The 144,179-nt window shown below is 40.8% G+C and overlaps 2 protein-coding genes and 1 pseudogene across 8 annotated transcripts; 1 reads left to right on the plus strand and 2 right to left on the minus strand.

Moving 5' to 3' along the window:
- Positions 1–5,269: 5,269 nt before the first annotated feature.
- On the minus strand, positions 5,270–6,246 carry LOC134364104 (small ribosomal subunit protein eS1-like; annotated as a pseudogene).
- Positions 6,247–6,845: 599 nt separating this feature from the next.
- Positions 6,846–97,652, minus strand: SLC20A2 (solute carrier family 20 member 2). 5 transcript variants are annotated; one of them, XM_063079875.1, is made up of 13 exons: positions 97,538–97,652; positions 93,606–93,751; positions 92,290–92,472; positions 49,893–50,445; positions 45,647–45,787; positions 44,195–44,280; positions 41,368–41,464; positions 32,459–32,575; positions 26,105–26,308; positions 24,498–25,089; positions 20,560–20,745; positions 19,154–19,238; positions 6,846–8,367 (listed from the first exon to the last, which is right to left on the minus strand). In XM_063079875.1, the coding sequence occupies exons 4-13, from the start codon at positions 50,179–50,181 to the stop codon at positions 8,203–8,205; spliced, it is 1,962 nt and encodes a 653-aa protein (XP_062935945.1). In that variant the 5' UTR covers positions 50,182–50,445; positions 92,290–92,472; positions 93,606–93,751; positions 97,538–97,652; the 3' UTR covers positions 6,846–8,202. The 5 variants fall into 5 exon arrangements, with proteins under 5 accessions (XP_062935945.1, XP_062935946.1, XP_062935948.1 ...); XM_063079876.1 differs by lacking the exons at positions 92,290–92,472; positions 93,606–93,751; XM_063079878.1 differs by lacking the exons at positions 92,290–92,472; positions 93,606–93,751; positions 97,538–97,652 and adding an exon at positions 89,547–89,722.
- Positions 97,653–97,874: 222 nt separating this feature from the next.
- On the plus strand, positions 97,875–111,513 carry SMIM19 (small integral membrane protein 19). 3 transcript variants are annotated; one of them, XM_063079885.1, is made up of 6 exons: positions 97,875–98,017; positions 98,443–98,533; positions 100,712–100,776; positions 101,531–101,668; positions 103,221–103,345; positions 110,693–111,513. In XM_063079885.1, exons 4-6 carry the CDS (start codon positions 101,535–101,537, stop codon positions 110,755–110,757), a joined length of 324 nt encoding a protein of 107 aa, XP_062935955.1. In that variant the 5' UTR covers positions 97,875–98,017; positions 98,443–98,533; positions 100,712–100,776; positions 101,531–101,534; the 3' UTR covers positions 110,758–111,513. The 3 variants fall into 3 exon arrangements, with proteins under 3 accessions (XP_062935955.1, XP_062935956.1, XP_062935954.1); XM_063079886.1 differs by lacking the exon at positions 100,712–100,776; XM_063079884.1 differs by lacking the exons at positions 98,443–98,533; positions 100,712–100,776 and having other exon boundaries at positions 97,877–98,017.
- Positions 111,514–144,179: the final 32,666 nt, after the last annotated feature.

Below are 144,179 nucleotides of genomic sequence, written 5' to 3' on the forward strand. Positions count from 1 at the left end.
AGTGAGCGGTGGAAGGCAGAGGGAAGAGTGCAAGTGGGAGAAACAGGGCAGGGACGAGAGTTGACAGGAGGCCAGAGCTGGAGGAGCATGCAGCTGTGGCTCCTCCTGGCTTCAGAAAAGTATTTTTGGTTCCACTCTCAGTAATTTGCTGGTTGCAACAAAAAAGTTTAGAAGTAAATTAAATGAAAGTGAAAATTCCCGTTTCTCTCTCCAATTCCTCTTTTTTTCTACTGCCACTAACAGTTTGATACGTCTTTGTGCATATTTTTCAGTGTCTTTAGAGATTACATAATTATCTACATATATATATGGTGTTAAAATGCATATCTTGTTTTGCAGTATACTTTTAAATTTAACATATCAGAGTCTTCTTTCTGTTCATATGTCTGCCTCATATTTTTATTATTTGTATGTCTAGTAAATGTGACCACTTATTTAACTGTTCTCTCCTTTTGCTGCATTCAGTTTTTGCTGTACAGTGCTGCATGGGACGTCTGCTCCTGTGACTGTTTCTGTAGCAGCCCTGCCCTGCCCAGTGGAACAGAACCTTCTGTGGTGATGAAGTGACTTCATCTGTCCTGTCCTCTGTGGTAGGCTCTAGCCACATATGGCTCCTGAGCACTTTACTAAGTTTTAAATTTTATTTCACTTTAATTAATGGACATTTAAGTAGGCATATGTGGCTAGTGGCTACTGTAATGGATGGTATCTTGCCATAGGATAGGTTTCTAGAAGTGAGGTTGCTGAATAAGTAATTTTTATTTATTTTATACTTTACTATATTTTTTCAGTTTTCTAAAGCAAATTTCTTATTTCTGTAATCAGGGAAAACGCTTCTAATGAATATTATTGTCAGAAGAGGCAGAGGGCCTGGGGCAGCACAGCAGGCAGCACATCTGTCGTCTAGAGGGTGGTGAGAAGCTGGCGGCTCAGCCCCAGGGAGTAGGGTGGCCTGAGACCTTGGCCAGGGCAAGAAACACCCCTTGCTCCTTCCCCACTACTCCTAGGTCAGATACCCAAATGGAGAGATTGATAAAAGTATTGGTGTTGCTTGTGATAAGAAAGTAGTAGACATGAAGTTTTTATTAAATATTGTAATAATAAGAGACTAAAGTTACATCATATGACCAGGAAGACATCATAGTGCATTGCTAATCCATCATCATACTCTGAGTGTCTCTCTGCTCAAGGGACAGAGGAGGACTGTAAGTGTCCTAAAATTTCATTTAGCTACTCAGTGTCTGCCCTTGGAAGGTCACTGCTGACTTGGTTGAGCCTCAGGTTCTTGGACCTTGGATAGAAAGAGTTCTAAGAAAGAGCCTAGGCCATTTCTCTGCCCTGTGTTATCTGTATGAATGATGAAGACTTTTGTTTCCTACACACAAAGACCATCTTGGTTAAGACTGTAGCCTCTGGTTAGCATGCTTGGCACTGTGATTCTGTTTCCTCTGCCTGTCAGAAACAAATCCCCTTTTCTTTTGCCCTCCACTTAAATGCTCGTATTCTGGTTCTATCCTCAGCCTTCTCCAGCTCTGCATGCTGGTTCTTGCTATGTGTGTTATATTTGTGTGAGGAGCCTTCTCAAATGACATCTGTCTTTCCTCATAGATTCTGATGTGCCTTGGGCCTTCTCAGGATAAGGATGGTCTGATAATAGCTCATTCTTCCTCACCCAGGTTTTAAGCTCACAGTAAATTAGGACAAGATGTCAGTGGACAGAGGCCAAATGCATCATCATTACCACTGACAAAGGCTGGGTCGATGCTGGACCTGAAGGCGAGAGTTGCAGGCAATTTGGGGCCAGGCTGGCAGGCCTCCTGCCTACCAGCTGGGATGGCACAGACGAAAGGAATTCTTGTTCTCTGCAGTCAGTCTCCTTCCCACACGTATGCACTCCTTTCCTCTGGTGGAGGGTAGAGAAGTCGGGAGTGGATGCTGAATGTGGTCCAGTTGCATGAGAGAAACATGAAGAACGGGGCACTGTGTTCGTTGTGTGTGTGTTTTAGCTGCGGTCAGCCCCTGCCTTCTCCAAGAGGTCTGGCTTGTCCACCTTGGGAATATGTCCAAATCTTCAAGTGTTGGGGTGGGTGGAGGGTGTACTTTGGTACATCTCCCTGGGGAATCTCGTACATCCTCTCTGCTCTGTCTTTGGACACCACAGCTTCCATCTGCTTCCTGGACAGCAGCCTCCTAAGCTAACTGCTTCCCCAAGCTTATCCTAAGGTCTCCCTCCTGCACTCCAGACCTTCACTTCATACTGCCTGTCAGACATCTCGGATATTCTGCAGGTATCCACAACTCACCATTTCCCAAACTGAACCCATGCCCTCGGTGTCCATTTTGCACTTGGAGGCTCAGTCAAGTTTCTCCCTCTCCTCTGAAAACTTCCTGGCCCCCCTCAGTCCACATAGTGGCCCTTCCTCAGGGCTCCTACTGCTCCATGAAAACAGTCTCAGGATGGCAGCAGTCACGCTGTGTTGCAGCTGTGTTCACCTGTCCCCCCTCCTGCCTCTGAACCCTAGAGGCTTATTTGTCTCCTTGGTGCATGATGGGCATACTGGATGTTTGCCAAATGAGTAAAAGTGAACCATCAGGTGGCTGGCCTGGCTTGGCTTCTTCTGCATGTGGATTGAGGTTCTCCTTCAGCAAGTGCTCATAGTTCCGTTATAATTGGAGAAGCACCGATCATTCCTGGCATTTCTGAGAATTTCCTGCAAGTCTGAAGTATGATATAATTAATATTCTGAGGTGACTTCACTTGCAGTTTAAAAGGGTCTGAAAAGATGGTCATGATTGCAGTTAAGCTTGGCCCCACTAGGTGCCGCTGTTGCCACCAACCAAAGATGGACGCAGTTTGTTTAGTCCCGCCCTTTGCCCTTGGGGTCATTTGGTCCATCTTTCTTTTGACCTCCTTGCCCCGTTCCCTACACATTCATAGTTTGGAATCTCTAAGTATAGAGTTTGGTTTAACTTCTAGGTGGCAAGTCTTGGGAAAGGCACGGAAATTTTCCTTTCTTCTCTGGCCACAACCTTCTTGCTGTTCACATGGGTTTGCTCTAGCCACATGGAGAACAGCTGGTTGTCCTCATAGTGTGTGAAACGCCACTTAAAGTCATGTTTCCTCTAAAGAAATGGACAGAATAAACCCCTTGCCTTTTCTTCCTAGGCTTCCTTTCCAAGTTCTTAATCGCCCGTCACTGTGCTCCTCTGAAACTTCCTCCCAGGCCCGCCACACAGTCCTCCTCATCATGGAGATGCAGGTGTGGACAGTCGGCAGCTGCTGGGCAGGAGGACGCTAAGGGGAGGGCCAGGAAGCCTGGGGCCTGCTCTGGCCCTGTTATCGTTTGGCTGCCTAAACTACTTCTCATTCTTTGCCCTAGTTTCCCCAGTGCCTGGCCAGCTCCGGGTGTTTCCAAGATCAAATAAAACAAGGAAATGAAAATGTTTCAGAAAAGATGTTGGTGGGATGATGGCATGTCGGTGACTTTTCTTTTTTCATACTATGCTTCAGGGTTGTTTTATTGTGTTTTCAATAATAAAGGATGATATACCGTAAACATATTTAGGAGGGTGACAATCCAAGAACAGAGCTACATTTCCCATTTATTCAACCATATTTTACAGGTCTTACCAATTTGTTTTTTCCCCATCCAGCATGTGAATAACCCATTCTCCGGTTTCTTTCAGTTTCTACCTGTTCTGTCCTGTTCAATTAACTGTGGTTTATTTTCTTTTCCTTTTCCTTGTCATCCAATTTAATGCTGTCCTCCGAGCAGCCTACCTGAAGGGAATCATCCATAAAAAAGTGAGGCAGTGCATAAACGATTCATCCACAAGAGGAGGAGGACAGACACTGGTTGCTGGAGTCCCTATTCTGGGCCAAGCATGGAGTAGTCCCTTTCACATACAATCTACCTGAATTCAGTAGTCTTGTCCCTGCTTGGTATACAAGGAAAGTGGAGCGAATAGGGGTTAAGGAAGTTGCCCAAGGTCATTCAAACAGAAGCTGAAATCTAAACCCAGGTCTGGCTGACTCCAAGAGTGCTTGAAGGCAGTGGGCAAATTTGGTTTCTGACAGGTGAGCAAGGAGTCTGGATTCAGCCACATTTTAGGACTCACAAAACACATGGCATGATGTCCTCAAAAGTGCCTTCTTCTGGCCTTGCTTTGTAATTGAATAAATTCACTGATGCCATAGGTCCATACATTTCAACATTTTCTGAACAGAGGGATGGTTTTTCATTTTTATTCCATAGCTTGAGAATTCTGCAGATTATTCTAAGAAGGGTAGGTGGGGAGGACTTCTTTAAAAAAAGTTATCTTGTTGAAAATGATTGTGTGTTTACATATTTGTTCGTAAGTTCAGTCCCTTTGGAAAGGCAGAAAATGAAGTCTCAGGAACTCAGGCTCCTCCTGACAGCATCCAAACTGCCCCAGCAGGCACCCAGGTATAGTGGAAAGGCAGCAAAGGCCCAGGGCACTCCCGTGCTGGTAGAGTGATCTGCTGAACAAAATCACAGTAAGATGCCAGGGATTGTGAGCTGCCTTGAAGACTGCATTATTAGAGAAAAAGGAGACTCTGAGGGTAGAATTGTGAGCTGGTGGCCCAGGACAGGAGAGCCTTCCACCAGCATCCCTTCCCCCTTGGAAAGGACTCCATGCTTGGCCTGAGCAGACCAACCTGCCATCATCGCTTGGCTAACTGGGACATTCTTCTTCCCCAGCCCTTGGCCTGACAGTCCCCCTCAGCCACAGGAGCCACGGGTGCCCTTGCTGTGCAGTGGGAGCCAGGGGCCTAATTTTAGGGGGAGGGATCCACAAAGGAGAAGATGTTTTCTTTCCGGTGGTGGGGGCGGGGGAGGTCAGCTTGCCAACTGGCCATCTGTTAAATAAGAGAGGATGGGGGAGGGTGCAGCGGGCAAGGCCACCCTCAGAATCCTGCTGGTGAGGTGCTGGGTGTGACCCTTGTCCCCACTCACTTCCTCAGACGCTGGCTCTGCCAGCCTATCTGCTCAGGGCTGGGCCAGGACTCAGAGATGTAGCTCTTCTCCCAGGGTGGGGCTTGCAAACTGGCCTGAATCCAGCAGAAGGGACTGCACAATGTCTGCTTGCAGTGTTGTGCTATTACTTATCAATAAATTTAGGAGGAAATTTAACTTGTCCTGGAATCTTTATCAAAAGTGGGGAAATGAAAGGCTTAAGGTGCTATTTCAAAAACTGGATAGATTTTTTTTTTAAATGGGATTTTTTAAATTTGTCACTATATTAAAAGTCTGAATTTTAAACAGATTCTTGGACTGGTAGTTCGGATCCATCACCTCGTTCAACTTTAGCACCTGTTTCATCCCCAGTAGCTTTTCCAGAACTACTCCCTTCACCATGAAGCTCCGGGAGTTTTCCCAGTTCAAACCTGGGCTTCAGCATTTTTACTTTTCTTTTTTTTTTTTTTCTTTAAAAGATGACCGGTAAGGGGATCTTAACCCTTGACTTGGTGTTGTCAGCACCACGCTCAGCCAGTGAGCGAACCGGCCATCCGTATATGGGATCCGAACCCGGGGCCTTGGTGTTATCAGCACTGCACTCTCCCGAGTGAGCCACGGGCTGGCCCAGCATTTTTACTTTTCTAACGAAGACATCATGAAGATGATAAATAGACTGGCGAGACTTTTCTATGTCTTTTCCAATGCTGTCTGGAATCAATTTATTGACCACTTCTTTTAAGTAACTGGTCTGCACCTCTCGGGTCATGATTTCCATCATCTTTTTCCAGATTTGGCAGATCTGTTGGTGCTGAGAATAAAAAGTCTTCTATGATTGTTGTGCTTTTTAGTAAAACCAACACAGAACAGACAAAGCAAATAACCATCGGTAGTCTTGACATCAATGTGAGCTTCAATCATGGTTTTTTGACCATGGAACACGTTTTGTCATGAGTAAGATCCATGCCATGGAAGTTAGGCAGTTTTTGCCCTAAACATCCTCAGTGATTAGCTTGAATTTTGTAAATGCAACTTCATCATTCTACAGATCGGCAAGGCTCACTTCAAACACACGACCTTTGAGGCCATCAGGTGCAGTTCTGGTTCCTTGAGTCCTGGTGACTAGTGTCTTTACAATATTTCTTTTATTGAACATAGCAGGCGCTTTCACATCATACCACTCTTTCTTAGAAAATGGATCAACCACTTTCTTCTTGGCTCCCTTTTTGCCGCCTCTTGTAAGGTGCCTGTTCTTGCCAACCGCCATGGTGCTGCTCAGAGAGCCAAAAGGCGAGAGGACAGATTTCTCTGTGGAGATGATTTTTTTTACACCTGGCCAGTTTTCCTCATCTCTTACTTTCCTAGCTCCTAAAGGAAATGAAGCGCGTGCCTGCAGCAGAGGATTAAGGAGTTTCCCTCTGAAGCTCCAAGCAGTTATTTATTATTGATTGGCTGCTTGAGCCAAGAAGCAAACTAGGTAGGATTTGCACTTTCCTGCTAGGTCCTTAACCCTGAACATCTAAATTGCCTACTCCACCCTCCAAAGCCTGGCTAATTTCAGAGTGGAGAGAGAGTCTCAGCATGGAAGTGTGACACTGCCCTTAACAGAAGTCCCGATGCAGGGACTGACAGATCCGTGCGTGCGTGCGTGCGTGCGTGAATGCGGGGGTTTCCGAATGCTGGGGTGTGTGAGTCATTCTTCCTTTGCTTGTTCAGGTGTATTTTCTGCACAAACATGTAATAGTAAATTAATTAAGGGGGAAAAAAACCCGAAAGGTATTTGAAAAATACAAGTAACTTATATAGCTTTTATTTTTGTGGAAACAAAAATATTTGTAGATGTTTAAAAAAAAGACTTTACAGGCAAACTTTTGAGGGGCATTTTTATTATAAATTTAATATGGTTGATTAATGAAAAATCACAATGAAGTACCAAGAAAATGTTTGTCAATATAAAAAATTTAGCAGCATTTCCATAATCTCAGGCTGACAGTCAGACTTCCTCCCTCCTGCTATCAAAAAAGAGAACCCAATGGGGTTACAGACCAGCATCAGGATGTTCAGTTTAGTAAAGGCCTCGAAGAAATTCTCAAATCCAGTGTACTTTCTAATACTTTAGCCCCCCGACCCCCACTCCCCAAATTTCTAAAGCACATAAAAAGCCTCATTTGCTTCAACGTTTGAGACAAGAATCCCACTCTTCAGGCTGCAGGGCAGAATGAGGACGAAGATGTGAACTGGACTTGACCACTTGTCCTTACACCTGTACTCTGTGCTGCTGACAGTGGAAGGCCACTGCAGGCTTGGCCAGTATCTGGTAGGTGGTGGCAGTGGGGTTGGTGCTGCTGGTGGGGTGGGGAGCCCCAAGTGTGGCAGGCACACGATGGGTGGCTGGTGCCTTGACCATACGCACTGCCCAGGGCAGGACACACCAGTCTCCCCACACCCCAGGTTACTGGGAGGGACTAATGAGAAGGGGAGACAGACAATATGAAAATATAACACTGGCAAACTATCTCCCTGCTTCTTTGGTACTTACCAAAATTCTCTGATCAAAAAAGTGTAAGGAAGCACACCATTAAAAAATTATAATTTTAAGTATTTACAAAAGCAATGATGATGTATTACACAATGGTCAGTATACAGTATATGAACAGATTCTTCAGGAAAAGCACTTGTGAACTCCTGTCCAGTATTGCTCAGTAGCACGCTACCTACACACATCTTCTCTAGACTGTACCATTATAGATCCTGTATCCCACTTATCTTACAGTATAGTAACAGGGAAAAGTATCACTTGGAAAAAAGTCATTTTCCAATCTACGCTTTCCTTTAAAAGGTTCTTAAAATATGCCACTGAAATCATTACGTACAAAATTTACTGAGTATTTAGTCCTAGGCAATTTCCTCCACTCCCATTTTGAATATGCTTGCAATAATGCTACCAATTCTATGTATACAGTATATATTTTATATAAGTGTACCACATTATGTCACCACGACACCAGTTTAAAACATTATTATGTACAGTAGTTAAGTTAGCTCTGGAAGGTGAATCTCTAGTCTGGGTGAGTGGTGTGGCAGGAACCATCTGGAAGGGCCGGAGAGCCAGTGAGAGACAGTCGTGTGTGGCTGGGGGTGTGTGGTATGTGGACGTATGACGCCCACACACACACCCACACCAGACTCTCCCTTTCGTTGTCTACCGTGGGAAGATGACAAATCACACATATGGAAGGATCCCGTACATGAGAAGAGCCATGACAGCAGCACTGAACAAGCCAGCCACAGGCACGGTCACAAACCAGGCCACAAAGATGTTCCGGAAGAGGCGCCAGTCCACGGCCTTCCGGGAGCGGATCCAGCCCACAGCCACCACAGAGCCCACCTGTAGGAGCACAAACATTTTAAAGTAAAAATAGAAGCCCACATATTTAAGGTGAGACACAAAATCTACATTCAACCAATGTAAATAGGCTAATCTCAGAAATAAGCTTCATTATCAACAGACCAATTCTTTCCCCTAAGTTTGTTAAAGCTTTCAAGATAGTTTAGATTTTAGATATAATTGGTTTTATGATTATTCTATTCAATATTTGGTTCTGATGCACTTTTCCACCTACATTCTGCTCTGCTGCGTGGAAGTTCAGCACAACTGAGTGTTTTCTAGTCTGTACTCTACAAAGGATCTATGAAGTCCTTGTTGCGTTAACTACATAGTGCAATGGCAGTAATGACTCCTTCTCTTAAAATAACAGAATCATCAAATGTTGAAGCTGGAGAAGACCTTTGAGATCTAGTCCCATGCACTCATTCTACAGAGGATAAAACGAGAGCACGTCCGAGGCCTGCAGAGACAGTGGAGCTCAGCGGTGGGGTGAGAGAACAGGGTGCGCTCGTCACATGCCAGCTGGATTTTGAAGATCTCCATAGGATATGCTTTGTTCCTTTGATCTGCAAAAACTTTAGAACTAGCAGTGGCCAATGAGGTTTTAAATAGGAAAGGTGATTTAAAGCAGCAGAGGTCTAACCATAGAAAAATTAAATTTTATACAGAAGCAAAATGGAACACCAAAAAAAAAAAAACAAAAAAAACCCAGCAGCATACTTAAAGGTAGTTAATATGACATTTTGTCAACCCAAACCTTGATTAACCAGCAATCGTACGTCTCCAGGAAGACAACTAACCACCCACATGAGAGGTCATCAAATGACTATTTTATTTAAATTCGTTGGCTGTAATCAGTGTCCTGTATAAACGTGTTAGTCCTGCTTAGCCGTTCCTAGAACATGCCAGACAATCAAATTTTTCTAGTGCATGAGGATTAGCAAGGTTCTGCTGGTCCCCAGAAAGACCAAATGCAGCAACGGTAGCTTCTGAGATTCTATGCTTCCTGTTATGCATTGTCTACAGCGCTTCTCCTTTCCGTGCACTTGCAGTGATTCTGCACTACCTTAGAGTGCCAAGTTATCTATACCCTCTTCCTTTCTTAAAACTATTCTTAAAAGCTTAAAAGTAATATAATATTACAGTAAGGCTGTGTAACAGGAGGGCTGGAAAATTAATCAGAACCTCACTATTATCACATTTATATATTCCATTCTAATATTTTTTATAAGTATACCGTTATTTGTAAATAATAGGGTACACTACTATTTCCTTTCTTTAAAAGAATGTATGTTACAAGCATCTTCTTATAGTGCTGCACAGCCTTTCAGATTATCATGTAAAATGGTACACCTTTTAGGTGGATGTACCTTAATTTACCTATTTCCAATTTGCTTCCAATTTTTCCGATTTAGAAATAGTTCCATTATTAATATATTCATTCATACAGTTTATATTTAAGCTTTAAAAAATAAGACTCCCTGAAATAGATTATTAACGGGGGCATTTAAAATATATCTTGAAATAATTTTAAACTTAGAGAAAAGTTGCAGGAACTCTCATACATGCTTTACCCAAACTCACCAATTTTTAACATTTTGCCAATCTGTGAAGAGACATTTTAATACAATTAAAATATCCTGCTTCTATCAAACCTCTCTCTCCCTTTCTGCTAAAGATCTAGCAATGAGATCTTTATTATAATGGCCTCCCCGTTTATCACATGGAGTTCTACTTTGAGGAAGAACGCTTTCCTCTCCCAAATAGCTTTAGCAACAGTTGTGAATGTACAGTGTCACCCATAATCTGTGAATTTCAGCGCACTATAACAAGTTATTCTTTTTTGCTAATCAATCAACAAAAAGTACGACACTGTTGCTTTCATCTGCATATCTTTAACTGTGACTAAAGCTGAACTTTATGTATTTACCCAATTTCACTCCCTATAGTTTTTACGTACAGAAATAGTCTCTTTGTGTATTTTGCCCATTTACATACTGCAATCTAATGTTTCCTCATTTACTTATGTGTGGTCTTTATTGAATAACAATATTAACTGTGTGACACTTAATACAATTATTTTCTCAATCTTGTATTTTGCTGTTTCACTTTCAAGTTTCTAATTTCATGCAATAAAATAAGCTACACTTTTCTTCTGTGGTTTATCCTTAGCTTGGACATTTAATATTTAATTCTATTTTATTCTAAATATTCTGAAATAATATTCTATTTTATTCTAATTTTAGAATATTTGGAAAATACTATTGAAGCCATCAGATTGATGTTCATGTATTTTGAGAGCGGGTCTAATTTTGTTTTTCCAGATTTACAGCCAGCTATTCAACATCACTTACTGGTTAAATTTTCCCTTCTTCAAAATACAAACTCATATAACAGGTCCCATCTCTTGGCTATCTGCTCTGTTTTTGTACAAGTATCTACTTTTTTTTTTACTATTATGGTAAATATATGACATAAAATTTACCATTTTAGCCACTTTTAAGTGTACAATTTAGTGGCATTAAGTACATTCACGTTGTTTTGCAACCATCACCACCACCCATCTCCAGAATTTTTTCACCACCGCCGCCTGCCCCGCTCCCCTTCTCAGTGCCCACCTTTAACTTACGTTTCCTTATAACATGCTACGTATTAGGGGAGGTTAGTCCCACCTCATCACCTTTCTTTTTTGATCATTTTATATTCTTGATAATTTGTTCTACCAAAATAACTTTAGTCACATTTTGTAAAGTTCCAAGAAAAATTCTGTTGGGATTATATTTGGAGAGAACTGACATCTTTACATAATGTGGTTTTTCCATCCAGTCACACAGTATGTGTCATATTCAGGCATTCTTTTATACCAACGAACAAAGTTTTGTGCCTTTCCGTAGACATCACTCACTTTTCTTATTAGGATTAGTTTGAAATACCTTTTATTTTTGCTGCAATTATGGAGATTTTTTTTTTTTTTTTTCTTTTCCCCTATTACATTCTACCTGGCTATTGCTGACAAATAAGAAAGCTCTAGATTTTTTTATTTTTTATCTTGGACTTCACTGAACTCTAGTGGTGTTTTAAAAATACTGAGTATTACCAAATGTCTTTTTGGCTTATAGCTCAACAGAATGGACTGCTAAGGCACATTATATTGCAGATTCCCTTACACCCGTCCCGGGATTCCCTCCACACCATCTGCTGAGCCCCGTGCAGGCCGGGCCCTCAGCAGGCACTGGCAGGGTGGGACGCTGCTGCCTGCCGCTCACAGAGCCCACCTTCTCGTCATCCAGAAGATCAGTCTGGGCCTGCTGAATTGATATCATTTATTAGTGTCTTACTTAAAGTTGTATATCAGTAGTCATATGTAAATATTGTTTTTATTTTTTGTGATATTTTAAGTTAGGTTTTGGTATTAGGGTTATTCAGTGTATGCATTATAGAACAAATTGGAGAGTTTAAAGTTAGTTTCCTCCAACGTTGTGGAAAAGTTTATATAATGTGAGAATTATGTTTTGTCAAAATGAGAAGATTAAATGAATTCACTTAGAATCAGAGTCAGCAGTGCCCCCCTCCTTTTTGCTTTTTCAGGTTGGGAATGATTGTTTTTGGAAAACTCCCTTAATTTTGTCCTATTGCTCTGGTCAGATTTTCTACTTTAAAAATTTTTTTATGTCAGTATTTCTTTGTCATGTATATTTTTGCAGAAAATAATTCATTTCACAGAGATTTTCAAATCCTTAGTATACAGCTGTGTGGTTTCTCTTATAATTAAGAAAATTCCCTTCCATGTCCGTTGTTATAAATCCTTTCTCCTTTCTAACTTAATTTCTCTCCCTTCTTTTTCTTGATGTAATTTTATATTATTTTATTATTAAACATTGTCCTTTACTTTTTTGTTTCTTAATTTATTTTGCTTTTACACTTCTTATATCCTTCTTACTGTTTCCTCAGCATTTTTATTGTTCTTGGTGGAGTTTTTATAAAATCCTAATTTGAATATTTGGTTATTTTATTTTCCCTTTGATCAGTTAAACCACTTAAAGATATGAATTTTCATCTTAGCATAGCTTTGGTTTATACCACAGATTTTGCTACGTGTATCCACACACAGACACACATACTCATTTAGTTTCTATTATTTTCTAACAAGGCTATCTTTTTTTTTTTAAACTCCTTGATTCAATTGGTTAAAACAGCATTAGAAAATGTCCAAGGGGATACCTTCTTATTTCAACATATAATTAATTTCTAGTTTAATTTCACTGTGATTAGAGATTGTGGTTAGCACAACTTCTGTTTTTAAATTTTTATAGATTTTTATCATGGTCTTCTGAATTTATGATTAATTTTTACAAACTGACAAGAAGGCATATGAACAGTAGGGTATATAAATTTGATACATACTTATGAATTATACTTCTCTAAATATATTCTTCAAATAGTTTATATCTCCTAAATACTTTTTCTCTACTTCATTTGCTTAGACTTACTACTTTCTGAGTTCTAACAGCTTTGCTTTACGTATTTATTTATTTATTTATTTAGATGGCTGGCTAGTACAGGGATCAAACTCTGGACCTTGGTGTTATCAACACCACAGTCTAACCAACTAAGCTAATCAGCCAGCCCTGCTTTATGTATTTAGTTGTTATATGTTATCTGATTCACACAAGATCCAGATTATTATGTGTTGACTACTGATTATGCGATTTTTTGATATAAAATGGTATTCTTTGTTGTGTTCTAACTTCCCTTTTAATAACTTGAATGTGTTTCCAGCTTAAGGCCTCATCAGGTACTAAACTCAATAAAATTAATGAGTAGGGGAACAAGACAGCAAGAATTAGAAATTAAATTAGATAAGCTACCAAAAAAATAAAATACCTAGGAATAAATTTAACACAGGATCTCTGCAAATGAAAATTACAAAACACTGATGAAAGAAATTACAGATGACACAGAAAAATGGAGAGACATTCCATGCTCTTGGGTTGGAAGAATTAATATTGTCAAAATGACCATACTACCCAAAGCAATCTACAGAGTCAATACAATCCCCATCAAAATACCAATGACATTTTTCACAGAAACAGAAAAAACAATCCTAAAATTCATATAGAACCACAAAAGATCCTGAATAGCCAAAACAATCCTGAGCAGAAAGAACAAAGCTGTATTACAATACTTGACTTCAAAATATACTACAAAGCTATAGTAATTAAAACAGTATTGTATTAATATGAAACAGAAATACAGACTAATGGTATGAAATAGAGAACCCAGAAATAAATCCATGTATCTACACCAACTGAATTTTGACAAAGGTGCCAAGAACATGCATTGAGAAAAGGACAGGCTCTTCAATAAATGCTGCTGGGAAAACTGGATATCCATATGCAGAAAAAATAAATTAGACCTCTATCCCTCACCATATACCAAAACCAACTCAAAATGGATTAAAGACTTAAATGTAAGACCTAAAACTATAAAACTATTAGAAGAAAACATAGGGAAATGGCTCCAAAACATTGGTCTGGGAAAAAATTTTACGAAGAAGACTTCTAAAGCACAGGCAACAAAAGTAAAAATAGACACATGGGATCACATCAAACTAAAAAGCTTCTGCATACCAAAGGAAACAATCAACAGTTAAGAGGCAAACTAGTAGAATGAGAAAAAGTATTTGCAAACTATTCATCTGACAAAGAATATCCAAAATATACAAAGAACTTAATCACCTTAACAGCAAAAAAGCAGTCTGATTAAAAAATGGGCAAATGACCTGAACAGACATTTCTCAAAAGAAGACATACACATGGCCAACAAGTATATGAAAAAATGCTCAACATCAGTAATCATCAGGGAAATGCAAATCAGAACCACAATGAAATATCATCTCACCCCAGTTATAGTGGTGATTATGAAAAAGACAAAAAATAAATGTCGGTGAGGATGCAGAGAAAAGGGAACTCTTACACGCTGTTGGTGGGAATGCAAATTAGAACAGCCTTTATGGAAAACAAAGGTTCCTTTAAAAAAACACCTAAAAATACGATCCAACAATCCCACTGCTGGGTATTTATCCAAAGGAAAGTAAATTGGCATACTAAAAAGATATCTGAACCCCCATGTTTACTGCAGCACTATTCACAATAGCCAAGATACAGAATCAACCTAGGTGTTCATCAACACATGAATGGATATAGAAATGTGGTATATATAAACAAGAGACTACTACTTAGCCACAAAAAAGAATGAAATCCTGTCATTTGCAGCAACATGGATGAACCTGAAGACATTATGTTAAGTGAAATAAGTCAGGCACAGAAAGATAAATACTGCATGTTCTCACTCATGTAGGAGATAAAAAAGTTGAGCTTATAGAAGTAGAGAGTAGAATTGTGGTTACTAGAGGCTGGGAAGAGGAGAAAGGGAGATAAGGAGAGGTTAGTTAAAGAGTACAGAATTTCAGATAGATAGGAAAGATAAGTTCTAGTGGTATACAGTAGTGCTAGAAGACTATAATTAACGATAATTTATTGTATGTTCTCAAATGGAACATACAGTGAGAGAAGAGAGGAGCAAGCTTTCATCACAAAGAAATGTTGTATTTTTGCAGTGATGAAATATGCTAATTACCTTGATTTGACCATCACACATTGTACACATGTATTGAAATATAACTCTACCCCATAAATAAAAGGTTCCTTCAAAAAGTTTGTAGAAAAATAGAATTAAAAGACAATATGAATCTTTCCATAAGCTTTTTAAAGTACCCTTGTATGTACAATCACAATGTCAATTAAAAAAAAATTTTTTTAGGGCCGAGCCCGTGGCGCCCTCAGGAGAGTGTGGCGCTGGGAGCGCAGCAATGCTCCCGCCGCGGGTTCGGATCCTATGTAGGAATGGCCGGTGCACTCACTGGCTGAGTGCTGGTCATGAAAAAGACAAAAAAAAAAAAAAAAAAAAATTTTTTTAAAGAAAAGAAATTAAATAAATTATAATTCTAAATTAAAAAATCAGTAGTATTTCCTATATGCTGTTCTAAATCCAAAGGCTTGTTGGGTAATCATTGGTGTCATCAATAGAGATTGACAATGTGGATAATTCTCAAAAGAGAATAATCTCAATCAACCCCAATATGGAATTAAAAGATTTTGGATAGGGCTGGCTGGTTAGCTCAGTTGGTTAGAGCGTGGTGAGGTCTAACCAAGGTCAAAGGTTCAGATCCCTGTACCCACCAGCCTCAAAAAAAATCCGCAAAAACCATTTTGGATAATGCCAGTCCGAATTCCTATTAAAGAGCTTACAAATGATTGCTTCTCGGCCTTCTGGCTAAGATCATGTGTAAAGAACTTACAAATGAGCATATTCAGTAGAGTTCATAGACTAAAGACTAAAGCTCATTTAGGTTCACAGAAGGGAAGAGCAATTAACAAATTACTGAAACATACATCTGAGGATACTTTTATTTTCAAGACTAGTTTTTACTTTTTAAATTAAGGCTTTTGACCTTAATCACAGGAATTATCCCAGGAAAATATCTAAGGAACTGAGCCCTCTGAAATACAAAAATATATAAAACTGAAATAGAGAGCAAAATTCACCATCAAAGCAGATTGTCTTATATATGCCTTCTGGAATAAAATGTGATAATATTATTTTCTAATTATTCTTTTCCAAATTACGTATTTAGCTAACATTTGTATCACATAATATTATGGGGTTTTATAAATGTTTTAAATAGGATATAACAAAATTTAAACTATATGCTTAGCTATGTACACTTAGAAGGAAGCATGAATAAATGAAATCTACCCAGATAAATTCAAAAGCTCATTTTAAACAATACTTTTGATCTTTTTTCCTGCCAAGTTCCCAATTTTGCCTAACTTCTATTGGATGGCGTTAAGCAAGAAACTTAAAAATGAAACACAGGATAGTTATTTCTGAAAATCTGATGCAATTCAGTTATAATTTTATGTGGACATCAATACTCTTTGAATGTTTCCAGATTCATGGTTTCACCCCCACAGGGCCCATCCTTAACACCATCCTGTGGCGCTCATATTTCACCCCGCCTCTGCAAGCTGGCACTGTGCAGAAGAGAAAATGTGTAACGTAAGAGAACAAGTGTTGCGGGATGATGGTGACTGTGACCTCTATTCTTTGGACTCTGATGAGAGTTGTTTATCTCTTACTGTGCTATGAGCTTCCTAGAGCCAGGATTCTGTCCCGAAGTCCATGATCAATGACAGCGAACAAAATAGGTTAGAATCCAAGCTGAGCTCTGTTTTGTCTACTTTATAAATGACATCCCACTGTAGTCCCATGTGAAGGAGACTTGTTTTAAGTGACAATAAGGATCCTAAAACTTATCAGCTCTAAGGAAATAAAACTTATCATACGATTTGTATAGATATTTTAGGACAATTATAACATACATTTATTCACAAAGTCCTGTATAAACTGGACATAAATCCTTAGTAACATCTCCTTACTACATTATAAATATAAATATTGAGGAAATAACATTTTGGTTTTTTGGCAGCTGGCTGGTAGGAGGGGAAATAACATTTAAAGATAAAATTTAAGAATTTAGGTTTTCTTATAGGCATTTTATACTTTTCACCTGTTTCTATAAGTTGTATTCTAGAGTTTGGTGTTATTAGCAAAATTATTATTGTTAGTTCTAACACTTTATGCAGTAGTATAGATTAGATGGTAACGCAGTTAGGTAAGTAAGTAACAGCAACCTAGAAAAACCAAACATGCTGACTGCAAGAGATCTTTCAACAGGTGTGAAAAGAAGTTGCCTTCACTAGGCTCACTTCAGTGTAGGGTTAATCAGTAAAAAGACAGTGTAACATTTATTTAAAAGGAGTCAAAACCCTAAGCCCACAGAAATATTAAAAGCCTATTTCCTTGGAAAAGAATATATTTAATGGCATACCTCTCTTCTGTGCTCTTGCATACACTGGTGAGCTGAAACGAGGTTGGGCAGGGAGGAGGGTGGTCACTTTTCATTGCATACGGTTTTGTACTGTTTGAAATATTTCCATGAACATGTGCTTCTGTGGTAATTTTTAGAAAATCTAAGTTAGAAGCTAACAGTAAGTGGTGGGAGTGTACGGCACTGTCTCCTGCCTTGCTCCCTGCACCCAACGGGCAGAGCTGCAGAGCGCCTCGGTCTGCCCACTCCCCAGCTGTCATTTTGGGGATGTCATTTAACCTTGCTGTGTCTCCATTTTCTCACTATATACACCAGAACTCACCTCAAAGTTACTTGAGAAGATTAAATGAGTTAATATGCATAGTGCTCTCAGAACAGTGCCCAGTAGACACCTGCTCCCCACATCTTAGTTGTGGTTGGTTACCATGGTTATGACTATTATGACTACAATAAGAGAGAGAGAGCATGCGGTGAGGATCTGAATCAAGATTCTGCCATATGCTAATTGCATGATCTTGGCAAAGTGACCTAACTCTGGAAGCCTCAGTTTTCTCATCTGTGAATTGGGAATAACAGTTCCAATTTCCCAGTGTGGTTGTGGGGATTAAATGACATACTGTGCATGTATAAAGCATGGAGCACAGTGCCTGGCATTCTGTATACCCTCGGTAAGTGGCAGTGACTTTTATAATGAAAATTTGTGGAAACTGAGTTTTTCTATATATTGTAGCAAAAAAGTTAAAAACAAAAGATAAAAAGCTGCTTTCCAATGAGGTTCATTCTTCATGCCAGAGTCCAAACTCTGTCTTAAACACGCAGTTGGCCCACTTACAATATGCTCATAAATGCCACCTGACCTTACTACCCGAAGCACTAAGCTAGTCACATTTGGTTGGCATTTGTTTATAAACACACTGGTTGGAATTTTAAAATCATGGGTAAATGTACACGGCCGTGTCTGTCTTAATGGCTATCATATTCCTTCTGGTGCCCAGAATAGTGTTTCACACAGAGCAGGTACAAATGAGTTATTCTTGAATGATACACATGAATGAACCTAGGAAAAGTCTGGAAGTGGCTTTTGCTTTGTGGAAGTTGGTGAGTATTTTTGCATACAGGAGGCCCATTGAAGATATTTTAGAATTATCTCCAGCTCCCGGCCAGAGCTGGGTTAGCAGAGCGGGCTGAACTTCGTTAACTGCCCGGAGCTCCTGGAGCCTATTTCCTCCTCTTTAATCTGCAAGGCTCCGCACAGCTCCAGTGTTCCATCACTGTGACAGGGACTTCTCTCTTGTATGGCTCTGAGTTAACAGTGCCTGACACCAATCCCTACTAGGAATTACCCCTAACTTGGAATTTACTGTAAGGTAATATAGGCACTTTGAACATCATATAAGGAAAAAAAATCTGAAACAACCATGTCTTACAATTCCACTGGGATGATTTCTGTTTACTGTCAACTCCGTGGGAACCAAGTGTCGTGCCCCCATGAGCCTATGAGCACGGAAGCGCACACACAACTTCAGTGCAAACCCCACTGTGGACAATGACAGGACAGAGGGAGAGCATGAAGCACCAGTCAAGGGGGTCGCCCTTGTGCTCTGAGCCAAAAAGCGAAGTCTGGACAACAGAAGGTATCACTGCCGGGCAGCAGAGAAGCTCAAGAGCCATGGCCCAAGAGAAGCGAGTGCCCACATCTAGCAATGTCCCAGCAGACCCGGCAAGCCTTGAGACGCTTTTTTTCCACAAACAGCTGCATACAAAGCGCTGCCAGCTTTTGTCAGCGTGGCCTGGTGACTCTGGGCCGATGCCAGCAGCCTGGCGAGGGCCTACCTTGCAGTGCGTGGTGCTGACCGGGAGCCCGATGTTGGAGGCGACCACCACTGTGAATGCTGAGGCCAGCTCGATGGTGAAGCCGCTGTGGGAGCGAGCACAGGAAGACAGTGTCAGGCGTGCTCCGCAGCCTCCTGGCCCTGCGCAGAGCCCCGGTCTCGCTAGAGCATTCTCTGGTTCGACTGTGGACTGCTGATGGGCCAGATCAACAGTGACAGAACCTGAGACTCAAGGGCACACTCATACTAAGACTTCGTGGGATCTGTTTACAACCCCAGATAGCCTTGTTTTTCTGATAGGTTTTCAAAAAAGTGTGTAGTAACTGGGTCAGAAATTCATGCTGTGCAGTAAGATGATAAATTAGTTGTTTCTAAAGTGGCATAGGAAAAACTAAGCTCTCCTTTTAAAAATGAGTAATTATTACCAAAAAGTGCATTTTTTCTCAGATTACTAATTTTTCTCCAAATTAGTCTACTAAAAAAATATTTTATTAAAATGAATATCAAGGGGCCGGCCCCGTGGAGCACTCAGGAGAGTGTAGTGCTTGGGAGCGCAGCGGGTTCGGATCCTATATAGGAATGGCCGGTGCACTCACTGGCTGAGCACGGTGCGGGAGACACTAAGCCAAGGGTTGTGATCCCCTTACCGGTCACAAAAAGACAAAAAAAAAAAAAAAAAAGAATATCAAGGGGGAAAACTTAAAATTAGAAATAAAAGGAAAATGAAAGCATCAATATGTTTTAAAAAGAGAGGAATGATATCCTACAATAAACAGGTGGTTCCAAATGTTAGTTGTATCTGAAAGTTCTCCCGTAGCTCTGTGATCTAACCCCTAATGTGTCTAAAGGCTACATACAACAGGGTGACCAGGTACAAAGCCTCCAGAGCCTGCCTAGGATGGCAGGGGCTGCCTCCATCTGGCTGAGTTGGAGGAAGGATATACAAGGTAACCCCTGAAGGATGGCAGGTGGAGCTGGTGTGGCCGGAGAGCTTTGGAGAAAGGCAGGCCCCATGCCCTGGGCCCCGGAGCAGTCTGCTTCCTGCTCCCTCCCCACCCGTGCTCTGGACCTCTCCCTGGTGAGACCAGCAGCGGGAGCGGGCTGGGGGCTGCAGGGCGGCTTCCTCTTTCTCTCCCATCCTGCGTGGCTTCAGCTTCTCCTTCCTTCTCTCATGCTCCTATCCCTCATCTTGGTGCCACTATGGCTGGGGGCAGGGGAGTGCAGTGAGGAGGGAGGAGGTGGCAAGTGAAAGCAGGAAGGGGTCCCTTGAGCCTCTGCCGAAGGCTGCAGTGGCCTTGCTAAGAGTGGGTGGGGCAGGAGCTGAGTCGGGGCCACAGCCATGACAGCTGGGCTCTGCGACGGCCTCAGTGACACACCCTATCAACCCACTGACACCCACTGGCTCACCTGGATGGTGTGATTGGAGTGAGGTCTTTCCCCATGGTCTGGATCACTCTTCTCCCCCAAACCCAGAGACCTGTACAAATTCCAACTCCTCCGTAAAACAGCAGCCAGACAGGAGTGGCTGCCTCTTGCATTACTCCACCTTGTTCATAAATCAGCCACAAAGCCACAAGGGGACCAATGGCATTACTGGAAAAAAAGGAAGATTAATTACACATACAAAAATAGCACTGTGCACAATACACAGTGACCCCTCGGTCTCGAGAACAGGCCATCTTACTGTAGTTGTGCCTTACATATACAGTCTAGTGTTTATAAAAATGACTTTTTTTTTTTACTGTGGTAAAAAGCATAACAAAAATTTACCATCTTAACCATTTTTAAGTGTACAGTTCAGTAGTGTTAAGTATATTTACATTGTTGTGAAAGAGATTTTCAGAACTTTTTCCTCTTGCAAGTCGGAAACTCCGCATTCATTAAACAGCTTCTCCCTGGCCCCTGTGGCCGACCATGGCAACCACCATCCTGCTTCCTGGTTCTGTGAACTTGACTACTTTAGACACCTCACGTAAGTGGAAGCATACATTTATCCTTTGTGACTGGCTTATTTCACTCAGCATAATGTCCTCAAGGTTCACCCACGCTGTAGCATGTGCCGGAATTTCCTTCCTTTTTAAGGCTCAGTAGTATTCCACTGTGTGTACGGGCCTCACTTTGTTTATTCCTGCAGCTGCTGATGGGCATATGGGTTGCTCCCACCTCTTGGCTATTGCGAGTAATGCAGCCACATGGGTCTGCAAATACCTCTTGGAGACTCTGCTTTCAATTCCTCTGCATATACACCCAGAGGTAGGATTGTTGGATCATACAGTAATTGGTTTTGATTTTTTGAGGAACCTTCGTACTGTTTTTCATAACAGTTAACACCACTTTAGATTCCCACCAGTGTGCACAAGAGTTCTGACTTCTCCACATCTTCGCCAACAGTTATTTTTTTCTTCCTTTTTTTCCCCCAAATTCCTTTCCATTTTCACTGCCAACCCCTGCTACTGCTACTAATGTCAGCTACCAGTTTTGGGCAGACCTGTCAGGTTCCACACTATGGGATCACAAATATTAGTGCTAACCATTAATTCTCACAACCACCCTGCAAACCAGGAACTGTCACTCCCATTTACTGACAAGAAACAGAAACCAAGGCCAAGGTCATGTTGCCAGTAGGAGGCAGGAGGTGGATGGAGAACAAGCTCAGCTCCCCCAGGGACACGCCTGCCGTCATCAGGCCCTTGGCAGCCCGCGCTGAGCACCAACGCGCAGGCGCTCAGTGCTGCGCCAGCTCCGGCTGCTGTGTACACCGTGCGGGCTGAGCGTCACCAGGAACTGAACCCCGTGTCTGCTTCTCTCTAGCTGTGTGACCCTGGGTCCTGTCTTTGAAGGACACTGCTTACCTAGCTCAAAGAGGATTAGAATAGGTTGTAAACAGTCCCGTACTGAGCCCTGGGACAAACTTGATCACCTTTTGTTGAATGAATAGAAGCCCCTCTTCACTGTTATTATTTCTAGAACCTTGCTTTCATCAAATGACAACCCCGCTCAAAAGCTTCAAAACCAGTCTCAAAACTGCTAGCAACTGCTCTAAACTCTGACCTGAGGCAATTACTGCCTAGACCCTTCCTCTGAGCTTGAAATACTGTTTTGGGGTGGCTTGTTACTTTTCCATGTATATGTTTTTCTTATCTACCTAACTGGAGTTAAAACTCCTAAGGGACAGAGACCCAATTCATAACACTCTGCACTTTCAGGCCTTCAATAAAGAATTCCTGACAACAAGGAGGAAGTTGTGTGGTGTGGGAGGCAGACAGGAAGTTACTGAGATACAACAGAATCTGGAGCCCTAAATAAAATGACACAGAAACACCCACGTGACACTGAGTAGAGCTTAAGGTGCCCAAGAGTGCCTGGCAGCAAGACTTCTTTTAGAGAGAACAGAAACGCAGTTGCATGTGGTGGACAATGTATGAAAACAGTTCTGTAACTGGACAATGTGAAAAGACAGCAACAGCATGCTTTCCTGATTTGGACAGAAACATTAGCGCTGCGTGATAATGATAATAGAAGGGTGGAAATACACAGATACTGATTACGTGAGGAGCACGTCACACAAAGCAGCTCACATGATCCTCATGGAAACCCTACGAGGTTGGAGCTAGTTTTACCCCCAGTCTACAGATCGGGAAACTGACACTTTGGCAAAGCAAGTGCCTCATCTGCGACCACAAACCAAGTAAGGGAGAGCAGAAGCTCATGCCTGGGGCTGTTGGCTTCCAGGAGGCTTCTACAGAGCAGGCCTGGCATGGAGCTGAGCCAGGAGGGGGGCACCTGCTCCAACTCCCCCTTTTCAGAATGTCCATGGCCTCACTACACCCTATGGGGTAACTGAAAGCCACATCAGGCAGCTACAGTCTGCACATGTGGTGTGGGGAAGACCACAGAGACCACGGGTGGTGTGGAGCCCCTCTTGCTGGGGTTAAAGCTGCCACTGGAGAAATGTGCTCAGTCACTCAAATTTGTCCCCAGCTGTGTGGCCCGACAGTCATCTCACCCAGGGAGTGCAGTCTGGAGAGACTCCCAGGAGCTGTCCCTGAACTAGTGATGCTCCCTAGTGGCACCCTCCCACTCAGGCCTTCTGGGCCCCCACAACTCCTTCCTGAACACCTCAGGTTCCACCCTGAGCCATGGCACCATGTGACTGCAGGCTGGGCAGGCCTCCTGTCTGGCCGTGTCCCGCCTTTGCTTGCCTCATGCTGCTGCTGCTGGTGCCAGTGAGCACAGCGGAGATGGAACCTTACTAATACTGTCCACTCTTGCAACAGCCCTGTGAGGAGGTGCTGCTGTCCTTACTTACAGGTGAGGAGATCAAGACAAGAGAAGTCACGTATGTAACAGCTCCTCTGCGCAGAGTGCCAGTACCCAGTTCTCTGCCTGACAAACTCCTGTCCAGCCTCCAAGACCCAGTGTGGCCTCTCCCTTGGGGCTCTCCAGTCTACCCACAGAGCTCGGCTCCGCCCCCATTACCCTGCAGTGCGCTTCAGCCACCTGCTCCCACGTCTGCTGAGGACACAGACCACCTGTATTCCCCTTTCTAGCTCCAGAGGCTCAGGCGCCATCTGGCATGCAGGAGGTGCTCAGTAAATCCTTGCTGACTGACTAAATGAATGAAAGGTTGATAAATTATTGGCTTAGAAGTTTAATACTTTGTTGTAATTTTGGAAACACCTTTGAATAACAAGTTAGGAATGTTTAAACGAATAGAGAAAAGATTTAAGGGGTACAAATGTCAGCTTCCGGGTTACTGCTGAATGCACGTGAAAAATCTCCCACGAAACCCTCGTGACCTCCAGATTCCACACTTCTGCAGCCTGCTGTCCCCTGAGCGCGGCGGCCGTTGCGCGGGTGTCACAGGCACCTCCAACCGCACATGTCCAATCCCACACGTACTGCTGGGCCCGAGCCTGTTCTCCACACGGCTGCCCTTCCTGATCAGTGGTCACCGCCTCTCAGATTTGCTTAGGCCACCTCGGTGGCCTCAGCCCGCCCTGTCTTTCTGACACCCCTCTCCGCTCTGTTGGCAAATTCTGCTGGTCTGCCTTCAGGACAGATGCGGAACCCTGCCACACTGTCTCCCACTCACGCCGTTTCCGGCAGTCTAGTCCCAAAACAAAAGCCACAGGGCTCATGTCGCCTTGCTCGGCACCTCCACCGGCTCCCTCCCCCGGCTGTCTCCTGACAGTCTCCCTGCTCCCCTCCTGGGCCTCTCCTCTCTCTGGCGAGGCTCAGGCACAGCGGGCGCCCCTGCAGCACGCGCTGTCCCCGTCCCCTCACTGTCCCCGTCCCCGCACCGCGCCGCGGGACACGTGCTGGGCGAGCGCACGAGCGCTTACCTCACGTCATTGCCCCCGTGGGCAAAGGACCCGAAGCAGGCGGTGAGCACCTGCAGAAAGTGGAAGAGCAGGTGGACCTCGGCCGTGTCACACTCGTCCTTCTCGTCCTCGGCAGCGTCCTCCCGAGGCGGGCCCGGCTGTGCCAGCGCAGGCGCCAGCTGCACCTCCACACCGCCCTCCTCTGCCTCTATCTCGGCCTCGGCCACCGCGTTGCAGTAGCTCGAGTAGCTGTCGTAGCGCAGCCTCTTCTTGGAGTAGGCCACGGTGTCGCCCACCAGCTTCTCGCTGTCCTCCGCGGTGGCCGGGGCGCCCGCGGCCTTGAAGGTGGCGTGCACGGGCAGGCCGCAGATGGCCGCCGTGTAGCAGGTGTAGCTGTTGTTGCGGCGCAGCAGCCGGTAGCCGTTCTCCTGCGCAGGCTTCTCCTCCGGGCCGCGGTCGATGTGAATTTTGTGCAGCAGGTCTTTGTAGAGCCCCGAGTCTTTGTGCACAGTGTGGTACACGTGGCCATCACTCTTTGTGTGGCCATCAAAGCCGAAGGTGCCGTTGGAGACAGGCGACCTTGCAGAGCCGTGAGTCATGGAGAGCGCCCTCCCTAAAAAGGGTTAAGACGAGTCTTAGCTTTCAGTCTTTTGAATATAAACCATGTCTGTTAGGAAATGATCCCTACCGTTTCATGGCCTTTTAATTTTTCTATGTAATTTATTTTCTTGTCCATAAAGGACATGTAAATATGGCTAAAATTTAAAAAGAAAAAAAAAAAGGAACTTGGATACACAATAAAAGGGTAAAACTACTAATACGGTATTTTAAATTTGATAATATGTAAATTCTGCTAAATGTGTCTTCCAGAAATTACTGTTTCTAGATATGAATAAAGGGAGAATAAAGGGTGAATCCTCATTTTAGAAAAACTTCATATGTGAGACAAAACCCAGTTCACGTGACATAGATATTCCAGGTGCTTCTTAAGAGGCCAGGCATGACTAACAATGGCAGTCTGTCAGATCAGCAGGGCAAAATTAATTTGCTTCCTTTGGGCAGACTCTGAGACTGCACCTATGGCAGGTGGCTGCCAAGGCCCCACCTTGCAGGGATGTGGGAGCCACCTGGGCAGGTCTGGGCAGGGACTGGTGCTCACCCATCATTGCCCACAAAGCACACCCTCAGGATGGTCTGCATGTTTTCTAAGGCTTCTGCGATTCTCTGGACCGACCATCTCCTTTGTTACAATCTTAGCTCTCTCTGCGTCTCCCATGAGGAAGCCTCCCTTAGCCAGCTAAGTGAACCAGTCTTCAGCAATTTGGAAACTCCTGGGGAACGGTATGCAACACACGCATGTGCAGCGGAGTGAGCTCAGCACAGGCCCTTGCACTTCTGATGACACTGTAAACAGCTCTTGGAAGAAAAGCACAGGACAAGAGTCAGCCTGCTCTGCTGACTCTGGAATGGTCTCCTGAGGACTCTGTAGCCTCTGAATTTTCTTCCAACATAAAATTGAGGGATACTTTGTGCATTAAAACCAGACTGCCCACACCCAGGCCTGGCTGCTTACCCGCTGGGGAACCTCTTTCTGCCACACATATACCCGGCCCTCCAGACGTTCTTACCGTAGGACACCCGCGGGTGGCTTCCTGCTGAAGTGCCTTCTGAAGCGCCAGGAGTGTCCCCAGTCAGCCCCGTGAGAGGGACAGTGCTGTCATCATTAGCCTTGGCACCTGGGAGCTCTCTAAACACTGGGGACTCCACTTCCTGCACTTTATCGAGGCTTTCGTTAGAGACTTGTGATAAAGCACCTTCTTTTTGTATTGTGCCTAAAGAAAATATAGTCATAACTAAAAATTTTCAAAGATAATTCTTGTTATTGAAAAAGTAACATTAAAAAATTAATATGTATCTTTAAACTTTAATACTTACTTTGGAAACAAAAAAAATTATAGCTAGATAGAGAAAATAAAGTGGAAAGTTCAATCAATTATCTGGAAAACTAGCCGAAAAATTCAGCTATTGAGGAAAAGATGGGAGTTTAGGGCCTGAGTTACTGCACCCAAAAACAACAAAATGGGCTGGCCGGTTAGCACAGGTGGTTAGAGCACAGTGTTGCAACACCAAGGTCAAGGGTTGATCCTTGCGATGGCCAGCCACCAAATACAAACAAAACAACAACAACAAAAACCAACAAAAAAGAGAGGGTTAGATTTGATTACCAAGGTGCTTTCCAGGGCTAACATTCTGTGAATCTACAACCTGTAGACTGGCCTTTTATTATCTTAACCTCAGAATCACTGAAATGGTTCTTTTTGTCTTTCTAGATATGTTATAGCATCATTGGTTTTCTTCTGGTCAACAAATTATTAATTTCAGATTTCTTAAGGTTACCAAATTTTAGGAAACAAGTAAATCCTTTTCTTCAAAAGGAACAGGGAGATCCTACTTACTTTAAAAATTCTTTACTTTAAAAAGAAACAAGGGACTTTTAAGAAGCTTTTTTTGAAGCACAACAGTAATTCTTTAAATCAAATCTGATACATGGTGCTGTGAATTGAATTGTCTTGCTACTTGCATATTACCCTGAGCAGATTTCTAAGCTTGCACCTACAGAACGGAAATGGAAATAGACTCTCAGTTCCTCTCGTGAATACACTCACACATAATCTCTGTCTCTATCATCTAACTCTGTTTCTACCTAGATAGTCAGATATAAAGATAGATATTTTAAAACTAAACTTTTTATGTACAACAGGGAACACACAAAAAATGTGCATAAAGATCTCTGACCTGAAATTGCTTGTAATCTAGATGAGAGAAGATAACATTTGGAAAGGTTGTAATAGTAATTATACGTGACAAAAATGAACACTTACATGAGATAGTAGCATTATTATTTTCTCCATTTTATTAATTAGCAAACTGAGGCACAGAAAGATTAAGTCATTTGTCCAAAGTCACACAAGTGGTAAGTGGCAGACAAAGCCAAGATTCAAAAGCAGGCAATTTAGTTCTATGGTCCATGCCCTTAATCACTAGTCTGTACTTAAAATAACAGAACAAGAAATATATATTTAAATATCTAAGTATACAGGGTTGACAAAATAATCTCCCGGGAAGCCAGAATGGGGAACAATATCAATTTCCTGCTGTGACATTCTAGCCTAACAATGGAAAGCAAAGATTTTAAGATCTATCTGACATTAAGATTTAGCTTATTAGGAAAAGTGTTCAAAAACCAAAGCACTGAAGACTATTTTATCGCTCCCACAGGGCTAAATCAGACAATATATTGGAGAGCGGCTCCTCTCAGGCTAGCGCTCCATGGGAATGTAAGGAGCGACGCTTACTCTCAGCGCAAAGCGCGGGGCAGCTTCACTCAAGCAGCAGCAGATGATTTTGAATCCATTACAATATGGCTTCACTACTTAGTCTGAAGTTGTACATATTAGTGTGAATTTTTAAAAAATTATTAGTTTTTAGATTTAGATGCAGTAAACTGACTTACGTGTGTAATCCTGAGTTTTAGCACATGTATAGATTCGTGTAGTCACCCCCACGATCAGGATACACAAATTTCCATCATCCCCGCAAACTCCTCTTGTAGTCAGACCCTCTGCTGACTCCTAACCTTGACAACCACTGATCTGGTCAGTGTTCCTACAGCTTTGCCTTTTTCAGAAAGTCGTATCAATGAAACCATAAAATACGTAATTTTTTGAGACTGGCTTCTTTTACTCAGCATGATGCCTTTGAGATTCACGCATGCTGCTACGTGTGTCAGTAGTTTGTTGCCTTTCACTGCCGTGTAGGATTCCAATGTATATCTGCACCACAGTTCCTTCATTCCATGGACAATCTGGTTGTTTCCAGTTTTTGGTGACTGTAAATAAAGGTGCTACAAACATTCATGTACAGATTTTCGTGTGAATTTGAGTTTTTACTTCTCTAGGGAAACACCTGGGGTGGTTAAGAGTATATTTATGGCAAATGATATTAGCACGCAAGAAACCGCCAAGCTGCTTTCCTGCACCATTCTGCACTATGAGTGTATGAGAGTCCCAGCTGCTCTGCATCCCTGTCAGCAGTCAGTACTGTCAGGTTTTTTAAAAAAGCTATTCAAATAGGTGTATAGTGGTATCTTAACGTGATTTTAACTTGTATTTCCCTGGTGGCTAGGAATGCTGAGCACCTTATCATGGACTTACGTGCCATTCATATATCTTTTTTGGTGAAGTGTTTGTTCAAATAACTTTGCTCAGTTTTTAGCTGGGTTGTTGGTTTTCTGAAATTTCTTTATATATTCTGAACACAGGTCAGATATGGGATTTGCAAACATTTTCTCCCAGTCTGCAGCTTGTCTCTTCATTCTCTTAATAGTGTTTCTCACAGAGCAATAGTTTTTAATTTTGATGAAGTACAATTTATCAATTTCTTCTTTTATGAATTAAGTTTTTGGTGTCACATCTAAAAACTCTTTGCTTAACCCAAGACCACAAAAGTTTCCCCTCCTCCTCCTCCTCCTTCTTTTTCTTAACAGTCTATTTTTTACTTTACATTTAGGTCTATGATGCATTTGGACTTAATTATTTTCATAAGATATGAGGTTTAGGTTAGAGTTCTCTTTTTGGCATATGTATGTCCAATTGTTCCAATAACATTTGTTAAAAAAGACCATCCTTTCTCCACTGAAGTGCCTTTGAGCCTTTGTTGAAAATCAATTCCCCATATTTGTGTGGGTCTATTTCTGGATTCTATTCTGTTCCATTAGTCTACGTGCCTATCTCTTCACTAATACCACACTGTCTTGTAGCTGTATAGTTAGTCTTAAAGTCAGGCGGTACGAATCCCCCAACTTTAATCTTTTTCAAAATTGTTTTGGCTACTCCAGTTGCTTTGGCTCTCCATAGAAATTTTAAAAGCAGCTTGTCTAAATCTATAGAATATGTTGCTGGGATTTTCATTTAAATTGTATTAGGCCTACACATCAATTTGAGAACAACTGAAATCTTAACTATATTAAGTCTTCAAATTCATGAGTATGATGTGTCTCCTCATTTATTCTGGTCTTCTTTGAAATATGGATTTTCATAAAGCCAGAGGCATAACACTACCTGACTTCAAATTATACTACAAAGCTATTATAACCAAAACAGCATGGTACTGGTATAAAAACAGACATTCAGACCAGTGGAGTAGAATTGAGAACCAGAAATCACCCCTCAGGCTTACAGCCATCTGATACTGGACAAAGACAACAAAAATCTACATTGGGGAAAAGACTGCCTCTTCAACAAGTGGTGCTGGGAAAACTGGACATCCATATGCAGAAGAATGAAACTAGATATGCGACTCTCACCATACACTACAGTCAACTCAAAATGGATTAAAGACTTAAGTATAAGACTTGAAACTGTAGCATTACTAAGGGAAAATATAGGTGAAACGCTTCAGCAACTAGGTCTGGGCACAGACTTTATGAACATTAGCACAAAATAAAGCACAAAAAATAAAGCACAAGCAGTAAAAGAAAGCCTGAAAGCTCAAGCAGTAAATGAAAAAACAAACAAATGGGACTATATCAAACTAAAAAGCTTCTGCACAGCAAAGGAAACAATCAACAGAGTGAAACGACATCCTACTGAGTGAGAGAAAATCTTTGCTAACTATGCATCCAACAAGGGATTAATATCCATAATATACAAGGAACTCAAGCAATTATACAGTAAAAAGAACAAAGAACCCAATTTAAAAAATGGGCAAAGGAGCTGAATAGACATTTTTCAAAGGAAGACATACAAATGGCCAACAAGTACATGAAAAAATGCTCAACATCACTAGTCATCAGGGAAATGCAAATTAAAACCACCTTGAGATATCACCTCACCCTAGTTAGACTGGCTATAATCAAAAAGATGGTGAATAACACATGCTAGTGAGGGTGTGAAGAAAAGGGAAGGCTCCTGCACTGTTGGTGGAACTGTAAATTAGTACAACCACTATGGAAAACAGTATGTAGGTTTCTCAAACACCTACAGGTAGATCTTCCATACAATCCAGCAATCCCACTTCTGGGTATATACCCAGAGGAATGGAAATCATCACGTCAAAGGGATACATGCATTCCCATGTTCATCACAGCTCTGTTTACAATAGCCAAGACATGGGACCAACCTAAATGTCCATTGATGGATGACTGGATAAGGAAATTGTGGCTTATATACACCATGGAATACTACTCTGCCATAAAAAAGAATGAAATTCTCTCATTTGCAACAACATGGATGAGCTTGGAGAAACTTACATTGAGTGAAATAAGCAAAGCACAGAGGAATAAATACCACATATGTGGGAGCTAAGAGAGAAAGAAGGAAGGAAAAAAAGACCACAGTGGTGTGCTGGACTTGCGGTGACAGAGAACATTCCTTGGGCTCAAAGTGGAGTGGGAGGGAAAGGGGATGGGGGAGGGAGGTTGGGGATAATTTGGTGAGGGACACATGGTACAAATGCAATTCGTGGTAAGGTGCATGCTGCCAGTCTGAATCTGGCCTTCACATCTTGGGCCCGAGGGGTGACAATCAGCTTTGTATCTCATGCATATTCATAACCAACAAAAATAAAATAAAATACAAAAGAAATATGTATTTTCAAATTCAGATATTCCCATACTGAAACACGATTGCAAGGCACGTTTGAGTCCCAATATAAATATTTCTTTTTTTTGAGAGTCCTGTAAAAGCATGTGGCTTCAAGGCTTAGAATTCAATCATGTTACTGGTAACAGGAAAATAGCCCTGGCTGAATTTCTAAGCCATATTCTTCTTCTGCTTTAAAATTATTTATACTAAGGCACAAAACAATAAAATTCATATGTTTTGAATGTACAGGTGACAAATGTACCTGTGACAAATAAACACACCCTATAACGACTTGCTAATTAAGACAGAAGAGATGTCCACGCCCCTCTGCAGTCTCCTCCAACACTGCACCTACCCCAGGGACCCAGTGACTCCTATCACTATAGACTAACTTTCTCAGTTCTCAGATTTTATGTAAAATTCCATAAAATTTTTTATGGAAATTTGATGAGAAATGGAATCATATGCTGTATCTTCTCTGTTGTACCTGGCTTCTTTTACTCAGCATAATGTCTGTGAAATTCATTATGCTGCTGTGTCTACCAGTTCATTCTCTTTGCTGCTACTGAGTCTTGTATTCAGCAGTATACTCACAGATGAGGGCACTTCAGAAAGTCTGCGGAAAAGCAGAATTAAAAGATAATACAAATCTCCCCATGAACTATTTGAAGTATCCTTGTATAATGAATATGCCACATTTGGTTATCCATTCACCTGTTAATGAACATTTGGATTTTTTCCAGTTTTTGGCTATTATTTCTAAAATATTTATACAAATGTCTTTTTTATGAACACATGTTTTCATTTACCTCAGATTTTCACCCAGGACTGAAATCACTGGGTCATGGAGTAAGCGTATAGTTAACTTTATAAGAAACAGCTCAACTAATTTCCATGGTGGTTGTACCAATTCACACTTCACCAGAGATGCGTGGGAATCCGCTACTTCACTCCTTCACCAGGACTGACACTGCAGTCATTTGATGTTTACCCACTCCTGTAGGTGTGGGGTAGCATCTCATCGTGGTGGTAAACTCAATTTTCCTGAAGACTCATGTCTTTCACTAGGCTGGTAGAACTTGACTGCATATTAACATTCGGTTACCCACGGCAACTAGGAGCTTACTGCTCACCTGGGTCACAAGTTATCAAGAAAATGTTTGAGCCAGAAGGTGGTCAGGAGCCAAGAGACAGAGAGGCATGGTATGTGTCTCAGGCTGTGTTCTGGAGTTATCCACACTTCTATTTCCTCCTTTGGTAAGGATAATTGTGTATTACATGTGAAGTCTCAGGAATCAGGAGCAGTTTTGTAAACCAGAAGAATAAAAAGGCCCTTACCTGCTATTTTCCTCCGCATCCACGGACACACAAAGAGCCACACGAGAAGGGCGAACAGCAGAGCGACACCGGTGGAAATGAGGGCTATCGCCCACACGGGGAGGGCCAGCCCGAGCACTGGGAAACAGCAGGGAACAGCAGTGTTGTGATCGCATGCTTTCTAAAAGGTCGAGCCTCCAAGAAACGTGTCTTCCATTCCCCAAATCTAAAACCAATCACCTGCATTTTGTACTTAATAAACTCTCAACCAAAAAAACATGCTGTGCTTTTTGGGATAGAAAGCTGTGTTTCAGACACACTACACCTTATGAATATGTGCTTAAACTGGTTAGAAAGCTAACTATTAAAATTTAACCACATTGGCACAAACAGCATATTATGTTCAGAATAAACCTATTTACATATCATAACAGTATTTAAATTGCTGAGTGGACAAATGAGACCAAGAAAGGAGTCCAGCGTCTTCTGTCCTGACAGCCAGCCCCTCCTCCGCAGTGACAGGCCGGCCCGGGAGCTGCTCCAGGGCCCGCTGCCTCCGCTGTTTCTCCAGCAGTCAGCAGCTCTGCTTTCAATGAACGTAACACTCTGACCCCATACACACAACCTTTTTAAAAATTAGCTTAGAAATAAAAGTGTTTTAAAAGGGCATTGAACTTCAAACTTAACTCTTCTTTGAAGTGTCAACTTATGGAATTACGCTGCAGAAGAACTCTCCATTAAAATCCACTAATGCACACGCAGTGGGAGTTACATCAGCCAATACAAGAATGGAATACATGTGGCTCAGGGGCACTGTCTTCTCAGAGCACTGTGACGTCTCCAGAGCTCATCACTCTGAATTTGGCCTATCTTCTGTCACTGGTGGCAATGGGCACACTCCACACATGCTCACAGGATACCACTTAAACACCACGCTCAAGCATGGCCACACAGACACAGGAACACCTATCACAGCATTATCTGTGATAGTAAAAATTTGCAGAGCAACTAACATGTGCATCCTATGAAAATGTGAAATAATTACAGCACATAGCATAAAAACAAGGTAGGCCTGTATGTACTAACCGTGAAAGAGGACCAAGATCCAGTAAGTAATAAAGACTAGCTGTATAGTGTATGCGTAGCATGATTCAATTTATGTTTAGAAAAGAAAACAACCCCACTCTCACACTCCTGCCATGTGAATGTACAGAAGTTCTGGAAAAATACAACGGCAAGTTCTACGGAGAGAAGAGAAATTAGAGTGGGGCTTTCACTCCTTATTAAGCATACTTTTATACTGGTAACTTTAGTATATGTGCTGCCGAAGCGAGCACATACTGGTAACTTTAAAAATATACAATAAGAATGTCGTGTGTAAATTGTTAAAAATTTTTTTAATTTTAAAAATTAAAAATTAAAAAAAACTATTTAAAATTTTGCTCTTAGGTTAAATAAATCTTTAGTGATGCAGGCTTTGTTACATTGTTAACCACCTCACACACACAAACCAGCTCAAAGTGACTCAATTAAGGTGTTATTAAGCATGCTGATAACCATAAGAGGCTGCAGAAAAGGTAACTGACACTATCGAGCAGTCAGAACTAATGTTTACGAATATTAAAAAGTACGGAAAGGCTGCTTTGTGTGCTCCTTCCACGTCCATGTCCATGCTCCCTCCTAGGGTCACATGGGGTCCTGGTGGGCGTCAGGACCAACGACCCAAAGGGAGGAACTGAGGGCAGTTACAAGGCTTTTGACCCTTTGCTTAGACAATGAGACACAACACCGCTGCACCCAGTGCCTTCCCCTTCACACCTGCTTCTTCACTGCTCTGGCTTGGAGTGACCAGAAAACCCTGAGTCACCTCCTGGTCACAAGGCTGGAAGAGAAAGCAGCAAATGAACACACCACGGAGGGTAGGAGCTGGGAGCTGGGGAGACAGGAGAAGAGCCAAGAAGAGGGAAGAAGGAAGAAGGAATCCAGGAAAATGGGAAGTTGTTCATAGTGAGTGAGAGCGAAGAATAACAGAATGGGAGTGGGATTTTACCAAATTATTCCAGCACTTTAGTAATCTATCAAAAGAACAGGAGGATTTCCTTTAAGGCCTGCATATAAGAAATACTGACTGACATTTATGTTATACAGCTCCAAATTGCACTAAATATATAAAATCAAGTTTCATGGATAAAAATCAATTCAGTAAAAAATTCTGCACAGAAAAGCACTTGAATCAATGTATATCTAAGGATAATCTTTTTTTCTTCTAAAATCTTAAGGCTGACATAGATAACAAAATTTTCACCAAAAATAATTTGCATTGAATTGCCTTCCTAGTGAGGACCTCAAATTGCTTCCAAATAGCTGCACCTAAGAGGGCAGCAAGGCCTGGCAAGTCACTGCACTCTGTACACAAAGCAGGGCACAGCGTGAATTGCTCACGTCCACTCAGCCAAAAGTGGCTGCCAGGGACGGTGCTGGAGCTCTGAGCCTCCGTTCTCGGCTCCTGCCACTCAACAGCCTTTTCTCTCAAGCTCCTTTCATTTTCTGAGCAGCAAAGATAGGATGAACAGTGACTTAGTTCTAACCTCAAGCATCTTTACAGCTATATACGAAATACCCTAAAGATCAGAAGAACATTCAAATCATTCAGGGAAGAAATAAATAGAATTTTTTATAAAAAGTCTCCACCATTATTACTTTGTTATACCTCTCGTTTTGCACATACAACGATCACTATTAGAATCTATAAAATAAATAAAACCGAGAGAATGGAAGTGAGGACACCTGAGGTAGGAAAGTGTGGCAGGGGGAGTTAGCAAGAAACTGGCAAAGGGCCAAAAAATGATTACATCGTGCAGTGATGAATACACTAATTATCCTGATGTGAGCAGTGCATATTGCACACAGGTATGGATATCCAACGCTGTACCCCACAGATATGTACAATTACGTTTCAATAAAAATAAATAAATAAATAAAACTTCAATGGAACCAATAAGGCTTTAGTCTGTATTAGTTTCCTTATTCCTCTATCATCATGCCCTCCCTTCAACCTTCCTTCTTAGTGACTCACTGCACAGGTCTCTCTGTTTTAATTTTATAAATAATACATTCTTATTAAAAAAATATCAGCAGTACCATACAAAGTTGTAACATGTACAAATATGAAATTTCCTCCCCACCCTCCCCTCTTGAACCCACTACTTACAGAAACACTGGTAACAATTTGGTGTGTATCTTTCTAGCATTTTTTAGATATATACAGACACAGTGTAGAATGCACACCAGGGTTTCCTTGTTCCTTTTCAACAGAAGCAGAAGCTCACAATACATACTGTTCTGTGCTTTCATATGTCACATAACAAAATATCTTTCCATGGTAAAACACACACACATTGACCTCGTTTGCAGAATTACTCTTTACTATCCTGGAGGAGACAGAGGAGGAGGAGATGATGGAGGAGGAGGAGATGATGGAGGAGATGATGGAGGAGGAGGAGATGATGGAGGAGGAGGAGATGATGGAGGAGGAGATGATGGAGGAGGAGGAGATGATGGAGGAGGAGATGATGATGGAGGAGGAGATGATGATGGAGGAGGAGATGGAGGAAGAGGAGATGATGGAGGAGGAGATGACGGAGGAGGAGGAGATGATGGAGGAGGAGATGATGGAGGAGGAGATGATGGAGGAGGAGGAGATGATGGAGGAGGAGATGATGGAGGAGGAGATGATGGAAGAGGAGATGATGATGGAGGAGGAGATGATGATGGAGGAGGAGATGATGGAGGAGGAGGAGATGATGGAGGAGGAGGAGATGATGGAGGACGAGATGATGGAGGAGGAGATTATGATGGAGGATGAGATGATGGAGGAGGAGGAGATGATGGAGGAGGAGATGATGATGGAGGAGGAGATGGAGGAAGAGGAGATGATGGAGGAGGAGATGACGGAGGAGGAGGAGATGATGTAGGAGGAGATGATGGAGGAGGAGATGATGGAGGAGGAGATGATGGAGGAGGAGATGATGGAGGAGGAGATGATGGAGGAGGAGATGATGGAAGAGGAGATGATGATGGAGGAGGAGATGATGATGGAGGAGGAGATGATGGAGGAGGAGGAGATGATGGAGGAGGAGGAGATGATGGAGGAGGAGGAGATGATGGAGGACGAGATGATGGAGGAGGAGATTATGATGGAGGATGAGATGATGGAGGAGGAGGAGATGATGGAGGAGGAGATGATGGAGGAGGAGGAGATGTAGGAGGAGGAGATGATGGAGGAGGAGATGATGGAGTAGATGATGGCGGAGGAGGAGATGATGGAGGAAGAGGAGATGATGGAGGAGGAGGAGATGATGGAGGAGGAGGAGATGATGGAGGAGGAGGAGATGTAGGAGGAGGAGATGATGGAGGAGGAGATGATGGAGTAGATGATGGCGGAGGAGGAGATGATGGAGGAAGAGGAGATGATGGAGGAGGAGGAGATGATGGAGGAGGAGGAGATGATGGAGGAGGAGATGATGATGGAGGAGGAGATGACAGAGGAGGAAGGGATGTTGGAGGAGATGATGGCGATGATGGAAGAGATGATGGAGGAGGAGATGGTGGAGAAGGAGGCGATGGAGGAGATGGAGGAGATGATGGAGGAGGAGATGGAGGAGGTGATGGAGGAGGAGGAGATGGAGGAGGAGGAGATGGAGGAGGAAGAGATGGAGGAGGAGATGGAGGAGGAGATGGAGGAGGAAAAGGTGTGGTGGCAGCAGCCATGTTTCAGGTACAGACTTGCTCTGGGGAAGCCAGAACCCAGGCCTGGTTAAGTTTGATTATTCATTTGCTGGTAAAGAGTGAGCAGAATTTGACAGAACTTTTTAAGAGCACTCATCACATAGGAACTGTAATAAGGCAGCCTTGTTTATGTAAGAGGTGATCAGAACCCTGGTTCTGAAACTGTGACACACATGCGGATCAGTGGCTGACTGCCTGTGAAGCACAGACTGCTGGGCAGTGGCATTTCCCCTTCAGTCGGGCTGTGATTGGCCCTGAGAATCTGAACTTCCTACAAGTTAGCAAGTGATGCTAATGCTGCTGGTGTGGGGACCACACTTGGACTTGGTAGTGATTATGTAACCACCAGAGGCTTCGTCATGTGGTCAGCCTTGACTCTCCAGAAAGGTGTGTACTGAATTTCAACATAATGAAGACCAGGCCTCACACATCTGAAGTCTTCTCATTCAAAACGAACTGCAGGCTTATATCCAACCCAATTAAGCACTTTATTTCCTAATTTTTTTTGGTTCTCGCAAATTTTTTTTTTGAAGGACAAAAATGCAAAGACAAATTTTTAAAGTGCTAACTCAGCCTTCGAAATATAAGAATGACTTTTGAGAAAAGTCATATCAAATGGAAAGTAAAACAAACCAAACTAAACCTAAGATATAAACAACTCCATAATAATTTGGGGTAGAGGAACAGAGGCAATCAAAAGAAAACACTATAACTCAACATCCCACATATCCCCATTTAATTCATCTCCACGCATAAGAATGTTACTTATCAAAATCTTGTAAAGTTGAAACTGGGTAAGAGTAATGCTGTCACTTATTTCTGTATAGAGAATTTCATCCTTTTTATTCTTTTTATCTCTGAGGGCCTATGTGAGTGAAAATATTCCAAGAAAGAAAGGAAGCTAAGAGGAACAAATACTGAACAGGCAGAAAGGCAGACATGAGCTGAAAGGAAAGGATGGACTGCGTCGCTGCTGCAGCAACACCTTCCCAGCTGACCCTCTTCACCAAATACGACGCCATGCTGGGCCATGCTGTCCAGGACGCAGCCAGACAAGTGAAATGACTATAGGAGGAAACGGCGTGCAATTAAAATGTAGTTTGAAGGGCAAAAGGTAACCTTCAATGCTTAAATAAAAAGATTTGGACTCACCTAGTGGAAATTCTAGCAACATTCCCTGGGAACCAAAATATTAGCAAAGTCCACTTCTCACTCATTGCAGGAACAAAATAATTGGTCCTTGAGAGTCGTGGCCTCTTCTCTTTCCCTCTCCTCTATGCAAGGCCCCCAGAAAACTTCAAGTAAGAAATCTTCCATACGAATGTGTGAGGACAAAATAGGAAGATGACTCAGGACTTGCTGGCACATTAAGATGGCACAAACGAGGCTGATCACAACTGATGGTAGTAAAACAGCCGTGCCAGGTGCACGACAGCATGCACTGCAGTGCCTTCCAGCGGGGTCTGCTGCTGTCCTTACCAAGGCAGGCACGAGACTTGTCAAGGGGGCAGGGAGGGGGTATTCCACTGAGAGGACAGCCACCCACCAGAGTGCGTAACGCTAACTCTCGGACTGGGAATGCTGTTTGTGCTTCGATTAAATAAGGATCATCAAGATCCTTATGCAGACTTCTTTATACTGCTAATTAAGGAGGTGGACACCTCTTCCCACTGACCAGTCAATTAACCATATACAAAAAATACATAGCCAGATTCCCAAATACATTGGAAAACATTTTTAAAGAGAGTTAAGAGAAGAGAATGAATTTGGTAAGGTTGAAGCAATTTTTTGGTCATTAATGGTAGTGTTGTGTATTTACTAAAACTATCTCACACATCAGTGTAATGTCATAACAAGACCTGGGGCTCAGGACTGACTACCAGGTTCAAATTCTGCATCTTACTAGTTATATGACCTTTGGTACTCAGTGCTGCTGCACGTCAGGTTCCCACCTGTAAATTGGGGTTAGCAATATTACTATTTTCTTAGAGGAGTTGGGAGTACTAACAGGATAAGTTCACGTAAAGCTCAGCTCGATAAATTTGTATTATTGATTTCTCCCAACAACCCTATGAAGTATTTATATTATCTTTAATGTCTCATCCATCATACAGTTTAATTAATTTTTCCTACAATGATTTACTCTCCCAGTAAGATGATTTTTTTAGCAAGTATGCAATACAACCGAAGCAAAAAGACAGGCAAAAGAAAGAGAAGGGATGAAAACAAACAGACCAAGTATATGAAAAGTTAAATTTTTAATCAGAATCACACAGCTGTCTTCTTCTGACATTTGGAAGAAGAATCGGGAAGCAAGAAGAATAAAGGGTGGAAAAAATTTAAAAAGCAGAAACAAAAAGAAGTCATCCATGTTTATACCAATTCCCATCTCCAGGCCCTGGCACTATAAAAGGTATTCTTCATTAGTTCAGACTCTTAGCTCCCTCATCCAGGAAGTATCTGGCTATTGAGGGGAGCTTTGCTTTTTTGTTCAGCTAACTTGAGATCTAAGAGCCTATATAAAATTAAGTACAAGGAGGTTATGGATAAAGATATCTCTCTGCTGTAGTTCACTTCCCATTCAGTGCTCCAGGCCTTCCCAGGGCCCAGCACTATGTGAATGCTTGAGGGACTTGCACATGTGCTAGTGCAGTCAACTCTGTAGCATGAAACATTATTTCCTGTCTCTGGTTTTTGAAAAAATTATCATGGGATGGACACTCTGTAAAGTCTGTGACAAACACAGTTCCTAGTGCATGAATTATAAAACTAGCAGGGGACATCAGACTGCTGTTATCTGAGGCTGGGGTTCCGTTTCTCCCCAGCTCTTCCCATCACTCTGGTCTTCAGTACTGTGCTTTCTGTATAAATTTAAGCAGCTGGGATGCTTCCCCTTCCCCCACCCCCAAATCACCCAAAGTCTGGAAACCCCAATAGCAAGTATTCAAATGTTTAAGTTTTGAACACTGTAGACATGTCACAGTAAAAGGTTATATAATATTAAAAATCATTTAGGAACAATTTTTATTTTCAATGCTGAAGTACACAAAATATAATTTTATCTAAGAAAAATTATATTGAGAAAACCTATTTGGAGAAATCAATGATTTCTCCCCATTTTTGGAAGATGGCATTTTTGAATTGTAATGTGACATGCCATTTAGCAGAAATGTTATATTTTGAACACAGAAAGGGAGACTTTTCTATCAGGTGGCCAATAACTAAATCTTAATCCAGAAATGACATTAACAAGGTGAAAAACAACACAAATGAACATATCTGATGACTCCCTACGTGCCCACAATAGTTGGTGCATTCAGGATCTCGCTGTAGGAGGCGCATCTCACAAAGAGAAATAGAGGAGGAATTCTCTCTACACTATGAAGTGTGTTTGTTATAGACTTTACAGAATGTCCATTCCAAAACGTGTACAGAAATATTTATGAGAAAGGTATTGGTTCATCAGCACTGAAATATGTGCAAAAAAGAACACCATACATACGTTTCTTTCTTTTCCTATTTAGAATGTAAAAGAAAAGAATTAATTTTAACTGATCCCCCAAAACCCTGAACTCTTATTAAAAAGAACAAAAGCCATTAGAATGGGAAGAAAAGGAAGAATTCTGAACAGGAAATCATCATTGGCTTCAGTATCTAACAAAGCAAAGTGTAGCTTCTAGTCTGTGCAGTAACTGGTCTGACAATTTCCAGGGAGTGCTGTGCGCGTATGTGCAGCTGTGCGAGTATGTGCAGCTGTGCGAGTATGTGCAGCTGTGCGCAGTATGTGCAGCGATAGACTGCCTTAGAGCGCCCCCTGCAGCATCGCCGACACGTGGACCGCTCCTATCCAGCACGCACAGCCTCTCACGACCCTGAGCAGCTCAGTGGGGAGAAGGCCTGTTAGGCCACGTTCTGAGACTGCAGGGACTGAATATGCTGCCAAGGCAACACAGCTGTGTAAACGGCAGAATGGGGATTTAAAACTTTTTGAACTTGAAAGTCTGTTGCCTTTTTACTTCACATATCTCTTCAGTACTTAATACATGAAAATGCACCTACTCTTTTTACCAGCACCACCACCACACTAAATAAATCAACATTGCTGGAATCCTGCTGGATTTACACTTCCAAGGGATTCTTACCTGGTGCTCCTGTGTACATGATGGAAAATGCATTTATCGCTATAGTGGCAGCATAGAACACGGGGAGTGCCCGGAGGCCATTGGGGACAGGGTCCTCCTGCGTAACAATGAGACAAAGTGAGAAGTCAGGATTCAAGGAGCACCTGGAGCCAACACACACAAAATGATACAAAACACTGTTACAGAAAAGTCTTCCCAAACCCCAGCATGGCCAGAAAGGCTGACGTGTCACTGCCTGTGACCTGCCGCTTAGCTACAGAAATGGCATCAGCTGGAGCTGTCTCTTCTACACAAATGCAATTTCAAAGAGTCCACTATTGTGGCCCGCAGACACATTAAAGCATGAGAATCACATGAGATGATGTCAGAATCAGAAACAGAAAAGAACTGTTGGGTTAGGTCAGTTCTTGGGGACAGAAGACCAGAGCTCAGCATTTGATTCCTCAAAACCTGTGGAGCTCCAAAAGCTCCAGCTAAGTCCAGACTTGGCCCTAGAAGGCTACATTCAATGAATATTTGAGACTGACTTCTGATGACTCTCTAAGAGAGGCAAATGACTCACACATCACTGCCTTACCATTATTAGGTCTGCATCACTGCACCACACAATACAATTTAGCTGCACATATTACCAAGTGCTATGATTTTCAAAATCTTTCCACAAGGTATAGCATTTAACTTTCAACTACTAAAAGTTAAAAGAACTATGGGTTCTTTGTCTAATAAAACATTTATTTACAACTCTAGCCTGCTACAACATTCCCTAAATCTAATACTTCAACAAAAAATGATACTGTGAGTGTTTTAGGTTAAATAACATCCGAGAGAATATTAGAAATTTAGAGTTTTAAACAGATCTACAGAGGATTTTGAAGCAAAAGTATGGGCCAGGAACTCCTCACTACAGCAATGGCACATAAATGCTGCTTAAACAATTCAAAAGGGGACTGATTTCTAATAGCCTTGTGAAACACCCTTCCACATTTGTAGGAACATACTACCTACCATGATAAAAGAAAAGTCAGGTCTAAAAACTGGAGCGAACTACAGAAGTGTGGGCAAGTGAAGACCGTCTCGAAGACACACACTGCTGGATGCAAACGCAGGTGGAAACTATGTGTGTTTGCACAACAGCACAGTTCACCCAGAACCTGTTCTGGAATGTCTCGAGTAGTCTCAGCTCTTGCCAGAGGCTTGGGTTGAATGGCAGTGAGGTGTAAGGACAGTGAGACCAGGGTCCCAAGCCCTAAGTCCATTGGGCTTGAACGAGGGCTGAGAGACAGAGCAGTGTCTAACCTGTGAGGTATCACATGGGAAGAACCCAGGCTGAACTGAAAACAAAGAGCTGGGATGCTCAAATGCCTGCTGCCTCCGGTTTCCAGAGCATTATTTTCTTAGGTACAATAGTTGCAAAAGAAAGACACCTAACCCATAACTTTTGAAAGTGTATAGTACTGAGTTTGTGTTTTTTAATTGAATCACCTTATGTTTTCTCAAATAAACTATTCCTAAAACTCAAATGACACATCTCATTGAGACCTGTCTCCTTTCTTCTCTCTTGTTCCTTTCTCTCTCTCCCCTCTCCTTTCCATCCTTCCATCCATCCATCCATCCATCCATCCACCCACTTATCACCTGCCACCCATCCAAGCATTCATCATGCCTTCTTAACAAACACTCAGTGTTAAGCACAGTCTTGGGCACTGGAATACAAAAGTGACCAAGAGAGTCGTGGTTTCTACTCTCACAGACAGTCAAATAGCGAACAGGCTTTAAGGAAGAAATGAAACACTACACAACACGCTAAGTGTGACAGTAAGAAAGTACACAGTGCTGTGGACTATGAGAGAGAGGGAACCAACCAGAAGAGGAGAGGCTTCCTAGGGAGTGACACCTGAAGGCTGAGCAGGAGTCTGCCACGTGAGGATGGATCCAGGTGGAGGAAGTAAAAGGGTGAAGGAAGGCTGGCAGGCAAGAGAAGGTGGCACTTTCCAAGATGCAAACAAATGTCAGTGTGGCTGGAGCCCAGGAGAAGGAATGGTAAGACATGACAATGGCAAGTTTGTACTTATGCAAGAGAATGAGCCCTTCGATGGGCTCCTGGGCGACGTTGAGGAAAAAGAACTGCGTTTTCAAGTGAGGACCCAGTGGGGGAAGGCAGGGCCCCGGTGTGCTGGGTGGGTGTGTGCTGTCACACGACAATCAAAGGCAGGCTCTACCGCCTGTGAAGTCCTGAACCAGCCTGTGACAGTCAAGTGAAAAAGACAATCGAGTTTTTTCCTAGAACACTGATCTCGGTAAATTCTAATTTTAATCTTATTTTATTTTTTAGACAAAATGTACCTTCAGAAGGTATATTTCCTTCTTCCTATCCTTTCTTCAAATTAAGTCAGTGTTTCAAGCTTGCTTTTGCCATTAAAAAAAATAGGAAAATACCTTTACATTTGGGTAAGGACATTCTCCAGCTGTTTTTAATGACGATCCATTTCAAAATCTTAACACCTACTCATTCTATTCTGTTTAACATTCAGGAAATAATTATCTTTCTTTTTTGAGGTCTGAGCACAATTCCTGGGAATGATGCCTAATGAAGTAAATCATAGATCCAAGAAATAATATTTGTAATGCTGGTTTCTGGGGGAGTTTCTGGGTAATTTATCTTGGCTCTTTCTGGCTACTTATAACAACATCTGACTCTAACTCCAGGGTATTATGCCTTAACAATATATAAATACAATTATTTCTCTAACCCCTCTCACTATTAGTTTCTATCAAGTAGAACTAAAATTAGTTCTAAAATTTAATTAAAAATAGCGGCCTCACTTACCTTTTTTAAGATGAAAATTCTGATCAGTACAAACAGCATGCCAGACATGAAACCAGACAACAGTGGAGATATAAACCAAGAAGCAACTGAATAATTAAAAAAAAAAATCTAATGAATGTTAAAATTCATATATAATTACGGTCATACTGATAACAATACAATGATAACCAAAGTATATTATATACATTAATAAATATTCCCAGAATTCCTTATATTAATTCAGAACCTAACGAGCCCTCGTGACTCAGCGCATGTGTAGCTACACTCAGACACAGGCACACAGTCACACATACCTGATCGCACTGTCAACACACAGTCAGGGAGCCACTGCCCCGAACTCTGGCCTTGGAGGACAGATTCTCTTGCTTCCCAGTGAGCCTTCCGCCTGCCCTTCTTATCAATACACATGGAGGCTGTCCTGGTTCCAACAGGAAGAGTTATCTAAACGGTGGACCAACTTCCATCTTACTTTCCAACGAGAGCAGCTGCTACTCTCTTTCCTCAAGTCTAACTTCCAGAACGCTGAAACTTTCAGCCTATAGCCAAGTAACTCCCAACTCTGGCTACTCACTGGAACTGTCTGGGGAGTTTTCAAAAATTAGTTATGCTCTGGCTCTACCCCCACAATTCTAATGTAAAAGATTTGGAATGGAGTCTGGGCACTGGTATTTCTAAATCGCTCAGGTAATTCTGAAGTGCAACCACAGTTGAAAACCACTGTTCTAGAAGCCTGGGATGCAAGGCGATCTTCCTGGTGGCCTGGGTCCCAACTTGGCAGTAAGGGACCCAGTGTGATCTAGGGCTCCTATGGTTGCTCTGACTCTGGTTAAAAAAAAAAAAAAAAAAAAAAGAGCAACCCACAGGATGGAGATGGGACAAAAGAGGACATATCATCATGGGTAGGTTGGTTCTTTGAGGACTGAATGGATTTACCTCTTGCTAAAAGCAGACTCCGGAAACAAGTGGTCAGACCTCTCAGAATGTATGCAGGCCTATGTTTTGGTCCCTGAAAGGCATCTGCGGCCTAGAAGGAATGCCAGAATCCTGCTTCCTCCTTGGGGCAGCCTGGACACTCTCCTGGGTGCAGTGAGCTAAACAGCACTGAGCTCACTGTGGCCCCCCACAACCGTGAACTCTGACTCCTGGATTCAAGGCATTTCCCTTACTAGACCTTCAGACTGCTTTTAATCAAATAAATTTCTCTTCTGCCTGGGAAGAACAGACAGATACTGATTCAAAACTGGATGACAACGTAACATTTTAAAAGAGTGGAGTTAAAAAATTGTCTAACACATAGCAGTTCAGTCTCCACTCACAGAAATTTTAAGGGAAAATGCAGGTCTTCTAAACCTTAACATTTGAAAGAAAAACATATTATCAAAGTAACTTTTAATAAAACAATCTAGAAAAGGTAAACTTTCCTTCTCACGGGTAAAAGGAAATGGTAATTACCGATCTTGACAAGCTCCATCCACTGCACACCCTTTGTACCAATTGCAACCAGAGAGAACCCGATTGTGGCGCCAACAATGCAGTGTGTCCCTGAGATGGGAAGTCTCAGGAAGGACGCAATCAGCTGCCAGACAGCGGAACCTACAGATTGAAAGAAAAACGAAATCAGATGCACAGCACAGCATCTCAGACAGAAAGGAAGAAATCCACTGCTGTTCTCCATAACAACATCTCCCTGGCTTTAATTTTCTATGGACTATTTCTTTACAAAGTGCTAAAGTCCCGACAAAAATCACTCAATGGGTTTTAGTCAAAGGAATGTCTTTCTCCCACATGGAAGGGGTGACGGTGGTCCTGTGTTTAAGGACACATCTCCTGATGCCAGCTGTGAGCTGCCTTTGGTGCACGTTGGGGAGGGGCTGATGCTGAACTTGTTCTGCTGTGAAGTTTGGCCAAAACCAAGCAAGAGATTAAAGACTTCAAAGAACACAGAAAGAGAAGAAAGGCGATACACTGGACAAATATTTTGTTGCAGTGGTACCTTGTGTCCACGTAATGGGGAGGGCTGGACACTGGCTGTCATGGCAGTCTCTGTAAGAGCATACCACACCACGCTGCCTTTTGACTTTTGCCTCTCATAGGAGAAGTAACTATGATATTTAGCCCAAAGTTGGCATCTGCTCTCGGACTGTGCCCAGAATGTTGGGCCTTTATTGGCCTGAGCTATTACGCCTTCTGATTCTTTGTTGTTAAGAGGATCCCTTAGTGCTGGTTTTGTGTCCTTTTACCTCAATTTTACCACTCTTTTGTAGAATTAATGTTCTTCTAGGCTACAGTTCACTTCAGATGTTTTCATAAGCTGTTCACATTTTGCAGTGAGTATTAAAAGCATCAGCTGGGAGAGGTCACTTTCTGAAAACAGTTGTTGAAAAGCTCGCACAGAGCTGTACGGGAACAGAGGGCTTGGCTGATAAGCTGGGCACATTATTAATCCCAAATGTTAGCTGGAAACCTGGCTGCTTGGCATCAGCAGCACATCTAAGCTGCCCCCTGGCATTTCTTCCAAAGATCTCTGGGTGACAGAGGGTCACTTATGTCAGGATAGGTCCCCGATTGTGAAGCTACGTGGACAGCAGCCCCAGGGTGCACCAGGCATGCTGACCTCTGAGCTGCAGCTGCTGTGACCTGCACCACCCCCCAGGGCGTGCTGTGAGAAGAGGGGCCAGCCTGGTGCTGCCAAGCTGGGCAGACTCCACAGCAGCACAGGCTTGCCCGGGACACGTCCTTGTGCCACCCTCCTGAGCCCTGCCTGCCTGGGCTCCGCAGGAACCAGCTGTTTAGTTTTTAAAAATAAAGCCAGAGTTTGGGGCATGTTTCAAAGCACAGAACAATAACTAAAAAAATAAACTTTATGATTTATATTCTTACAAAAACTAAAATAATTGAGGATGGTACAAACTCACCCAATTGAATTCAGACCAGGCGATTTTCCTCCCTGAAAGTGCTATCCTTTCACTGGCTGACTTTATAAAATCTGTCCTGCAGCAGGAGCGTGTGTGAGGAAAGGTGGAGAGAGGGGCTACGAGTGAAGGGAAGAAGGGAAGGTGACCAGGGAGGAGTGGGAGCAGCTGGCGGCCGTGGGACTACATAAGCTCAGGAGGAACAGCGGGAAAGGGAAAGCTCTTTCAATGTAAGGTAATGGCATCCTACAAAGAGGAAAGAGACAAAACAGGGGACAGTGGGGAGAGGGCATCTTTGAGGCCGCAGGTCCGGGCAGATGGAAGACCTGGCGGAGCCGGCTCCGGCCTGTGGGGGGTGTGGAGGGCCTTTTGGGGACTGTGCACTTCTCCGGGTGGTCCAGGAAATGGCTTGCTCAAGAAAGTGTGGTATTTGCATGAGAAGGTGCTGAGTTTGGACTCTCAGTAGATTTCTGGAAACACGGGTGGTTTCGTACAAAGTGGACTGACTGCTGCTGTAGGGCTGAGCAAGAGTCTCAAGAGGTAACTCGTCCAGGAAGTTCAGCGGCATTAACCACGTCTTCTACCCAACCCTGACACAACTCTATCGGTAAGCACAGAGGCCCATGGGCTTGGGGAGAAGACTTTAATGAAAAAAGAGAAAATAAAATAGAAGAAAAGGGCAGGGGGATAGAGGGAGAAGAAAAAATGGATGCTGAATTTAGAAGAGGAAGATTGAGAGAGTTCAGGCATTTGAACAGAACTCGCTTTGGTTTTGGCCAGTAATACCACCATCTTAAATTTACATAGCTCCCATTTGCAAAGAACCCAATTTTAAAAATCTAGGTAACTCATACAAATTCCCAACAAAATAGGCTTTGAGAGTCATCTAACCAACGTCCCCTCCCCCACCAAAAGAAACCAAGGCCAACAAAATCAAGTTATTTAAGCAAAACCCCAAATTGCTTTGGTAAACCCAAATTCTAGTTGAGGTAAGTATCCTTCATTCTTTCAGTAAAGAGCCAAAAGTTAGGGGTGGGAAAACTGAAAAACCAGACAAGTTTTACTGTCCATCGGAAAAGTCAGAGACATGAAGCTCAGGCTACAGAACCTCCTGTCACCGAGGTCCTCAGCACAGCCTCACCAGCAAGTCTCTGCCATATGCACCACCGCTCCAACAAAAGGAGAAATCCAGCGAAGATTTAATTTTGTCCATGTTTTTCTTTATTTCTCCCATACTTTCAACACATCTTGCCCACATCATCCTGACAGGAAAAATCTTAACTTCACCTTGATATGGTTAAATCTTAAGTATCTATCATGGCTATCAAGGGTGAATTTTACACATTAGCAGTTATTTTTCTAAGGGAAATTTCAACTGTATCTGACTGCGCTGAGAAACATATATTTAGTGACGGTAAGTAAAATTCAGTAATTACAATAGCTGTTGAAGTCAAGTAATCTTGAACCTTAGGTCTTTACAACACAAAATGTTAAGTGGAGAAAAGGAACTCCTTAGCATACATTACCAGCCTACCATGCTTAGTAATACTGAACACCTTAGCACATCAGTCTGCTTCAACAACTTCTCAGACTAACTGTCTGTAACAAAAAGAGAGCAGACCATCTTAAATATGGTGAATAATATCCACATTCTGGGTGCTTAAGAAATGCTTGTGACAAAATACACAACTAGGGCCCTGTGGAATGGAACTGTGTTCTTGGTATACCAGCCTCTCACCTCCTGCTTCAGGACTCTTCCTACAAAAGGATATGCCCTGTTGAATGCAGAAAGTGATAGAATTCCTCTCTAACCCCCTTCTCCCTAACCAAATTACCAGCATAGATCAGCTGTCCACTGTGACCTCATCTACCCAGAGGCAAACAGAGAAAGAGTCCTGCCAGCTGCACGTAACCATTCCTGCTTGGAATTTTCTGTCCAGCTGAGCAAGGGCAGTGAGGGAGGGGCCCCCACAGTGCGTCAAGTCCACGGTCACCATGACAATGGAGAAATCACACCGTCCAGCCAGTCAATCTGTTAACTACCATGTAACTCATTCACCTCAATACTTCTCTTCATCTAGACAACCAATAAAAGCTCATACTATAAACAGGGGACATAAAAATTTTCTACTGGCTGGAAAATAAAATGAACATACCAATGGAGTGCCCAGAGGTAGGATAAGAAAATCAAAACAAAAGCCAACAAAAGGACTACAAAAAACACAGGAGACCAGAATCTCTTGAAACACAAGCACTTAAGATTCATTTGGTAATTGCTCTAGAACTTAAACTGAGAATACAAAAGTTAAATTAATAAACATTGTTTTTCTAACATCCAAGTTTTCAAAACATTGCATCCTAATTGATGAAAAATCTTAAGAAAAAATATAAATCAACCTTCAAGGAAGATTGCATAAGAAACCTTTATAACACATTCACTTAGACATGCTATTTCTTTAATAACTTTCACACAACCCTAAAACAATAAAGAGCTACTCTACAAATATCTTTTTCTGTACTTTGTGAAAAGTATTCATTTAGCCAATACCTATTTTAACAACCAAGCTTGCGAAAAATTTGAGAAAATAAATGTTTGATATTTAAACACTTTAAAAAATCATAACGAAATTAAAATGCAGAGCAAAAGTAACAGAGTAAATATGAAACATCAAACCAGTTTTTGAAAATACTTAAGTCAAAACCAGATTTATGAGTATGGGAAAAGTACTGTAGGGAAGCAGGCCAGGGACACTGCTCCTGTCAGAGTGAAGAATAAAGCTACTTACCGACCATTGCACTGACTTCCCCAGCCATCAGCCTTTCCACCGTCTTGTTGTACAGGTTCACATCAATGATACCTTTGCGAATGGTCTCCCCTACTTTGGCTCCCAATAACACTGAGCCAGTGGTTTCAAATACTGAAGCCAGAATGCACGCCTGTCTCAAGGTCACCACACCAGAGCCCACGGCAGTGCCAAATGAATTGGCAACGTCATTTGCACCAACAGAAAATGCCAAGACAAAAGCTATGATAAAACCCAAAATAACCATCCACAAGTATCCATCCATGGCCATTTTAGAAAGTGGGCTCCAGGTACTTTTCTTTTGAGGAAATATTTAAAACAAACAATGCTTGAGGTTATAAACTTCGTAAGGCCGAGCGTTCCTGTAAACAGTGAGTTTGCTCTGGAAAGTGCTGGACAATGTTAGAGCCTGAACAAACTGCTAACTGCTGGTTTTCAAAGTACTGTCAGTACAGTTCATGTGGTTGTGTTCAGTCAGCGTTAAAACACATTCCATATTTTTCCTCCCAATCTGGGAAAGCTGTAATGTCTCCTCCTGTAACAGAAAGAAAACAAAAGAAATCAATTACCCTAAGCAACCTGTAACAGTTTGTTCTTTCAGAAATAAATGTTTTAAGCCTGCTAATGGGATCTAACTTTGGCATGTGACAGATCTAACCATAAAGCAATTCATAGAAGATTATAATTAGGTTACCCGCCCCCCCCAACTAAAAAAAAGAAAAGCTGGAGGTTGAAGCATGCTAGTAATTACAGACTGATGATAGTAAGCCCAAGTTATGCTTTTTGTGCAATTTGAAAAACAGATTTGGTCATTATTTTCAGAGAGGAACAATGACCTCAATGAGCAGAAGACAAAGAAATGAGAAATTCAGGTTACATAGCTTTTCAAATACTGTATGGGGAACGTACCTAGGCTCTTGGAAAAGTGACAACCAAATTTGGTATTGTGACTCCACAGGGTGTGGCTAATTAGCTACCTGCACATTTACGCATAAGGAATGTGCACGTTGCTGTGAGTACATCACATGGGTATCTAAAGAAAGTTTACAGGCTCTGGTACAAAGTCACTTATCCAGAGGGTGACAGAGGTGGGACCTGAAGGGCCTCAGAAAAGAACAGAGAAGGCTGGAGAATAAAGCCTGAGTCAGATCATGTCACTATTCCTCTACTTCCCATCTCACTAAGAAAAGCCAGAGCCCTCATCACGGCCAGAAAGACCCTCACGATGTCCTTGTCCCGCCCCCGGCCAGCGCTCCCTTCCTCTGCGCCAACTGGCTGGCTCCTTGCCATTCCTTGAAGACAACAAGCACAGGCTGACCTCGGGCCTTTCGCACCTGGTGATGTCTCTGCCAGGAGAAATCCTCCCAACAGCTGCACAGCTCACTCCTAGCTCTGTTTAGGCTTCTGCTCAAATGTCACCATCAAGCAACGACACCCTGACCTTGTAAAAAAGCAGCCCCTCCCCCATGCCATTACTCCTTCTGGGATGGAGAAGAGATGCCGCAAAATACACTCAGCAAGTAAAAATCTCACGAAAAGCTTTGTAACTATGGTATTCTATTATTACACAGTCAAGGTACAAAATCTGCATATTTCCTTTGAAGAGTATTAGGCATACAGGATGGTGCCTGGTGCGGTATGGCTCTTAATAAATGCTTACTGAACTGAATTGCATAAACACCACATCATATACAATATAATACTGTGATCAATCAACAATATTGAGAAAAAAAAAAGCAGGACACAAAATTTTATATGCATTGTGGTTATGGCAATGTAAAAAATACATATAAAAAGACCAAAAGGTAGTAAACTAAAGTTATCACAGAAGCTGAGTTTGAGTGGTAGTGTTACAGATATTTTTCCTTTCCTCCCAAAACTGTTACATCGTGGCTACATGCTTTTCAGTTGAAAATAATATATAAGAACAAATCGACAAACATAGACTGAGCACCATATAATCACCTTTATGTTATCTTTGCTACCATTTCAGCCCAGAGATTCCCTCTCCTACTTAGATCATCTTAGATAACTTGCTTCCACAATTATGTCTATGTTCTTTAATTTGTCTTTTCTCCTTCAAATTCATACCCTAAGCCAACGAGCCTAGGTCCAATACGCGTCTGCTTGAGAAGAAAGGCTTGCGATCGTCTCCTTTCCTTCCTGTGGTGAAAAGAGGAATGTCTGTTCCTCCTGCATGGAGAAGGCAAAGAGCACAGGACCTGCAGTCAGAAGCTCTGGGTCTAGTGCAGCTGACCACTGGCCACACTCCCTGGGCAAGTCCCCTGAATGACTCAGCTGAAAATGGGGATCATGTATGTAACCAGTTGTTATGTGCAAACTGGAAGTAATTAACGTAAAGGTCCCCACTAAGTGCCAGGAATCAACACATGATGACTATTACAATTCGCAGCAGAGAAAGCCCTGGGGCAATGGTCAGGAAACTGGAGGCCTAATCCTAGCCCTGCTACTAGCTAGCAGTTGACCTTAGACAACTCACACACACTTTCCAAACCCAGTCTCATCATGTATAAAATGGGGATTGTGACAGTATGTATACTTTACCGATTACTGTGAGGATCAAATCTAACTAAGTAAAAGTGCTTTGTAAATTGTGGTTAGCCTAGGCAGACCTGAAGTTATTGGTGTCACTGTAGTCACAGGAAGAATAACACCTTGAAGTTCCAAAATCTTTCCAGCAGGATCTCTGTCCCCCAGTCCTATGCCCAGTTCCCTCCAGCAGTCACGTGGGTACAGTCTCTAGTCTGCTCCTCTTCCCCAAAGCACAAACCCTCGCCTTGTCTTTGCTTAAAGACAGACACACATTGTAAGTGAGAGGTGCAGGGAGGGGAAGAGGTAAAGAAAAGAAACACTTCAAGGTGCCAAGAAAAAAAAAATCACTCAAAATGGTAAAGCCACTTTGGAAGACAGTTTCGCAGGTTCTTATAAAGTGGAGCATACACTCACCACACAACCCAGCAGTCCCATTGAGGCACGTTTGCCCCAGAGAAACGAAGACGTTGGTCCACATGGGAAACTCTCATTCTATGTCTTGAGTGTGCTGGTGGTTACACGACTGCACACATTTGTCAAAGCTCACAGAACTGTACACTTTATTGTATATAAATTACACTTCAATAAAACTGACCAGAAAACAATACTTGTTGTAAAAGGTAATGTTCACTTTTGATATTTTTCCTTACCTACATTGCAAGCATTGTGTACCCCCCTCCCAGTCCCCTAGGATGTTATACACAGTATATAGTTTTAAAAAGAAAGAACAGTTCTCTTATTCAATGAAAAAAGGAACTTTCTACTGAGATACAGTTAAACTGGTCAGTTGAACCATAAGCTCTGGCTCAGGGATGGGTCTTCCCACCATGCCGAATGTGACACATCAAGAAGCAAGAGCAGAGACAGGTCAAGGAGGGGCGGGCTGACCGCACTGCCAGTGTGGAGTTCCACAGGAAGGGACGAGACTCTCCGAGGCTGGGGATGAGAGAACACGGCCTGCTGTGGGCTGGTGGCTACCCTGCCTTCAAGTCAGGGATGTCACGCTTCCACAGGGAAAAGGAAGCAGGGTTTCCAGTGGACACGTCTTCAACATGGCTTCAAGGCTCCAAAATGCTGAAACCCACTCATTAGCATTTGAGTTTAGGGCAAATGTCAACGCTTTAGCTGACAATCACTCCTACAGTGACCACAGATTGAAGATACTTTAAATCTGGACTTGTGGGGACTTCAAACACCAAGAGCTTCAAGGAAGTCCATTAGAGAAAGTCTGAGTACATAAGAACACTGTAATAAAAGTGCCACCTTGGTCTGCAAGTCCAACACCAACTCTAAACTCAGTTCTGTAATGTTATCTTCCATAAGTACAGTTAGACAAAGTTGAAGTGTTCATTTTCTCAGAGGAAGGTTCTTGTGGCCTTGCCGGGCTGGGTCAGAGGTGTGGCAGAGTCCATACTCAGTCTTGGTTAGGGCCTGGGCGTTCTTTGTGAAATTAATCTCAAGAGTTTGAGAAAATGTGCAAGTAATTTGAAATGCTGACATATACTGATGTACAAAGATGTTTATTTAGTGTCATTTATTATGATCATGAAAAAGGAAACCATCTAAATGTCCCCAGATGGGGAATGGCTGTGGGAATACTGGCAACTTGAAAGATGAAATGACCCTGGAGCTCTTCACGACACAGGAACACAGCAAGGCTAAGTGAGAAGCCAGCGTAGGAGGTGAGACGTGCCATGTGACCTCAGCGGGGTGTCAGCACTGGCAGTGAGACTTTAAAGAACTCGCTCTAGGCAAGCAGCAGCCTCTCTGGTGCTCTTCAAAATTTCTTGACATTATCCAAAATTTTCTACCACAGAAATTACCACTTTTATCATTGAAAGCCCTTTCAAAACATGACAAAAGAAAGTACATTTTTAAAAAAAGATAGGAATGTACCATCAAAATATGATTCGTTTTCTTTAATAAACAAAACAAATTTACCATGAATCTATGTCTTCAGCCTGAGCCTCTCAGGCAATTTTTCTTTGGGCTCACTACAAGACACAAAATCCATCTTATATTCCTTTTGTATATCTTTGTCTTTTGCTTTCACGAGTCCCCTTTTGTTCTGGCATCTGAGCACGTGGTAAGGAACCTTCTGTTGCAAGCCGTCTGCAGGGCTCTAGAGGCCCATTCCCAGCCCCACGCGGACCTTCCCTGGGATGCTGCCTTCACGCACGCCTCATGCTTCTCCTGAAGTCTGGCCATCAGGACTGAACTGAATAAAAAATGTCCGCATGGTGCCAAGTGCTCTGCAGGCCTCTTTTTTTACTAAAATGGTATTTGAGGTTAGTGCTTACAAGAAACAACCTACAACTAGTCTTTCATTCCTGTTTTGGGTTACAGAATTAGAGAGTCATAGAACATTAGAGTTTGAAGGGACTTTAGAAGTACTCTAGTCCAATTTCGGTCATTTTAAAGATGTGACTGTCATAAATGAAAGTGGGGTTAAGTAATGAGTCTGGAAATGCATTTTCTAGTTACTATTAGTCCACACCGTGGTAGGAGGTACACAAATGAAAACAAGAAACTAGGTAGAGACACTCCTGTGTGACATTCATCAGGCCTTCTTGATGATATAGTTCCTGTTTTGGGAGTTGAGATTCTTTGTGGTCCTGGCCCAAGTTGGGGATGAGAAGGGAGAGAGGGGTGGGGAACAAAGAAGATGGGACTGCTGAGAATGCTGCAGAGCCTTCATGCCTGGAAAGTTCCAGGATCTGTCAACGCTGTTCTCTACGCAGAGACCACAGGACCAGGAAGAGGCAGCGCAGCCTGGAGAAGCACGGAACTGCCCTGCAGGGAGAACGAATGGAAACCTCTGGCCCTTTCCTGAGCAGGGCAGTCAACGGCCTCCATGAATTCATGGAACACGATCAAACTTAATTTGTTCTCTTTCTGAAGTTTCCACTGTGTATCCCAAGGCCCTGTCTTGCTATGCTCACTCTCCTTCCTGCATTTTTCTCATTCTGACATTTAAATTTCTTTCCAGTGCATAAAGACTTTTTGTTATTTAGATGTTTTCCACACAGCCTTTTGCTCTCTCGGAGGGCATTATATAAATCTATTAAGTAAATATATTTTTAAAGGATAAAGAAAGAAACAGCAAAAATAATTAAAATGAGATAAAGTTAAAGGAGTTAGGGTGATTTTGGCCTGAAGAGGACAAGGCTTGGAAGGTCCAACAGGACTTAGGTGGAAAAAATTTTTTTTAAATTGAAAGGCTGCCTGAGGCAGCGTAAGCGCCTTTTCCTTGGAGATGTTCACATGGAATCGGAATGACTGCATGACGGGTTACTGTGAGACAGTTTTTATTTATTATTTTTGTTCTAAATTTATAATTCAATGAGTCCACGAGACCATTATACAAGGAAATACATACGGGCCACTCTTCACCTAATGTGAGGATGTGGCATGAGGATACTCCTTCACATAAGGAGGACCGAATCTGGACAGGAGAAAAACATCCACCGCTGACGGGTTTTGCACAATGAAATGAGCTCCCGTTGGACACGTGGAGCTACCTGCAGTAGACATTTGAAAAGCAGCGCCGCAGCGCTGGAGCGCTTACCTACAGCTCACCTGGAAGCAAGGGCCGGGACAGCGGAGCCGCATGTGCTCAGCGCCTCTAAGACAGGAAGGCCTCCGACACCCCCTCCTGCCTTCCGTGCGCGCCACAGGCCGACTGCCCCTAGAAATTCCAGGGCTTTTTTTATTCGTAACCAAAACTGGATTAATGTTTTGTGAGCGAATCACTTAGTGTACGAAACTTCTACCAAACGCAGACCTAGGCTCATCTGCCCCACTCTGTGCGCTGAAGAATTGAACTGCTTGGCTAAGTTCCAAGAGCTACATGAGGGAAATACTTTCCTTTCGGCCACAGTCTAAAATGGAGCCATGTATGTAAATAGATATCTTGGTTCTTACATATTTACTTACTAATTTTACTCTGATTATATTAAAGGCTCAAGAAAAATATGGATGGGACTTACAAAACTTTGATTCTTGGTACTACCACATATCCTTTCTATTAATGCAACGTTACTATAAATAGAAGAGTTGATAAGTAAAGACTACTATCCTAACTATTTTCCATGCTCAGCTTACAGCCCCATATTTCTTGTTCTCATTCCAGAGATTCTTAAGCAATAGTTCTTAGGCAGCAAAAAAAGCAAGAGAGAACAAATAATCATTAGATTGATTTAGCCAGCCTCCTGCACTTTGCTATGTGGTAGAGGCTGCTCAGGTCTCTGAAGTGCTTCCTCAGAAGTCTGCTAACCTGAGTCAATTCCACGATCACTTGCCAAATTAGCAGTGTAAAGGGGCTAAACAAGGCAATAAACTCACAAAAGCGTTCATTTCATTGGTAAGTCAGGTGGAAATTTAGCAGTTCTTCACATCTCAACGAGACTACTGAAATTGAAATCTTTTTACTAAATTAAGAAACCATAAGCATTTGCTTGATGCTCCCTTCAAAGAAACATGTAAATAGCAGTCAAAAAACATAAAAGAGATAAGACATTCATAAGATTTCTCTGAAAACCATTTTCTCACCCTGAGAGTACCCCGGCACTTGATCCCCATGCAGGATCGACATCCTCTTTCCTGAGCAAATTACTGACTCCCTTTACCTCAGTTTCCCCTAGAAAATTTGGAGCTAGGGTGGATGCTTTCATGTGATCTTACGATAAGTAGAAAGCAACCGGGTATGAGCTGCTCTTCTGTGATACCTTAAATCAGTTTGAAAAAATGTAATTATACTGTCTTTTATCATTACCTACTTAATTACCTCTACCAGAGGTCATGCGTGTGTGTGTGTGTGTGTGTGTGTGTGTGTGTGTGTGTGTTTATTTAGATTACTGTCTCTTCCTTTCAGCCCAAAGAACTTCCATTAGTATTCTTCGTAAAGCGGGTGTGCTAGCAATGGATTCTCTCAGTTTTTATTTACTTGGAAATACTTCTATCTTGCCTTCACTTTGGAGAGGCATATAGGCATTCACTTTGCTGGATACAGGATTCTTCCAGCACTTTTCCACATCATCTCACTGCCTCAGGCCCGCTGTGTCTGAGCGAGGTCAGCTGTGAATCCTAATGGCTGTTCCACTGTATTTGATAGTCACATCTCTCTTGCTGCTTTCAAGACGTTTTCTTTGCCTTTCAAACTTTTGACTATAATATGTCTGGATGTGGATCTCTTCGTGTTTATCCAAACCGGAGTCTGTTAAGCTTCTTGGATATGTAGACTAGTGTTTTTCATCAAATTTGGAAAGTTAAAATATTCTTGAAATACATAAAACTATCAATATTATTTTAAAATACTTCAATATTTTTTATGCCCCTTTCTCTCTTCTGCTTCTAGCACTTCCTCTGGTGCCATGTCATTCTGTGGCCCAGTTTGTCTTCATGCTTTTTCTTTTGGTTCTTCAGACTGCACAGTCTCTATTGCTCCATTTTCAAGTTGGTTGAATCTTTCTTTTGCCGATTCAGATTCACTGTTGAGCCCCTCTAGTGAGTTTTTCTTTTTGGTTATTGAACTTTTCAACTCCAGAATTTCCTTTTTTCGAAAAAATTTTAATTGGGGTAAAACACACATAAAATAAAATTTACCACCTTGACAATTTTAAATGCACAGCTCAGTGACATTAAGTACATTCACACTGTCATGGCAACAATCGCCACCTTCCACTTCCTGGACTTTTCTCATTTGCAAAACGTAAACCCCACACCCCTTACACGAGAACTCCGCATCCTGCCTGGCACCCAGCCCTGGCACCCTCCACTCTGTCTGTCTCTATGAATCTCACTGCCTAAGCACTACCTCACGTGACTGGAATCATACAGGATTTGTCCTGTTGTGACTGGCTTATTTCACTTAGCGTAATTTCTTCCAAATTTGTCTAAGTTGTAGCATGTGTCAGAATTTCCTCCCTTTTTAAGACTAAGTTATATTCCATTGTATGTACATATTTGTTTATCTTTCATCCATTGATAGGCATTTGAGTTACTTCTATTTTTTGGTTATTGTAAGTAAAGCTGCTATTAAAAAGGGTGTACAAATGTCTTTTGGAGATCATGCTTTCCATTCTTTTGGATGGAATTGCTGGATCACATTGGAATTCCATTCTTAATTTTTTGAGGAACTGCCATACTGTTTTCCACAGCAGCTTCACCCTCCAATTTCCCCCCAACAGTGCACAAGTGTTCCGATTTCTCCATATCCTTGCCAACACTTGTTATTTTCTGTTGGTTTTCTTTTTTTTTTTAAATACAGTAGCCATCCTAATGGGTGTGAGGTAGTATCTCACTATGGTTTTGATTTGCATTTCCCTAATGATTAGTGATGTTGAACATATTTTCACATGCTTGTTGGCCATTTGTGTATCTTCTTTGGAGAAATGTCTATTCAAGTCTTTTGCCCATTTTTAATCAGGTTACTTATTTTTTGTTGTTCGGTGTAGAAGTTCTTTATATATTCTGGCTACTAACCCCTTCTCTGATATAAGATTTGTAAATATTTTCTCCCATTCTGTAGGTTGCCTTTCACTCTACTGTGTCCTTTGATGTACAGAAGTTTGTATTTCTTATTATTTTTTTTTTTTGACAGCTGACCAATACAGGCATCTGAACTCTTGATGTTGGTGTTATCAGCACCACACTCTACTGAGTGAGCTAACCAGCCAGCATGAAGTTTTTAATTTTGATGTAGTCCAATATTTTTACTTTTGTTGCCTGTGCAATATCATATCTCCATTTGTTTCTTTTTTATAATTTATACCTTTGTGAATATTTTCTATTTGATGAGTCATTGCTACCATACCTTCTTCTGATTATTTAAATGTGGTTTCTTTTAGTCTTTCAACATATTTATAATAGCTGCTTTCAAGTCTTGTCTGCTAAGATCTGGGTCCCTCAAAAGCAGTCTCTATTGCCTGTTTCCCCCATCCTGTGTATGTATCACAGTATCCAGTTGCTTTAAATGTCTCATAATTTTTTTGTTGAAAACTGGACTTTTTAGATACAATATTATAGCAATTCTGATTAGTGATATACCCATTCCCCTGGGGCTTGCTGTAGTTATTTAATTGATTATTTGGCTGAGCTAATTCTATGAAGTCTACTTCACTACAGTGTAAAATGCTCATATCCCTGCTAGACTTTTTCCCTTTTTAAAATATTTTAGTCTGGCTTGGTAGGGATCACCCATGGCACACATAAGCCACTTACTAGTCAAAGGTTGTGTTTAAGCCCCTTTAACCAGTTAACTTTCCACCCTCTGCTATGATGTGTGTGTGGGTTGGAGACTGCTTCACAGTTCAGGGAGGAGGGGCGGAGGGGAGGTGCAGGTGCAGAGGGCAGCACAAGGCTTTCTCTGGGGAGTGGAATGACTCTGTGTCCTGTCTGTGGTGGTGGCCATAAAACTCTGCACCTGTGTAAAAACTCACAGAACGGTATGCCAGAGAAAGTGAACTTTACTGTGTATAAATTTTAAAAAGGTGGCCAAGATTAACCTTCAGGAAAAGATACTTTTATATCTGTCCAGCTCTTACATATCTGGATCCAATTTGATCACTTGAGCACCTAGAAGTTCATGACTTAAGATTTCGTGCAGAGACAGAAAATAAAGTCTTTCTTCTTCTTCTTTTTTTTTTTTTTTGTCGTTTTGTGACCGGTAAGGGGATCGCAACCCTTGGCTTGGTGTCGTCCGCACCGCGCTCAGCCAGTGAGCGCACCGGCCATTCCTATATAGGATCCGAACCAGCGGTGGGAGCGCCGCTGCGCTCCCAAGCGCTGCACTCTCCCGAGTGCGCCACGGGGCCGGCCCAATAAAGTCTTTCTTCTGATACCACTGCCTGCTGACGGTCATCTCTCCGAAGGACACAATAAAAATTACACTTTACAAAAAATCATCATTCTAATACTTAACGGTATGATAATGTCGAGTTTTTATATCTAAGAGAAGTTTCTTCTGGGTTAGGCTTTGAGTCATTTTTCTTCAAGTAAAAATTCTGGACTTATTTAATTGTTACTGACAAGTCTCCCAGAGCCTGAGGACACTATGACTTAAAGGTCAGGGAAAAACCAAACAAATGTAAACAAAAGAAGAGATGGCAAAAATCAGGCCTGACAGAAAGAGGTGTGTGGCTGGATGTTCCACCTCGAAGTCCCTAGGAACGCTTCACTCTGCACAGCAGGCTGAGGCAGAAAGGGACAGATCATCCTGGCAATGCTCTCTTCCTGTTCCAGCTGCCACTTCAACTTCAGGTCAGATCTACAGCAACCACTTTTTCTTTTTAAAACCTTTATAACAGATTAGCTCATTTATAACTCTGAACTACCTCACCAGGTTAACTACATTCACATCTCCTACTTTTGCTTTTAGTCTTCAAAGTAAAGACAAAACCAAACCAAACAAAAATCAAAAAGAGAAAATAAACTCAGTTCAAATCTTTAAACTGAGACACATTCTCCTCTGCCTCTGACAAAGGCCACCCTCTTTCCCCTGACAGCCATGTGGCAGTCTTCCTGCCATGTCAAACAGTCTACAGTGTCAGAAAATATTTTTTATCTGCTCTATCCCCCCTTTCTTTTTAGGGGGCTTCCCAGTACAGGGATGGAACCCTGGACCTTGGTGTTATCAGCATCATGCTCTAACCAAATAAGCTAACCTGACAGCTCTCTATCCCTTTTAAAGAAGTAAAAAGATGTTTTCTTACTTCCTTTGAGACACTCAACTTGCAAAGAATTCTATTTACCAAATTTAAGCACCTATTTATTCCATCTTGATGTACATTTCATACATCTGTGCTCACACAGCGTGCAGGGGAGCTTTGGGACTTCTTGGCAGCCCAGACACACTGATGTCCCAGGAACTGTCCCCCACAGTGCGCACTGAGAGCAACACTCTACCCACTGAATGTCGGACTGCTTGAGTTGAAGGGCTTGCCCACATCTCTTTCTTTCCCACATGGAGATGGTGCAGACAGGAATTACATGACTAATCCCATCACAACTGCAGGAGAAAGAGACGGATGATAAAAAAAAGGGCGAGGATGAAAAGAGCAGCCCTGGCACAGATGAAGAGTGGTAAGAAGGAAACACAAAAAACCAGCTTTCCAAGTTCCAAGTATCCCAGGAAACTCTTCTATGAGTAATAAAGGTCCTGAACTAAAGGCTAGGCCAAAACATGGTGATACCTGATAACAGATTCCTTTTAGTTTCTGGAGGCACTTTGGTTTTAAATTAAATTTAAGGTATTAGTCCTGCTGAAAGTGGATTCAATTTAGTCTCATTCTAAACCTCTATGCCCAAAGTAAAGCTGGTGACAGATTCCACTTCACTATAGGCCCGGGCTGATGAACATACTTCAAGAGAGATCCTTTAAATAACCATCACAGTACTTATCCTCGTGTCACCACACACAGCAGGTTGAAAGTGGGGCCTACTGCTTTTGCTCAAGATTTTCTTAAGTCAACTGCCACCAGCACCAAAACATTTACCCAAAATAACCTTCTGATTAAGGCTGCAAGGACATCCTAGCAGTAATTGGCAAAAATAATTGAGGGAGCCAGTACTCTTTTAAAGGGCTGTCCCTCTTAGTAAACACTGGTGGGACACACTCTGATGCTACCAGGATCAGTGCTTTGGAAACAACAGCTAAGCAACGTTCTTTCCATCACCCCTCATCACCGTCACTCAGAATATCACCCGAGTCTCCTGCATATGGCTCCACCACTCACTGCTTTGAACTTCAGATCCTAACACCAGAAGTAGCATTTTAATTGCTTTTAAAAGAGGCTGGATTCCCCAGCTGCCTTCCTTTGCCCTCCAAATAATACTGAATCTGTGATCCTAGCCAATTTGAAACCAGATTAGAGTTCATTTAAGAAGCAAAGAATTAGTGAAAGCAGACCCTTGCTGAATACCTCTAATACCGCAGAACTAACAGAAATAAGCTTTAACATTAACTGCTACACATCAGTTTGTGTGGGCCACTTCCCAAGAGCAAAAAGCCCAAGTCTCTGCTTTAAAAATGTCACATTTTTCCACTAAGAAATAATATGTACTCATATAAAAGATCTGAGAGGTACAGAAAAGGAGAAGGTAAAACAAGAAAAAGTGCCCCTAGCCCACTACTGCAAAACAACCACTGTTAACATTCTGGTGCACTAGCTGCATCGGTGTCACCAGGCCACTTATGTAACCCACTGACAGGCCAACGCCAAAGTACGTAAAACATGAAAGTCAAAATAAAAATAATTAAAATAGCTACTTTTTAAAGAGAGAGTTTTTTATTATTACAAAAGTTATATATGCTCATTGGAGAAAAAATCTAACATACAGGTAACCAGGAAGGTGGAAAAAATCACATACAAGCTCATCTCCTAGAGATAACCACTGCCTATACTTGCATTCTGTGTGCAGTATTATTTTTCAACACACACACACATGTGCCTCCTTTACAAAGTAGGTCACACACACATGGTTTTAGTTTTACTTTAGCTTTACTCAGTATATACCTAATATAGTTTTAAGCAGCTGCAAAGTGTTGCATTATTATTTAACTGGTACCTTATTAGGTTGTTTCTGGGGATATTTTATTGAATTATTAGGTCAATAATTCTTACACAGTCTGACAATAAGTAAGAGGGTTTTTTCCTGCCTTTCTCTTCAAGTTTAATTGCTTTGGCTGAACAGCTATAAGGAGACAAAGTTTATCCCAAGCCACTTAACCACTCTTATTTTTAATGGCACATATGTGAACTAGCTATAGATTGGTTTTAGAAACGAGACCATTTTCCAAGGAAGAAATATCAAAAATGAATGGCTATTTAGTAATTTATTTTTATACAGAAATGAAAATAACCTTTTGACTGCTATCATTAAAAACCAAATCAATTAGACATTTGGAATTTTCCCTATTGGATGTATGGTTATTGAGAATTCACAGGTTTCAAAGAAACTATTTATATCCAGAGGTTCATTCAGACTGTTAAACATCAGCTATCTGTGCCCTCTGAACAGGCAAGACATATCTATCTCACCAATGTGCAATCATGTTCACTGGGCCTCAGATATTCTGAAATGAGGACGAATGTAGAAAATAACAGTGCATGCATCTTAATGTCTGAGAGGTCAGTTTTCAAATGTAATGAGGTCCAAAGATTGTTTAATAACATCAGTATATACACTTGCCACCTCTATCCCTCTATGTCCCATTATAAGGCAAACTAGAGTCTGAACCAAACTCTTCCTGTCTTTTCTCACTTCAAGTAATTTTTAATACTTGGCAAATGTGTAATCAACTATAGTTATAAAACCAACAATTCTACCTGTTCTATTTTCAAGTACTAAAATATTAGAGCCACAATTCCCTGGCTAGGGTAGGGCATATCTTTTTGGGACACAGCAGTATGCTACTTGTGTGACACTTTTTAAACAGCACTGGCAATACATGTCCTCAGAGAGCCCTTTCTTCATTATGATCACAAAAAGCTTCTATTGCACTAAATACTGCACAAAGTATAACAAATAGACACACTCTAAGCAGTTTCTGTTTTCAACCCAAGACGATTCTGTCAAGCAAATGGCACAAAGGAAAATGTATAAAAGGGCAAAGACCTAACTAAATTAAGATGCATTTGTATGATGTGCAAAAAAGTGGGGATGGGGGGAGATGAGCGGGGGTAACTATTTTGACCAGGTAGGGTAAGAGCTTCCACCTTCCTGAATCAAAATAATGCATTACATGGGAGAGGGCAGAGCTCCCATGGCCTTGGACACTTCAATTGAATAATCAGATATTTATTTGTATTAAGTGCTTCCTATGCATACCATTGGGCTATTTGCTGTAGATACAAAAATGTTGAGATAAAATATTTCACTATCCTCCACCTGTAGAGGAGACTCAAGCTTCTATATTGCGCCCCCTTCTAGGGAGTCAGATGGGACTCCCTGTGACAAGGTGGGGAAGGGCATTTCTGCAGGCATGTAGGCCACCCACCAACTCTTCTGCTCCTGTGAGGTGACAGAGTTGGGAAAATGGGGTCAAGCCAAACTTTGCTTCCAGCTCCTCTCTTCTGAAATGGGCTTCATGAAGAGAGTGGCCGGTGGGGCCAGCAGTCTGTGACATACAGTGATCACGGGCTGACATCTAGGGGCCCCATGTGACTGCATACCACCTCTGCCCAAATGTCCCTTCAGATGGCTTTAGTAACACTGGGATAAAATAAGGCAGGATATATCTGATAACATTACCTCATTTGATATGGGCACTGTCTCAACTACTGAGTGCAGAAAGTAATTGCAAATTTTTCTTGATTAATTATTAATCTTCTCTAAGTGACAAAAGGAAACCTAGAGCAAGGTCAGAGTTAGAAGGGACTCTGAGAGGTCATTTTACCTCCTGACTTTGGAGATAATATTGAAAACATTGCAATCAAATATAAACCCCTTTTTAGGTGACTTCAGGAAAAAAGTTTACATTTTCCTAGCATCCTATTTCCCCACTTTATAATTCCCTTCTTTATATCTCATCCAGTGGTCCTCAAACTTTACTGCACATCAGAATCACTTGGTGGGGCATGTTAAAACAGTTTGCTGGGTCCCAACCCCACAGTCTCTGAATCGTTAGGTGGGGTTGGGGTTTGAGTGGGTCCTGATAATTTGCATTTCTCACAAGTTCTAGGTTAGTACTGATGCTGAGGGTAGAGGGGTCACACTGTGGGAACCACTGTACTAACCTAACCCTCGCTGGACTTAACCTTCATATTCACAGTGGAAAGAGATGCTAGTTGGTTATCATTCTTTGGTACTGAGGCACGCACACTTGAATAACAATCTGAGATTCCCCCATCATTTTTTCCCTCCAGGCTAAATAATAGAAGTTCCCTAACTTCTTATTATAGGTATCATTTTCCAACTCTTTAATCATTTCTTTTTTGAGGTTCTTTGCTGAGCCGTCTCCAAGTTTCTTTTAGTTGTGAAACCATGAACTAAACCCAGAACCTTAGTCAGAGACTAGCTGAGGTTGAGTATAAAGGATGACTCACAGATCCGCACGGTATCCTCACATTTCTAAATCTCCAATACCCACACTCGCGTTACTAGCTCTTATGATTCACGTTTTCCTGACTCCTTTATGAGCTGCAGTGATGCTTGGTAGAGCTTCATAATACCTTTCTTCTGAGAAGCTAAGTTCCTTCTCTAAATAATTTACCAGCTGACTCAACACCCTACTCCAGTGCAGGGTTAAGTAACTTGTTCACCTGCAAATCTGCGTGGGAGGGAGGACAGAATCTGGGACTCAAATTCAGATGTCTATCTAAATACCATTTTATGGAGAAAGATGCTTTTTATATCCATTGGACTTTATATCAAGCTCCCCCCGCCCTCCGACACACACATAATAATAATGGTTTTTGGTATAAGTGAAACTACAGAGGCTTGTCCCCTTTGCAGGAGGCTGTACCAGAACTGTAGAGGTGGATGGGGCCCCAGGCCGGTCTCCGTGCTTGTCTCCACAGTGCTAGAAGAGAAAGGGAGAGCAGCCCGTGGGGCACAGCAGTCTGTCCTAATGCTGTGTGGCAAAAGCCCAGATGAACTGAAGCCAAAGTACCCTGAACCCGCCCCACTCCATCTTGTTTCCCTTTTCTTTGTTCTCACATTCTTTCTTCTGCCAGTTTATTTATTGTATGTCAGGGGGCCCAGTTTCTGTGTACTGCCTAATTTTAGCACGTGAGTTCTTTGAGAGTAGGAACTATGCTTTCTTTGTGCATTATATGTGCACTGGGGGTGCTTAATAGATGCTAAATAATAAAGCAGTCCCAGTATTTCCCGATGAAACCAACATTCCTACCAAGGGCCAGATCTCATTAACATAGACTTGTGTACAAGACAGGCAAAGCTGAAGGCATCCCTTCACACACTGTTCCTTTCGTTTTAGATAAAACAGTTGAAACTCAATATAACAAAGACTCCTACAAAATTTCCTTTTGAAAAAGATCATTCCAAGGATGTGATCACTGAGCATTCAGCTCCAAACCAAAAGGCAACCTGTTATGTAATGTAGTTCCCATATAGCCATACAGACAACTTACCTATTAAAAACCTCATATGGATGAAGGGGATCCAGAGAAAAGATTACTCTCTGCTTCCCTGAAAAACCCTTCAAAGCTTCAGGGCAGAAGGCTATTCTCTAGGAATAAAGTAACAGTAAAATAAACCTCCTGCACTCAGCAGCTGTTTTGTGAGAGCCTCTGGGTCTACAACTATTTTAAAAAGACTAGGATGAGAGGGCAGGCAGCCAGTGAAGCAGCTCAGAAGGACTTTAGGACAGATGTTCACAGGTAACTGCAGAGAGGGCACTGGCTGTGGGAGGCGCAGTTGTGCACCGTGCCCTGCTGAAACCAGGGGCTTCGGGACTTCGCAGGTTACCAAGCTGCCCGTGTTTCTCAGTACCTGAGCTCACTGCTCATAACCAGGTCATAACCAGTCAACAGAGTCTCTGCTTCAGAGGGAACTATAACCAGTATCACTTCATCAGGCATGCAGGATAAGAAGTAGCAGAATCACAGTACCAGCAAACACGAGAAACTGACACTTACACAATTAAAACCAGCTCCTCTTTCTTATATCACTCTCTCACAGCACATAAATCACTAAAACAAACACTCTGGGTATTTATGAGCATTTTGGCAACTTGTTCTAAAACATGTGCTCCCGGGGCAGGCCCATGGCTCACTTGGGAGAGCCTGGTGCTGACAACACCAAATCAAGGGTTAAGATCTCCCTATCGGTCATCTTTTTACAAAATAAAAAAAAATTTAAAAATTTAAAAAAACCATGTGCTCCCTTGTAGTAGAAAAGCCTACTGAAACTTCTTTCTGAAAAATTAAAAAATGGATATATTCTAATCAGCTTTTCTACTTTGCAAGACTAAAACCTATTATTGATTGAATGAATATTAGCTTGAAAACTAATACCCAATCACAGTGTACCTTTAAAAATACTCACTGCACTGACATTCTGATGACACCTTATTAACAATTAAAAGAATAAGAACTGTTACATCCTTTGGATAAAAGTATATTTTATGAAGCATATACTGCAAAAAAAAAAATCCCTTTTACTGCTGAAGATGATATTAGGTACTTTTCTGTCGTAACTAATCTGGACTTCAAATTTCTCTTCTGCTCAATAAAAAAGTTTTTTAAAAAGTTTCTTTCTAAAAATAGCCTAAGAACTCAATTCTACTTTCCTTTCTTACATTCCTTTCCTACTAATGTACCACTGAAACATTTCCTTTCTTTGTTGATAGTTTATGTCATTTGTATTTAAAGTCAGAAATACATAATAACAAAGAAGTCTTTAAATAAAGCTCTTCAAAATGGGAAAGTGGCATTCACAGTACTAACCGACAACATGCCTCTCTCCTTGCTCACAGAGACAAAAAAGACATGGATGCACGGTAAAAACTACTATACGGTAGCCAATGAAAACTGTTTCATCAAAATCAATGTTCCTAGAGCTGAAATAACTTACATGTTCATTGATAAAGAAATTCCTTTCAGTTTCTGTGTTATAAGCAAGCTGTTTGGCAGGAAGTCAGTCTACTCCTAATTAAAAAGCACTTCAAACCAGGAAAGGTGATCCACATTTAATTTAAAATACTCAATATTAAAATCTTTTCTTTAGACCAAATTTAAATTGATAATAACTTGTTAGATGAAGAGCAGTTAAGATTTTAAAATGTCATGGCCTTTGGTTAATTTTGATAACTCAATCTTCCAGAAGATGCTTTAAATTACTCTCTAAAACCTTTATCCTAAGTTAATTTTTTAAAGTACTTCTTTTCAGGAATCTATTTTTAAGCACAAAATCATCCTTAAAAAGTAAAAGCTGTCCATCTATACTTTCGACAAAATTACATTGGATATTCCATTATTTCTACAGCATAAACTCGTGGCACAGGGTATAACAAGAATCCACTTTTAACATTTTTTCCTCAAGGGTTAGGTTACCATAGAAAATAAAGCTCAATGACATGATGAAACATTTCTGTATTTACAAGAACCATTTCCATTAATCAAATATTTTAACAGATAAAATAAGCAATAATCTACAGATTGCAAAAATAAAAATAAGAATAAATACTTTCTCTTGGGAAAATTGAGTAAGGTGGGTTTCTTACAGTACATTAAAAAAAAAAAAAAACTTTGCCACCATTCTTAGATTTCTCTAAAGTACCAACCCCAAAGCTTCCAGTTTTCCCAAGAGATAAAAAAATATTATGATAGTTACATTAGGAAGATTTAAGGAGAAAAGAACAAAGAGAAGTCTTAAAAAAATTCACCCAGTACTTACAAGTAGTTTCAAAAGAAATCTGAGCCACAATTCTTCAGAAGACTGTCCTCCCGATCATAAACACAATCTGAAGACTAAAATAGATATCCTATCACATTAGGCCGAGAAGTCACATTTCAGCTTACTAACTTCTAACTTGGTAAACAGTTTTACAACTCATAGAACAAACCCTGGCTAAAATTAACTGCAGCCGAGCAGCAGGCAGGAACACGCTGATTTGCATCATGTGTGCCGGGATTTATTCACTAAGGACAACATCAGTGTCCTCTTAATGGGAAACGTGGCCAAGGGGCGTGCCCTAGTGAACAATACAGAGCATCACAATTATGCTAATTATTGAATTCGGTCCAATAATACGATCTTCTTTTAAGTGGTTTTTGCAAGTACTGACAAAGAGAAAGAGTAAGCTCTTTTTCACAACAGGCATTTGCCTGATTTTTAAGCACATTCAAATCAGACAAAGCTTCGGCAACAAGGTGGCAGTGCTCTTCACAAGGAAAAGCAAAGTAGAAGGACATGATGTCAGATACTGAAACGGTATGATCAGATGTGGCACTATATGAATTAAATAGACACCGATACACATACGAACAAGTCTACTGACAAGTACCCTTAAATAAAAGCTTTTTCTTCATGTAATGAACCTATTTCACTTGCTCTCTGGCTTTGTCTTCTGCACCTCCCAAGGAGTTGCTATGAGGACACAGGTTTGCTAATAAATTACAACTAAGAACAAACATCTCAAATATTTGTAAAAGGCACTGTCCTTGGCAAAAAGCATTTTGAAGTGCATTTAATTGCTTGGCTGGCTGGAGCTGAAAAAACTGTCCTCTATAGGTGACTAACCATCTACAAAGCATGGTGAAACTCAAGCTAATGTTAAAGATCCCATGTATACACCTGATATTTAAAAGAAAATGAGGACACGAAACTTTCTTTAGAAAAAAAAAACCCTTAGTAAGTATAACTTATGTCAAAGACACAGAACTGCTTAGTATCTACTCAAATGGTTGAGACTAGTTTGCTTAAGACATTTAAGTTTTGATGACATATTTTGCTCTTACTGGATACTTTATGGTAAAGATATCAAAGCACTTTACAAACATCAATTAAACCTCTAAACATCTTTGGGAGATGTCATTTTCTTTTCCTTTTTCTTTTTTAAGAAAATAGATAAGTGAACAGACATGGGGTAATTCAATGAGTGGAATCAACACTGGATGACCCAGGTCTTCCTAAGCCCTCTATAACATGTCTTCCACATTAACCATTCAGCTACAATCCTACAGATCTTTTCAGAGCTATCTGGTTTCCTAACTTTAAAGTGTCATTTGTTAGTTTAGAAGTTAGGAGGTTTATTCTACTCAACTCCCAAATCCCAAGTCTGAGCTCCAAGGGCTTAGAATACACCCGTTGACTCTCTACTGCAGGCAGGTGTTCCGCAACACAGATCCTACAACACAACCATGCCCACACAAAGCACTGCCCATCTGCAGCAGGCACACCAAAAGTTGCAGATGGGTGCTTTTCATTGGCATGGGCTGGCAACCACCAGCATAATCCCCACTCCTGTTGTTTACAAAAAATGCTGGCTGCTGGCCTGAGATTCCACCCCACTTTCCAACCTGAGGCTGGCTCCGCTCTACAAAGTGATAGCTGGTATCCGCATCACTCCAACCCAGAGTCACTCCATGCTGAAAGGAAAGAAGCTAGCATGAATCAAAGAGGGCTGACATCTAATTAATATAATCATTCTCAATAATCCACAGCAAACTTACTCTGGGACTCTTAATGCCAAAAGGAGACATTGTGAGGCTATTTTTGACAATTATTCTTATCCTGTTATGTCATGGTTCAGTAGAAAATTCTCTAATCCAAAACATTATACCTGCTCTAAACCAGAAAGTAAAAAAAATGCAAATATACCACGTTAACGCATGCATCAGAGTTTGTACTGGAGAGGAACAACTTGATGGATGAGGGACGCTGAGTTCCTCACACTGAAGGCAAGGGAACCTGAGCGATTCTCCAGTTCCTCATATGTCAAACAGGCTGAGCATGACTCTGTTTCTTTCAACAGCAGCCCCACACCTGCTCCAAAATACAAGAGCCAAAAGCTTCCAAAGAAAATAGTGTATCCTCCAATTCATGAGTCTCTCTGTTGCTTCCTTTTCATTAGTGAAAATAACTTGAGTCAACTCTACTTTCATTCAAGGCATACTTAAGACAGTAGCGATAAAGCTATGTGTATCACCAAAAGCAGGTAAATTCTTCCCACCTGTTCTCATGAATGCTGGTGGTGGGGAGGAGGGACGGGTGATGCCATGTGAGTGGAGGGTGGCAAGCTATGGATCTCTAGTCCAATAGACCCATAACATTTTTTAAAAACCTACTGTTTTTAAGAACTCATACTAACAAATTAACCTGGATTCTGGTCTTCTAGGACAGTTACAAAAATAATTTTAAAAATTTTAGTAGTTATTTTTTAAAAAGCAAAAATAAAGAAGTGAAATTAATCTTAATAATAATTTATTTCACTCAATATATCCAAGATACTATCATTTCAACATGTAATGAATATAAGAACTATTAATGAGATATCTTACATTCTTTTGTGATAAGTCTGTGAAATCCAGCACGTATTTTATAATTAGTTCATCTCAATTTGGACAATCCACATTTCAGGCGCTCAGTTAACTTTATGTGACTAGCAACTATCATATTGAACAGCTCAAGTCCAGAAATACCTGACAACAGTTTTCTACCACATACACTCACCTGAACATGTATGCGACCATGTGCTCGCTCACATACACTCAACAAATATAAATGAAGATACTGTATTCCCCAATACAATGAAAGGATAAAAAAAAGCCTAGTTTTTGTCCTCAAGGAGCTCAAAGTCTAGAGATTTTGCATTCTTAACCTCTGAAACAACATGCAAATGTTATGTGTTCACTGTGTGCATTTTTTCAGAGCAATAACTTTCTTAATAGTTTTATCAAAGGGGTCTGTGACCCAAGAAAGTTAAGAGCCGTGAGACTAGCCTAGTAGCAGACAGTGGGAGAAATGAAAGGCTAAGAAAAACTGAGGAACTGAGACAGACAGAAAGAGGGAAGAGATCATGTAGAAAGGGGAAAGACAGGGCTAAAAGGAAGGTATATAAACCAAAAGGAGTGAAGAAGGGAAGAAGTAAAGAATTTCATCCCTAGGCACAGGGTCCAGTTATAAGACCATGTGGCCCACAGAGGTATATTCCAGGTATTGTGCTGGGAATGCAGAGACGAATGACAAGGTCTCTGTGTTCACAGGGTTCACACCTCAGTGAGAGGAACAGACTTACCCAGGCAAAGACGACACTCTGGTGACTATGAGATGCAGTTCATGTGCAACTGCTATGGAGGGGTTACACAAGAGGAACACCGTTCATTTTTTAGATAAAGGTTATTTTCTGATGAAATTTTACATATGTTTTAGAATAACCCAAGATTCTGAATTTTATTTTGGAACCTTAGAAGAATCATAGATCATGAAGAGATCAAGTATTCCAAAATATTTAACAATTACATCTGGAAATAGCAGTAAGTTTCTACTCTAAGACACTTACCGTCTTCAAACTAAACCTGGTTATTTGGTCCAACAACTGACAGTGGTAGGGTAGGGGGAAAATCTAGGTTTCACCATTGTTCCCAGTTTTTCAGAGGAGGACATAAAACACTTAAAGCCTTCAAAAAATGAATGCTGAAGAAAAAAACCCTGTCAACCCATTAGGGAAGAAATTCTTCTTTAGATCATAGTAGCTATAGAGTCAGAAAGACCTGGGTTCAAAACAGTCCACCGCCTACTAGCTATTGACCTCAGACAACTTGGTTAACCTCTGTGAGCCTGTTTCATCACCTGTAAAACAGGGATAATAATGCCCATGTCAAGGGACAGTGTTAGAGTTAAATGACATGACATACAGCACTGGCACATAGCAGCTCTCAATAAATGGTCCTCATTATTTCAACCACACCACTTCCAGCATCAGCACAGTACCTGCTGAAGGTCAATTTGGAATATTTACTGAGTGAGGATTAAAGGCTCCCCGCTTATTACAGCTCAAAGCTTCAAAAAATAAAAAGTTGAAAGGAACTTCAAACATTGTTAAGTATTTCAAGGAAACCCAGGGACTATATAAACTCTTAATGGAAACTCTGTTGTTATGACAGCCTGTTTAATTTTTCTCTATTATATAGCCTCATATCCCCAGCCTGAGGTTGAATCAGAATTTAGGGACACTGACTAAATAATACAGACAAACTGCATATGTTGGTTGCCTGCTGCAGTATTGACCCCCTATTTGTTTACCCCTAGGTATTCCCTTACCACACTGACTCCGTGCTTGGCCAACAGGGTTAGGGCATTTCCCAGTTCTTTGACTCAGATATGTTAGAAAAAAATTTCTCTTAAAAAATGACTGAAAATTATCCTTTTTATTTTCCTAAACTGAGAACCTTTCATTTAAACCATGTTAAAAGAAGTGCTTGATAGATTGAGACTTCTTCAAGACTTTTTCAAAAAACTCTTAATAAGATGGATAGAAATGTAAAAGGGTAGTATATTTATAAATTGCAAACATTTTAATTTTGAAAAAAATCTTGTCCTTCTTATTTAAGATTATTAAAGTAGTAAGTAACAAACAGCCAGAGACAGAGAGTATTCCAGCTGTTCATACACAGCATATCAGAACTCTGCATGCCCAAATCACAACATCAGATTAGCATTCATTGTTCTTTGTGTCAGCTTTAAATAAACCTTCTCTTCTCATAAGAGTTTTGTGGTGGTAAGGGTTAGAAAAAATAATTAAGATGAAGGGCAAATAAACAACCCCAAACATCCCCTAAACAATATCCAAAAGAATCTCTGAGATCATTTACTAAAGTAATTTCTTTTGATTTAAACTAACCCTAGGCACTTAAAAAATGAGAAGAATAAATCACATTTAAATTACAATTCTTTATAGAGTGTGTTGGGCAATTCTGAGACACGTGGAGAAAAAACAGAATTAAAAATAGCCAAGAGAAGGATTAGACAGAAGCTAAAACACAAAGGCCAGAGGTGAGATCAAAATTAGAAACATATAATGTCTAGCAAACTGTCCATATAAGGGTATCTTTATACCAGTAACTAAACTGAGATAATCCACTGTGCAAAATAACAGCTGCCCCTGTCCTAAAGGCTAGTTCTCCATCTCTCATTTAGGAGTCTCTCGAGTCTCAGGTGACAAACATGGCATGACTTCACACTGTTACACTCAATAAGTCAACGTCCAAAGGTGTTTTAGAAGCTCGTCCTGACGTTCCTAGTCCCAGATGATGGACTTACTTCATATATCCTGATCTTTCATTTTCACAAGAGTATGAAAAAGCGATAGAAGAGGACAGAAGCTCTGCTGAGCATTCCTAACACCACCTCGTGCACCTCAGTTACCACACCCCCAGCCCACAGACCTCCCGGCTCCCCCAAGCAGCTGCTGTGCATGTTCCTTCTCATTTACTCATCCAGCAGGAGGCTGCTTCTCACCCTGGTGCCCAGCACTAGAGAAGGGAACAGGATCCTATCTTCCAGAAGTTCAGTGTACTCTGGAAGACAGATATGTAAATAATTATAACACAGCATAAGTCCTGTAACAGAAGTCTGAAACAAAAGTAGGGGACACAATTCTCTTCGAAGTGTGAGGGAAGGTTTTGCAATGGAAATGCCCAGGCAGAGAAAAGGAGAGAGGCATTTTTGCAAGAGTGATCAGTACAGGCAAAGGCTCAGAGGTAGGAAACAACATAGCATGATCTGGAAACAGCAAAAAGCACGAGTCCAGGGCATAAGTGATGGGACGTGAGTGGGAGGAGAGGTAGAAGTGGAGAGTGGGGAGAACGCCAGCGCTGCACTGCTGAGGCCACCGAGGCCGCCGAGGCCACCGCCACACTCACGCCTTGGCCCATCGTCCTGCAGCCCTGAAGCTCTCAGCTCTCAACACATTAAAATCTCCTGAGAAGCTTTAAAATAAAACGCTGATGCCTGACATTTGCTAGCATCAATTAATTGGTCTGGGATAGGGTCAGTAATTTTTAGCAACTTCCCATTTAATTCTGACAAGAGGCCATTGGTGAGAATCACTGCTGTAGGCAAAAGGGAGTCAACACAACTGTCTAGCAGGATAGTGATGTAAAAACTTTTTTTTTTTTTTTTAAGTTAACTGGGTAACAGTGTGAAGAGCAGATTAGAGGCAGAGAGACTAGGGTAGTAATGTCAGTTAGTTTATACACTACTGAATGCAGGCAGGAGGGAAGGGTCTAAGCCAGTAATTATTAACCTTTTATGGGTTACTGACTTAAGTGAACGCCAATGATAAAGGCTAAAAGCACTTTCCCTGGGAAAAATGCACATACATCAAAAAACATACATAAAATTTCAGGGGACTATGAACCTCTCCTAGTAACAGATTCAATGTAAACTCTGGTGCACAGGCAGTGATGAGAAGGAGGAAAGAGACTTTTGAGGGAAAATCAATAGCACTGATGGCTTCAGGTGAGGGAAAGAAGAGAAATTAAGGACGATGCTACCATTTCTAGCTTGAGTTACAAATAGTGACGTGTACTATGTAGTGTCAAGAACATGTATTGATCTTACTGATTTTTCCCAATTCTGTACGACAGACTGCCATCATATCTATTTCATAGCTGAAGCAACTGAGATTTAGAGATGTTAATTAGGCTGTCCAAGGTCACACAGAGATAAGAGGTGGAGCAGGAATTTAATCCCAGGCAGCTGTGGCTCCAGAGCTTGTGGTGTTGACCTCTTCGCATACCACCTCTGATGAATGATATCCATTAACAGAGGAGATGGGAGAATACGACGGGAGTAGGTTCAGGATGAGAGGTGGAGATAGGGATATAAAAAATTTAGTTTTAGACATGCATGTTCAAGACAGTAAAAGACACACAGATGACAGTAGCTATTAAATCAGAAAAAATTAGAAAAGAGATCAAGAGGTGTGAGCAGAAGTTTACAGGTAACAGAATGTTCACTGAGTTCTCTCTGTGGGCTGGGTGCTGTGCTAAGGGCATTCTCACATGCACTAACTGTGTTTCTTTCCTTCACAAGTGAGGAGACAGACAAGGGAGAACAGCCAGTATGTTGTGGAGCCAGATCTGAGGCCAGGAGCTCATCTTTTTAACCTCTGCTCTCTCCTGCTCTAGCACTAAAAAAAGAGTGGAAAACATGGTGTCCTGAGCAGAAGCAGCCCCCAACCTGTTCCACAACCACTAGTGCGAAATACAGGGTTTAAAAAGAAAGTTTTACATTTAGCTCACTTGGTTAGAGTGTGGTGCTCATAACATTAAGCACCAAGGTCAAAGGTTCAGACACCCATACAGGCCAGCTACCAAAAAAAAAGGGAAAAAAATTATATAAAAAATTTTTGACAATATTTATCCATTTCCATAACCTAATGGATTTTTATATTATTTCAATTTTTTGAGGGGTAAATCTTGGTCTCAACCAAATAAAACAAATACTGGAGATACATTTACACAGGTCAGTATGCAAACTTCGGTGTAAACCTATGTAAATGATAAAGCATGATATAAATTCCATACAGTGCTATTTTCTCCAAGTCAGAATCCAGAACAACTGGTCTAATGGAGATAGTGTGCCTGTGCTTCCTGAAGCCACAAGGACAGGAAGTGGTGAAATTTCCTTTTTTACTCATTTTTGCAGCTTTAAATACTGTGTTTTTTCTCTTCTCTAAAGTAACAAAAATGAAGTCTAGACTAGTTACTCCGGGTTGAATAGTGGAGTAACTTATGCACCACGGTTTCTGATAAAAACGTATTATATTTTAATTTTTCAGCATCTTTCAAATATTATGTAGTCTTCGAGTCAAAAGCATTTCTTCCATAAAAGTACTTGTTAAGAGAATACAGTATTATCCTAGAATTTTCTCCAGTTTTAAAATTAAGGTACCTGAAAGATATACAAAATTCCAAGCAAGAGTTCTGAAGTCTTTTCACTAAGAGCAGGAATTCTGTCCCCAGCCCCTGTCCCAGCCCCCCATGGCTAGGCTGGAAGGACTCCACTACCGGGAGTCATTGCTTCCCATCCCATTGATGGAAAGCTCTCACCATTGCAAGGTCAAAATCCTTTGCCTTGCAATTTCCATTCATTCACTCAAATATTTACTGAGTACTTGTGCGCCCCACAGTGCACGAGTTCTACACACCCCCTCTGGCCTTCTAATTCCCTGACCTACCACTGTTCTTTCATACCCTGTCCTTCACATCCAACAACCACGCTTCTCAGCAGTAGATTTTCATGTCACTTCATTTCTTAATCTATCACTATCCTGTCTCTTGCCTTTCCCAATGTCACCTAAAATGTGGTTCATAGACTTAAACACAATTCACCAAACGTGATCTAACTAGCCCAAAAAACAGGGAAACAGACTCAATGTAATCTAGGCACGTACTAATATAATCTGAGGCTGTTCCATTTTCAGCAGCCACATCACAAAGATGGCTCACATAAGCCTGTGATCAAATAAACTCACTATTTTTTACCTCATGCATTTGAGCTAGTCTGCCACTCAAACCATTTCTCAATTTCTGCAGATGATTTATCCTTAGTATATTTCATCTTGCTGATTTTAGAAAATTAAGACCTATCCAGATTATTTTGAATCTAGACTCTGCTATCTATAGTATTACTTCTCTCTCCTAGGTTTATGCCATCAGGAAATTAGATAAACTTATTTCAGTCCAGGTCTTTAGAGAAAGAGGACATCATGATTAAAATTGTGCTACTGATGGCAACTCAAAGTGGTTCTCTAGACTTAGTACTAATCTCTGATGAATATATTATCAATTTTTAACTTTTTCTGGGGCAACAGCCCTTTTGAAAATCTGAGGAATGCCATAAAATGTACATTTATATACAATTTTGCCATCAATATCATGAAGGTCATGGACCCCCAGGAAGCCCTTCCATGGGATTCTAAGACCTATCAAAAACAATCCGGTCACTAGAACTCATTAGTAGCCAAATACTTCTAGAACAGTTGATTCTCCTATCTCATGCTCAACTTAATACAGAAGGAGCTAATGAACTGGAAATCAATTGACAAAATCATTAATTCTCGCTAATTGAGAAGGTACCCAGAAACTAAGATATCTGGCCAAAACCAAACCCTGGATTATGAAAACACTTTAGAAAAAAAGCACAAGTGGATAAGGTTATATGTACAAAGATATATGTTGCACTGTTGTTTGCAGGGGCAAAAACAAGATAAAAGGCCACACCCTGAATGTCTATTCACAGAGAGATGGATAAATATGTCACATAAAGCCACATCAAATGGCTGTTCACACTTTCTTCATAATGGCTATCAAATTGTATTCGTTTTCAAAACAACAGTTCAATCTATAGCTATTGACCTGGAGGAATAAAATATTAAGGAGGAAAAACAAGCTCCAGAATAATGTAAAGAATATGATCCTATTTTTAAAAAACCCCACAAACCTTCTATCATTACACATACTTTTATGAGTATAGAAAAAGGTGTGGCTACTGAATGTGTCTTTAGCTAGCCCTGTCCTGGTGGTATTTTCAGTAGCCACTAACCTTGCCTGGTACAATGTGGGGCTTGTAAATAGGCGTGGAAGTTTAAAGCAGGTTCTTGCTAGTGCACAGCACAAATTAGTTATATATGGGGATGGTTTTTACACCTTCAGTTGTCTCTGATGCAGCTTATACGAAATAATTGTTCTGTTAACTGAATACCGCTCTGCAATTGCAAAAAAAAAAAAAAAAAGTTGCAGCTGTTTTGTTGACCTTCTGAATGCTTCTAAGTAAATACAATTTTTTTTATTAGTAAAAAATAAAAGAAAAAGGTGTGGAAGAATTCACATCAGGCTGTGAACATGGGTGGGAGATTCTTATTTTTTATTCATCCTTGCAAATTTTCACTTGCTATAAATAAATATTGCTTTTCTACAAAATGAAAAATTAAGTTAAAAAGAAGAAAAACTAAATGTGGCTGACAAGATCGACCAACACTCACATCTCTCACTCCCAAACTCCACACACGTTTCCTAAATGCTTGATTTTCAAAAAGTTTCGTACCCATAGGATGTCGCAAAAGAAGCCCAGTTTCCTTTCTGACTTTTCGATGATTCTGAATTTCTCAGTTTTGGACACTAGGTTCCACTTCATAGGCACTCTTCTGTTATACATATTAAAGCTGCGTTCTACAGTTTAAATGTGTCCACCATTCGCAAGTGTGATTTTTCCTCCTTCAGAAAAATACTCACCTCAGCTGAGCCACAAATGAAAACTCTGTGGAACCCACATTAGTCCAATACCAGGGGACAGAAGTATGCAGCACGAACGCTATCGAAAGAGTACAGAGGAAATACGAGCACAGGAGCGCTTCTGCCACTTCAGTGGTTCTGACTTGGCTGAACAGCAGAATCACCTGGGAAGCATTTTTAAAAATATCGATGCCTGGGTGCCACTTCCAGAGTCTGAGTTGGCATGGGCACAGGTACTGTTCTGTTGTGAGAGCTACCGACATGGTTCGGACGCATAATCAGAGTAAGAACCACTGCCCTTTACACTTCACCCTTCTCTTCTTCCATCTTTTCTGAGAGCCTTTTCTTTATCAGTCTTTTATTTTAACTCCTATTTTAACTGTTATATTTAACAGCTTTATTTTAAAGCTACTAGATCCATTTGGAAAAGCCAAAATCTATCAAACCAGCTAATGCCTGTACACCATCCATCACTGACATTGTCCTTACGCTGACTTTTGATGCCCGACTTAAAGTCACTTAAATTTATGGCTGTCACAGTTAGGAGCCCTTCACATGTCAAAAGAATATTTGTAGCCTCACCTGAATAATGATTTACCCCCCTATCACTAGCCAATGATTTCATAAAACATCTTAGGACCCCAGACATCATGCTGTAAAATAAAAGTGTCAACAGTGCTCTACCAATTAGTTGAAATGCTGCTGGACATTAGTCAATTAATGAACCTCCTGATCCTTTGTGCTAATCTTTATAACTATGTAAAAAATTCAACATCTACCACATTGCCAATTAATGAAAACCATTACCTGAAATATTTCTTCCATTCAAATTTAGTATCCAAGAACAGTAATATTCCCCACAAGAAAAATGCCAATAAAATATGAAAGGCGGTTCATTAACAAAATGAATACTTACTTAGTACACATGTTATACTAAACATTAGGTACATGTTTAGTACACTTGCATACTGTATCTACAAGTGCTGACTGCATTAGCACGTATTTTCAAAGAAGCCTACAATGGTCCATTAAAAAGCTTGATCTAGCAATTGCATTCCCATAGAAGTGAAAACATAGGTCCACACAAAAACATGTGCACAAATGTTCACAGCAACTTTATTTGTAATGGCCCTAAACGGGAAACAACCCAAATGTCCTTCAATGGACAAGTGGTTGAACTGCAGCACATCATATCATGGAATACCACTCAGCAATACAATGGCAGGAGCTACTCACACATGCAGCTTCAGGGGCTCTCAAGGACATTATGTCAAGTCAAAAAAAGCCAATATCACAGGTCACACACTTCATGATTCCATTTATATAATATTCTCAAAATGACAAAATTATACAGATGGAGAACAGATTGGTGGTTATTGGAGGTTGGAAGATGGTGGCCATAAAGGGGTAGCAAGTGGGAAGCCTTGGGGTGAGGGGTCAGTTCTGTGTCTTGGTTGTGGTGGTGGGTTACACAAATCTACACATGTGATCAAGATGCACAGAACTATCTCTCTCTCTCTCTCTCACACACACACACACACACACACACACACACACACACACACACACACACACACACACGAGGGCAAGGAAAACTAGTGAAATCTGAACAAGCTCTGTGAGTAGCACTAGTGGCAGTTTTCTGGTTCTGACCTTGTACTACGGTCACCTCTGGGCAACACTGAGTGGAGGGGGCACCAGACCTCTCTGTACTGCTTTTGCCACTTCTTGTGAATCTCTAACCACTTTAAAACAGAAAGTTAAAAAAAAAACATTTGGGGAAAATGTGAAGGGGGTCACTTATTTAGGATACAGAAACCATTCTTCTTAATCTCATTAAAGGAAGAAACCTGTAAAGGGGAAAGAGGCAAACAGACGGCTAGAGAGAAAGCTGGCTGGAGCGGCGGCTGCAGAGCACCTGTGGCACGCTGGTGCTACCGATCACCTCAATGAGTTCAACGACGATAAATTCAATCACGCTCACACAGCTGGTAAGTAGCAAAGATGTCAAAATTAAGAAAAGTAAAACAACTTCAAAGCAAAGAAGAAGAAAAAAGCATTATTGTATCAAGAAGGGGTTTAAAAAGTAGCTTAAAATACATAGTGTACGTGAAATGCTACAGAGCTAAACCTTAAATATACCCACATTCACAGCATTCTGTACTGAATACCACCTCTTCCTAGAACCTAAAATCCATAATACACATTTGTCTCGGGATAACTGAACAGGCTTGACCAGGGAGGTATTTGAAACTGGTTTTTATTAATCTTTTAACTTAACAAGAAGAAAATTAACATTGATTTCTCCTCTTTTGAGTTGTTCACTGAATGGAAATAAGTAAATAAAGGTGAGTCCAAATTCAAAAATAATATAAACAGGGCCCTCAAAATAGAAGAGAAGTAAAGCTGACTGCCTGTAACAAAGCCTGTTCAGGAAAGAGAAGGCGAAGGTGTGGGCAGCCGCAAGGCGGGCTGGGATGGCCACGACCGCATGCAAGGAACCGCACTGGCCAGCAGGACAAAAACTCATTTGCAATAAAATGGTTTCAAATAAAATCACATAGGTCAAACTGGTTTCAGTCTCAGAAAACTCAGCAGGAACATTTCAGCCCTCCTGTATCATCTCGTCTCTAATTCAGATCACTGGGCATTCTAACAGCATGTCAAAAACAGAGGCAGTTCTAGGATAAATTCAATGCAAGTAAATGGGTATTTAAAAGGAAGTTTGCTATTAAGGTTGTAAAACCTCTGAGACAGGGTTGTTTTTCTAGAGAGAAATAGCACCATACTTAATTTTAATTTTAAACACTATGTGAAACCCCAAGAAAATACAATATTTAAAAAATTGGGAGTATTAATCACCCTTTTAAGTTGTAGACAGTTGAGCAATCCAGTTAATGTGCTCTTTGAGAAAGTCAGAGTGACTGCTGTCCCCTCGGCCCTCAGGATCATTTCTGCTCTCCAGTCAGCTTCTGAATGGCAGAGGTGAGTGCAGCAGCGACGTCAACGCTTGTTTTCTCGGAAGCTTTGTCAAGTTCCAACCAGGAAATAACATGCAGGAATCCTACTTGCCATTCAACAGTCTCTCCAAGAAGGTCTGGAGTGGAATGGCCACACCACTATAATACCATCGACGGTGTCAGCTAATATGGTAACATCTGAAAAAGAATTGTCACATGTCCCTGGAACGTCTTCCTCACGCACAGGTAACATAAGAGTTAATTAGGGTGGAAAAAACAAATATATACAGTAAGGAGACATCTGCCATACATTCTTTATGCATCCCTCTGCTTCTGAAAAACTCACATAAGAGATTAATTTATTTCTTCTGGGTAAGACCCTCAGACATCAGATTTTGATAAAAGCCATAACCTAGGCCACTCTGGCCAGCGGACAGACTCTCTTCCTAATCCCTGGGCGATTATACCAAGGAACCATATTCTCAGTAAAGCCAGATTCCAACTCATGGTGAATACAAATATTATTAAGTTTCTAAAACTAAATATCCTTGAATAGAAATGTTTTCAGGGGAGAGAAAATCAAGATGGCAGAAGAGACAGTCCTCAGTGTCACCCTCTCCCACAATCCACCAATTTACAACTATTAAAAGGCAATGACAGCCAAACTGGGGCCGCTAGAGCTCAGGGGAAGAGGAGGAGAGACCTACAGAGTGCATGAAGGCGGGAGAAGCCACAAGGAGAGAGAGAAAGGACCACTCCTACCATTTCAAGCCCCGGCCACTTCAAGGCTGGCCCTGGTGAGCGCTTGGTGCAGGAGCCAGCAAGAGCGGCTGCTGTGCTCTTTGGATGGAGTTGCTTGGAGACTGCAGGAGAGGGAGAGGGCCTTGGTGACCCTCCAACCACTAACAGGATTCCCGTGGACGCACACAGGAGCAAGGGGCCACAGAAAACTGAAAAAAGGAGCCGCTCAGAGGCTGGTGAGTCATAGCAAGGGGCCGAAGTGTTTGGAGTGCAGGCGGTGGGAGAGACGAGCCACCAGGGGAACATTGGGCACAGCATGGACAGCTTATCTGCCCCCCAGTCAGCACAGAACCACTCAGTGGAGACTGGTCAGGAATACAGAACTGCAGGGGGTAAAGTTTGCTGAAAAGACTCAGGCCCAGACCAGAGTTTCCACACAACCCAGGTGTATAGGACCTCACAAGACCCAGAAATGCTTATAAGGTCAACCATTAAAACCTGAGCTGCTCAAAAAGCCTTCCCCAGAGAATCAGCAGCAAAGCAGCAACTTAGCTCAACTACAGGGCTCAAGTGCTGGTCCCCACAGGAAGTTCCCCAATTTTAGAAGTAAGCAAAGGACAACAAATTAGTTCCAGTGCAGAGTTTAAGTGATGGGAACAGCAAATAATCCAACACAGAACTGAAAGAAAAACAAAATACCCACAGACCAGAGACAAAGTTTGATATTAAACAGTAAAGGTCTAACACCATCAAAGAACACCCATAAAACCTGAAAGGGCCAGAAGCTCCACAGGCCAGTGAGCCTGGGGGTGGGGGTGCCAAGGGCCTCAGCCACGCCCCCTGATACTTGCATCCAGCCCAGTGACAACCAAGCCACCTCCAGAAACCCCCCAGGCTCCCAAGCTGGAATGAGGGGAGCCTGTAGGCCTCAGCCACGCCCCCCTGCTCTCTGTAACCAGGCCAACCCCAGACCCCAACCTCCACCTCTGTTTCCCTACCCCTCCCACCTGCATCTCCCACTGATCAGCAACACCTTTGAATGTAAAAAAAATAATAATTAATTTAAAAAATAAATAAATAAAAACAAATGTTTTTAAGATGTGATAATGGTATTGTGATTACACTTTTAAAAAAGTTCTTTTGGGCTAGCCAATTGGCTCAATGTAAAGCATGGTGCTGGTAACACCAAAGTCAAGGGTTCACATCTCCATACAGGCCAGCCGTCAGATAAAAAAAAAGAAACAAGTTTTTCCCTTTGGAATATATTCAAATATTTATAGATGAAGTGATTTAATATCTGGGATTTGCTTCAAAATAATATGGTGGGGGGGTGGGTAGGAGTTTTAAACAAAATTGGCTACCAATTGATAGATAATTCTGGGTTATAGGGACATGAGGATTAACTATACTATTTTGTCTTCTTTGGTATATGTTTGAAATTTTCCAACATAAAAAGTTTTGCATATCCTTGCAAGAGAAATAAAATATACCCACTTAGCAAGGAATTCTGAGACTTACGCAGCAATCCAGATTCTTGAATGCTTCTGCTACTGCATAATCCCAGGCAAATCACCCCACCTAATAAGAACACAGTTTCCTATTTTTTAAATTCTGCGCTAGAACATCATGATTTCCAAGATCACTTCCAGGTCCAAAGATTTTACTCTGAGGATGTTGTTTTGTTTGTTCTGAATTGAGTTTAAATTCATCTTCTGTTAGTTGTCTATAGTAACCATTTCTACACTGAGATGGCGCATGTGTCTCAAGACCCTGAGTTATCTCAAAGCAGCTCTTCAGGGCCACTGGTGCCCCACCCACCATCAGCCCCAACCACAGGTAAGAAGGGAAAGGAAGAGACACAACTGTGGTGATAAACACAGCTCTAGTTTCCACAGACAAGACGAAAATGCTCACTCCTCAGAAATCTGCTTTAGTATCCTGAAGAGTCACATATCACATAAAATGTAAAATGGGCAGACCCTTTAATACAGCAACATTTCCTGAGCACCTTATCAAACAATATTTTCATAACTATATAGTCTTCTGAAGATTGCTTATCACAGTATTGTCTATAAAAGTGAAAAAATCTGATACCTAAATGATCATCAATAAGGAATTGGTTAAATATATTATGGTACATTCTTACAATGGAATACCATGCTGCTATTTAAAAAATGAAGACATAAACCCACAATGATAGGGGTATAGCAAAGGGACACAGGAACCAACTGAAAGAGTGCCCAATGGCCAAAGCTGGAACAATTTCAGCAATAAAGTACTACTGGACTACAACCCAAACTATAAACAAACACCCATTAGTTTATACTAAGACAAATGATTGAATGTGGGAGGATAGGTGTATCTCCTGTGCAGAAGAATTCCAAATAATTTATGTAGGCGCTCTGCCCCCGAGGAGGTGGAGCCTAACTCCATACTCTGCAAGCGTGGACTGACTTCCTTCCCAAGAATGCAACACAGAAAGGAGGAAAAGAGTCACGTTACCGTGGAGACACCTAACACACACTCCCCCAGCCAGGCGGTTCAGGTCACCTCCATAAGGAGTACCATTGAAACGATTTCTGTCTCTGTGGTTTTCCTCCCCAAAGCCTAACCCCAGTCTAACCATGAGAAAAACAGCAGACAAATCCCAACTGAGGAACACTCTACAAAATATCTGACTAGTACACGTCAAAACTGTCAAGGTCATAAAAAAAGAAGGAAAGTCTGAGACACCATCACAGCCAAGAGGAACCTACGGAGATAGGACAACTAAGTGTAATGCAGTGTCCCTGGTGGGATCCTGAAACTGAAGAAAGACATGATGTAAAAACTAAGGAAATCTGAATAAAGCATGTACTTTAGCTAATATTGGTTCCTTAATTTTAACAAATGTATGATACTAAGGTAAAATGTTAAAACTGGATGTGGAGTATATGGGAACTCACTATACTATCTTTGCAACTTTTCTGTAAATCCAAAACTTTTCTAAAAGAAAAAATGTATTTTTTAAAAAATGGAAAAAAATTTTTTAATGAAGATATAAACTTATGACATGAAATGATGGCCAAAATATAACAGGTAAAGGAGCAGTTATAAACAGGCATGTTATGAACCTATTAGTGTTTAAAAACATATGTATATGTATTTATACCCCCAAAAGTCAGGAAGACTATAAATCAAAATGTTAACCTCGGAGGGAGAATTATTAGTAACTTTCACCACTCTCTTCTTTATACCTTTCTGTATTTCTGATTGTTTTTCCACTAAACATTGATTACTCTTAACTGAGCCTCATTACTTTTATAATCAGAAACAAAGTTATTTTATTTTGAAAAAGAAATAGGTGTACAGCATAGGATTGATAGAATGCTCCTTACCTCAAAATAACATGCATTTATAAAACAGCCAAAATTTACCTTTTCAAGGGGAAATATTTTAAAAAGGCAATATAGAAAAGAGGTTGAAAGCATGGGATTTATTTTTACTTTTTTTTGGTAGAATAAATCATCATACTTTATTATTTCTTGTGAACAAAATATTTTCCAGAGTACAGCATTGTAAAAATTAATAGTGGAATTAGTGGAAATGATGAATATACATCAAAAAATTTTAAGGTGATAATTTCTCAGAAATGTATGCCTTCAGGTCAGTGAAAATTATCTATAAGCAATTGGTCTTGGAAAAACACATTTTTGAAGAACTCTCTCACACTGTGAGAGTGACCTATTGTGAATGAATGAAATACATTTCTCTAGTTGAACTGAAAATAGGTACACATCTATTGCTAAATTCTAATAACCCTCTTATTCACTTTTCAAAAACTTACATATAGTAAAATTTCCAGTGATCTTCTTAACTTGCTACTTTCCCAAAATTTACATAGCTGTCTCAATAACACTCTCAAAGTCATTGTTTTTCTTTTTTTTTTCTTAAAGTCTTAAGTATAATAATTTTATAAAGCCTCTTTTTTCAACATTTCCTAAGTACAGCATCTTTGGAGTATTGTACAATTCAGGGTTGTATTTGTGTATGTTGGTTGTCTGAAGCTCTTCACGCAATGGTGCTGTATGATGAGCCTGGGAGAGAGTGGTGACAAGACAGGGCAAGTCTGGATCACCAGTTATGCTGACACCCAGGCCCTTTAACAGACACGAGAGTGAGCCAGTTATTATCCATCCTTCAAGCTGGGTGAAAGATGAACACACACTCTGGATGGAAACAAAAACAATAAAATTATGATGGCTTTGCTGACCACGGTGGTGTTTAATTAGCTCTATTTTAAGACTTTTCTACTCGGAGCCCTCTCTCTCTACTGAAGGTACAGCAAACCACTTCCTTCTTAATAATGTATATGTGGATCTTATCTTGGCCACATCTGTATTATGGCCAGTGGTCTAAACCATAAAGGCCACTGCCAGCACACTGGTACAAAAAGCATGGGATTTAATCAGATTTAAATTAAAATCCTGGGTTCATCACTTACTATCCGCATGACCTTGGACAGTTCCATAACTTCCCTCAATGTCCTCATTTTTAAAATGTAATTCAACAAACTTACTGACCTGTATAACTCCCCTAATATTTATTTACTTATTTACTTGCTTATCAATATAAACACATATTGTGTACTCTATATGAATACATATATTTTATAACTTCAAATTTTATTAAAAAATTACAAAAGTAATAGCAAAGAATTAAATGTATGTCAGGAACCTGGCTCTACTGAGACCCCATAATGGTAACTGTTATTGTTAACAATATTAATAAACAGAAATCCAAGAAAAAATGAAATGCTGTCAGGAAAAAATTTCTCAAAGAACATAACAGGGAGGAGTGAAAGACAAAAATCAGTATCTCAGCTGATTCTACAACATCTGCAGCAATTTCCCAAACATTTCCACTAACTAGACATTCATTGTGGCAATTAAACATGCTGTTGCTAACATTCCCAAAGGACTACTGAGAATCTTCCAGAGAACACAAATGAAAGCCTTTGCTAATCATAAGAAGCTTAAACTAAGCTTTGGAATACTAATGCACAAAGTCTCCCTTTCTATGCAAATACAGGTTCCCTATCTATGAATATAATGTCAATACAAACTAACACCAGCCATTAAACACACACTACACTTATTTAAACCTCTTGACTGTAAATAAAATAAAAACTTTTTAAAAAGAGGCTTTAGGGCCGAGCCCGTGGCGCACTCGGGAGAGTGCAGCGCTGGGAGCGCAGCGACGCTCCCGCCGCGGGTTCGGATCCTATATAGGAATGGCCCGTGCACTCACTGGCTGAGTACCAGTCACGAAAAAGACAAAAAAAAAAAAAAAAAAAAAAAAGAGGCTTTAGACAAGACATATATTTTGATCTCCATCAAAATCTAAGCTGTTAGTTCTATCTCAATATTTGTATTTAAAAATTATTCCAATTAAAATCTTTATAATACACAAAATCACATCATAACAGACAAGTCTAATTTGGCTATGAATTAGTAAATTTTTACAAGGCCGAACCAGGTCAGAAGAATGAATGTTTCAAATGAAAAATTTACCCTAACTGATTTATCATATGGTACAGGCCACAGACCCATATTTTGTGTATTATAAAGATCATAATTGGGATAATTTTGAAATACCAGTATTGAATTTAGGAAGACAATCATCCATAAACAAAATAATATGGAATCACTATGCCAAATTCTTCTACATTAGAAATGAAGGTTGTTTGGTTTGGTTCTGTTAAAGGAAGTGAATTTAAACAGCACTTTGTTCAAGTTTCAAAAACACAGATGCAATCCAGGAAATATAGTCAGGTTGGTACACAGAACCTAGTGTTGGGATTACAACTATACGAAGACTGATTTTATAACATATTCCAAAACTTTTGTATCCAATAAATTTTACTCCAACTTTCCAGAAAGTAGTCATTATGAAGACCTAGCCTTGCTAAACAGAGTTTAGAAATCTGCGGCACATTTTTGTTAGATATGTTCAACTGTTGCAAATTTTAAGTTCTTTGAGAATGCATTTGATTTACGGGAAGAGACAAAAGTCAGCGAGAAAGAAATTCTGTTAAACAGATCAAACTAAATAAATTTCTTTTGGTTAAAAAAAAAAAGAAAAGGTATTGACTACAAGGTTGTATGACTCGTTTTCTTAAAAACCAGAAAAGCAAATTTAAAATGGGAATTTCAAGCATTTTGAGCAGCCATATTTTATCTGTAATAAGAGTATAACTCCCCCAAAGGGAATTTTCATTTTTCCTATACCATTGTTCTCTACTGGTTATTTAGTCCTCCAAATTCTAAACAATGATTAAATAAGGGAAGATAATAACATCTCATATAGATTATTCATTTAATCCATATATCAACACTACTAGATAAAAATCACCATTTCACAATTTACAAATTGAGGGTGACTGGTTTAAGTAACTTGCCCAATTCACACCAGTAATAATGGGTAGACCAGAGATTGTTGCCTCATAGTTAATACCAAATAAACACATATTACACACCTGACTTAAGGTTTTTGCCCTACACTGTCTCTCCCTATATTCATCTGTTCCTATAATAGCTGCTACATATATATTTTAGCATTTGCCAAACTACATTGTAATCATTTACTTATCAGTACTCCCTGCTCAATTATAGGCTTCCAGAAGGAATGGTCCATACCTTGGTCATCTTTATAGTTCCAGAACACAGGTCCAGACTTAGCGCATCTCCATAAATTCCTTGTTAGTAGCCTAACTGCGGCATTGAGGCCATTTTTTGCTAGCTGCTCATGGGTGGTAAATATTACAGTAGCATTACTGGACCATTAGCTGTTCCTTTAGCTCTAAGATACACAACCACCACCATCACAAACAGAGAAGGCTCAGGCAGAAAGAATATTTGATATGATCAAGCCCTATTTGTAGGGCTGTTTTTTTTGTGGAGGTAGCTGGCTGGTATCGGGATCCAAGTCCATGACCCTGGTGTTACCACAGATAGAGCTGTTCTTAATACCATAATATGTGGTGTACAAAATTTTTAAAACTGCAGTCATTATCAGTCTACCTCCAGCAGTTTATACACATTATAAAAAACTAAATTACAGGATAGCACCATATTCAAATTATATGCAAGAATAAAGAAAAAATATGAAACAATGTAAACCAACAGAATAAGATAAAGTTTGCCAACAGCTATCTTTTCATTACAATACAACTACAGTCTAGAGGGGCAAGACCACACAATTTATATGCTTTCCCACAAAAGAAACTTAACAGGATCAGTTGTAATGGCATTTGAGAATGTTACAATATAATTACAAAATGGCACAGGTTAATATTTAAGGAAACATCAAGTCTCAAAATATAAAATGAATATTTACAAGATTAAGTCTCTGTTTTGTTAACTATTACAGGTCTCGGAACTTAAAGGGAAATATAAAAACACAAATGACCCAATACTAAAATTAGTTAACAAAATTACTGATCCTTTTTATTCTTTTAGGAGCTTTTTCACCTAATAAATGTTAATGCCTGTAGTTTCAGTTTTCTTTCCATGTCTGTTGACTACGAATTCTTTCTAGTGCTTTTCTCTTCCTGCCCTCCCCCACCTCCACCCCAAAGTTGCTGTGGAGGTTCTTTAATCTTTCAAGACAAGGAAGTGATAAACATTACAAACTCCTGAATAGAGGTTAAATGACAGCATCATTTGGCTATCTCGACTGGCTTTCAAGCAGTATCAGGCTTCTAGAATATCAATCTAATTCTTAGAAACAGAAAACACAGGAAGCCCAGTATTCCAAGAATAGTTAATAATTGATTCATCCTGGCTCCCTGGGAACTACACAGCAAGGACCAGTGTTCTATGCAAAGCCTGACAACATATTCATCTACTAATACCTATCACCCAGGGACAAGGAAAATAGAAAAAGAGCTCAAGCTAAAAAACACAGGAAAGAAAACTACAAAACCTTTGATATGAGAAGGAATCAGAGCTAGATGAAATACAGGATGGATCACTGGGCTGTACACAGAGGTGGTGCAAGGGTGCGGCCCACCACTGGCAGGGATGAGGGAGGAATGCAAGTGGGCGAGAGGTGAGGGTAAAACAGGTGGGAGCTAGGTGTGACAGACTGAGGCAGCAACAATGAAGGCTGGAGGTGGAATGCCCAAGTGAAGGGAGGGCAAAGAGAATAGAAAGCACCTAAAAGCGGAGGCAGAACCATGGAACAGGCAGGGAGCAGACAAAACACGAAAAAACAAACAAGAATCTCTGGATAGGTGAGAAAATATGTAAAAGTGGGATGGGCTGATGAGTAGACAGGTAGAAAAGGGGAAAAAAGAATGAAGTAAAACAGGCCTATTGGGAAAGGAAATTTTAAAAAAAATATCTCTTAAGTTTTTCTAGGACCAAGAATAGAAAAATTTCCATTCTTTTCAGTGTTGCTGTTCCAAAGATCTATTTATAAAGATATAATTCTTATTTTAAAAGTGAAAAAAATATGGTAATCCGATCTTCAGTGCCAAATAATTGTCCAAGGAAAAAGCAGGCATATGCAGAGGCTGGGAGCAGACAAAGAAGACGAAGCTGAAGTCACGCAACATGCACCAGCAGCAGCACCATGAAGCACTGCATACCCGCAGCGATCGCTCATGAAGTCCACTTCGGGGCAACTGTGCCTGCTTCTCTTCTGACAAAGTTTGGTTGTGTTGTCCCCCCAAAACTCATGCAGAATTCTTATCCCCAATGTGACAGTGTTGAAAGCTGTTTGAGTCATGGGGGTGGATCCCTCATGAATGGATTAATCCTCTCCCTGGGGGTGGGGGTAGTGAGTGACATCTTGCTCTGTTAGTTCCCAGGAGAGCTGGCTGTTTAAAAGATCCTGGCACCTTCCTCCCCCCTTCCTCCTCTCGCCATGTGATCTGCTTGTACCTGCCGGCTGCCTGCCACTTTGCACCATGAGTAGAAGCAGCCTGAGGTCCGCACCAGATGCACCTGTCCCAGAATCATAAGCCAAATAAACCTCTGTTCTTTATAAATTACCCAGTCTCAGGTATTCTGTTATAGCAACCCAAAACGGACTAATACATCTTCCTACTGCTATCTTCTACTTCTCTTGCCATATCAAATAAAACTCTGATCATGAGTAGATTACCAGCCACTGCAGTAGTGGAAAATAACTCAAGTATTACATATAAAAGTGGATGGGTTAACAAAGATAATATAAGAATCATGTAAAAAAATGTGCTAGTGTCTTGCCACTCATATTTTCAGAACTGCCTTCATTTAGCTACACAAAAGCCCTAAATGGCACTGGAGTTGCTTCTTGAAATGTGCCTTTTCTTCAGTGGGTTTTTGTTTTTTTTTTTTAAACCATTCTTCCATGAATATTTTAATGAGTCATTTAGTGATACAGGCCACTCACAGGCATCCGACACAATATTATTTACTCCTGGAAATGATTGCTTCTGCATGGGCTTTAGGAGACTTCTTGAAGGAATAAACCTAGTCCAGTTGGTCTCTATCGAAGACATGTTGAAACCAGGACTCTTCTCTCATATTCAAAAATGACTTGAATGACAATCGTGCTGTTTCTAAGGTGAGATGCCTTAAAAAAAGAAAAATTAAAAATCAACTAGATTTTTAAAACCTCTCTAATAATGCAGTGCAAATTTTCACACAATAGTATATGTTAGCTAAGACTGAAATATAACTCAAGAATTTTTAATGTTTTACTTCAGCCTTAAGTAGACAATATTTTTAAAAATAAAAAGGCTATACAATTAAAATATTGCAAATAATTGACAGTCCCTGAAATTAATAAAAAAGCATCAGTTAAATTTGTACAGAAATTCTGGTGACAGACTTTTCAATATTTACCATGGCCAGGATAGAACACAGACTGAGAAAGCACTATTTCTCTTCGTTCATATCGTATTGGAAATGGTATGAACAGCATGGTTTATATTTAGCTGTAAAACAAACTACTGAATTGATGACCTGGAAAATTCCTTCCAACCATAAAATTCTGAAATTGTATATTATCTAGTAACAAAATCTTGGCACCACTGGATCAATTCTGGGCAATTCATCTCAATTTGCCCGGTTTTCTCATCTGTAAAATACAGGGCTGGTTCCTCTTACAGGGGAGGTGGCACCAGAATCACTTAGAATGTTTTAAGCACAGACACCCAGGCCCTGCTCCAACTCCACGGAATCTAAACCTCTGGGGTTAAGCAAAGACATCGGTTCCTTTATAAATAAACCCTGGGTCATTCTGATGTACACTCCTGGTTAAAGAACTAGACCATGTTCAGGATCCAGCTCTACAACCCTAAAATTCATAAAATGGGGTCGTAGAGATCTCATTACATTGTCCTAACTTGATAGACTTATTAAATGAACCAGTGTATCATTTTCTCTTTCCCTAAAAGTCTAACATTCAGGGAAGAGCCTGAAACTTAAATTAAGGCTAAAATACCAATTGGATAAATACTTCAACACAGATTATTTTAATTGAAATTTTCTAAATTAGTTTCTCCGATATTTAAATAGAACACAAACTGTAGGGCAATATTCACAGCTATAAGTTGCTTCCATGCTGGCCATCCCAAAATTTGTGATGTTAAAATGACAGCAGCATAGGTTACTTCTTCACAGACTCAAATTATGAAGCTACCCCAAGACAAATGACACGACACCCTTCCCAGCAGAAACAATCTGTAGTGCAGAACACTGTACCTGCAAAGGATGGGTCCTCACTGGCTGCTGGCCAGGTATGTGCTTCCGTGCAGGGAAATCCTCCTCTGAGTCCTGCACAGTGCGGGTGGTGATGGATGTACTCCCCTATCCTTGGAGTCATTTAGATTCAGTGACTCTGTTGATCCCTAGTGACCCCAAAATAATATTATCAGCTCCCAAAAAAGGGGATGGATACATAATTGGGCTTTCAGAGAATACCATTTTTCGTCATCTTGTTGGATTTTGTTTGTGGGCCTTCATCTAATTCCACACAGCTTTAAACCGATTTTATTCCAGGTTTGTCTCCAAATCAATGGCACAATTTTACATTTTCTCTTCCACCAAAAAAAAAAATATTACTTGGTTTGAAGAGGCCTCCTGACCAACAGTGTTCTCCGTTGCTCAATACAAGCTGAAAAAATAGATCAAGATTCCACAAAAGAACAAAGCCCATGGACAGAAGCACATAGCAAACCTTCAGTGACACCCACAGTATGGCAAATTACTACTGCTAGCTATGGTTTTAAATCTAGTGAGTGTTTTTAAAAAGGCAGTAAGATATCAAGCATTATTCAATATTATTTTATTTAGCTAAGTTTTTTGACACTAAATTAGTAACTTAAACAGTCATTGTCTTGTCTGATGATCACTGTCCTAGAATTCAACATCTATAAGACTTATAATCACTCAGCTGTGAGACTCAAAATTCAGTCTCTAAGAGGTTTTGTCACTTCAATATACAGTGTCCCTTTAATCATTTCCTTTCCAACCTCTGTTAACTGGAAAATCCCACGCGTCATGGCAATCTTTTATGCTACCTAGAAATTTTTAAAAGAGCACATTTTACAGCATGGAAACAGTATAAACTTTCAGATATGCCTTCGAAACATAAAGTGAAACCCCCCGCAGAAGCTACACCAGCTCTGGAGCCAGGCTGTCCACTAGTACTTGCATCATGGTCTTAGGCAAGAAACTTCATTACTTTGCTGCACCTCTGTTTCCTCATTTGGACAACGGAGTAATAATTGAACCCACCCATCAAAGGATTGTTGTGAGATTCAAATAAATTAACATGTAAAAGAGCCTTGGACAGTGCCTGGCACATATTAATACAAGCTGAAAAAATAGATCATTAAATAAATAAACATTAGCTATTATTATTATTTTATTTAGTTCCAAATTCTCATACTGTTTTCACATATGGAAACAAGGTTTGGTGAACTAAGTATTACCTACTATTTTGAATATCTTTGATGTTTCCCCATAGTATCTAATATTGGCTCAAAAGGTAAAAACAAGTATAAACCTTCTCTATACACATATTATACTGTATACAAAGGCAGTTCTCAAAGATAGTACTGTATAAATATATATTTCCTGGCCCGCAGGAGCCTATATTTTGGGTGGGGAAACAAAAATATGTAAAACACTTATGTAATAACATAAAACCATAAAGGTTGTATGACAAAGCATGTGGTATAAACCACTAACATTCCAAGAGTTCACTATGGGCTGCAGATTCGGCGGCAAAGGTAAGGCTGGAGTGGCCCTATGCCTAAAGGTTAAGTGGGATCTTCACAAGCGGACAGAGGGAAGAGGACTCTGTTGTATTGTTCATTCCACAAATGTTTACTGAGCACCTTCCAAATGCCAGGCTCTGTTCCAGGCCCTGGGGACAAATCTATGAGACAGACAAAGGCCCTGCACTTGGGGGAGTGAAGGGGGTGCTTAAAGGGCACTCTACATGAGAGCCACACTGGAGATGAGGAATAGAAAGGGCTTGTCTTCCTATCACAGGAAACACAACGTCACTGACATGCCTCACAGACCTGGGGCTTCCCAACAGTGACAAACATACAGAAAGAGCTACCATGAAAAATTCAACAATTTTCCATGTGCTATAACATACTGTATTCTAAATCTGTTCCCTTGCTTATAAAGCACATTAAGGGGATATTATTAAGAGGGATATTGAGGGGTCCATATTTCTTAACACAAACAACATAAGAGACTTATTAACAGTCGATCTTTTGGGGATGGTTTTCATAAGAGTCCTATGAAAGCCCAGTTCCTAACCTTGCCCAAATGAAAGCCTAACCATGTTCTGCTCGCACACCTCATGCTGTTCTCCCAACCCCCATCCTTTTCCCATCTTTTCTTTATCTACCAGTGACTGCCCACAAATATCCAAGCCTGGCAAGTGCCTGAGGATGTATGTGGTGGCAGGAATCTGTTAGTCACAATGAGTAGAAGGATTAACTCCAAAAGAAAATGGGCAGGAATCCGTTAGTCACAATGAGTAGAAGGATTAAGTCCAAAAGAAAATGGGCAGGAATCCGTTAGTCACAATGAGTAGAAGGATTAATTCCAAAAGAAAATGTGTATCTTGTTCTTCTAAGATCTTTCCACTGAAGACAACTCTCCATTCACTCCCTCCCCAAAGAGATAAAGAAACCCTCTTGTAAACTGACTGGCAAAGCATTGTCAATCTCTTCCTCTTCCCAAAGATGGGCCGATGAAATCCCCTGATAGATAAGTTCCAATATGCTTTAATCATAAATAAGACACACCTCCAAGCCCCTTCCTCATCCCCTCCAGTCCTGTCACATGATGCAAACTGTTAGACCCCACCATCATTCTCAGAATCAGTGTTACGTCCAACTGTTATGCCTGTAGAAGTCATTAAATTGTATCTTTGGAAACAATGTCAAAATGAACTCAGATAATGATGACTAAGGAAGCCAAAACTACAGCTTAATTAAATCCAATCCAAAACTTAATTTCTTAGTGCACAGAGTGTTGGGCTCAATAGTAAATATATGTTTAACATATTTAAAAGCAAACTGAAAAATTTCACAACTATGTACAATGTAGATAATTTAACATTGTTAACCTTCATATGCTCAATGAAACTGTGTTAGACTCATCAACACGGTAATGCCAGACCAGTTTTTTCATTTACTTAGTTTGGTATGAGAAAATCAGTCTTCATGTTTCATTATGTCATTTGTAACCCTTAATTAGGAATGCCACTTAGAAGGGGCCATTATGGCTTTAACAACATTTACCTTTTCCCAATATCCTAGAATAGCCTGTTCATTGGGTGAGACAATGTTACATAATGGGAACTTGGATAAATAAAGATACGGGGCTTTGGAAACTACTGAATACCTAAATAAAGGGACTAATTGCAGTTCTATGAATTTTTAAAGACATCTTCCAACTTGGAAAACACACCCTTATTTTACAAAAGCAGAAACAAGTATTTAATGTACATATTTCACATTTGGCCACATTCAAATCAAACTCATGCACTCTAATATTTTTGAGCAACCTATGCTCATGCAAAGAGTACATTAAATGAGATAAAACAGGTAGACCGTGTAGCACAGGCCTGGCAAAGAAAACAGTACTCAACATCGCCTATTGCTATTATTGTCTCTAATTTTACAACTTTAGAGTCAAACGATACGGTTATAAAATTATATATATGACTTTGTATATGTAACACACGTAAACTAGTATATTAATACTATAAATAAAGTAGTACGTTACTGTACTCAGGTAAAGTTCTTAATCTAGACAAAATTTAATGGTAACACGTGATCCACAAAGACATGAGACAGAACCCTTGCCGAGGATGCAGTGTTAAACGTCAGCGCTTGCCTCCACTCAGTTCAGAAGATTGCTCTACGGGGGCTGCTAATGAATTAGAGCCGCAGCCGGCGGACCCTAGGGAACTCGCTCGGAATGAATGCTTAGGACCTCAAGCCCGCGCGGACAGGAGGCCATTCACCTGCAAGTGCACCGACCACTGAAATCTGATCGCTCCAGTACGGATGCGGAAATCCTACAGATTCACCACCCGTGTCCGCTACAAAACACATTTCCCAAGTCACTACAAAATTCATTTTTAAATGCCCCAAACTCACTTAACCTGACAACGCTACAGCATGCCGGCACATCCCGTTTCTAACACACTTCGACAGTCTCAAGCCCGCGTCACTTAGGGCAGACCGGCGAGCGCCCGGCGCCGCCCCCCGCCGCTCCGCCGCGCCCCCCGCCGCGGGGCCCGGACCCCCGGCCGAGGAGGAGCGCGCGGCCCGGGCGGGGGTCGAGGCGGGCGGGCGCGCGCGGGGAAGCGCCGCGGGGGGAAGGGGGCCGGGCTCCACTCACGCGCCCGGGGCCGCCCGGGGCCTTCGCGGTGTCGCTCCCGTGCGAGACCAAGAGGGGGAGAAGGAAAAAAAAAAAAAAGACCTGGCTCCTCGTCGCCTCCGGAAGCCGACGGGCCGGCAGGAAGTGACGACGCCGGGACGTCCGGGTCCGCTCGGCCACCGGCTCCCGCGCGGCCGCTGACCGCGGGAAGACACGGAGCGCGCCGCGCGGCCGCGAGAGCCCTGGCCGCCAGCAGCGTGAGTGCCTGCCCCGGCCCCGGCCCGCGTCCCGGCCCGACTCGACTCGGAGCCGCCCCTGCCGCCCCCCGCCCCGCGCGCCCCGGCTCGGAGCCTCCCGCGCCCCCCGCCCGCTCGGCCCCGCGACGCTGTGGCCATGGAGACGGGGCTCCGAACGCCGAAGCGCTGCCGGGAGGGATGGCCTTTCGTTCCCGCTGCACTTGGGTCTCCCGAGGTTGGGGGCCAGGTGTGTGACAGCCCTGCCCCTCCACTCCCTGGCTGTGTGACTTAGGGCGGGTTGTAGAATCACCAGCACCACCACCCCAGTTTAGGCTGTAAAATGGAGTTTTAGGGGCTCTCGGCACGGTCGTTGTGAAAAGTGAGCCCTCAAATGTTAACTGCCCTCCTGTTCGGGGAAGGCCTGTAACCTTGTACCTCTGCTTCAGGAACAAACCTTCAGTGTTTCGGAAGGTGGAGAGAAAGAAAATCCCGTTTATTTATGCAGTGCGTTTTGTTGTGAAGAACTCTAGGAATTGTGTAAGTGATTCTAATCTGAATTTGTATTAGCAAATAACAAGGTTCTAAGTGAGAGACAAAAATGATACCATTCAAGGCGTGATGACAAGAGATGCTCAATTTTAGAACCACCCCAGACATGGTGTCAGGAGCCCAAAATCAGGACACTAATTATGATAGTCATGTGGTCCCTAGAAAAGGTCTCATTCTCAACCTAAAAGTTTATCAATCTGAAACCAAGCCCTAGTTGTCATATTTTGGCAACTTTATCTCTGGATACCTGTGTTTACTTGAGACTTAATTCAGCTCATCCTAGCATCTCCTTACGTGAAATAGTTCAAGCATTACATTATAGGAAAAATATTAAAAAGGTCATTTTTCTCAAAAGATCATTCAGTGAAACTCCAAATACGTGACTAGCTATGTCGGTAATCTTGATGAAACATTAACTGGCTGGAAATAAACCATTGTAATACTGCTGGGCATTTTGCTTTAGTCTCAAGAGGAAGGCTGTGGTGGTATTCAGTAACCACTCAACAGGTGAATGTGTGTACCCTTAGACAGGCACGTTGGGAGGGCGTGGTCATAGTTCAGGCTACATGTTGGTCTTTGGCCTGTACTATGACTCTGAACTAGACCATTTCTTATTCCTGGCAGTCTTACAAAGCCATGCCATTGGTCGTGATTGAGGACTGGGCAGGAAAGGCCTACCCTCGGTGCAACTCTTTCTCAGCTACGCTACTAAAAATAACTCAAGTGCATGTCCCTGGAGCCATGGAATAGTAGCGTCATTGCATGCCAATGGTGTTGTATAATATATGTTGTATAATTCACGTTAAAATTTTACCATTCTGGGTCAGCAGTAATTAAAAATCCTTTTCTAAATTAAGACTGGCATATTTGTAGCAGGAGGAAGTCAAGTTCTGCGTAAGAATACATTATTTACTGAGTGGCACATGGACAGAATTTTGTGAAAAATTGAAGGAAGGAATTAGCCTGGTTCAGTTCTACTCAGGCATTAGAAAACACGTTAAGAAACACTTTTGCAATTTCTCCAATAAGCCCAGCACCTGGGAAATGTTTTAGTGGCCATTATTCCATTGTTCCCTGTTTCTTCCTCAATGTGTTAATATCTCCCAGTCCTGAAAGCTACTATCCATGCTGTATAGTTGTCCGGGCCTTCTGCAGCATCTTGTCATAGGTTTGCAGTCATCCTTTTTTAGTCAAACACGGTCATTGTTATTATTTTACATTTTGGCACCAACAAAGTTTGAGATTCCATAAATCATTAAGATGTTTATAGTGTCTGGTTTTCTAAGTCTTCTAAATGTCTCTGCCCCTAAAGTGGGCTGATTTCTTACTATAAGTTATAATGTTAACATTCAGAGAAACTCTGGAGTTCAATTTTAAGGAATAAGAATTAAAACTGAATATGCCAAATACCCCTGTGCCTCCTACTCTCAAAAAAAAAAAAAAGAAAAGAAAAGAAAAGAAAAATCCACAGCCAGTTTTTAATATCTAGGAATTGGGTAGAATTGGGTATAATTTGATGTTTAAATAATATTTAGATCTTGCATCTATAAATTTTTATAATTTAAAGTAAGTTCTATTTTTATTGTTCCCTGGCAAATTTTCATGAGACCAATTTTTATATTGATCAGACACCAATTGGTGTTTTAGAGAAATTATCAAGAGTTAGATGGCCGTTCATGATACTCACTTTATCCTAAATGAATACAGTATGTCTCTAAACATCTGACAAGGCCTTCAGATGTCAGAAAGGAGAAAACATGCCCCCTGGCTTAGGAGCAGACCTCTCCTGAAATTTCGTTTATTTTACACAGAGGCGAGCTAGAAGAAAGAAAACAGACTCTGCCCTCAATACATACTTATTAACTTACTGAGCCAAATCTACAGTAATGAACATTTTGGAGGCTTACAGAAAGGACTGCAAGATGTTTTAGTGGAAGAATTTCTGTAATGCTTTCATTGTTGTAGGCAGTCTAGAAAAAACTGTAAAACAATTCGGACATTCCAGATACTCTTTTTCTTGGTATCAGAAAATGACTGCCTGTTCTTAGGAACTACGGTACACTTATCACATATCACTGGTTTAGTTTTTCTTTTTAAAGAGTGTCTAAAACAACACATGGATTTCCTTCACATATTAAGTCATTTTACTTAGACTTATCTTAACAGGTAAGTCCAATACAAGGGAGGAACTTGCTGTTTAAGGAAAAATTCAATTAACTTCTCAAACACAGGTAAGAAGCCTTTACTCTTTTGCTTGCTGTTGGATATGCTTGCTGTTACCACTGTTACTTTCTGTGGGAATGTCCAGAGAATGCATTTCTTTGAATACAGGTCACAGCTGTGTAAATAGCAAAAAGTAACTTTTTATCCCCTAGCTTCTTTCAATCAAATTTGGCCACAGGCCAGAACTGGATAAAGCTGGGAATGTTTTCCAGTGGTGTGGGGAGGCATTGGACTAGCATTGTTATGGCCGTCACATCTTTCCTAGGCTGCTGTCTCGAGGGCAACACTCTTCTGTTATTAACACAGCCAGTTGTTTAGTTCTGTGTTTTGTTCTGTTGCTTTCCATCTGGGTGATAGTTAAAATTTGGAAACTGTGCATTTCAACCTCTGTCCTTTTAGTAATATTATTTTTTATCTCAAGTTTTAACCCTTATGTTGGAGCTATAATGTTTCAAAGTTGAAAATAAGAGGAAATTGTTATGTGCCTTAATGATCTAGACAAGGGGTCGGCAAACTTTTTCTTAAAGGACCAGATTGTAAATATTTTAGGTTTCGTGGGCTGTGGGGCAAAATTGAGGATATTATGTAGATACTTATAATCATTTAAAATGTACCCATTTAGAAATGTAAAGCCTTTCTGGGCCCCTGGACCATACAAAAACAGGTGGTGTGGCCAGCAGGCCGTATGTTTTGCTAACCCTTCTCCAGATGGTCATACCATTACTAGTTAAAAGAAACCCTACTTTTTTTTCTCTCTTACAGCCCCATGGCTGGAGCTTATGGAGTGATGGGTGATGATGGTTCTATTGATTACACTGTTCACGAAGCCTGGAATGAAGCCACCAATGTCTACTTGATAGTGATCCTTGTAAGCTTCGGTCTCTTCATGTATGCCAAGAGGTAAATTTTTTCTGTCTCCGAGTAGATAAGAAACTGGGCATTTAAGAGTTTTGCAGGTTTGTTTGTTTTTTTAATCTGACCTGAATGCATAAAAATAATTTCATCAGAATTTTTGTTCCTGCTCTGAAAGGCACTGTCTGCTCTGGTCTCTCCTCAGTCTCTGGTGAATGAGGTTTGGCTTTGAAAATCCCCTTGCTTTAAGAGACAAAGATTTAAGTACAGCTCTGGGTACCCTAATCGGCTCTAAATTTCCGATTCTGTCATTTCTAATATAATCCAACTTTATCATTCTGCCTGGGTTCATTGTCACCTTTTGATGAGCACATTTTTTGGCCCAAGTCCCTGAAATGTAGAAACACTAATTCCTGTGTATTCAGGAAATCCCTCTTCACCCAGTTTAACCTTTTCCTTGATTCTTATGCATGACTATATCATAGCCCTTATTAAACTATATTAGTTTTATCTGATTACTTATCTATCTATCCCACAAAAACTTCATTCCTTTGAGAACAAGGACCTTATCTTTTACTTTTATGTCCGCCATGTGCCACATACTGTAGATTCTCAGCAATGTTTCCTGCCTAATTCTGGATTTTGTAGCTTAGTTTAACTGCCCCTTCCACACTTCCTGGCTCCTTTTCCCTAAGTGCAGTAAAAGAAAAAAAAATTGCTGGGGTGTGCTGTGAAGAGGAGAAGCTGTACTAGTTAGTCTTACGTGGATTGATTCGCTTCTCCTGATAGCCACATACTTCAAGTTGTCCTTTACCAAGGTGAAAAAAGGCACTCAGTAGTCCACAGTAACTAGTAATCCAGAAGTAATTTATGTTTGGCCTGGAGGGGTGTTCAGAGCCTGCATTTGCTCTCAGAGTGTGTGCTCACCTTCCCAGCCCCTGACGCTCCCAGAGCAGTTGGGCTGCTGGCCGCCAGGACTCCCGGGGGTGGGGTGGGTGAGAGAAGGCTCCACATGTCATCACTATCCACTTGCAGGTACCAGCTTTGCTCTAAAAATAGCTGCTGCCTCCTCTCTACTTTTCTTTTAAAAGCGGAATGACACTGTTCTTAATTTTAAAAAGATGTCCCCACTAAGGCCATGCCATTGTATTTAAGAAATATGTTTATTCATTTTCCAAAATTAAAGTCTGTTCATATTCAGTTTATTCTCTAACCCAGTAATTTAGTTTATTTGGATGACATGAGAGGGAGGAAAAATCAGATGTTTTCTTGTATGTGTATTTTTCCTTACAATATTTGGGTTTTGGGAGGGTGGGGGTTGGGGGAATCACAGTGGAGGTGCTTCCCTTTGTTGTATTAAAAGGATGTGCTCAGCTGATTTCGTTTCTCTCTTACAGCCCCGTGTTTGTACATGTACAGCCTCGTTCTTTTTGGTGAAAGGAAGAATATTTGAGCCAAGGAAGCATCTCAGAGAGTAGAAAATAGAATGGGCTTATCATTTAGGTCCTTTTAATGTAGCTTCTGATTACTAGGATCATAAGAATATTACAATCCTGTAGAGATTAATGCAGATCTCTCTTCTGCATTGATTTTGTTTTAGGAATAAAAGGAAAATTATGAGGATATTCAGCGTGCCACCTACGGAAGAAACTTTGTCAGAGCCCAACTTTTATGACACAATAAGCAAAATTCGTTTAAGACAACAATTGGAAATGTATTCCATTTGTAAGTATATTCTGGACTGAACTGTATACATAAGCATGCATAAAATAGATTTTCTGGAATTGAGTCCAATTAGCAATAGGTTATCAAAAAAGTTGGTAATGAAAACTTAGTACCTTTTTCTTACTCTTAATACAGTATCAGTAAAGGCAAATTTACCATGAAGTTTATGTCCCAGGACCCTTTGCTTATACAGGGCCCTTAGCAATGTGCTCACATGGTTGTATTTTTGTAAATTTTGCAAAACTTAGAAATTTTAGCAATCATTTAAGACTGCTATCTCTTCCTACTCTAATTTTCCCTCCTTTGCACTTCCCCTCATATGGAGTGGTATTGAAGTGGCCAAGAGCATTTTGGGTACTGGCAAAGGGTAAGTTGAGTTGGAGGTATGTTAAGTTTTGGTTTGAATTATGTATTTATGGAGTTTGCAGTCACCTCCATTATAATCAGATTACTGCAAGCCAAAGCAGTATAGAAATAGCTTGCTTCCAGGAATATGACATGTGACATCAAGGTGCAAGTCCATAGGTCATATCTCTATATTACTGTGTCCTGTAGTGCTGACCACTGTAAGAATGCAGGCATGGAGAAACAAGAGTTTAAAATGTATGGATCTGAATGAATTGTACATCTAATCCATAGCCTTTATACAACCATTTAAAAGAATGAGTTGTAGTTTCCATAGTGCATTGTTTAAGTGAGAAAAACAAGACATATATGTACTACAATACCACTGTTATAAAATCAAATGACCAAAACACCGCTTTAATTATCAACATGCAATATAAATGCTCTCTATAATTATGCAAGCATGGAGGGAGGCCTGGAAAGATACACATCAGGCTATTGGAATTTGTTACCCTGAAGGGAGTGGTATGGGGTTTAAGGAAAAAAGACTGGATAATTTTAAAGCAAGTTATCCACAGTAAAAAATTAAGCATGTATGTGTGTGTATGTTCTCGTACACACATGCACACTCATATCTCAGGTCAAGTGAAATTTCAGGTGAAAAGTAGAAAATAATATATACACATATATTTCAGACAAGTAGAACTTAAAAAATTTCCTCAGCATAAATTTTATCCTAAGAACTGGTAAGAGCAGTTCCTTTGAGGGAAACGACCGGGCAGGTAGCTACAGGGCTGGCTGGAAGGAGGGAGACACACTGTTCACTGTTTACCCTTCAGTTTCTTTTGCATTTTGTACCATATGCATGTGTTGCCAGTTCAAAATAAAAAACAAAAATTAATTTAACAAAGCTTTATTCTCAATAGCCAAAAGTCCTCAACAGATGAATGGATAAACAAAGTATACATATATACATAAATAGAATGTTATTCAGCCTTTCAAAGGAAGGAAATGCTGACACATGCCACAACATGGATGAATCTTGAGGACGTTATGCTAAGGAAAATAAGCTAATCACAAAAGGACAAATATTAGTATTATTTCATTTATATGAGGCAAATCATAGGACAAAAAGTAGAATGATGGTTGCTAAGGGAAGAGGGGTGTGGGGAGTTAGTGTCTGATGGCTGTAGAGTTCAGTTTGGGGTGATGAAGAGCACGCTAGGGGTGGTGGTGATGGCTGCACAGCAGGGAGGGTGTACCTAACGCCTCTGAACTATACAGTTAAAGTGGCGAAGATGATAAGCCCTATGTTACGTTTATTTTACCACAAAAAAATTCTTAAGTATTGTAAAAATTATATATAGAGCAAGCCAGAAGCTCTGTATGGAAAATTGTAAGTAAAGAATTAAGTTTTCATTGATGCCTACTCAAAACAGAAGTTATCTACTATCAGTAATATATGCAGTAATTTAGTGGATGCAATTATAAATCCACTGTACAAATTTTTTCTTTTTTGATAGAAATGACATAACATTAAGTTTATCAGAATTCCTGTTTGCAGGGTGTATTAGTTTTCTATTGCTGCTGTAACAAATTACCACAAATTTAGTGGCTTAAAGCAACACAAATGTATTATCTTACAGTTTATTTTTTTATTGTAACAAAATTGATTGTACATATCTGTGGGGTACAGAGTTGAACATTAATACTCGTGTGCAATATGTGATGTTCACATCAGAATAATTATTATATTATAGAATATAATAATATCATTGCTATTTGTGGCCCTTTACTCATTCCTCCCTCCCCCTCCCTTTCCGCTTCTTGTAACCTCAGTTGTCCTTTTGAAAGTTCAGTGTATTATTGTGAGTGTTGTATCTTTCTTTCTATCTTTTATTTATATGTTTATTATTTTAGCTCTCACTTATGAGTGAGAACATACAGTATTTCTCTTTCTGTGTCTGGCTTATTTCACTTAATATGATTTTCTCTAAGTTCATCCATGTTGCTGCAAATGGCAATATTACATTCTTTTTTAGAACTGAGTAATATTCCATTGTGTGCATATACCACATTTTTCTTATCTAGTCATCTGATGATGCATGTTTAGGTTGGTTCCAACTCTTGGCAATTGTAAATAGAGCTGTGATAAACATGGGGGGGCAGGTATCTCTTTGACATGATGCTTTCCATTCCTTTGGGTATATACCCACCAGTGGAATTGCTGGATCATATGGCAGTTCTATCTGAAGTTATTTAAGAAATCTCCACACCATTTTCCATAATGGCTGCACCAATTTACAATCCCACCAACAGTGTAGGAGGGTTTCCCTTTCTCTGCATCCTCACCAGCATTTGTTGTTCTCTGTCTTTTTGATGATAGCCAGTCTACCTGGGGTGAGATGGTATCTTATTATGGTTTTGATTTGCATTTCCCTGATGCTGAATGATGTTGAACATTTTTTCATGTGTCTGTTGGCCATTTGTATATCTTCCTTTGAGAGATGCCTATTTAGTTCCTTTGCCCATTTTTTAATCGGGTTATTTGTTTTTTTACTGTTGTTTGAGTTCCTTGTATATTCTGGATATTAATCCTCTGTCAGATACATAGTTTGCAAATATTTTCACCCACTCTGTAGGTTGTCTTTTTGCTCCGTTAATTGTTTCTTTTGCTGTGCAGAAGCTTTGTAGTTTGATAAAATCCCATATGTTTATTTTTCCTTTTGTTGCCTGTGCTTTGAGAGTCATATTCATAAAAACTTTGCCTGGTCCTACTTCTGAAGTGTTTCCCCTGCATTTTCTTTTAGGAGCTTTACAGTTTCAGGTCTTATAAGTCTTTAATCCATTTTGAGTTGATTTTGGTGTATGATGAGAGGTACATGTCTAGTTTCATTCTTCTACATATGGATGTCCAGTTTTCCAAGCACCATTTATTGAAGGGGCAGTCTTTTCCCCAAAGCATGTTCTTGTTGTCTTTGTTGAAGATCAGTTGGCTGTAGGTTTGTGGGTTGATTTCTGGGTTCAAGTAATATCCGGGAACAAGAAATATCTTTCCATCTTTTTGTGCCCTCTTTAATTTCTTTCAATACTGACTTGTAGTTTTCATTGTAGAGATCTTTCACCTCCTTGGTTAAGTTGATTCCTAGGTTTTTGGGGGGGGGCGGGGTTAAGTGTAAGTGGTCTTACTTCCTTGATTTCTTTTTCCGCTAGTTCATTATTGGAGTATAAAAATGCTAGTGGTTTTGGCATGTTAATTTTGTATCCTGAAACTTTACTAAAGTCATTTATCAACTCTAAGAATTTTTTTGTAGAGATTTTGGGCTGTTCTATATGTGGATCATGTCATCTGCAGACAGGGACAATTTGACTTCACCTTTTCCCATCTGGATGCCCTTTATTTCTTTATCTTGCCTGATTGCTCTGGCTAGTACTTCCAGTTCTATGTTGAATAAGAGTGGTGAGAATGGGCATCCTTGTCTTGTTCCCATTCTGAAGGGAAAAGCTTTCAACTTTTCCCCATTCAGGATGATATTGGCAGAGGGTTTGTCATATATGTTGAAATACCTTCCTTCTATACCTATTTTGCTGAGAGTTTTTATCATGAAGTGATGTTGAATTTTGTCAAATGCTTTTTCTGCATCTATTGAGATAATCGTATGGTTTTTGTCCTTGATTTTGTTGCTGTGATGTATCACACTTATTGATTTGCATATGTTGAACCATTCTTGCATGCCTGGGATGAATCCCATTTGATCCTGGTGTATAAATTTTTTTGATGTGTTGCTGTATTCTGTTTGCTAATATTTTGTTTAGGATTTTTGCATCTATGTTCATCAAGGATATTGGCCTGTAGTTTTCTTTCTTTGTTGAATCTTTGTCTGGCTTTGGTATACTGGCCTCATAGTATGAGTTGGGGAGAATGGCCTCCATTTCAATTTTTTGGAATAGTTAGAAAAGAATTGGTATTAATTCATCTTTAAATGTGCTTGGTTCATTGTGTAATCTTAACTGTATCTTCTTGTATCTCATTGGGTTTCCTAAAGATTTTTACATGGAATTCCTTCTCAGTCATTTCAAGTGTTTCCTTGAGTCATTATATTCCTTTGGTAGACTCATATTTTCTTATTTTTTCATATTTTTAGTATCTTTACATTGATGTTTAGTCATCTGGAAGAGCAGTTCCTTCTATTACTCTCTTTCTCTGGACTCTGCTGGTGGTCCTCTTTGTGTCAATTCAGATGAGTGATTGGCTGTGTGCCTATGTAGCTGCAGTGGCTGCTATGGCTGCTGCTGTGGTAGCAGGCCACCCTCATGGTGGAGGTGGTTGTGGCATTGGCTTTGGAGGGTTGCAGTGGCTCCAGCGGTGGTGGGCTGCTTGCATAATGATGGTGGCTATCTGGCAGTGCTGGTGGTGGCAGTGACTGCAGCAGTGATGGTTGCACTTGCTGTCTGCTTGGCTGTAGTAACCTCCACAGATGCCTGCACAGCTATAGTGACTGCAGCAGCAGCCCCACCAGTGGCTGTAATTGCCTCCCTTGCGTCTACAGTGTCTATAGCAATAGAGGGGCTACCTTGTGAAGGTGGCAGCAGCACTGGTGGCTGCAACTGCCTCCCTCAAGTCTGCTGTGTCTGCAGTGACAGTGGGGTTAGCTCGTGGGGGCAGCAGTGGTGCTAGAGGCTGCACCTCCCTCCCTCCTGTCTGTGATGTCCGCAGTGGAAGTGGGTGAAGGAGGGTTATCTTGTGGGGTGGCAGTGGTACTGTTAGCTCCAACAGTCTTTGATCCCTCTGCAGTGTCCACAGCAGTAGGGGGGTTACCTCATGAGGGCAGCAGTGCCACCAGTGGTTGGAACTGCTTCACTCATCTGTGGTGTCCTTGGTGCTGTCCTACATGGCAGGGGAGTTACCTTATGGTCACAACAGCATCAGCAATGGCTGCAACTGCCCCATTCTCGTCTGCGTGGCCCTGGTGGCTGCAAGATCAAGTCGCAGCAGGGACGGCTGTATTGGGGTCTCTACTTCCTTGCTCACTCCCTCAGTGGCCCTGGCAGCTGCAGGGTTAATTTGCTACAGGAGCAGTGGCTCTGGGGATTGCAACTGCCTTAATTACTCCCTCTGGGGCTTTGGCAGCTGCAGGGTTAATTCATGGAGGGATCAGCTGTGCTGGGGTCTACCACTTCCTCGCTCACTCCCTCAGCCCCAGCCGATCCTGCTGGTGCAATGGCTATGGTGGCAGTAGACACACTGCACACAACTACGACAGAGGGACCCACAAGAAGCTGAGCTGGCTGTTGAGGCTGCTTGGGTGGGGGTCCTGCACATGGTTGGTCTGGATGGTATAGGGGTACAGACAGCCACTAGCAATGTCTGCTGCAGTGCAGGTGACTGTGAGAGGGGACCCACACACAGTCTGGCTGACTGGTGTAGCAGTGTGGACAGGGATCCCATGCACGTCTGGCCTGGTCAGAGCTGTAGCACTGGTTTGAGTGGCTTCTGGGAACATGGGATGGGGTGAAACTCACAGTGGGAGGGCGGGTGATGGTCCCGGTACCTGACAATGTCACCGATGAGTGCAGTGCTTGTAGTGAAGGGCCCGTTCGGGTCTTCTGTGGGAGAGGTATGCCCTAGGTTTCTCTAGTCTGCCATCTTCCCACAATCCTCTATCTTACCAGTTTATAGGTCAAAAGTCCTACAGGCTGAAATCAAGATGTCAGCAGGGTTCCATTTTTCTGGAAGCTCTAGGGAAAATTCGATTCTTTGCCTTCTCCAGCTTCTACAGGCTGTCCACATTCCTTGGCTCCTGGCCCCATTTCTGCATCTTCAAGGCCAACAGCATTGCACCCTTCTGACTGTTCTCGCATATTCACCCACCTTCTCTCTGAATCTCACCAAGAAAGGCTCTCTTATTTTTAAGGGCTCATGTGATTAGGCTCGGCCACATAATCCAGGGTAGTCTCCCCATCTTGAGTTCCTTACTTTATTCACATCTACCAAGTCCCTTTTGCCTGTAAAGTAACATATTCACAGATTATGGGGACTAGAATGTGGATATCTTTGGGGGCCATTATTCTTATAAACAGTGAGTATATTGTGGATTTGCACATTTTATGAATCCCAGCATAATGGATCATTCTTAGTGTTTGTGACATGTCTTGTTCTGACAAAGGCTGGCAGTTCAAGAGGAAATAGCAAACAAAATTCCTTTTCTTAAAGAGGACTCCCAAAGTTGTAGGTTTTAGGCCACAGAAATCCAGATCTACCCTGAGTAGCATAAACAAATAGTATCTCTTTCTTGGCTAGTAAAAACTTAAAAGAATAGAAGTTTTAAAACTAAGCAGTGAATTACATTCACAAAGATTTCTAACCCTATATTTTCTCTAGTTTCAGGTTAAGACAGTTTTTCTTCAGTAAATATTGCTTAGAAGTACGAAAAGAAGACATTTGCATGTCTGTTCTTTCTTCTAGTTTATATATATATATATATATATATATATGTTTTTTGTTTTTGTGGCTGGCCAGCGCAGGGATCTGAACTCATGACCTTGGTGTTGTAAGGCTGCACTCTAACCAGCTGAGCTAGTTGGCCAGCCCTCTCCTAGTGTATATTGATGACATTTATGTCCAATAATAAGTCTCTTAGGCTTATAAGTTAAAATATAGTCAAATTCCTTATAATGCAGACAAAGGTGGAAATGGCGTAAGAAAGAAGGAAATTACAAAACATTAATTTTAATAGCTCAGTTAGTGTTTACCCTATATTTTACAGGTCTGAGTAATCCTGATACATAGTAATAATAAACATATAAAAGTGGGTATTAGCAGTGTTGAGAAATTAGAGGATCATGAAGAATAATAAATTTCATCTAAAGAAATTAAATTGTTTAATTCTAAACTATTTACTGAGAATCATGACTTGACTGGTTTAATGATGTTAGCTAGTAATTACTTTGCAATTTTATTAATTTTATCTCTTTTTCTTATTGTTATTGTTGTTTTAATAGCAAGGAAGTATGACTATCAGCAGCCACAAAACCAAGCTGACAGTGTGCAACTCTCATTGGAATGAAACCTCAGAAAATGAGCAACATAAGTAACTATTCTAAAACAGCTCAGTAGCAAGTTCCTAATTTTTTCCACCAAATCGTGACTAGCATTTTAAAAAAACCTTCTGTCTGCATAAAATTAATTTACTTGTAACTTTTCCCCAGTCTTTTTGTGTGTTATGTTTTGCTTTTTTTAAATTGCATCTCCAAGTCATCTGTTACACAAATGTAAATGGCTCTGAAGGCCTGAACAGAGAGAGTCAGGCACATACCCAGGAAGATACGATGTAACCAGAGATGGTCAATTGGCCTTGTGAAGACCTTTGATTTCTTCAGGATACAATCAGTCAGAAATAAAAACACATCTTTGGAAGCTAGAATCCTGGAGCTACACCACTTTGATTAGAACATTTTTGCAAAATTATAAATAATAAAAATCCAGCCATTGGAATAACTTCTAATAACTTAGATTATATTCTGTGATAGATGTTATATAGTAACAGATTAATTTGTGTTATTACTGTTAAGGACTCTAATTGAATTAATGATTGAGTCTTCAGAATTTGTTTGGTAGACTGTCTGACTTTCTACATCATGAAGTATACCCGTCTGCTAATTTTAGAAGCTTTCTGTAACTGGATTTTTCCCCCTTAATTGTGTTCCCCAGAATTTGTTTGCTTTTTTTTAAATCCCCCAGTTTCATTTCTACCGTATGGGTCTTCTTTAGGCCACACTGGGGCCATGCTGTTGAATAAAGGGACACCTCTGTATTGGTGCTGGCAACTTGTTTTTGGTCACATTACTCTCAGTGTTTAATGGTACTATCTGATTACTTCTGCTTTTTTAGCATTGTAACCTTTCCCGAAGATCTTCACATCTTGTCCCATTTTGTACTATATAATGAAATGTTTTTACCTAATTTTTATATTTATTTAAATAAAAGCTTGTGTTCAGATCCCTGTACCGAGACGAGCTGCCAAAAAAAAAAAAAGTAAATGAATAAATGAAAGCTGATGAGAGGAGTGGTAGGGAAGTTCAACTGTCCATGTAGCCCAAAGAATCAGTTTTTGAATTAAAGTGAATCTTAATTTTAACAATTAGTTAATAAGAGTTCTGGTCAAGATGGCTGAATAGACAGTCCCCAGCATCACTCTCTCCCACCAGTCAACGAATTTACAACTATAAAAATGTAACATCAGCCAAGCTGGGGCCGCTGGAGCTCAGGTGAAGAGGAAGAGACATATGGAACTCATGAAGGCAGGAGAAACCACAATGAGAAAGAAAAGACTGCTCTCAAGTGTTTCGGGCTGCAGCCACTTTAATGCTGGAGCACATGGAGCAGGAGCCGGCAGAAGTCGCAGCTGTGCCCTTTAGATGTAGGTACTTGGAGGTGGAAGGGAAGAAGAGGACTTTGATGGCCCCCAGGTCAGCAAGGCCACAGATAGGGTTCCCGTGGACCCATTCAGGAGCAAGAAGCCACAACAACTGAAAAAAGGAACCACTCAGAGGCCAGTGAGTCATCGCAAGGGACCAATGCAGGGCCTATCCCATGGGAAGTGTTTGGAGCATGGGTGGTGGTGGAGACAGGCCACTGGGAGAACACTGGGACACAGCAAGGACAGCTGATCTGCCCCCCAGTCAGTCTAGGACCACTCAGAGGAGACTGGTTAGGAATACAGAATTGCATGGGGTACAGTTTGATGAAAAGACTCAGGCCCAGATCAGAGTTTCTACACAACTCAGGTGCACTGAGTCTCTGGAGAGCTGGAAGTACCTATAAAGTCAACCATTATAACCTGAGCTGCACAAAAAGCCTTCCCTAGGGAAACAGCAGCAAAGCAGCAATTTACTCAACCACACAGCAGCTCAAGTACTGGTTCCCACAGGAAGTTCCCCCATGTTAGAAGTAAGCAAAGGACAAAAAATTAGTTCCAGCCCAGGCATACCAGCAATGCCTTGGGGCCCATCAGGGGACATGAGGTATAGAGCCAGGGGCAGGACCCCCACAAACAACCATTCACATGACCAGCACCTCGGGGCTCTGCACAGGAAACCAAGGATTGGAGAAGAGGACCAGACCCCACTCCCACATCCAGGCACACCACCAATGCCTTGGGGCCTGCCCAGGGACCCAGGACTAGCAGATGGGGACTGGACCCCCTTCCCACACCCAGGCACAAGATGACAGTGCCTCAGGGCCCCACTGAGGGGCCCGAGGCATGGAGAAGGGGACCGGACCTCCCCTCCCACAACCAGGCACACCTCATCAGTGCCTTGGGTCCCACCTGGGGTCCCGGGGTATGGAGCCAGGAATTGGACACTCCCCACAACCAGGCACACTGCCAGCACCAAGGAGCATGCCAAAAACATCACCTCCACATGGGTGGCCCATCACAGCCACCACGATAACCATGGCTGCTGTGAAGGCGGCTAGACGCCACAAACACCACGCAGATGGTCCACCATTGACAAAAGAAGAGTCACCAGCAGAGATAAAGAAAGGAGGAGGATGTCTCTCTCCACAAAGCCCATTTCAGAGTGACAGAAGAGGCACCTGCTCTGTGACTGTATTGGGGGACCTAAACACGCCTCTCAGCATTGGACAGATCACTTGGGCAGCAAATCAACAGAGTAACCATTATTCTTTCAGAGGGAGAGAAGAAATCTATGGTAATTAGAGGGGGAAGAGGGGAGGGAAAGGGGGATGGGGAGGGATTGGACGAGGGGCATAAAGAATAGTTATGATTTGTAACAATATATATGCTAGTAATATTGATTTGATCAACATATCTCAATGTTGAACCCCCAAAATATATATAATCAATTTTGATTCAATAAAAATTTTTTTAAAAGAATTAGTTAATAATTATTTCTAGTATTATTTCCTTTTCCCTTCATTATTGTGAAATTAAAGAATATAAATTTTAAATGAAAATTAAAGATTATGTCATTCAAAATTGTATATATTGCACAAGGTGAATTGTTGACCAAAGGGAATAATTCTTTCTTAACTCACAAATAAGTTTGAATACTCTGCCTGTGCACAGAATTAAAAACTAAGTGAAGGACTGTAAACAGTTAGGATTATGAGCAGCAAGGGGACAATCTTCTTAAACTTTGCTTTGCCTTCGGAGAACTACTGTATATTTCTTTGAACACAGAATTTAATCGGGCAGGTTGTTTTGTCACTGATGTGCCACGTGGACAAATTACGAAAACTATCTCAGATGATTTATAAAAATATCGCATGTAAATATATGTAAGTCACCCAATGGGGTTTTTTCTCTTTGTAATAGACTTTATTTTTATGGCAGTTTTAGGTTTAAAGATATTTCCCATACCCTCCCCACACCCACATACACAGTTTTTCCTATTATTGACATGGTACATCATCAGTGTGGTACATTTGTTATAAACTAATATTGATATATTATTATTAATTTTACATTAGAGTTCCCTTTTTTGGCTTTGTTTGTTTTTCCCGTGTAAAAAGAGGATTCTTTAGGTGTTAGGAATCATCTGGGATTGGACACTAAATGCTCCAGGCTTCAGGGCTGAGGTGCAGAGCACCTGCTACTGATGCTGCCTTGGATTTCTACATGCAACAGGGAACAGCTCAGTCAGTTTGCATGTTGGCCATTGTGATTTGGCCACTGTGCCTTGAAACATTTTTCCAATCGAAGGCTGGGACTGCAGTTTTCAGAAGACACGCTCTGGCCTCTAGTGTCCTTTATATAAAAAGTGCTGTCCCAGGAGCTTCCCAAAAGACACCTTCGGGCATTTAGTGATTCTTGGTCAGGACAACTGCTGCCTTCCTCAGTCTTTAACTGCAGGTACCACTGGATATTTTCACCAGCAATCACCCAAAAAGTACTCATCTTGGAGTCTCCTGGAACCTGGCTGTGGTGGTAAGAACAAAATGTTTGCTAATCTAAGACTTCTGTCTTAGAAAACTGCAGTTAGGATCGCCCTACAAAATTGAATGACAGTATTTCCCAAAAATATTTTTTACAGCACCTTAAATAATTTACAAAAAGCTACAAAAACCATATTTACCAGGACACATCTGTTAAATAAAAACATAGTTTCATGTTAGTGTACATATATATAGGGCCATGTATACAGACTCCAGTTCTCTCTCCTTTTAATCACAAGTATGATCTATATATGCATGGGTTCCCTCTTTGTGTTCTGTAGTTCGATGGGTTTTGCCAAATGTGTAATGTCATGTATTCACCATTACAGTATCATAAATAGTTCTGCTGCCCTAAAATTCCTGTGGTCCACCTGCTCATCTCTCCCTCCCTTCCCTCTCCTCCCCCGAAACCCTGGCATCCACCGATTTTTTTTTTTCCATTACCTCAAACATTTATCACTTCTTTGTTTTGGGAACGTTCAAAACCCTCTCCTCTATCTAATCGAAAGTATACAATAAATTGTTAATTGTAATCACTCTGTAGCACCACAGAACACTAGATGTCACTCCTCCTATCTAGCTGTACTTCTCTGTGTTAGCCGACCTCTTGCTAGCCCCGTTCCCTCTCCCCTTTCCAGCCTCTGGTAACGGCCATTCTGCTCTACCTCTATGGGATCAACTTTCTTACCTTCCACGTGAGTGAGAACATGTGGTGTTTCTCTTTCTGTTCTGGGCTTACTTCACTTAGCATACTCCAAGCCCATCCATGTTGCCACAAGAGACAGAATTCCATTCTTTTCTATGGCTGGGTAGCATTCCACTGGGTATATATACCACATTTTCTTTATCCATTTATCTGTTGATGGACACTTGAGTTGATCCCATTTTTTGGCCATTCTGAATAATGCTGCAATAAATATGGGGTTGCAGATATCTCTGATAAAATAATTTCCTTTCCTTTGGATTTATACCAGCCATGGGATTGTTGAATCATATGGTAGGCTTTTCTTTTTCTTTCTTTTTTTTTTTTTTTTTGGTGGCTGGCCAGTATAGGGATCAAATGCTGGACCTTGGTGTAATCAACACCTTGCTCTAACCAACTGAACTAACCAGCCAGCCCCCTATTTTTAGTTTTTTGAGAAACTTCCGGACTGTTTTTCATAATGATACTAACTTACATTCCCACCAACAGTGTATAAGAGTTCTTTCCGTGCATCCTTGCCAGCATCTGTTGTTTTGTCTTTTAAATAATAGCCATTCTAATTGGAATCAGATGACATCTCATTGTGATGCTGATTTGCATTTCTCTGATGATTAGTGATGCTGAGCATTTTTTCATATACATGTTGGCTATTTGTATGTCTTCTTTTGAGAAATGTCTGTTCAGGTTCTTTGCCCATTTTTTGATTGGATTATTTGGTTTTTTGCTGTTGAGTTGTTTGAGTTCCTTGTATATTCTGGACATAATTCCTGGTTGGATGCATAGTTTGCAAAGATTTCTTTCCATTGTGTAGTTTGTCTCTTCACTCTGTCAATTGTTTCTTTTTGAAAAGGACGAGTCGACACCAGTTGACGATCCACCGGAGAGAGCCCGTTTATTAGGCAGCACACACACATATATATATATAGGGCTTTAAGGGAAAGCTGATTGGTTTAAAATACAATCCCTATTTAGCATACCGCATGGGGCTTGGGGTGAGCTGATTGGAGTGTGATTCGCACCGGCAGGAAGGAGAATGCAGAAGAGAAGGGCAACCAGCGCCATGGTGGGGTGCGGCCAAGAAGGGCTTATGTGATCGGGGTGTGATCCCTTGGGGCATTTGGATTCTTACACTTTTGCTATGCAGACTTTTTAGTTTGATGTAATCTCACTTGTCTGTTTTTGCTTTAGTTGCCTATACTTTTCGAGGTTCTGTTCATAAAGCCTTTGCCCAGACCAGTGTCCTGAAGTGCTTCCTCTGTTTTCTTCTAGTAGTTTCATGGTTTGGGGACTTACATGTAAGTCTTTGGTCCATTTTAAGTTGAATTTGGTATACAGTGAGAGATAGAGATCTAGTTTCATTCTTCTGCATATGGCAGTCCAGTTTTCCCAGCAGCAAGTATTGAAGAGACTCCCTTCCCCAATGAATATTCTTGATTCATTCATATCCTTTGTCAAAAATTCCTTGGCTATAAATACATGGCTTGATTTCTGGGTTCTCTATTCCATTTCATTACATTAGTCTGTGTCTTCTTTATGCCAGTACCATGCTGTTTTGGTTACTATAGCTGTGTAGTATAAATTGAAGTCAGGTAGTGTAATGCCTCCAGCTTTGTTGTTTTTGCTCAGGTTTGCTTTGGCTATTCAGGGTTTTTTGTGGTTCCATACAAATTTTAGGATTGTTCTATTTTTGTGAAGAATGTCATTGGTTTTTTTTTTTTTTTTTAAGATGACTGGTAAGGGGATCTTAACCCTTGACTTGGTGTTGTCAGCACCACGCTCAGCCAGTGAGCGAACCGGCCATCTGTATATGGGATCCGAACCCGGGGCCTTGGTGTTATCAGCACCGCACTCTCCCGAGTGAGCCACGGGCCGGCCCATGTCATTGGTATTTTGATAGGGATTGCATTGAATCTGTAGATCACTTGGGTAATATCATCATTTTGACAATATTAATTCTTCCAATCCATGAACATGGAATGTCTTTCCATTTCTTTGTATCTTCTTCATTTTCTTTGATCAGTGTTTGATAGTTTTACTATAGAGATATTTTGCATTCTTGATTAAATTAACTTCTAGATATTTTAATTTTTTTGTAACTTGTGAGTGGGATTGCCTTCTTGATTTTTTTTTATCTTGCTTATTATTGGTGTATAGAAATGGTACTGATTTTTGTATGTTGATTTTGTATCCTGCAACTATACTTAATTTCTTTATCATTTCTAAGAGTTTTTTGGTGGAGCTTTCAGGGTTTCCTATATATGAGATCATGTCTGCAAACAAGGACAATTTGATTTCCTCCTTTCCAATTTGGATGCTCTTTATTTCTCTTTCCTAATTGCTTTGGCTGGGACTTCTGATACTATGCTGAATAAGAGTGGAGAGAGAGGGCATCCTTGTCTTGTTCCAGTTCTTAGAAAAAAACTTTCAGTTTTTCCCCATTCAGTTGATATTAGTTGTGGATTTGTCATATAGGGACTTTATTATGTTGAGGCATGTTCCTTTTATGCCTAATTTTGAGGGGTTTTATCATGAAGGGATGTTGAATTTTATCAAAAGGTTTTTTCTGCATCAATTGAGATAAACACATGATTTTTGTCCTGCATTCTGTTGATGTGATGTATCACATTGATAGATTTCTGAATGTTGAATCATCCTTGCATCCCTGGAATAAATCACACTTGATCACAGTGATTGATCTTTTTAATGTGCTGCTGGATTTGGTTTGCTAGTATTTTGTTGAGGGTTTTTGCATCTATGTTCATTAGGGATATTGGCTGTAGTTTTATTCATTTGTTGTGTTCTTGTCTGGTTTTGGAATCAGGGTAATGCTGTCCTCATATAATGAGTTTCAAAGAATTCTCTTCTATTTTCTGGAAGATTTTGAGAAAAACTAGTATTAATTCTTCTTTAAATGTTTGGTAGAAGTCATCAGAGAAGCTGTCCAGTCCTGGCCTTTTATTTAATGGAAAACTTTTTATTACTGATTCAATTTCATTGCTCATAATTGCTGTGTTCAGGTTTTCTATTTCTTCTTGGTTCAATCTTGTTAATTGTATTTATCCAGGAATTTATCCATTTCTTCTAGGTTTTCCAATTTGTTGGTGAATATTTTTTCGTAAGAATATCTAATGATCCTTTGTATTTCTGTGGTATCAGTTGTAATGACTTCTTTTTTGTTTCTGATTTTATTTGAGTCTTTTCTCTTTTTTTGTTGGTTCTAGCTAAAGGTTTGTCAATTTTGTTTATTTCTGCTCTGATCTTTATTATTTATTTCCTTCTGATAATTTTGGCTTTTGTTTGTTCTTCCTTTTCTAGTTGCTTAAGATGAATTAGTTTTCTGGTTCCTTAAGATGAATTATTAGGTAGTTTATTTGAAATATTTCTACTTTTTTGATGGAGGCATTTATTGCTATAAACATTCATCTTAATAATGCTTTGGCTGTATCCCATAGGTTTTGGTATGTTGTGTTTCTCTTTTCATTTGTTTCAAGAAAGTTTTTAATTTCCTTCTTAATTTCTTCTTTGACCCATTTGTCATTGTATTAATTTGTTTTCTGTTTCTTATAACAGAATAATTTATAAAGAAATTATTATTGGGTAATTTACAAAGAAACTAAATTTCTTTCTCATGCTTTTGTAGCCTGCTAAGTCCATGATCCAGGTGGATATCAGGTGAGGGCCTTCTTCTTGGTAGGGACTCTCCAGAGTGCTGCAGCGGCACAGAGTATCACATAGCAAGAGCTATCCCACATGCTCACTTGCTCTCCATATAACACCACCAGTCTACTCCCTGATAATCCATCAAACCATTAACCCATTAATCCATGCATGGATTGATCCACTCACGGGGGCACAGTCCTCATGATTCAATCAACTCTTAAAGGCCCCATCATTAAAATATCATAGTGTATTTCCCACTCTCTTAACACTTACAATAGAGATCAAGCTTCACCCTGAGCTTCAGGGGACATTCAAAAACAGCAGTCACTCAGAAGCACGTTGTTTAATTTCCATGTGCTTGGACAGTTTCAAGAGTTTCTCTTGCTATTGATTTCTAGTTTTATTCCATTATGGAGAGAGAAGTTACTTGATATGATTTCAGTTTTTTAAAATTTATTGAGACTTGTTTTGTCGTCTGACATATGGTCAATCCTAAGAATTCTCCATGTGCTGATGAGAAGAATGTGTATTCGGCAGCTGTTGGATGAAATGTTCTGTAAATGGTTGTAAGGTCCATTTGGTCTATAGTGCAGTTTAAATCTAATGGTTCTTTGTTGATATTCTGTCTAGATGATCTGTTTAATACTGAGAGTGTGGTGTTGAACACTATTATTGTGTTGGGGTCTGTCCCTTTCATTAATAATATTTACTTTATATATCTGGGTGCTCCAATGTTGAATGCATATATGTTTATAATTCTTATATCCTCTTGATGATATGACCCCCTTAACATTATATAAATTCCTTCTTTGTCTCTTTTTACAGTTTTTATTTAAAGTGTTTTGTCTGATATAAGTATAGCTATTCCTGCTTACTTTTGGATTTTGTTTAATGGAATATGTTTCTCCATCCCTTCACCTTTAGTCTGTGTGTCTTTCAGGTGAAGTGAGTTTCTTGGAGGCAGCATATAGTTGGGTCTTGGGTATTATTGTTTCATCCATTCAGCCAGTCTTTAAAAGGCTCATGGAAAGACTTGTATTATCCTTAAATTCCATTTTCCACAAACTTTTTGAAGTCCCCTTTTATCTTTTAATTGGGGAATTTAGTCCATTTACATTGAAGTTTATACTTGATAAATGTGGATTTACTCCTGCCATTTTGTTGATAGTTTTCTAGTTGTTTTGTATCTCTGTTGTTCCTTTCTTCCTTTGTTATTGTTTACCATTGCAGTTTGATAATTTTATTTACTGATAAGGTTGATTTCTTTTTCTTTTCCATTTATGTACCTGCTTTACCAGTGAGTTTTATTCTTTTGCGTTTTTTTGTTTGTTTGATGGTAGTTATCTTCCTTTCACTTCCAAATATAAGATTTCCTTCAGCATTTCTTGTCTGGTGGTGATAAATTTCCCCAGTTTTTGCTTGTCTGTGAAAAATTTTATTTCCCCTTCATTTCTGAAGGATTGCTTTGCTGAGTATAGTATTCTTGGCTGGCAATTTTTTTCTTTCAACACCTTGGATATATAATCCCATTCTTTCCTGACCTGTAATTTTTCTGTTGAGAAATATGCTGTTACTCTAATGGGATTCCCTTATATGTAACCTGACACTTTTCTCTTGTTGTTTTTAGAATTCTTTGTCTTTGACTTTTGACAGTTTGACTATAATAGGCCTTGGAGAGGACCTTTTTGGTTTGAATCTGTTTGGGAATTGTTGAGCTTCCTCAATATGCATGTCTATATATCTCTCAAGACTTGGGAAGTTTTAAGCTGTTATCTCATTAGATAGGTTTTCAATGACTTTTTCTTCTCTTCTTCTTCAGGAATGCCTATCATTTGAATATTTGTTTGCTTAATGGTATCTCATAATTTCTGTAGGCATTCTTCACTCTTTTTAATTCTTCTTTTTCTTTTTCTTCTTTTTTTTTTTTTTTTTTTCTCTGACTGGGTAATTTTGAATGACCTGTCCTCAAGTCAGAGATTCTTTCTTCTATTTTCTCTAGTCTGCTGGTGAAGTTCTCTATTGTATTTTTTATTTCATCCATTGAATTCTTCAGCTGCAAGATTGCTGTTTGGTTCTTTATGATATCTATTTCTTTGTCAAATTTCTCATTCATATCATGAATTGTTTTCCCGATTTTGTCAAACTGTTTATTTGTATTCTCTTATATCTTTCTTAAGATCATTACTTTGAATTCCTTTTCCATCAGTTCATTGATTTCCTTATCTTTTGGGTCTGTCACTGGTAAGTTTTTCTGTTCCTTTGGTGGTGTCATTTTTCTTGCTGTTTCATGTTTCTTGTGTCTCTGTGTTTATGTCTGTGCATTTGGTGGAACAATCACCTCTTCCAAACTTTGCAGAGTGGCTTTCATAGATAGAGTCTTTCACCTGCAGTTAGGTCTTAGTGTGCCATAGAAAAGGGTGTGATGGCTTTGTTTCCATGTAGATGCAGTGGTTTACTCTCTGGGCAGGTTCTTTAGTTGCAGTGTCACCATAACTATGGATGCCTCAGTGCCCTAGGCTGTAGATATTTACGGCAGTGGCATAGGTCATTAAAGTCTTTGGTGGCAAGGGTTTTTGGGGTCCTCCTAGTGTCATTTTCCCCACAATGGGGCAACTTTGCCAATGGCATTCTTCTTGGTGCGTCTGACCTGACCTACAAGCAGCTGCAGTGGTGCTGAGTTCCAGGTGCAGGTGTTTGGAGCAGTTTAGAGCCAGGATTCTGGGCTCAGTGTCTCACAAACCTATTGTGGCACCTAGGCCTTGGGGTGCAGGTTTACTGTCTGTGTCAGGCTTGGATGTACATTGCCCACAGTGCCAGGATTTGTGTCTCTAAGTTCCCATCCTGGCAGCTCAGTCTCAATGGGCCTTATAGGTGTGACTCTGACCCTAGCGTCTGAGCACAGCACTGGCCCAACTCTGGGGAAAAGGGGTGCTCTGCAGTTTGGGCCCAGGGAGCAGAGCAAATAGGGCTCAGAACTAACTGTTTTATTTATGTCCCCTAGACAGGTAGTTATAACTAAAAACTGGTAGGTTATTTGGTGAGCATCAAACTTGGCAAGTGAGAGGATGAATTCCTCCTCATTTTTTTTTCTGTAAAGCTAACTGATGGGAATCACACACTCCCCATGGGCAGGAACAACAACAAATTTGGCTTTGAAGTTTCTTCTCTGCTTCAACAGATGAGCTAGGAGAAGGGTGGAAGCCCTGCAGCCATACTTCAAAGTGATATTGGCTGATTGTCCTGTGTCTGCCCCCACAACCACCAAGGATTTATGAAACTATTTTCTTTGGAAGAAAAATGAAATGATCAATAAGCTGGTAATTAACACTTGTTCTGTTCTCCTTTCCTCATTTCTTCTTCCCTTTTTAATTGGAGACATTTAGCAGTAAGCACTGGTCAGCTGCTATTGGTGCACAGCTTGAGTGTGCTAATAATTGGATATTTAGATTATGTAGCCAGCTGCACTAGGGAGGACATTAGCCTCCAAAGGGCACAGATGTTTGCTATTGACCTCACACTGTGTCAGATGAGTTATTTATATGATTCATCAGAAAATAAAATGCAAGTTTTATGGTAAAATTACTGTAATGTCAGAAATATTTAGAGTAGAAATAAGAGATAAAGTAGTGGCAATAAAAATAGTTTCAGATATTAAGATGCTATAAAAATAAAATTAACCTAGAAAATATAATTAAAGAGAGAAGGAATAATAGAATATGGTATATAATGGATTGAATTGCTCCCCCCCACCCCAAATTTAATGTGTTGGAGGCTTGGTCCCCACTGTGATGGTGTTAAGAGGGTGGGAAATCCTATTATGGTAATTGAAAGTTGGGGCCTTGAAGAGGTGATTAGATTGTGAAGACCATGCCCAAGTGAATGGATTAATCTATCTGATGGTTTAATGGCGATCATGGGTGTGGCTTTGAGGGCTATAAAAGGAGAGTGTGCGAGGAATGCTCTCTCTTTCTCCTGCCTTTCTTGCCATGTGACACCCTGCATTGCTGTAGAGTCACCTCACCAGATGTGTTCCCTGGACTTTGGACTTCCCAGCCTCCAAAACTATAAGCAACAGAAATGGAATAATACGTTGCATAAAACCAAATAATTCACTCAACAATGGTTGTGGAGTATCTACTTGTACTAGCCATATATGATTCTATTCTATAGGTATTCTATTCTCTTAGCAGAATTAGACTAAGAATAGGCACCAGAAAATTAAATATTAATAAAAGGTACTTGACTTACCTCCAAGCTGTGTTCAAAATAGTGAGGACCACAGAATAGGGACTACCTAACAAAGCCAAAGAAACTTATACAAAGTAAAGCAAGAAGTTTCCCACCTCTCCTTTCTTTATCATTTTTCATCCTCCAATAAGCCTGTGTGGGTGAGACAGGTCTTGAATGAGGATTTAAGAGTGGGGATGAGGAATTAAGCTGAGAACGAAAGTGGTAAACCGTAAAAACTCCTATAGCAGACATGAAGTCTCTCCTTGAACTCTAACCCAAAGTAAAGGAGTGGTATTTAGCATTGATTCTATACTAATGTATTCTCTACCTTTACTGTAATTAGATATAGTAAAACACTAAAACCATTTATGTGGATTAGTAACATTCCGCATTCTATGCAGGAAGGAAGACAAGTCAAAGGGAAGGCTGCCTCTTCTCTTGGCCAGGGTCATAGGCTCGGCCCCTGTGTGACAGTGAAGAGGCACTGAGTTGTTCACTTCTCATGTATTTGCTGTTTCTAGCTTGAGTTTCTTTTCTTCCAAAGAGAGGACAGAGATCTCACTATTACAAAAGAGTGACTCCATCCCTGGGATTTTAATGAAAATATACGAGGGTACTTCAAAAAGTTCATGGACATATTCATATTATCTTTTAATTGTATTTTCCATGAACTTTCTGAAGTACCCCTGTATTTTGACAAATTTCAAACTAGCTGAAGAAAGGTGGGGATTTTTAATTGCAACCAATCTGGTGTTGTTAAACTTAACTGTAAATGCTTTCCACCTCAGAAATCTGAGTTTCTTGAGAAAATGCACCACACAAATATAAATCACTTATGAGGGAACAAGTAAGTGTATGTTTTATTCTGTTTTGGGGGGTGGGGAGGGGTTGCAAGTGTCTCCAAATAGCATTTTTATTTTGAGGTTTAAAATACTAGACCCATTCAAGTTGACTACGGTTTAATATAATTCTTATACCTGAAAGTATTTCTAGCACCTAATATTAGCATAGTAACTAGGCCAAAGTACATGCTCAGTAAATACTTGTAGAATTAATTAACTTACTTGTAACAGGTTATAGAATTGATTTTTTTGTGTATTTTTTAAAAAAATGTTTGTGGGTGGTGGCTCTGGAAATGGCAGGGTAACTGTGTCAGACGAACTCTCTTACAGATGATGACTATGAGTTCATGACAAAGTCTTATAAAAGTAAGTATTTGAAGGTAACTTTCAGCAGACAAACTGGGAGGAAGATGACCCTTGAAAGAAGGGGATTGCATTGGTCAAGATTTGTGTTTTTATGGGGTTTTGCCTGAAGGCATTACCCAGTCCGTAAATTGAGGAGTAAGCTACTCATTTGGCTGCCGCTTCCAATTCTGCCCTCGTCCATCACCTTAGTTTAAACAGCAGCGATCAGAATGTCATCGCTTCCCAGTCAAAATTATTAAATGCATTAGAACTCCTGGGGGAAAAAAGTGATTCTACAGTTTTGTATCAATTTAAAACAGGGCTCAGTTATCTCTGTTGTCTCATTTCTGAGATAGGAAGATAAGTGACAACAGATAATGCCCTTTCGGTTGCTGTTTTACAAATGAGTAAAAGTGAACACCGTGAACAGCTCTCCCAGTCCTGAAGCTCTGCGGTGAAGAGGAAATGGAAGTCAGATGAGGAGGGGACGTCTCCAGCACACACAAGGAGAGGTGCGAAGGGAGGTGCTTTCTGGACTTAGGACTGGTGTCTTAAAAAAAACACAAATACTAACTTGATTGATTTCCTTTCCTTTGGTGTCCTTGATCCACTATAGTACCTTGCATATAGTAGGTGTTTAACAGATATTTACTTAATTAAATCAGATTAAATTCAGTGTTATGCTACCCCAGAAAGTAGTCAGGCCTGTGGAAAAACTTCATTCTAGTAGTTTTTTCCCCCAGCACAAAGGAGAGCAAGAGTGACTCTACCATCCTTGCAGCTCTTTTTGTGAAAATGTTGAAATCCCAACAACATATCATATTAATACCCTCTGTTTCAGTCCTTTTTTGTGTTGCTATAACAGAATACTTGAGACTGGGTAGTTTGTAAAGAAAAGAGGTTTATTTGGCTCACGATTCTGGGACAGCTGCATCTGGTGTGGGCCTCAGGCTGCTTCTGCTCATGGTGGAAGGCGGAAGGGCAGCCCCAGGTGCAAGGAGATCACACGGCGAGAGGACGCAAGAGAGAGAGTGAGAGGAGGTACAGGCTCCTTATAACAACCAGCTCTCCCAGGAACTAATAGAGCAAGAACTATTATTAATAGATTAATGCCCCCCTCCAGGGCATTAATCTATTCATGAGGGATCCGCCCCCATGACCCAAACACTTCCCAACATTGCCACCTTTGTGATCAGATTTCAACGTGAGCTTTGCGGGGGGCCAGCATATCCAAACTATGTCACCCTCCAAAAAGCAAAAAAGAGAACATGGATTCCCCCCCAGATATTCCAGAGCACAGTGTACTATATATTTTTAAGGAGTTATAATTTAAAGGATATATATAATTAATCTTCAAAAATTTTTAGCAATTACCTCTTGACATCATGCCAATGAAAGTGCTTACATGGGAAATCTAAAAAAACAAATGATCCAAGTTATACATTTGCCTTTCCAAATTGGTTTGCTATACTAGTATTTTAATTGGTTTGCAATCTCTGTGCTCTTACAACTAGTGATAATGGCCAGCAAACACAAAGCTATTTGAATTCCAAAGGGAAGGAACTATAAAGCAGTTGCAGGTAATCTAAAAATTTGCCAATTGGTATTTGGGCAATCTTGAGTAAACCAATCACATTTTTAAGAGTGTTTACAGTGCAGGTGATTGTTTTTACAAATTAATTTTCCCCATTGTTATATGCAAATTTAGCAAACTATCACATTAGCCCAAATGTCACAACATCACATTTTGAATTTACTTAGTTCATCATCTTTCACAATTTATAGTTTTCAAGCAAAGTCTAACATGCCATTACTATTTTACATATCAGTAAAACATTGATCAAATAGTCTATTGGAAACTAACTACAAATGAGGAAATATGTCAACAGTCCAGAACACCAGAGGGGACACTGGCCTGACTAATTGCAGACAAACCTTGTGCAGCCATTTTGGGCTCTCAAAACTATTACCAGCAAATCTTTTTGGGAAAGGAATTGCTCCCTTTCTTCCTTGAGACTTTGATCATCAAAGTTAGCTCTCTCTCTTCAACTTCAAGACCTGTGTTGTTTTCCACAGAGGCCTGGAGATTGGGTTTTAGAAATGCTAGTTCCAAGGACAGATTTTCATTCATCTATAAATTATAAATGAATAAAAGTGGTTGGAAACTTAGTCAAAATTTGCTTATTTACAAAATTAAGTAAATACTTAACATTTCTGGACATTTTTGGCCACTTCTTAGATGCTTACTTAAATGGCCTGTGGCCCATTGCCATGGTGAAACAGAATTAATAATAATTCTTACTTATGCTAACTTAATACTTGTCAAGTATACCCTTTGTTTACAAAAAAAAAAAAAAAAAGAGAGAGAGAGAGAGAGCCTGGCAAATCTAGTTAGCTTCAAAAGGATTATAAATTTTTAGAAACACTAGTCCTTAATAACAGCTGTGGAGAAATTTGAGATGAATGTAATGTATTAACCAACATATAAGAAATGTAGACACTTATGCTGTCCTTCTAGCTAACAGCTTTGAAGCTTCATGTTTGCTCTTTCAAGCTGTTTAAGAGTAAACTAAGTTTGGAACAATTCTGAATGGAGAGAAGTCATTTCAGGGTCCAAATAATCTTTTTACTTTTGAACGCTATTATAATTTGTCATTATTGGCCATTCAAAAGGATCTATGTCATCTTTTGCCTAAAAATTAAAATAAAACTTGGTTTATTTTCTATTAAGTCACTTTTAATACAATCACAGGGGACTCTTTACTTCTGTATTTTGTAGGACAATTTTGAAAGCATCAGTATAGATAGAAAGTGATCTAGGTAAATATTCAGTTAATAGAACATAGAATTGGAAACCCGAGTTCCAGCCTGTTTCAATCTGTGCTGTCCCTGTTTGAATTTGAGCATATCATTAACCTCACTAGGCTTCAATTTGTTCTTCTGTTAAATGGGAATAAGACTATTTTTACCCCAGGGATTCAGATTCTAAATGATACGCAACTCCCTTGGAGGCAATGTAAAGATCATTGGTAATGCTGTTCTATATAATTTTTTTTTTTTTTTTTGGCAGCTGCCTGATCTGAACCCTTGACCTTGGTGTTATAAATCTGCACTATATCCAAGTGTATAACCAGTCAGCCCTTGTTCAGTATTTTTGTAACGTGTTACCAATTTATATACTTAAGAGTTTGAAAAAGCAAAATCAGGCAAGGATGAAGTCTCTCCTCCTGCCACGCTACTAGAGTAGCTAATCTTTAGCTTTCTCTGCAGTACCAGGAAAAGCAGTGGGCTAAAACTTTTAAAGCACATGCATGAAACCATCTAAACAAAATCACCATCTATTAACACACAGCTAGGTATCCCTCGCTTTGACTAAAATTTTAAAACTTTTAGTCTTCTGTGTCATCCTTCAAGTAATGGTAATATCCCTATTTTTCAGATGGAAGAACGGGCACAGAGAAATTAGAGGGACCCAGTGTTAAAACCAAGAATTATCTCTTGAGATCCCTTCCATCCTGTGTTTCTATGATTCTCATAATAGAAACAGAAAGGTTTGTAGGTTCAAGGATTGTTTTCAGTAGAAAATAACACAGATATTATTACTGGAGAATAAAACAGCATGCCTAATTTATCAGATAAGAAAGCAGTCTTGTTCACATTCCTTTGAGAGGAAAGAAAAGCCAAGCAAATGTCAGCAAGTAATTTATCCTCACAATATTTTCAAAGTATCACTTCCAAACACTCAAATATAAGGGATTCTTTTTTCTCTTTGTGTTCATTTGAGTACCCCATAGTTTATAAATCACAGGTCTGTTTTGTACACTTTGTACCAGACAAGTCTGGGCAGGCAAAGACTGTAGGGAGTTCACAAAAGCCACTTAGCATACTTGGTTGTCAATTAAGTTATGACTTTGAAAAGAAGACAAGCCCTTTTACAGTGATAGGCAGGTTTACGTAGGCAACACAAACTAAATTCAGAATAACTTCAGTTCATATTGAAAAAGTTATTCTTTCATTGACACTATCCCATAACACTCTGATTTATTTTGAAATATCCACAGTAATTAATAAGTATAACATGAAGGTTTCAGTACCTTCTTCTCTTCTGCTGTATATTCTTTCTGTAAATCAAGGAATCTGCAGCCACCCAGGCTTTCAGTTGACGACTGGATGAAACAAAACAAAACAAAACAAACCTCCTGCACCTCAGGTATCATCAGTGATCCACCACTGTGAAGTCAGCAGATGCATTCTGCCTGCAGGCAGTGGAGGGTTCACAGCCTGATCAGTGGCCAGAGACAGACCTGTGTTTAAATGCCAGCTCTCTTTCTTACCAGCAGCATGTTGTGCCCTCATCTCTAACAGGGAGATAACTCCCACCTCAAAGAACTGTTTTCAGTGTTAAATGAAATACCCAGTGTTAACTGCTCAGTATGGTGTCTGGCAGACTGTGTAGTTTTTTTTTTTAGCATATTCATTGTTACAAATTATACTTACTCTTTATGTTCCTTATCCGATCTCCCCCTACCCCTACCCCATCCCTCTTCCCCTCCCACTCTTCCTCTCCCCCCTTTAATAACCATAGATTCATTCTCTCCATCTGATAGATTAGCTGTTCCTCTGCTGGTTTGTTGCCCAGATGATCTGTCCAGTGCTGAGACAGGTGTGACCAAGTCCTTCCCTGTTATTGTAAAACAGATGCTTCTTCTATTACTCTGGAGTGTGCTTTGTGGAGAGAGAGGACCTCTTCTTTTTGTTTTTGGTCTCCGCTAGTGGCTCTCCTTGTGTCAATGCAGTTGAGAGTCTGGTGTGCCATCTGCATGGTGGCTGTGTCTAGTGTGCTCTTTACCTGGTCGTGGTTGGGTTTGGCTTCCCCCAGCTCCATGCCTCATTCTAAGATGTTGTTGTGGAGCAGCTGGGGGTGGGGAAAGAGGAGAGGAGAAGGCAGAGAGAAATAGGGTGAGAGAAAGAGGAAGGGGGGTGTGATTGAGGCCTGTGGCACTCCCTTCATTCTAGCAAGGGAGACCAGGGGGCTTTCAGCAGCAGCTCGGTTGTTGCTGGGCTGGATGCAGATGTCAGGGGATGTGGCTGAAGTGCTCAGTCCCCCACTGCCCCAGCTCAGGAGCCAGGGGCGCTTCCTGCAACAGCTTGGTGGTTGTCACTGGGGTGGTTGCAGGTATCAGGGGGGTATGGCTGAGGCTCTCAGCTCCCCACTGCCCCAGCTTGGGGGACCGGGGTGCTTCCTGCAGTGGCTTGGTGGTCATGGCTGGTTGTGGATGTCAGGGGGGCATGGCTGAAGCCCTCAGCCCTTCCCCCTCCCTGACTTGTGAGCCAAAGGGGCTTCCAGTCCTTCTAGGTTTTATAGGTGTTCTTTGATGGTGTTAGACCTTTGCTAGTTAATATCAAACTTTGTCTCTGATCTGTGGGTATTTTGTTTTTTCTTTCAGTTCCGTGTTGGATTATTCGCTATTCCCACCACTTAAACTCTGCACTGGAACTAATTTGTTGTCCCTTCGTTACTTCTAAAATGGGGAACTTCCTGTGGGGACCAGCACTTGAGCCCTGTGGTTGAGCTAAATTGCTGCTTTGCTGCCAATTCCCTTGGGAAGGCTTTTTGTGCAGCTCACGTTTTAATGTTTGACCTTGTATGTACTTCCAGGTCTCCTGAGGTCTGGTACACCTGGGTTGTGTGGAAACTCTGGTCTGGGCCTAAGTCTTTTCAGCAAACTGCACCCTCTGCAGTTCTATATTCCTGACCAGTCTCCACTCAGTGGTCTTGTGCTGATTGGAGGACAGATAAGCTGTCCATGCTGTGCCCCAATGTTCCCCCGGTGGCCTGTTCCCCCACTGCTCACACTCCAAACACTTCCCATAGGACAGACTGTGCACTGGTCCCTTGCTATGACTCATCAGCCTCTGAGTGGCTCCTTTTTTCTGTTGTCTTTGGTTCCTCACTCCTATGTGGTCCACGGTAACCCTATTAGTGGTCTTGCTGGCCTGGGGGCCACCAAAGCCCTCTTCTCCCCTGCAGCCTCCAAGCAACTTCATATGAATGGCACAGCTGCGGCTTTTGCCAGCTCCTGCTCCATGTGCTCACCAGCTCCAGATCTGAAGCAGCCAGGGCTCAAAGTGGTGGAAGCGGTTCTTTCTTTCTCTCATCAGGGCTTCTCTGGCCTTCATACACTACGTAGTTCTCTCCGCCTCTTCCCCTGAGCTCTAGCGACCCGGCTTGGCTGTCGTTGCTTTTTAATAGTTGTAAATTAGTTGATTTGTGGGAGAGACACTGGAAACCATCTATTCTGCTTTCTTGACTGGAAATCCCCAGCAGACTGTGTAGTTATTGATGTTGTTGTACTAGCTTTGAGCCAGTCTACACGATCTATGCTCAAAATAAAGGGAAGCATTATTAGGATGAACTGGGAAAAGGACCATTCTTAGGAGTGAAATATTTGTATTATATAATTTTTAAAATATTGAAGTTTTTTACTTTCAATAGCATACAGTAACAGAACTTACACACATAATTATGCCAAACCTACTTTAATGAACAGATGAGAACCATTTAGAATTACCGTAGCAGGATATACTGGCTGTTAGATTTTTATTTCAATTCTAGCTTTATCCCTTGAGCTATTTCTTCCCTCCCACCCCCCGGCTTGTTTAATTCACCATAATTGTTTTTATTGAAATGTATCGATTATACATATCTGTGGGGTAGAGAGTTATATTTCAATACATGTATACAATGTGTGATGATCAAATAAAGGGTAATTAGCATGTTCATCATGGCAAAACTTAATCATGTCTTTGTGATGAGAACATTCTATCTCCACTCTTCTTGCCATTTGATAACATGCAGTAAATTACTGTTAATTGTAGATGCCTAGCTCAGCTGTACACCATAGGACTTGTTTTTCCCATCGAGATGTTTCATGTCCATTAACCAACCTCTCACTAGTCTCCCTTCCCCTCCCCTTTCCACCTGCAGTAAACCACAGTTCAACCTCCTTTTTCTGAAAGCTCAACTTTATTGTTATTATTTGTTTATTTATTTAATTTTAGCTCCCACTTATGAGTGAGAACACGCAGTACTTTTCTTTCTGTGCCTGGCTTATTTCACGTAACATAATTTTTTCCAAGCTCATCCATGCTGCTACTAATTGCAGAATTTCATTCTTTTTTATGGCTGAGTAGTATTCCATTGTGTATATATACCACATTTTCCTTATCCAGTCATCTATTGATGAACATTTTCATTGTCTCCATATTATGGTTATTGTAAATAGAGCTGCGATGAATATGGGAGTGCAGGTATCCCTTCAACATGATGATTTCCTTTCCTTTGGGTATACACCTAGCAGTGAGGTTGCTGGACCATATGGTAGTTCTATCTGTAGCTGTTTGTGAAACCTCCATACTGTTTTCTGTAATGGCTGCACTAATTTACGTTCTCACTAACAGTGTGTAAGAGTTTCCCTTTCTCCACATCCTCTCCAGCATTTGTTATACTCTGTATTTTTGATAATAGCCAGTCTGAGATGAGATGATATCTCATTGTAGTTTTGATTTGCATTTCTCTGATCAGTGATGTTGAGCATTTTTTCATACACTTGTTGGCCATGTGTATGTCTTCTTTTGAGAAATACTTATTCAGCTCTTTTGCCTATTTTTAAATCAGATTATTTGTTTTTCTACTATTGAGTTGTTTGAGTTCCTTGTATATGCTGAATATTAATCCCTTGTTGGATGCATAGTTTGCAAATATTTTCTCCTGTTCTTCAGGTTGCCTTGAGGAATTTCTTTATCTTTGATCTTTGACTTTCTCATCTGTTAAAATAATATCTTGCAGGAGAGTAGTTAGGATACTATATTAAAACTACATATGTGTGTGTCTATCTATCTCTATCTAACTATCTATCTAGAACATACAATAAACTATCTAGAATAGTGATTATTCTTGTGTTATAATAATTTTTGACTGCAAGTAGGATTTTAGAATAATTATTTATTTATTTATGTATTTTTATTGTGCACAACATGATGTTTATATATAATCATGTTTTGTATATACATAAACGCACACAATGAAGCAATTACTACTGTCAAGTAAATTAACATATCTGCCATCTCACATAGTTCCTTTCTTTGTGTGTGTGTTAAGAAAGTCTAAGATCTAGGGCTGGCTGGTTAGCTCAGTTGGTTAGAGCACAGCCTTATAACCCCAAAGTTGTGGGTTCAGATCCCCATACCAGCCAGCTGCTAGAGTTACTCTCTTTCTGTATACAATAAGATATGACATTATTAAAAATAGTCATCATGTTGTACATTAGATCATCATGTTGTACATTAGATCTCCAGACTTATTCATCTAAGATAACTGCATCTTTTTGCCCTTTTTCCCCATATGTCCCCATTTCCTCCAACCCTCTTAAAATTATTTAAGTGCTAAAAATTAGCTTGATATATAAATACATTTTCTATGCAAAATTATCTGCATTATTGCTTACCTAATCCTTTCATCATTTATATAATAAAAAAGTTAACTTCATGGGGGCTGTGATTTGGATGGAGCACATGGAGTGGCTTATTTCTTGACCTGGGTAGTGATTACAAGGGTGTCTGCCTTATAATTATTTAGTAAGCTATATATTTGATTTGTATGGTTTTGGGTATCTGTGTTTTATTTTACAATAAAAAAATTTACTCAACTGAGTTATTGTATGAACTACTACAAAGGTGAAGTCATACAGGACTGATTTAATGAGATTTTATTATGTTTTAAAAACACATAAAATAGAATTAGCATATAAATAAATGAGAGATCTTGATTCCTACCTTTTTATCACATCCTTCCACCAATGCATCAAACTGGTATCTAAGTTTTCCATTTGCATGTGAAAAATTTTGGATATGAACAACTGTAAATATAAAGTAGAATTAATGTCGTCGTAGACAGTAACAGAGTTCACATGGCAGTGTCCATAATCAATATTGCTAATTTCAAAAGAGGTATCAAATTGTAATGAGGCCCCATGATTTCAATAGTGGTAAGCATAGTAATGCCCGTTTAAAGAATAAAAAGTGTAAATAGTTAAAGAAGAGCTCAGTGGATGTTAAGTTCAGTGTACAAGTCCTCTTCTGCATGCCTATTAAAAGAGCTAGGTAGCCTTAGGAGTTTCAAGATGGCGGCGGCTGCGGCGGCTGCGGCGGCTGGCGCGGAGTAGCTGAGGTGGAAAAGGTGGCCACTGGGCCTCAGGCAGCCGGGAAACTTGTGGACCTTCCTCTGGCCATCTCTTAAGGGAGGACTGCTGCTGCTGGCCGGTCGTGGGGGCTCAACGCCACTTTGCCCCCGGCAGGAGAGGCTGCCTCATTTACAGGCAACAGCTTTGAAGTGTGGAGCAGGAAAAGAACTGATTCTTAGCTGCAAAAGTGAGTCTTGAAACAGGGAACACGGCGCCAGGGCTGCTGTGGATGCAGCCAGGATCCCGGAGGCTGGGGCCGCACTGAAGGCGGCCAGCTGCCCTATTCAGGATTCGAGGTTTCAGGCCGGCATTAAAGAAGATTCCTGGGAGCGCCCGAGCCGCGCTGTGACTGAACAGCCCGAGGCGGCCGCGCCGAGAACACGGAAGGCAACAAACCAGAGACAGAGCGAGCGCCCGACCTGGCACAGCACTGTGAGTGATCCCTGGCACAGCTCTGTTCGGGGGGTGGATGCCCACGCGGCTCTCGCCTGCACCACCAGGCCACTCACTGCCCCGGTGCTGCCTCCATTTTCCCAGGTGCGGGCAGCTCCGCCCTGCTCGGCCATCACTGAGCCCATTTGCTTGGCCTGGCGCGGGGCTTTCCGGACCCTGCGGGCCGACCTCCTCTCCCACTCCCTCCACGGTTCTCTGGCAGGGCTGGGGGTGTGGGGCGTCCCGACCAGTTTTGGGAGGGCTAGGAAGTACGGGCGGGCCGACTGTCACTCCACCACACCCTGGACTCCGGCCCCGGTAAACTAACTGTTACTGGGAGGCAGATACCATCTCTGCGACCACCAGTTTGGAAAAAAGCCTAACGAATTTCTGGTTGGGAATAGTGTGGTAGGAGAGTTCCCAGGTCCGCTTGAACCTGCCGGAGAGCAGGCTGCAGGCGGGCACTAGACTCGGTTTATACCGGGGGGATACAAAGGTGAACAAGACCCGAGAAAGATCTACACAGTGCTACAAAGGCACCCAGAGAGACCGGTCGTCTGTGCCTAGCAGAAACCTGGTAGACTTCCTGGGCGAGGCGGTGCTGAGCAGGGTCTTGAAGGCCCAGCTGATAGACGAGGGGTGCAGAAGACACGCCCCAACCCAGCACAGTGTGCACAGAGGGGGGAGACGTGTGGCCAGGGAGGCGGAGACTCGACAGAAACCACACACCCGGTGGGGTCGCCACTGCACGATCTAACAGCCTGGGCCAGAGCACACGGAACGGGGAGAAGTCCTGTACAGAAAGTGAAAGCTCAACAGAGATCACACACCCTGTGGTACGTGATCCACCAGCCCAGCAGAGTACAAGCTGACCAGAAAGGTGGATCCCCGGAGAAGCCCAAGACCCGAGGCAACCACACACACAAGACACTAGAGGCCAACTGAGCAGTCACGGCGGGAGCCATACCAAATTGGCAACCACAGCAACATCCTAGTTAGTCATTAGTCTTAAACCGGTGGACTGTGAAACCCCCTGCCACAATGAATAAACACCAAAAAAAAGACACCAGAAATACAAAAAATCAAGAAAGTACACCACCAAAAGTTAATAAATCTCATACTCTAGATCCTATAGAACAAGAAGCCCTTGAAATAACTGACAAGGAATTTCGAGTGATAATTCTAAGGAAACTGAATGAGATACAAGAAAACTCAGCTAGACATCATGATGAAATGAGGAAAAGTATACAGGATCTGAAAGAGGAAATATACAAGGAAATCAATGTCCTGAAAAAAAATGTAGCAGAACTTGCTGAACTGAAGAAGTTATTCAGCGAAATAAAAAACACAACGGAGAGTTTAACCAACAGGCTTGTCGAAGTTGAAGAGAGAACCTCTGAACTTGAAGATGGGCTGTTTGAAATAACACAAGCAGACAAAAAGAAAGAAAAAAGAATCAAGGACATGGAAGAAAATCTGAGAGAGATATCAGACAACCTCAAGCGCTCAAATATCCGAGTCATGGGTATTCCAGAAGGGGAGGAAAATGGAGATTCCATTGAAAACATATTCAACAAAATAGTGGCAGAAAACTTCCCAGGTATAGGAAAAATCACAGATCTTCAGATCCAGGAAGCTCAACGATCTCCAAACGTATTCAACCCAAAAAGGCCTTCTCCAAGACATGTCATAGTCAAATTGGCAAAACTCAGAGACAAAGAGAGAATCTTAAAAGCTGCAAGAGAGAAGCGTCAAATCACCTATAAGGGAGCCCCAATCAGGTTAACATCAGACTTTTCATCACAAACCCTAAAAGCTAGAAAGGAATGGGATGATATTTTCAAAATACTAAAAGACAAAGATTGCCAGCCAAGAATACTCTACCCTGCAAGGCTATCCTTCCGAAATGAGGGGCAAATAGTATATTTCTCAGACAAACAAAAACTGCGGGAGTTCACTACCACAAGACCACCCTTACAAGAAATCCTCAAGGGAGTACTGGGTTTGGTTCCTGAAAAATAACTACCACTGCCATAAAAACCTAAGAAAAATCTAAACCCGCTAGTACAATAAAAATGGCATTCATGAAGAGAAAACAAGCTAACAAAAACACTATCTACAACCTAAGGAACCAACAAACAAAGAAACCAAACAGTAAATCAGAAAGCAAGGAACAAAAGACACCTAAGACAACCAAACAACCAATAAAATGCTAGGAATAAATCAACACCTTTCAATAACAACTCTTAATGTTAAAGGCTTAAATTCCCCAATTAAAAGACACAGACTGGCTGACTGGATCAAAAAGCAGGACCCAACTATATGCTGCCTACAAGAGACCCACCTCACCCATAAAGATTCACACAGACTAAGAGTGAAAGGATGGAAAAAGATTTACCATGCAAACAGAAAAGAAAAACGAGCTGGAGTGGCTATTCTTATATCTGACAAAATAGACTTTAAACTAAAAACCATAAAAAGAGACAATGAGGGACACTACTTAATGATAAAAGGACTGATCCATCAAGAAGACATAACAATCATAAATATGTACGCACCCAATGTTGGAGCAGCCAGATTTATAAAACAAACTCTATTAGACCTAAAGAAGGAAATAGACACTAATACCATAATAGCAGGGGACCTGAACACTCCACTGTCAATATTAGACAGATCATCTAGGCAAAGAATCAGTAGAGAAACACAAGATCTAAACAAGACTCTAGACCAATTGGAATTGGCAGATATCTACAGAACATTCCACCCAACAACCTCAGAATATTCATTCTTCTCATCAGCACATGGATCATTCTCCAAGATAGATCACATATTAGGTCACAAATCAAGTCTCAATAAATTCAAAAAAATTGGAATTATCCCATGTATCTTCTCAGACCACAATGGATTAAAACTAGAAATTAATAACAAACAAAACTCTGGAAACTATACAAACACATGGAAATTAAACAGCATTCTACTTAATGACATATGGGTCCAAGAAGAAATCAAGCAGGAAATCAAAAAATTTATTGAAACTAATGAAAACAATGATACATCATACCAAAACCTGTGGGATACTGCAAAAGCAGTATTGAGGGGAAAATTTATTGCATTAAACGCTCACTTCAGAAGACTGGAAAGATGGCAAGTGAACAACCTAACACTTCACCTTAAAGAACTAGAAAAACAAGAACAATCCAATCCTAAAGTTAGCAGACGGAAAGAAATCATTAAGATCAGAGCAGAACTGAATGAAATTGAAAACCAAAAAACAATTCAAAAGATCAACGAATCAAAAAGTTGGTTTTTTGAAAAGATAAATAAAATTGACAAACCATTAGCATGGCTAACAAAAAAAAGAAGAGAGAAGACTCAAATAACAAAAATTAGAAATGAAAAAGGCGATATTACAACTGATTCATCTGAAATACAAGGAATCATTCGAGACTACTATAAACAACTATACGCCAACAAATTTGAAAATCTGGAGGAAATGGATAAATTTCTGGACACACACAAGCTCCCAAAACTGAACCGTGAAGACGTAGAAAATTTGAACAGACCAATAACAATAAAGGAGATTGAAGCTGTTATCAGAAGGCTCCCAACAAAGAAAAGCCCAGGACCAGATGGATTCACAGCAGAATTTTACCAAACATTCAAACAGGAATTGACACCGATTCTTTACAAACTATTCCAAAAGATTGAAACGGACGCAAATCTCCCAAACTCATTCTATGAAGCAAACATCATCCTGATACCAAAACCAGGTAAAGATATAACCAAAAAAGAAAACTACAGGCCGATATCCTTGATGAATATAGATGCAAAAATCCTCACTAAAATACTAGCAAACAGAATACAGCAACACATACGAAAAATTATTCATCACGATCAAGTGGGATTCATCCCAGGGATGCAAGGTTGGTTCAACATACGCAAATCAATAAATGTGATACACCATATTAATAAACTCAAACACAAGGACCATATGATCATCTCTATAGATGCTGAAAAAGCATTTGATAAAGTTCAGCACTCATTCATGACAAAGACCCTCTAGAAGTTAGGTATAGAGGGAAAGTATCTCAACATAATTAAAGCCATATATGCCAAACCCACTGCCAATATCATCCTGAATGGGGAAAAGCTGAAAGCTTTTCCTTTAAGAACAGGCACTAGACAAGGATGCCCACTCTCACCACTCCTATTCAACATAGTGTTGGAAGTACTAGCCAGAGCAATCAGAGAAGAGAAGGAAATAAAGGGCATCCAGATTGGAAAAGATGAAGTCAAACTGTCCCTGTTTGCAGATGACATGATCCTATATATCGAACAGCCTAAAACCTCTACAAAAAAACTGTTGGAATTGATAAATGATTTCAGCACAGTAGCAGGATACAAAATCAACACACAAAAATCAGTAGCATTTCTTTTCTCCAATAGTGAACATGCAGAAGGAGAAATCAAGAAAGCCTGCCCATTTACAATAGCCACCAAAAAAATAAAATACTTAGGAATTGAGTTAACCAAGGAGGTGAAAAATCTCTATAATGAGAACTACAAACCACTGCTGAGAGAAATTAGAGAGGATACAAGAAGATGGAAAGATATTCCATGCTCTTGGATTGGAAGAATCAACATAGTGAAAATGTCCATACTACCCAAAGTGATATACAAATTCAATGCAATCCCCATCAAAATTCCAAAGACATTTTTCTCAGAAATGGAAAAAACTATTCAGACATTTATATGGAACAATAAAAGACCACGAATAGCCAAAGCAATGCTCAGCAAAAAAAATAAAGCTGGAGGCATAACACTACCTGACTTTAAGCTATACTACAAAGCTATAATAACCAAAACAGTATGGTACTGGCATAAAAACAGACACACTGACCAATGGAATAGAATAGAGAATCCAGAAATCAACCCTCACACTTACTGCCATCTGATCTTTGACAAAGGCACCAAGCCTATTCACTGGGGAAGGGACTGCCTCTTCAGCAAGTGGTGCTGGGATAACTGGATATCGATATGCAGGAGAATGAAACTAGATCCATACCTCTCACTGTATACTAAAATCAACTCAAAATGGATTAAGGATTTAAATATACATCCTGAGACAATAAAACTTCTTAAAGAAAATATAGGGGAAACACTTCAGGAAATAGGACTGGGCACAGACTTCATGAATACGACCCCAAAAGCACGGGCAACCAAAGGAAAAATAAACAAATGGGATTATATCAAACTAAAAAGCTTCTGCACAGCAAAAGAAACAATTAAAAGAGTTAAAAGACAACCAACAGAGTGGGAGAAAATATTTGCAAAATATACATCTGACAAAGGATTAATATCCAGAATATATAAGGAACTCAAACAACTTTACAAGAAGAAAACAAGCAACCCAATTAAAAAATGGGCAAAAGAGCTAAGTAGGCATTTCTCTAAGGAAGATATCCAAATGGCCAACAGACATATGAAAAAATGCTCAACATCACTCAGCATCCGGGAAATGCAAATCAAAACCACATTGAGATACCATCTAACCCCAGTTAGGATGGCTAAAATCCAAAAGGCTATGAACGATAAATGCTGGCGAGGCTGCGGAGAAAAAGGAACTCTCATACATTGTTGGTGGGACTGCAAAATGGTGCAGCCTCTATGGAAAATGGTATGGAGGTTCCTTAAACAATTGCAAATAGATCTACCATACGACCCAGCCATCCCACTGTTGGGAATATACCCAGAGGAATGGAAATCATCAAGTCGAAGGTATACCTGTTCCCCAATGTTCATCGCAGCACTCTTTACAATAGCCAAGAGTTGGAACCAGCCCAAATGCCCATCATCAGATGAGTGGATACGGAAAATGTGGTACATCTACACAATGGAATACTACTCAGCTATAAAAACGAATGAAACACTGCCATTTGCAACAACATGGATGGACCTTGAGAGAATTATATTAAGTGAAACAAGTCAGGCACAGAAAGAGAAATACCACATGTTCTCACTTATTGGAGGGAGCTAAAAATTAATATATAAATTCACACACACACACATACACATACACACACAAACCGGGGGGGGGGGGAGAAGATATAACAACAACAATTATTTGAAGTTGATACAACAAGCAAACAGAAAGGACATTGTTGGGGGGGAGGGGGGAGGGAGAAGGGAGGGAGGTTTTGGTGATGGGGAGCATTAATCAGCTACAATGTATATCGACAAAATAAAATTTAAAAAAAATAAAAATATAAAAAAAAACTGGAAACTTAAAAAAAATAAAATAAAAAAAAATAAAATTATTTGAGCAACAAAAAAAAAAAAAAAAAAAAAAAACGAATGAAATACTGCCATTTGCAACAACATGGATGGACCTCGAGAGAATTATATTAAGTGAAACAAGTCAGGCACAGAAAGAGAAATACCACATGTTCTCACTTATTGGTGGGAGCTAAAAATTAATATATAAATTCACACACACACATACACACATACACACACAAACCGGGGGGGGGGGGAAAGAAGATATAACAACCACAATTATTTGAAGTTGATACAACAAACAAACAGAAAGGACATGGTTCGGGGGGAGGGGGGGAGGGAGAAGGGAGGGAGGTTTTGGTGATGGGGAGCATTAATCAGCTACAATGTATATCGACAAAATAAAATTTAAAAAAAATAAAAAATAAAAAATAAAAAAAAAATAAAAGAGCTAGGTAGATGCCTTAGCTCTCATACGTACATTTGAACAAGTTAATGTTTCCAGTAAAAAATGTGAAAGTTGCAATTATTCTCTCTGTAGAAAACATATAAATCAGTGTCTTAGGGATAGAGAAAGGAAAAGGAACCTACTCATGCTTTCTCTAGGTAAGGAAATACAGAGATATCTCAGGCAGTCCAAGGCTCCATGAGGGATCAGAACCAGGAACTGGAAACCTGTGATGAACAAGGAAGATCCAGTTTCTCTGCCCTTGTCCCCAGTGGTGTCAACTGCCATGATTCTCTCTGCAGACCACCTCTCGGCCCTTTGTCATCAGCAGAGGTACCCCTGAATGGCTGCCTGATGCTACATGACCTCTCAGGGCCAGCATCTGATGCGAGTAACTCAGTTTGTCTGAGTCCCAATTCTGAATTTTCAGGAGACTCTGATTCACTCAGCATGAGTCTTGTATTTACTGATGGTCCAAATAGCTGTGGGCAAAAGAGACCATGGGAGTGGAGGATTCTTGGGCAAGGCATTGTAGGGGTGAGAGGAAATGTCTTACTGGAATTCAACATAGACAATGACACAGCCACTCAAATGGGTCATTCCTTCCTTCCACCAACATCAAATTACCATGAGTGGATTGTGCTGGTGAGTCAAGGATGAATAACACCTGGTCCCCATCCTGGAGGAGGTCAGGCTCCAGGAACAAGGAGACAAGTGAAGAAGTTCATTAAAGAGGATAAAATAAGAGAAACATGAGAAAAGTCATTCAGGGCCCTAGAGGAGGTGATGACTAATTTCACAGAGGGGATAACAGCAGAACAACTGAAAGAATGAGAGTTAGAACACACAACGCACACTCATTAGGCAGAAAATAGGTTAATTTACTTAAATCAAAAATGGGAATTTTTCTTCAAAGAAGGACATTATGGATGACAGGTCCAAGAGAAGATTTTTACTATAACCGATGAGGACCTAATTCAAATCAGTAAGAAAATGATGGGCACTCCAGTGGGAAATGGGCAGACGTTGTGAACAAGTAATTGAGAAAACCAAAAGCATCGAGCATCTAAGGAGATGACAGACTGATCTGTAACTGTTTCACACCAGTAAGACCAACAGGATGAGCAGGCTGGCTCACACCCGGTGTGGGCAGGGTGGCGGGGCGGCGGGCGGTGGGGCTCGTGCTGAGGAACGGGCTGTCACCCGGCACAGCCATCCTGGAGAACACTCTAGCAGTGCTTATCAGTGTGCATGAGAGACTGCACCCAGCGCTGAAGGAAGGGATAAGCTGGAGAGGCTGGCTCGGAAGGGTTTTCTTTGTTACAAGTCTGGATTTGGAGAATGGAGAACCAAGAGAAGATTCTAAGCGGACCAGCGACACGGCCAAGACAAAGCTAATGGCAGCACGTAGTTAAAACAGAGTGACAGGGAGGGGAATGGCTGCTTAGAAAATGAGTTAAGGGGCATGTATATATAAAATGGCATACAGTGAATAAAGCAGAACACAAAATAGCATGCAGACACCAGCTATTATTATATAAGAATGGCAGAGTACATTCAATAAAGCTCAGAAGTAAATCTGGAATTAAGCATATCATATTAACATTCATAGGGTTCTTTTTTTTTTCTGCAGCAGCTTGTTTATGGTTTTTTTATTATACAAAATATTGCTTAGAATCCTGAAGTCTAAATATTAAGAGCATTACTTAAAGAATGTATAGAAATTTAAGAATAGATTCATCATCCTTTGATCCTGTCTAACAGCTGAAGTCTTGGCAACCCTTTGGTATTTTCTGACAGTTATTTTTTATATGACTATTAAGAAAATTTAGGGCTGGTGGGTTAGCTCAGTTGATTTGAACCCAGCCTTGTAATGCCAAGGTCACAGGTTCGGATCCCCTTACCTGCCAGCTACCAAAAAAGAGAAAGAAAATTTATAGCCTAGTTATATATAAATTACTCTTTACAGAATGTAACTACTCTGAGTTTATGGGATTATGGATGATTTTTAAAATATGCTTTATATTTTCTGTGGTTTCTACAATAAGGTTGTACCCCCATAATTTACTGTTTTTCCAACTAGATTCACAAAGATTAATTTAGATGAATTTGGCATTTGTTTTAGGTGGAGGTTCAGGGGAATTGTAAGCTTTTAAACTGAGCCTCATTTTTCTTGTGACATTAATCAGATGATCTGGCTGATAGATGATGTCCTGCTACCTCAGCAGTGAGCAAAGCTGCCGTCCCCTGAGGAGTGCAGGAAAGTTGGGTTCTAGCTGTGGTCAGATTCTCTGCGACAATGGCACCTACACAGTACTTGTGGTTTTAAAGGCATGAAGCTCACCAGTCCATTGAACTAGATGGTCAATAAATGCATGGAAGCTTCTGTTTCGTTTGAGCAGAGATTTTAATTACCCCTGCTCTTAAAAACTGTTTTTTTTTGTTTGTTTGTTTGTTTGTTTGGCTTCTGTAACCTGAATGTTAATTAGCATCCTATTCTCTTTCCTGCACATCTCCCCATCCCAGGGTAATGCCAATGCTGAGAATACACAAAGTCCTTTTTCTCAATTGCTTCTAGTTTTCTCATTTTGCTTTCTCCCTCTGCTTCTCTTCCTTTTTTTTTCTCAGCCTCAGTCTCTTGTCTTTTGTGCTACTGTCCTAGGCTGCACTGAGGCCCAGACACAGTATAGACAAACGTACTCACAGGGTGGAATTGAAAGGACGAGTAGACACCAGTTGATGATCCACCAGAGAGAGCTCGTTTATTAGGCAGCACACACACACATATATAGGGCTTTAAGGGAAAGCTGATTGTTTTAAAATACAATCTCTACTTAGCATACCGCATGGGGCTTGGGGGGAGCTGATTGGCGTGCGGTTCGTGCAGGCGGGAAGGAGAATGCAGAAAAGAAGGGCAACCAGCGCCATGATGGGGTGCGGCCGAGAAGGGCTTATGTGATCGGGGTGTGATCCCTTGGGGCATTTGGGTTCTTACATTCCTCGGTGTGATCCTTTGGGGCATTTGGGTTCTTACATTCCTCCCTTTTTCTTGTTTTAGGAAAGGGGACGTTGAAGTCATCGAGCTACTTCCTGCTGAACTGGGGCATTGTGGGGGGTGGCAAAGGGAGGAAGGTACATAAATACCCATTATGAAACCCCAAAGGAGGGTGGAGAAACAAGTAATTTCAAAAGGGGAGAAGTCCATAAACGTTCCTTGAAGCCACAAGTCGAATATGCACCGGTTCCATTGTTCGTAGTCGGAGACTGGAGGGAGCAACCAGGCGTCGGTGGCGAGGGCGTGTAGGATGCGTTTCCTCTGTAAGGTGGTGTCTCTTCAGCATCAGCATTGGC

This window comes from Cynocephalus volans, chromosome 15 (assembly GCF_027409185.1).
Source record: "Cynocephalus volans isolate mCynVol1 chromosome 15, mCynVol1.pri, whole genome shotgun sequence".
Taxonomy (NCBI): domain Eukaryota; kingdom Metazoa; phylum Chordata; class Mammalia; order Dermoptera; family Cynocephalidae; genus Cynocephalus; species Cynocephalus volans.

Bases quoted from the DNA above. Each gene is read 5' to 3' on its own strand.
- SMIM19 (XM_063079885.1), top strand. From the start codon at position 101,535: ATGGCTGGAGCTTATGGAGTGATGGGTGATGATGGTTCTATTGATTAC. The intron at 101,669-103,220 runs GTAAATTTTTTC...ATTTTGTTTTAG, and splicing joins CTCTTCATGTATGCCAAGAG to GAATAAAAGGAAAATTATGA. The intron at 103,346-110,692 runs GTAAGTATATTC...TTGTTTTAATAG, and splicing joins ATTGGAAATGTATTCCATTT to CAAGGAAGTATGACTATCAG.
- SLC20A2 (XM_063079876.1), bottom strand. From the start codon at position 50,181: ATGGCCATGGATGGATACTTGTGGATGGTTATTTTGGGTTTTATCATA. The intron at 44,281-45,646 runs GTAATTACCATT...TTAATTATTCAG, and splicing joins GATGGAGCTTGTCAAGATCG to TTGCTTCTTGGTTTATATCT. The intron at 41,465-44,194 runs GTAAGTGAGGCC...ATTGTTACGCAG, and splicing joins GAATTTTCATCTTAAAAAAG to GAGGACCCTGTCCCCAATGG.